At 40.9% G+C, this 137,560-nt stretch overlaps 2 protein-coding genes across 3 annotated transcripts; both read right to left on the minus strand.

Annotated features, from left to right (window-relative positions):
• Positions 1–6,156: 6,156 nt before the first annotated feature.
• tbx15 (T-box transcription factor 15) lies at positions 6,157–53,903 on the minus strand. Its single transcript, XM_061723314.1, has 8 exons — positions 53,389–53,903; positions 46,792–46,996; positions 42,026–42,127; positions 28,504–28,675; positions 18,549–18,716; positions 17,997–18,061; positions 10,825–10,922; positions 6,157–7,729 (listed from the first exon to the last, which is right to left on the minus strand). Exons 1-8 carry the CDS (start codon positions 53,573–53,575, stop codon positions 6,897–6,899), a joined length of 1,830 nt encoding a protein of 609 aa, XP_061579298.1. The 5' UTR covers positions 53,576–53,903; the 3' UTR covers positions 6,157–6,896.
• A 6,102-nt stretch (positions 53,904–60,005) lies between these two features.
• Positions 60,006–100,575, minus strand: wars2 (tryptophanyl tRNA synthetase 2, mitochondrial). Of its 2 annotated transcripts, none has more exons than XM_061724406.1 (6): positions 100,461–100,575; positions 80,856–81,116; positions 69,613–69,693; positions 67,846–67,928; positions 64,589–64,707; positions 60,006–61,184 (listed from the first exon to the last, which is right to left on the minus strand). In XM_061724406.1, exons 1-6 carry the CDS (start codon positions 100,563–100,565, stop codon positions 60,736–60,738), a joined length of 1,098 nt encoding a protein of 365 aa, XP_061580390.1. In that variant the 5' UTR covers positions 100,566–100,575; the 3' UTR covers positions 60,006–60,735. The 2 variants fall into 2 exon arrangements, with proteins under 2 accessions (XP_061580390.1, XP_061580391.1); XM_061724407.1 differs by having other exon boundaries at positions 80,856–81,113; positions 100,461–100,565.
• Between the last annotated feature and the right edge of the window lie 36,985 nt (positions 100,576–137,560).

Consider the following 137,560-nt stretch of genomic DNA (forward strand, 5'->3'; position numbering starts at 1 on the left):
CCAAATGTGTGACATCACATGCTTTGTGTGCTTTTCTGTGATCTTTAGAGAGGTTTTATGATTAAATGCATTCAATCATTATTTGATTCCAGTGTTCTCACAAAACAATGTGATATATCATACAAAACCTGTCTTGTTTCCAAAAAAAACGTTAGTATGCTGTATAAAATATCACTCCAAACAGAATTTATAAATAATTCCCATCCATCCATCCATCATGACCCAGAGCTTCCCCAGGTTTGGCAGGTTGGCTGTCACTTACATCTTATATTCAACCGATTGGACGATATCGCAGATGTTGACACTGATGATATTTATTGTTCACCGTAGTTTATATCTAAGCTCATTTTGACTTTGAAGAGGAGACCAATTGCAGACTCATCAAAATGTTTACTCGTTCTCGCAGTTTGGCGCCTCCTTTGTGGTATTTTCGTTTCACAGTCCATGTGGTGTTTTTAATAGGTGACAGGTCTGGACTGCAGGCAGAACAATTTAACACTCAAACTCTTTCACTACGTTGACACGCTGCTGTAATCAGTGGAGAATGTATTTGCCATTTTGTTTGCTGAAATAAGCAACGCTTCTCTTGAAACAAATGCCACGTGGATGACAGTTTACTGCAGAGCCGGCCAGCCAGAGATCTCCAGTATTAGCTGGATACGTTTTTTGATGATTAACTGATAATTAATGGTGTTGATGATCTGCTTTGTGACAGTTCGTTAACAGACGATTCAGTTGCACTTTAGCAACAACCTGCCTTGGCTCACCTTTTATGCTGCTTAAGCTTCTCTCTACTCCACCATGTCGGTTCTCACACTCTTAAAATCAAGCCGTCCGTGGGGGTTTCAGCATCCGGGTCACCTGGCCGGTCAGTCACACAATCCTCTGGATCTCCGAGGACCTGCTTGTGCAGCGCCGCGCAGCACCGGAGCTCTCTCATTTATGCTCTGCGGGTTGTCTTTGTTCTCAGCAGGCGTGGCACCGCGGGACGGCCCTGGACGGGTCTCTCCCCATCTGGACCTGGACTCTTTATCAGAACCACCTGCCTGAGAGAGTGGACCATATCACAAACATCTTTTATTCCCTCTAGAGGAAGAAGAATAATCAGACTGTTTTCCTGTTGGCCTGCGTGCCGTGGTTGAGGCCCCTGTTCTGTGCTGGAAGTGTGAGAATATTTGTGTGTTTTTGTTTCGCTCTTCGTTTTGTGTCAGTGTGTTTTCTGTCAAAAAAAAAGAGTGCGCGGTGTTCCTGAGTCCGTTTAAAGCTGCAGCTAGGGGTTGAAGTGAGAATCAATCGCAGCGTAAGTATTGACAAACGCTACCTTCAAAGTGATAAAATAATGTTGCAGATTTGTGAAGCCAAGACCAGAGGTGTCAAGTAACAAAGTACAAATACTTATTTTGGTTATCTATACTTCACTGAGTAATTATTTTTCAGACAACTTTTTACTTTTATTCCTTACATTTTCACGCAATTATCTTTACTTTTTACTCCTTACATTTTAAAAACAGCCTCGTTCGTTACTCTATTTCATTTCAGCCTTTAAAAAAAACTATTCAGTTAAATTGCTCCATCCGGATAGAGTGAATTTGGTTGTGGTTGTTTCAGATGTTCTTGTCCAGTTTTGTTCTTACATCCGTTCCCTCAGATTCCTGCAACTAAACTTGGATGTACATTCCAATAAAGGTTAGGATAAATGATAACATGCCTCTGAAGTTTGACTTTTTGCACCATTACAATACTTATAGGCAACTAGTCATCATATCTCCTGCTCTCTGAAACACATGTTAATGCTCAATAGTACACATATATGGTTCTTTAATATATTTGCATTATACTAAGATGCATTCATTTTTAATGGCTTTTGTCCTTAATGGCTTTTTTCCCCCTTACGTTACTTTTACTTTTATACTTTAAGTAGTTTTGAAACCAGTACTTTTATACTTTTACTTGAGTAAAAAACTTGAGTTGATACTTCAACTTCTACAGGAGTATTTTTAAACTCTAGTATCTATACTTCTACCTGAGTAATGAATGTGAATACTTTTGACACCTCTGGCCAAGACAGACTTTTCAGACTTGAGATGAAATATTTTATATACAATAAACTATATCCAGTACATGCATACATTATATGAAAAACAAGCATATAAATGCATGTGTGCATAGATCGGATTGAACTTTTTTCAGTTGTGTGGTGTGTGTAGATGGAACTTAACCAAACTTAGAAAAGTATACCTTTTCGTGCAGGTCCAGTTCAGGACATGTTTTGCTCATCACTGGCATCTAGACGCAGTTGGGACACGCTCTTTTTCTAATAATGTTGTTAAGGACAATTATAAACATGCACAGACCTCCATTGAAGTAAACAAAAGGGGCTGTGTACCGACCCAAGGGGGTGTACACACCTTAGCTACATCAATAGATCCTCTATGTTTCTATGTTTTTGTCTGTTTTTTTTTCTTTTTCTATTTGACACAGGTATTACGATTCTATCAGCCCTATAGTTTCAAGATGTTCTCAGGAAGAGTAAAGAACCCTGGTCCAAGGTGGCTGAAGGTATGTGAATGCTCTTTGCAAAAGATTTAGTGCCCCGTACGCATGTCAGGCGCACTATAACGCCTTGCAGAGTCGGGTCCACCTCTGCTGTCAGCAGTAAGTTACTGTGAAGATGAGCCAAGCCAAGAACTCTCAAGCAGAAGAGATAATTAAACACAAGAGGGCAATAGTTTACCAAGAATTTCTGACTGAAGTGTTTGATATAAACTCTGTATCAAAACCAGACTCCCAGATCTCAGAAATTAAAGCAGCATATTTGCTCTCTTTTGCATATGGTCCCCTCGTCTGGACTTGGATGCAGTAAAATTCCCCAGAGAGCAATTACTGAGTCTCTTAAAATGTCTGAAATGTGTTTAGAGGGACAGATCAATGACGGAGAGAGGGAGATTATGGGATAACGTCCAGTCAGTGTGCTATCATTCAAAATGGACTCAAAGCAGTACTTTCTGTCAGAGGACCAAGTTGAAATACCCACTGTATCTCCCTCTATCTCATTTTTACGGCAGGCCAGCCAAACTCCAACCATTAATCAGTCAGTGGAGCCATTTGCTCCTTTTGTTTCTAGTTGAAGATGCCATGATGAAAGGCAGAGAGTGGCTGTTACTCAAGTCTGGCCATCCTTTTCCACTTCAGAACCTGATGCAAATTTTATGGTATAAAAACAGACCCACCGTGCATTATGTCATACCGCCTCTCAATACATCCATGTGCACAGCTCCTCTTTACAAATGCATGCAGTTCGACGAGGCCTGAGGTAGATTTGTGGTGCGAGAAGGCGGGGGCATCAGGGTGAATCTGGATCAAGAAAGGCAGACTGTATCAGACAAATAATGTGAATAATTATTGGAAATAATGTCCAGATAGATGGAGTTGAGCCAAATTATGAAATCATGCGCTTCTCTTCCATATATCTTCCTGCTCATTATCTGAAGTCATGCTTGGAAAAACAGGTGTTTCCAATAGTGGGCCGCTGTCTCTACGGTCCCGCACCCCTTTCATTTCTGATGATGGTTCAGATATGATATTTCATGGCTGAAGCTGCACGCGTGATAGGAAGTGACTCGGGAGAGCTGTGCAGTGGACGTCCATGTAATGGATGCTGATTGGCTCCATCTGAATCCCTGGGGTTTGTGCCTGTATAATAAGAGGGGAACCACAAAGTTGGATCAAGAGTGATACTAAATGCACCATGTTTTCTCCCTCTTGGAGTTTTAAATGATTACAAAGAGATTCCTCTGTCTTTTTAAGCAGGTGCCATGTTTCTCAACATCAAGCACGATCGCAGTGCAGCTGAGCTCACTTGGCGCAAGAGCATTATTTTTCATTCTCATGACGCACGGAGCCAGGGGAGAGAAATTTGCTCTCTTTTTTTTGTGCCCTTTTCTTCCAGTTTGGTTTATGATCGATGAATTGCATCAGGGTTTGAAAGCCATGCCTGTGATGTGGTGCAGGGCAGATCTGTCTGCCTTTTATAAGCAGAACACTCTCTTGTGTGATTAATAGTTATGCCATTTGTTATTTTGTGGCCCCGAAACTGTGACTGACAAATCTACTGTGTACTTCTGTCACGCTCATGTGACTCCGTCATGTGACAGAAACGGCATCCTCTCCTCGACTGTGAAGACCTCACGTTACAGCAGGAGTTGATTACTCTTGGCTCACGGTCTTGCCAGATCATGTCAGACGCAGCAGCAGACAATCTGTTTCACTGCTCCGTTGGTTCTGTCTTTTTAAATGATGTTATTGTAGGTCACGTCTTGTCAGAGGAGCTGTTCTGTTGATTTGCAAAATACAAAAATGTCTTTGTACTGATTAAAGTTGTTTTAGGTAACGAGTGTACAAAACAGATGTGGTAAAACCTTAACTTTAAATATTTGCCTTGGAATCTAATCATGTTGCTAATTGAATCATTTTTTAAGCTGCATTTACTTATTTTACCTTGAAATGAGGTTTCATGTTAGTTTTTGCAGTGGCTCCTAATCATACAGCAGCAAAATGTCTGCTTACTTTGTGGCTCATTACAGTTGGATTTGTTATTTTAACTCCTGTCAGTGATCTTTTCAACACGTGATGATGCTCATCTGCTCTAATGTTAGTAGTTAAAATAATCTGAAATACGGGTCTGGAATCCTCGAGACCAAAACATGAAATGGCCTCGTAGCGTTAGATCCAAACCTTAAAGGCAGGGTAAGCAATTTCTGGATGGCGTCACATCTGTTGATATTTGAAAAAAGTAACACAACACGAGGAGCTTTTTTCCTTCCAGCTTGGGAATATTTCCATCCATGAACGGCCATTTCCAAACCAAAATCGGAGCTTTGCTGAGCTGTGTTTATTATGGTGTCCGTTTCTCGTTTGTGGACTCGGGGCTGTGTGTGAAGACTGTTTTTTTTTTGTTTCTTTTTTTTGTTGTTTTTTTCATGCACTGGCACTGTTATAGCTTTTGAAATTTCAGACTTTTTGTCTTTGCTTTTTGATATCTATGGACTTAAATATGAAGGTTTTCTAGTAAATAGGTCTTAAAAGAAGATCTTTACAGTTTTCAAAAACAAAATGAAGCTTATGTGAATATTTCTTTATAATGTTCATTATTTTAACTGCACTCAGAGCCTCCTCTTTATGTCTTTAAATCTGCTTATACAACATATTCCCCGTGTGAGCTTCCAGAGTAACAGTTTATGCTCTGATGCCTTTAGACAATAATGCTGACGGACCACAAGATGAATTTACTGTAGATTGTCAAACAAGGCCTATTTTGCATTTATAGTTAACATAATCCCTCTCACCAATATTGATAATGTTATGTTCTGCTTCTGTAAAAGAGAATTTACTACTGAATTCACTTACTTAATTTAAGTTTTTTCAAGCCTGATTACAGACTAATTCTTTTCTGTAACTTTGTGATCCAGGTCATTTTTTTTCTTTATTGGTGTGTTTTCCTTTTATTCATGGCAATCCAAATTCAGTTTAATTCAATACATCATGTTTTCAAAATATAATATATTTCCTAAAGTCTTTAAATGGATGTAAATCAATAACGCATAAAACCTTGATAAATGTTATTAAAGCTCAATTTCTCTTCAGTCGAGGTTCTGGGGCTGCAGTTACTAACATGGTCTTAACAATAATCATCCTGTTTTATTCTGTTGAGTTCCAAAACACTGACTTCAAATGAAAATATGCTGCAAACAACATGTACATGAAGTAAAATGTTTATTTGGCTTTTATGTGCTTGGCACCTGTATTTACAGTTTTTAAAATGCCTGAAAAAAAAGGATTTTGCAATTTTCTTTTTTCATACATTCTCAATAACAGGTTGAATGGTAATTTTGCTATATTGCTCAGCACTTAAATACACATCTGTAATACACACCACAACATACTTTAATCTCTCGTTATTGCTTATTTCTTATTTTATAACTTTTCACACAACAACTTATTTTATCATATATATATATATACACATACATATATGTATGTATATATGTGCGTATATATGTACATATGTGTGTGTATATATATAAATATATACACACATGTATTTATATATATATATATATATATATATATATATATATATATATATATATATATATATTCATATTTAAAAACATAATTCACCCAAACTAAGTTAAGCCATTCCAGTCTATCAGGAAAACAGGTGGATGAAATTGTGTGGAGTCCTGATCTCTTGTGTTCTGTACACGTTTTGCTGTTGCAAACTGTTGCTGGTGCAGTTTTTAAGGAAGTTCCTCAGTAAACCAAACCATAATAACTTGGCAGAGCAGGTACCGGCCGCAGCATCCAATAACTTCGTCTTCTGCAGGGATGCAGCGCCAACAGTCGCTCTGTGATCTTGTCCAGTTCTCCCGTTCATTCCAGTCCAGATCGCAGACAATTACAGCAAATCTTTAACAGGCTGACATTCATAAACCCAAATGGCACAAGTGCTGTGTGAAGTAAAAACCTTCTGGATCACAGTGAACAGCCTTCGGTTACAGGATGGAAGGAAGAATGAGTTGACTGAGGAGTGTATTGCTATTATTGCACCAAAACATATACCACTTCCTATCCAGAGCATGAGACTCTCACCTCTTTTATTTGCTCTGTGGATGATAAAAGAGATAAGAGAGATGACATGCTGTCCCATTGATTGTTTTTATTTCTGCAAAGAAAACTAAATAGTAGTTTGGATTTGCTGTGTAAATCTTTGTGAGTGGTGGTTTCTTGGTAATTCAGTATGTTTTATACTGGCTTAACCTCACTGCCACCTCTTACTGGCTTGTCACCTGAAAGACTTTAATAATAAGGAGCACTGCGAGGTTCCATCCCAGTTCCTACACCATGTGCATGGACATCTGAGAAGAGGAGCTATACTGACGTCCATCGCAAGAACTGCCGCCCTGCTGGCCGCCAGCGTTGTTGCTAATCATGTGCACAGTGTCCATGCTTCCGTTGGACAAATACTGGCGCTCGGCGAAGGCCCCCGCGGGAGCAGAGGAGCACAGCAACCCCCCTTGGGACTTCTCAGGACTGGCGGCCAAGCGAGGAGAGGTGGGGAAGTTGTATCCGTACAGGTTGTAAGGGTTGTGTAGAGAGAAAGCATTGTAGGAGCCCTGCTGCACGTGGTGGTGGCTTCCGCTGAACATGTGGGCGGAGGAGGCGGACGATCCCGGTGAGGAGGAGGACGGGGAGCCGGAGCTTCCTCCAGCCTGCATCATGTACTGAAGCTGAGAGGCTGGGAACGAGCCCAGTTGGCCTCCGTAGGCATCCATCTTTCCACCGGAGCCGCTGCCGCCGCCGCCGCCGCTCAGAGAGGCATGAGTGCTGCCCTGCATGCCGGCAGCGAGCAGGGAGGAAGTCCTCTGTGGCAGGAAGGATTCAGAGGGCTGACCGGAGGCCACAGCGCCCCCCGCAGCTTGGAGGCGTCCATAGGAACCGTCGGCCAAGCCACCGTACCCCTGCAGGGCCGCCATGTTGCTGCGAGCACAGGCCGGGTATTCAGATAAGCCCAGGTTGCAGAGCTGGCTCTCCCTGCAGCCCACATTGAAGGTGTTTGGAGCCAAGTGGAAGGTTGGAGGGGAGCAGGAGGGGGACAGGAGGTGAGCCGCACCAGAGGGAGAAGGGGTTCCCGTGCTGGAGGTGGTGGGAGACGTGCCCGTGCTGCCACCTGGAACATGTAAAAAAATAGCGTGTGGGTTCAAAACAGCATCATTAAAAGCGATTTTTTTTAATTCCATTCAACAGTTTTTATTTCTTTATTTACGAAAAAAAAAGACAAAAACGTGATTGAGGTCTGATCCAAGTTAAATGTGAGTTATATCAAAGATTTTATTGGTTGTAAATCTGTCAGCTCTGGGTTTAATGCTCAGAGGTGACATTTATTCATGGTTACGACAAACCCAGAGCTCAAATACATGCGGGTTGCAGAATTAAGCTCAACCAGAGGGTCTGATCCTGAGCTAATTGTACCAGAGATTAAACATGGAGACTGTGTAATAGTGAAAAAAACCTTTTCGTTATCTGTCCATCTCGGCCAGTTACCTCCACATGACACCATGTTATCAAAGAAGTGGAGCATGATTCACAGGGCAAGTGGTTTTGTTCTTGGAGAGAATCTTAAAGGTACAGTTTTTCTCCCATTGTCAATCCCGTATTGGTCAGAAATGTAAAAGGTTTCATTTTAGACATGTATTTTCCAAAATGGACCGAGTTATTATGCTTCTTGTGTCTTATCAAAAATGTTTTACAAAAACCGTTCATCACAAACTCTTCCACTGCAGTTGGACATGTGTCTCCCTTTCCTCTTTCCTTTCCCCTAAAGAACAGATGGAAGCATAGTGAAGAAATAATTGCCAGTGGGATTGTTTCCAAGTAGTCCACAAGCAGAGAGTCAGACTAATAAAGTAAGTTGCACACATACTGAGTTCACCTGTCATCAGTTAAATATATAACCCTGTTAAGCCACATTGACTTTTTCAAGCTCCTTTCTGCAGACTAACTCCAGGTTTTACTCTTTGAAAATTCATGAACTGTACTGTAAAATATATGGCTGCAATGTGCAGATAAATCCACTTGTGCCTGTGTCTGGTCAGCAGAGCCTCCCCGCACACACACTTATATATGAATATATATGTACTTTGTTCACACAACTGATATCCAAAAGTCACGTTTTTTTTTAGAGAAACAATAGCTGTGGGGTATCAATCACATACTATTCTATTAATGATACTTTGGCCCAGTTTCATCCTGCTGTTGCAGTGCAGTTTGAAACCAGGCTGAGAAGGAGGCATAACTAAATAATCCAGGGCTCGCTTGGCTGGGGTTCTGATTTTGCACCATATGCCTTTGATAATATCGTCCCAGCGCTCAGCTCTGCTCGAGAAGACTGGGGGGGGGGGGGTCACATACGGAAAAAGAGGGGAAGACAGAAAGATGGTTTGGTGATGTCATGTTTTCTTCTGGCTGGAAGGGTTCGAGGTGCTTCAGCGCCGAGGGACAGAAGTTGATTACTTGAAGGGAAAACGGTGTCCCGAGCCATAAGGGCAAAGCCGCGCGAGTACATGCAGTCGCTCCACTTTGCACAAGGTGACAAAGAGTTCATTGGCCGTGTTTAAAGACTCTTTGATTAAAAACTAATCGCTGCAGAGGAGTTTTAGGATAACAAACACGTCAGCCAGCTCAAACAAAACATGTTGCATCGCGTCATGCTGAACTGCATAGGTACAGTAAAGGTCAGCGGGGGAACCGAGCAGAAGTGTCAAGTAACAAAGTACAAATACTTTGTTTGTTACCTTACTTAAGTAGAAATTTTGGTTATCTATACTTTACTGGAGTAATTATTTTTCAGACGACTTTTTACTTTTACTCCTTACATTTTCACGCAATTATCTGTACTTTTTACTCCTTACATTTTAAAAACAGCCTCGTTCCTTTATTTCATTTCGGCCTTTAAAAAAAAACTATCCAGTTAAATTGCTCCATCCGGATAGAGTGAATTTGGTTGTGGTTGTTTCAGATGTTCTTGTCCAGTTTTGTTCTTACATCCGTTCCCTCAGATTCCTGCAACTAAACTTGGATGTACATTCCAATAAAGGTTAGGATAAATGATAACATGCCTCTGAAGTTTGACCTTTTGCACCATTACAATACTTATAGGCAACTAGTCATCATATCTCATGCTCTCTGAAACACACGTTAATGCTCAATAGTACCGTACACATATATGGTTCTTTAATATGTTTGCATTATACTAAGATGCATTCATTTTCAATGGCTTTTGTCCTTACATTACTTTTACTTTTATACTTTAAGTAGTTTTGAAACCAGTACTTTTATACTTTTACTTGAGTAAAAAACTTGAGTTGATACTTCAACTTCTACAGGAGTATTTTTAAACTCTAGTATCTATACTTCTACCTGAGTAATGAATGTGAATACTGAAGACACCTCTGGAACCGAGCTGCTCCACAGCGGCGAGGGCGTTGAGATGAGCCCAGGCTAAAGAGCTCGGTGCCGGCCCTGCTGGAGCCGAGACAAATGTGGCGCTGACCCGTGTTTTGGTACTGCCCAAAAACCCACAGTTTAATTATTTTCTTTTGCAGGGCCGAGCGTGATGTGAAAAGTTCAGCAGGCGCAGGAGGAGCTGGCAGAGAAGCCGTACAGGGATGGCCTCGAGTGCGGGGCAGGGATAGCTGATACAGTGTGAGGTGATACACGCAGGAAAAATATGCAAAGAGAGTTCATGTTTGGATGGCGATGCAAGGAGGGCGTGCTCAGTACAACTGTCCACCACGCTGCCGGTCTTAACCGTGCAGCGCCCTACAATAACCTGGAAAAATTGATTATTGTATAGTTTTAAATTAATAACCAATTAGAAATAAAAAAAAAAGCAATATATGAAGAATCTTCCAGAGTTCATTTTCATAGAGGTCAATTGAGAGCAGTTTCTTCCCGTCTGCTCCACATGTTACAAAGCAGAAAAACAACTTAAATGAAATTCTCCTGCATGACGTATTGCGTTCGTTGCCTAGTCGTAGATGATTAAATACACAATGACTGATTGTAAAACAGGTTGCTAGGTGGATTTCAGTCCTTCAGAATAAAATTGTACTCCTTTTTAGAGCTGCCAATATTCTACCATCTGGTTCTACTTCGCAGGTAAGTGATCAGACTACATTTTGCTGCAGGTTAGACATTAAAGTCGGGAGTAGACAAGACAAGACTGAGAGATCCTTTTCAGGTACACAAATGTCATTTACATACTTTGCTGTTTCTGCATGTTGGTGAAATCTTCAAATGTGAGCGTCCTCACTGGAGGTCTCCAGAAAGCATATGTCTCCATGATTGCCTCCAGGCCGGTCCTGACAGAGACGTGCAACAAGAGATATTTCAGGACACATAAAAAAAGAAAAAAATAATGAAAGAAAAAAGGGAAAATGGCTAAATAGAAAAAGAAAGGCACAGCAAAGCAATAATCCATTCTGCATGGTTGTTTTTCAACGATATGAAGACAGAAATGACTTTTGATTTTCCGAGTGGATTATGAAAAGAAAAACATGATTGATCAGGCTTGCTCTTCTCAGTTTTGTACACATTTTCTTTTTTGGCAACATGTATTGTTTATATTCTTGGATTTATTATAAATGAGACCTGCATGCCTCATTGTATTCTGAGTTAAAGTATGATTCATTCATTTTATAGACGCTGAACGTAGCTCTTCTCACAGTCGCATCGCTTTTTCACCGAGGCTGATGCAGCAGCATCATTAATGGAACTTCCTGCCCAAGGATTCCTGGCAGCGAGCCTCGTTTGAGATCTGTCATACAGCGTTGTGAGGCTCATTTCCATAATACAGCAAATGCAACGTGGTATGAAGATGGGGACGCTGGATAATTGCTCCTGGATCTGAATCCAAGATGACACAGAATCCTGCAAATCTGAACAGCTCATTGAATGGCAGGGTTTTGACCTCGGTGACGCCAATCAAAGGGAAAAGAATAGCAGATGCACGAAAAAGCCCCTGCAAGGGCTTTTGTCAACAGTGACTGCGTTTACATGCACTCAATAACCCTTTTAAAATCCGAATATTGGCAATAACCCGAATTTGCACGGCCATGTAAACACCAATAACCCCTTTGAATAACCCGAATTTGCTCATATTCCCGTTTTTAAAAACCCGAATATGAGCCCTGGGTTACTCCTTTTAAAACCCGAATATTTGGTCAAATAAACGCCTAATGGGATATCCTGATCAAACGGAACATGAATTTGTTTTCTGCACATGCTCTGTTCACAAGGAATCCTGGTCTTTTAAGTCCAGGAAGTTCTTATAAACACGGAGAAACACAAGACCAGGAGGAGACTAATCACTTCATAAATGTAATGAAGGATATGAACATTTCTGCATTTGTAGACGGTAGAAAGAACCGGGATAGCCAGATTTACAAGAAGGTGAGCGAAAAGTTGCGCGAAGCAGCATTTGTTTTGAATTTGGATCCAGGAAGAAGAAGCAGAAATTATGAGAATTGCGTCATCACATTCTCCAGGCATCGCTGGTTTGATCCAGATATCCCGAATGATTAATTACCACGTATACAGGGTTTACAGGGTATACATGCTGTTTGCTCACGCATGTAAACGGAATATTCTGAATGTTTCAGTAACCGGAATATTAGCAATAACCCAAATTTTGACTGCATGTAAACGTAGTCAGTGTTAAACTTTTAGTTTACATGTGTTTCATGTGTGAAAACCTGGGCAAAGAACTTCACCTTCAAATACAACCTACAACAAATCTAATATGTTTGTTTGCAATGCAGTATATAGCTGTACCCAATCAATCAGTGATCACAAGTAACTTATAGCAGTGGTTTCTGTAAAAGAGTCTCTTATTAGTCGTGTGATCTGACCATCAATATGGGTTTTAATCTTCAGAATTAAATAGAGGGAAAAGCAATGAATGAGTGAAAAAAAACGTATCCGAACAATCAGCTGAAGAGAGAAGCGGAATGGGACTGCGTGCGTCACTGAGAGGGAGACACAGAGATTCGTCATGAATGAGTCTGAGTGTGACTGAATATCAGACGGAGTGCAACAGCGAGGCAGGAAACTGGAGTCTGGTCGAGGGAAACTGAGGCCATTAAAAAGGAGCAGGTTTTTACTATGCACATAAATCTGAGGTGAAGTTTCATCTTGAGTCCGTACATGGTTCTCTTTCCCGCTTGATTTACTTCCCCGCATGTTGTTCAGCCTCTTCCAGGCCGTTCCGTGTTGCTTGTGTTATTGTAGGCCTGCCAACTCCCGGAGCCTGGCCGCTCATTAGCGCGCCACGCTAATCTGGCAGGCCTTCGCCGTCACTCCGCTCATTCATACGCTCACACCGTTGCAGGACAAAAGTCCGACAACTAACTCGTTCTCCAGACTGACAACAGCCCCAATACTTCCACCAGACCTCAAGCTGGGTCAAGGTTAAGATGCAAGAAAGAAAAAAAGAAAAAAGAAAACAAGTTGGTGTTAAATGTGAGAATTATAAACACGGGTTTTCCCTTTTTATTTGGACTTTCTCCAAAATGTGGAACTAGTTGGTAATAATCAAGGCAAAGAAAATGTTGTGATATTTTACTGCTATTGTCTCAAAAAATAGTCCTATAGTTTTGCGTTTCTACTGGGTGTTTATGTCACTCATATCTGCAATCAATGTGAAGAGTGCAACGATAAAAATGTCTTTTTTTCTGTTTGCAGATTCTTGTTTCCAACTATTTTGAGAGGTAGGAAGTACTTTGATTGCAAATAAAAGTAAGTTCATTCTTAAATTATTATAGATTTAGTTCGGCAAAACTGTGCTCCAGTCAAATGGACGTTGATTTTTCTTTTTTACATTGTCTTTGAAAAAAAGGAAAAGCAAGTTGAGTGTTTCAGATGTTGATAGATGGGCAGACTTGATCAGAATGACTGATCAGAATGATTGATCAGAATGACTGATCAGAATGATTGATCAGAATGACTGATCAGAACGACTGATCAGAATGATTGATCAGAATGACTGATCAGAATGACTGATCAGAATGACTTGTCAGAATGATTGATCAGAATCACGGCCTTACTTGCTGCAAACACTGCCACAGAACAACTTATAATGTGTAAGCCGTTACAGAACGAAACCTCCTCATTTATACCAAAAAGTTAAAGGTCAGAACTGCAACCCGCTCACAATATTCATGAATGATCAAAGAAAAAGAATGTGCATCAAGCATGAAATCTAGAATAAATGAGCGAGGGTCTTTAAGGTAACAAGAGCAGAGTTAAAAGTATCCTACTTCAATCAGAACAAAACAAATTCCAGAAGGGCTGCAGGGAAGGAATCCCGAGCAGTACGTGAGGATAAATTCATTTTCTCTTTTTCTCGTCTTATACAGGCAAATATCTCATTCCCTGTTATCTTTTCATCTGTGGCTTTTTCTGCAATGAAATTCTAATGCCAGTTCATAAATCAACCAGCCTATTGTTTGAAAAACAAAAAAAGATGTCTCAAATATCTGTGTTTGATTAATGTGGACCAGATGAGGGGGCTTCTTTCATGTGCAGAGGGGTCTGGTGGATCAGTGCATCCCCTCTCCTTCCCCTCTCCTCCACTATATATATGATAATTCAAAGACGGGGAGAAAATAAGAAGAATCAAGGGGAAAAAGAGACAGAAGTAAAGGAGAGGAAAACTGGCAGAAGGGAAAGACGAAAGTAATGAGGAAGCCAGACAACAGCAGCGAGACTAACGCGGTATACAACGCAAGGGTTTGCATTTACTGTGAGAATTAAAGACTCAGTATCATGATGAGATTCAACAGTCTCGAGAGGGATGAAGCGCCGCTTTTCGGGATGTTCGTACATTGTTAGTGACTGCACAGGTCATGCAACAGCTGACCGAACAAGGACACTCTAAAACAGGGGTGTCAAATGTGCGGCCCGCAGGATGCATGCAGCCCGAGAGTGGTTTTCATGCGGCCCGAGAGAAGTTTCCAACGCAAAAAACCAAAATGTTAATTTACTAAAAAGGAAGGCATAAATAATTGCCATGAATCGCAGCATATCCGATAATATATTTCTTCTACAAATCCATCGTTATTCCACAAATAGAGCATTTTCGACATTTTTTTAGTTTTCTAGAATGCATTTGCCGATTTTATTTCTTTGTAGACGGTCGTTTATTTTTATTGACTGACTACTATTATATATTTTCGCAGGAAAAATATCACTGCTAAAAAAGATAATAGAAGATATTTATTCGGAGAATTTCAGTTTTGAATACGAGGATAGTGACAAAGTAAAACAGTTAAAAGAGAAGTGCTAACTTTTCGGCACACTGGCGTAAATATCCGCGCCAATTTTTAAAAATAAATACACTTAATTGTACTGGAAAAATCTCTAAATCACAAAGAAACACTCTCGGATGTAATAAGAAAGATTTTGCAATAGTAAAAAAAAAAGAATTAGAAAAAAAAATATTTCGCACCGTTTTTGTTATTTTGAGCGTGCGGCCCGCGAGAAAAAAATTGGTCAAATCCAGCCCGCCAAGCAAAATGAGTTTGACACTCCTGCTCTAAAACCTGGGAGGCAGCATCTGCATGTATCACATCTACATCTCTTTTAATGGCCGCTGAGCGACGTCCTCTGCGTCTGCAGTTTTAACGGAAGAAGACTGAACATAACTTAACAACCTGAGTTTCCAGATGAGTCATGACTCCACGGCTTCTCTGTGCCATATGGTTCATAAGAATGTGGAAGAAGTAAAAAAGCACCACAACCCCTGATTCCAGACGGTGTTAATAACCATATTAGGGTGGACGTGGTGATTTGCAGGTCCAAAGATGTCTAGACGTCTAGGTTAAAGTTTGCTACAGGTAAACATTGTTCCACTTGGATTTTACGACCATCCTTGAGCCTGAAGCCGGTCCTAACTGTGTGTCGAAATGTTTATCTTCTCACATGACCAAATGTTTCAAATTTAGCGTTAAGCGGGATAAGGGATATACAGTACAACTTCAACAGTTTTCACAAAATGTGAAAAAAACTGACATTTTCATGTATGAAATGAAAATAAATGTTTGTGTTTTTTTAAGATAAAATAATTTACAGTTAATGTTGAAAGATGCACACTGAGCACTCCGTTTCTGACGCTTGTTGAGAGCAAGGCAGCATAAATACTGTTAAAAATAAACCTGCATTCAACCTTCTCCTCTGTTCCAGTTTTACCAATCAGAATATAAAGCTGATAATACAATTCCTACGGCGTGTGTAATTCGAGCATGACAAGTCCGATCCATCTGTTTGGTGTCATAGTGAGTCAGCAGACTCCAGCTGCAATGTATTTATTCTTTGAATTAGCCGGGTCAACACTTGCATGCACGAACCGATTTGTGTTCTGAGATAGTGTTGTAGGAGGTGAGGGAGACGGGCAGAGATGGATGGAGCTCAGGTGCCTTCCTAGTGAGCAATTTGTCGGAGCCGAAACTCTGAAGTGCTCCTCGAAATATTGTTTTTATATGGAGCAGCATATGTCTGAATGTTCTATCTTCAGAGCACTATTTCCACATTAAAGGTCAAACAGAGGGGGAATAGAAAGAATATCATACTGCAGCTGTTAGCACTAACGCCACAAAGCAAAAGACAAAAAGGTTCCGGGTTCAAGTTTCTACTTGTTCATATGAGGGTTTATTACGAGTGCTTAGTTTGTTTCTTTTTTTTCCCTCAATCCAAAAGCACGGGGGTTATATTGGAGACTCTTCAGTGATGTATATTTGTTGCGTGTCCCTGGGAGTCGGCCCCGTAAATACCCCACCTCCCCGTCAGTGTTAGATGAGACCGACTCCAGCTCCTCTCCACCCTCAGAGGATAAGAGGGTACAGCTGATCTGCCCTAAAACTAATCATGAAATACTTGAGACTTCATACAGCAAACAGCCTTCTTTCTTTTTTTAGCTTGGTAGAACTCAAAGTGGCGACCTTGTAGGTGAGGGCCAGCTGGTCTCCACACTGGACCTCTGCAAACCAGTGACATTGGACACCAGAAAGATTATAATGTATGGAAATGATGAAGGAAATGTCCTAAAAGTGTTACGAGAAGAAGACTCAGAACATATCAATGGAATAATCAGAGGTGTCAAGTAACGAAGTACGAATACTTCGTTACCTTACTTAAGTAGAAATTTTGGTTATCTATACTTCACTGGAGTAATTATTTTTCAGACAACTTTTTACTTTTACTCCTTACATTTTCACGCAATTATCTGTACTTTTTACTCCTTACATTTTAAAAACAGCCTCGTTACTCTATTTTATTTCGGCCTTTAACAAAAAACTATCCAGTTAAATTGCGCCGTCCGGATAGAGTGAATTTGGTTGTGGTTGGATGAGAAGTATAAACATAATACCATTCTGACACCCTATTGGTTTGTACGCGTCTGCTCTCTGAAACACATGTTAATGCTCAATAGTACACATATATGGTTCTTTAATATATTTGCATTATACTAAGATGCATTCATTTTCAATGGCTTTTGTCCTTAATGGCTTTTCCCCCCTTACATTACTTTTACTTTTATACTTTAAGTAGTTTTGAAACCAGTACTTTTATACTTTTACTTGAGTAAAAAACTTGAGTTGATACTTCAACTTCAACAGGAGTATTTTTAAACTCTAGTATCTATACTTCTACCTGAGTAATGAATGTGAATACTGAAGACACCTCTGGGAATAATGTGTCAAGCCAAAGTATTCCATCGAGCGAAACCTACGACGACCTGGAATCTTGAACAAAAAGGATTCAACGACCAGAAATATACAAGATTCATAGATTTAAATTAGGTTTATTCAAATTCTTTCAAATCTGTTTCTTAAGTTATTAATCATGTATTGGTATTATTAGATCTGTCTCATTCTTAATTGTTTAATTTACATTTGACTGATAAATATGCAGCGCATTAAGTTTATGAGCCTGTTTAAGGCAAATCTTTGTAATGAGCGATTGAATACACAGATGTTAAAAATCATCCTAACTAGTCCTGTGAGTAAATTATTCATTAATGAAGTTGTTAAAATGAGAAGTTAAAGCCCATCAAAGCAGATATTTTAAAACTAACCCAGAGTGTGGCTTGTTAATATCCTACCAGAGTAGGTGTAACAAGAAACAATCTGGATGTCTGGTTTTCCTAAACTGCAGACTCTTCATTATCAGCGCGTCTGGTTTCTTGCAACCTTTGCAGCTCTGCACTGCTCCCGTAGACTGTTTCTACCATTACTGAAACAAACAGGCAACACGTGTATTCTTCTAACAAGGCATGTTTCAGTACTTCACCCACAACCGGACACTTCCACTGAAGCATTTAACAATCTGCGGCTGAACGTGAACCATGACTTAGCAGATAGGCGTCTGTGAAAAGCTACCTGTTTCGGCCTGAGTCCCGGAATCCTTTGGCAAATGGGTTGCGATCGATCTTTAGTCTGGTGATCTGCAGAAGTAGAGGAAAGAGGGGCCTTTTGTTCAATAAAAAGCTTAGAATGAACTTCTCACAGGTGATTGAGTATGTTAAGATGTAAGTGTACAGGACTGTCTCACAAATTCTGGATTCATTACAAATCAACTGAAATATTGCAAGCCTTTTATTATTTTAATATTGCTGATCATGGCTTACAGCTTAAGAAAACTCAAATATCCTATCTCAAAAAATTAGAATATTCTGGGAATCTTAATCTTAAACTGTAAGCCATAATCAGCAATATTAAAATAATAAATGGCTTGCAATATTTCAGTTGATTTGTAATGAATCCAGAATGTATGACATTTTTGTTTTTTTAATTGCATTACAGAAAATAAAGAACTTTATCACAATATTCTAATTTTCTGAGACAGTCCTGTAGATGCTAAAAAAAAGCATTCATTTAAATTGAGACAACACTTGTGTATTGTTGAAATGGGAGTTTAAGAGGTGGTGTAACCTGCTGATTCTGGTAGGCAGTGACGGTGGTGAAGACGGTCTCGGGGAAGCTGAAGGTCTTCACTCCTTCCCCGGTGGGCACAGGCTTGTTTGGAGACAGCTCGCTGCTGAAGTCCTTCCTGATGATGTGGACACGAGGCTGATACTTGTGCATGGAGTGGAGGATGATCTGTACACATCACACGTGAGAGAAGGAGCCACAGTCAGTAGGCCTGTGTTAAAAAAATCGATTTCTCAATTCTAAATCGATTCTCATATTAATTCCTAAAAATTAATTAAAGTGTCTAAAGATCGATTTTTTTTTTTTTTTTGGGGGGGGGGTTTAATTTTTCTTTTATTTATTTATGTATTTTTCTTTTTCATCATTACATTACTTTTGGTTATTTTTTTGTCTATCCCCCAAAAAGGAATGTTTTGTTGGACACAAGAATAATTGGTGCCATGTTTTTGCCTTTAAATATGTTTAAAGGTATGAAAACATTAAAGTGTTAGGTTATAATTGCATAAATTGTCTATATTTCATTACTTTATATACTGTCTTGGGGTTACATTTGCAAAAAATGATAAAAACCAAATGCACAAAAATTAAAAACCAAAATAGACCGAAAATGGAACGAATAAAAACGGAATGTGGGAAAAGATGAAACTGATTTCATCCGACTCTGTTTCCTCCCTGGATCTGTTTGGTAATTCTGACCCACATGATGTTTCTGAAAGCAGTTCTATCAGCATTCTGGGAGCTGATTGGTCCTTACAGCATCATTAGCTGCCAATACTTGCTGTTTAATCTCAATATAATACTAGTAGTAATATTTTGCATAACTACAGTCATATTCATGCAACAGCTAAAAAAACAGTTTTAATAACACTAAACCAAATCAATATCGGAATCGAATCGAATCGGATCTGATCGAATCAAATCGTGATAATCGATACTGAATCTTAAGAATCGGAATCGAATCAATTCTTGATAATCGATTATGAATCTTAAGAATCGGAATTGAATCAATTCTTGACATTTGAATGGATCCCCAGCCCTAACAGTCAGTGCTCTGTGTGGCGTTGGCGGTGACCGTGTCCTGCTATGCGTATAATGGGCCGATGAAACAGTTTCAATAAGGATTAGATGTTATGGGTTCCCAAGGTAAACTTGGTTGACAGCGATCCTTGCAAGCTAAGATATATTTCACCAATGATCTGTGCCACTACCCTCACCCTTCAAAACATGAGACTTGGGACACGTTTTCTTCATATGAACATTAAGAGGAAAGTGGGATCCGTAGCGACGCTAGCTCGAGGATTATTCCACAGCAGAGCAGAGGCGTCAGACGGTGTCGGCCCCAGCCTCGCCTCAGGCTCTCGGTCTGCTCTTCATTACTCCGAGAGTGAGAAAACCTCCCCAGAGCCAAACACCCCAAACGCTAACCACATTCTGCTACAACAGAGGGGGGTCATTTCAAAACAGGGCTGGAGGGGGAAACACCTCTGAATATCAAAAACATTGCACTCTCTGATTCGGGTCTCAAATCACACACTGAGGCGAACACAGAAGTCGTGATTGCACGGCGACATGGAGACACGCAGATGCGTGCTTTAATCTGTAATTCTGAAAGAATGAGACAAATTGGTCCCATTTGGACTTTTCCATCATGTTTCTTTTCTTTCATTTTCTGCCCAGAGATGACCTGTCAATCAAATCACATGAGCAGCGTTCTTGTGTTTTTTATTTCATTTTTTTCCCCACTCAGATTCATAAATTGTACCTTCCTGGAAAGAAATGTCTGCTGGATGGATGTCTACACAATGGGAGGGAGCTTTTTTTCATTTTTACTTTTACTGTGATGAAATTTAAGTAGCTCCACAAAGGTGAAAGTTTCAAAAATAATAACGTCAAAAGTGATTTAGAAAAAAGTGATAACGTCAATGTGCACATGAAAAGATATACGATATTTTTCATTGCATAAGTTACATTATTATATTAATCATTAACGCTGTTGCAAAACAAAAAAAAAAAGAAGGAAAAGGTACCAGGTGGAAACTTTACGCCCTTTTCTTTCCTAATGGTGATAATGAAAAGTCTGGGACAGAAACAGTACAACAGCTCCTCTTTCAACCATACATTTACACATCTGTGCACAGCAGCTGGTTTAAGGGGGTGGAGTCAGCACCTCCGCTCCCCCTTCCACCTCTCACCCTCTTCTTTTCTTTTTGAAGATTTTTGTGGCACTAGTGGCCTTTCTTGGGAACGTATGTCAACATAAAACAGGGGGGGGAAGACATGCAGTAAAGAGTGACAGACCAGGACTCGAACCTGCGCTGCCTGCACGAGGACTACAACCCACTGGGCTATCCAGGGCCCCCTCTCACCCTCTTCTTGAGGGGAGGGCAGGGCGTGCTGGCTGAAACGGTGGCCCCCTGCACCGGTGAAGCCCTCTTCATTCTTCACCACCTTGCAGCTGTGCCTTCACAGTAATCCCAGTAAAGATGCAATCCTCCCTCCCCAGTGGGCTTTCACAAAGCATTACGACATTTCACAATCTGAACACGCTTCTTTTCCTCAACTTTGCTGTCCACAGTCAGCTATAAATCTGTAATACCTCTGGTGACTACTTTGTTCACTATGTGTTGAAAAAAGAGAAAACAACTGCAATAAAAAACAATGTTTCCCTGTGGCTGCTGGTGTATGAGACGCTAAAGGAGGAAGTTTCAACAAGCAGGTGATGCTGGCCGGGCTTCCACTGAAGGATGCTCCTCCAGGTCGCTAAGCACAGCTGCAGGTTTCGCTGAGAAGCTTAAGCCCCAAACTGAATGACAAAGTCTGTAAAAACAGCCGTCTTTAGCGTGTCTGTTATTTGGCTACGCACTCCCGCTGGGATACGGTCCCTTTGACGGACTGGTTTCAATGTCCGCATGGCTCTGCTACACCCTCCCTCAATGTCAATTCACACAGCACTCATTTCACCCCAGTTACACCTTCGGTATTGCACAGTCCGGCTGCGTGAATGGCAATAATGTTACAGCTTTGTTTCCCACAACAAATGCAATTGATAAAAACTAAGGCCACGTTTACACATAGCCGGGTATTTACAAAAACTGATATTTCCCCCTCTACGTTTTGAAAAATACCACCACTTACACGAACCCGCATAAATACGCTGTTAATGTGCAATGAGCAGCCAAACCTACAGGGGGCAGTGTAACGAGAAGATAAAGTCATGCTAGCCAATCAGAATCCTGGAAAAAAACATCAACAAATGACACGAGTAACTTCCAGTTACTTCCAAGACGGAACGCGAGTCTTTCGTTTGGAGTGACAGAGAAGTGGAGTTACTTTTAAGTGTGACTTTAGAATATAAAACAGGTAAAATACAAGAAAATATTGACGGTGGCCAAACAAATTGTAAACACAGGTCGCACACATGGCGCTGGTGATGTTTCTGTCTCATAATTTGACGTTCTGAAGCCTAAATGTCCGTTTCCCTCTATTTACAAGCAAACGTGAAGACAGAGTTTTTGCAAATCTCTGCTTTGGCCGGAGTTTTCAGAAATGATCGTTTTTGGTGACTTTGAGCTTCGTTTTCGTGTAAACAAATGGCCAAAACGTATGAAAACACCACCGTTTTTGCTACGTGTAGACAGGGGCTAAGAAAGAGGTGAAACTGGGTGGAATAAATGTGGGGGAGCTGGACAATCCTCCTATCTGGTCCTGTGATATCAGGGTAACCTGCAAATCTGAACAGTTGGCTTAAGGACGGACTGTGGTGGCCTTATAAAGTGTCATATTTGGTAGCCAGTTCAGACATCCAAAACCATTGCTTTCAATCACAAAACAATATTCAGAATGATATGTAATTGTTGTGATATTATGAAAATACAATACTGCCAGCATATTGTATTTTGCTTGCAACCAGACAACATGTTTGAAAAACTAATATCTTTTAAAAGTTTTTCACCAAAATGGACTTCAAAATAGATACATGAATAGAGCTGCCTTGTTGCCCCGAAGGATTTATGCTTTTAGTCCATCGTCATCCGGAAGTGATGAGTTCAGTCAGATCAAACATAAACTCAGAGAGCATTCAGGGCAAATGTCAAGATCTGGCAGATAGTCATGATCAAATTAAATCCTTTTAATAAGATGTGTTTTCAGTTTCATGGCAGGTTATAGTGTCCCTTTATTCCCCTTTGAAAAAATATTTGGCCATCCACGCCAGATACCAAAGAAATGCATATTACAGATGTCGTGTTCAGAGATTCAAACACATTAATGACCATAAAAGATCAATAATCAAAGCAATGAATTACACAGACCATGGCTGAACTCTTGCAGACCAGTGACAACTCCCACTTTAGCTCATCTCTGGGGGGGTAATGATGCCTGTGTGTGCGAGAGAGCAGGACTCCACCACTTCACACATTATTACACATTAACACAGCTGAAAAACTGAAAAACCTGCACCTCAAAGACTATTTACGCTATACTGAGGAGAAAAGAATGGGCAAATGTTTAAAGCGGAGCGTGTAAAAATATTTATTGTGGCGTTTTGAGCGATCTCACACCATAGCAATGATACATTACAATGCAATGCATCATTAACGACGGAGAACAAAAGAAAGCAACAAAAGAAAAAAAATATCCCTTGGCTTGTCGAGTCTGCTCCAGCATTTTATTAGATTTTCCCATAGACCGGCGGGAGGAACTAGACAACAGGCCAGAGTGACAGCGTGAGGCAGATCTGAAATGGTGAGACTAACGAGTCCATTCAAGCAGGAAAAGCTAAAATGCTCCGAGCTTACAGCAGGATTCCACTCCAACACGCTGTAAACATGATGCCACAACAACCTGTATGCAAAACTGAAAACGTGGTGTGTTGCTACAAAGTTATTTAGGTCATTTAATCTGGTGGATTAGTTTATTCATTCCACTCAACAACTTTTAGGTGACACAGTTGTTAGTCTGGTAGAATTAGCAGAAGAGCATTGTAATAAATCTGTAAAATTCAATTGAGAGCTTTTGTTAACCCATCTGAGTCAGAAGTCAGACAGTCAGAAGCTCTCAGAAAGTGCAACAGGTGTTGAGTAACATTCGCTCAAACAAGCATAAAACTACCAAATCAAACTTGTTATCTTGTTTGTTTTTTTTTCTCTTCTCTTTCTTCTTTACTCAAGTCTGCAAGTCCCATACACCACGCACTTTATACCTCTACTCTGCACCTTATAACTGTGACACCAGCACTTTACATTAGACACTTGCAGTTTACTTTAATCTGCTGCTACGACTATAACTTATGAATGTAAAATACTGTGAAATGTGTTATGTGGTTGGTTGTATTATTGTTGTATAGGATATATTATTGTACTATTGTATTGCATAACTGAACACTGTATTGCTCTTAACTTGCCTGTTTTTATATCCTAGCCGGGGGGACTGCCAATGGGAATTAGCCAATAGGCTACAGTTGGGTGCATCTGCCTTTATTTTTAAATGCGTAATGATGTGCACTGTCCCTCCTCATCAAATAAATAAATTGAAAAAAAATATATATATATTTTCAGCATTTCTTCTACTATTTGATGCATCCATCTTGTTTAGGAACGCCTGCTCTTTACTCGCTCCGTACAGAGGGGAGAAGGTGCATGCACATCCTCCACTGCAGACTCATGTTGCATTTTGAAAAGAAAAGAGATAAACCCCATCTGGTTCCAGTGAGGTGTCAATCAAGAACTCAAGCTGTTGGCTTCATTTTAAAACTGTTATACTGATACTCTGTTTGTTAGGTACATGCAGGCGAGTCCTGAGAGCAGACCGGCGGAGGACTGGGGGAGGACTGGTAGAGGACTGGGGAGGACTGGGGGAGGACTGGCTACGCCATCAGGGAGCTTTTTTGGTATGAACTGATGCACAAATATGTTTCCCTTTTCTTCATACGATTATAGTGTATAGTCAGATATAGGTATATTATTATTTTAATGTTTCTTTCTAACCTTTTTTAAACTTTGCCGACACAACTTCTTATAAATGACAGGTTCTAACAAACTGCACCGATTTTCTTTGCAGCATAAGCTCAGTCAGCAGTTTAAATCCCCATGTCAAACGTCAGGACACCGTAGGTGGACAAGCTCCCCGAGACATGAACAGTGTTTTCTTCCTCACAGACTCGGCTTTTGTTGTGGCGTCTGACGATTCATCACATTTACTGTATGCTGTCTGTTTCCGATGAGGCAGACATTTCACAATACCGCAACTCAGAGGGATGAGCGAGAAGTGTTTGGGGGGGCGGGGGGCGGGGGGCGTCCCACACAGGAAGCTCCCAAATTAATTTCCTTTGGCCTCGTAAGAGCCACAACAGAAAACAAAGCACTTAAGCGGAGCAGCAGGAGAGGAGGCCACCTCCCCGCTTGCGCCCACATGTTCCAACACTTGTCACCACTGAGCTGATGATCATCTGCAGAGCAGCGACGCAGCAGGGGCCCGGGGCCCGCACTAGGCCGGCTCCTGCCCCGGGCCCATCACAGCCCTGCCCCGGTCCTGCCCCGGCCCCGGTCCTGCCCCGGCTCAGCCACAGCCCTGCCCCGGTCCTGCCCCGGCCCTGGCCCTGCCACGGCTCCTACCCCGGCCCCGGTTCCTGCACCGGCCCTGTCCTGCCCTGCTGCAGTGGAAACGTCTCTGACGTCATTTATCAGCCATCACAGGTCATCTCGTTGTGTTGTCTCCTGCTGTTTCAAAGCTGGAGGAGACCAGTTCTCTCTGTTTCTCTCTTCTTTTTTTTTTGTTTTATTGTGGCTCTAGCGGGCTTTATGAGAAGGTATCTTGATAGTAAACTCAGGGTAGAGAGATGGGGAAGACATGCAGCCAAGAGACACAGGCTCAGGACACGCACCTGGACTGCCTGCTCCGTGTATGCTGTACCTGCTCAAGCAAATGAGCCATCCCACAGCCCTTCTGCTTTGCTTCAACTCATATATCGCTGTTTTGGTCCATGTTAAGTCCTGTCATTGCTTTTTATGTTTGTCTCTTTTTTTTACACTCTTCTTTTTCCAGATGCAACCCTGTGATGACCTGTTGCCCACTGACAGCTGGAATAAACTCCAACAGACTGTCACACTAAATAGGAAGAAGCAGGTATGGATGATGCACAGATGGATGGATGGATGGATGGATGGATGGATGGATGGATGGATGGATGGATGGATGGATGGATGGATGGATGGATGGATGGATGGATGGATGGATGGATGGATGGATACATGCAGACCTGTGCACCAACCACACTTCATCAGGCTTGGAACAGAAAATACTATTTGGGTTTTGGGTGTTAATTACATGCTTCAAGGTAGGAAATGAAATATGTGGTGGATTTTAAAAAAAACAACGTTGTTTGGGTGTTAAAATCTTAATATCCTGCAGGCTCCTCACAGCTGTCAGTGTGTCATGTGGTGGCAGAGACAACTGGTTCCTCTGGCAGACCAAAGCACATCTGATATGTGAATTTAGTTTCCAGAAAAGGTAAAATGGCAACAGAATACTGAGGATACTGATGAGAAATGTATTGCAACTACTGCTATGGTTAAAAATACTGGTACATGTTATTCTTAATATGTCAGCAAACACTTGCTTCGAGTATTCATATATCACCCTTTTGGCTTCTCTCTTGTCTCTGTAAACATCTGACTAAAAAAAAGAAGAAAGAAAAACTTCCACCAGCTAATACAGCATTCCCCACCATCATTTTTAGGTCATATATTGTATATTTTCTTTAAAATGAAGTGCAAGAGTCCAATCTTAGTTAATAACCTCATAGATAACAATGATACCCGTCTCCAACTCTAGAAAATAAAAGTATAAAGACCAAATAAGGGCCATACTTAGGTCTGCTGCCTTCCTGCTAATATACTTAAGAAGGGCAGTAAATCACACGATAATAGACTAACTTGTTGCAATGCAGTTTAATATTTCACATTTGAAAGCCACATTACACATTTTGAGCAGCCAAGAACCAATAAGGGACTTGCTTAAGCTCACCACCTCCGCTACAGCCGGGATGAAAGCGCGCAGTAAATTAGACGGACTGTGGTCGTGCTCAAAGCTTCGTTCAGATGTGTGGCTGCAAGGGTGAACTGCAAATCAACCTCTTAGCAAAACTGTTTTATTACTAAATCCTCTACGGTGCCAAGGAGGAAATAAATATTGTGTATTAAATCAAGTTCACTTGTTCAAGTCCCAGACTTGTAATATGTTTGGTGCACGATACATAATATTTAGTAGCAGTGGACAGCCTTCAGAAGGAAACGCTCGCGGAGAGGGGCTTTATGCGGCAGAACGGACAGAAAACTGACTCTGAAGAAGTCTCATTAGTCTGGGAGTCGTGAAAGCATGAGGTCCATCAAGATTCGTGTCAACTTTCCCCCGTGTCGAGCAAATAAATCAAACACGTTTCAGTCCAAGAACTGTCACACAGAGTGGCTGCTTTTATGGCTCAACCAACGTGGTGCAGAACAAAGCACACGCAAAACACCAAAGTATCTAAATGTGCTTTAGGGGTGTGTGTGTGTGTGTGTGTGTGTGTGTGTGTGTGTGTGTGTGTGTGTGTGTGTGTGTGTGTGTGTGTGTGTGTGTGTGTGTTTGTAGCTCTGGCCAGTACTTGATTTAAAGACATTTTTTCCTCATATTCATCGTTGGGTGAGTACATAGTGAGGACTGTTTTAACCTCCTAAGGCTTGGTGAAATTCACTTTTCTTGTTGCTCTGGGCCCCCAGTAACGAATCATACATGATGATATCGATAACATAATGTGTGACGTCCACCAGGCCTTATAGGAGGTTCATCAGTGTGCTGCTCCAAGAGCCTAAGGCCCAATCCCAATACACCCCCTACTTTTCTTCACTAGCCCTTCTTTTTTTCACTACCCCTAAAAAAGAAGGGACAGATTTTAGGGCACTTGAAATCTTCCAAGGGTCCTGTCCCAATACTCCCCCTACCCCTACTTTCAGCACCACCCCTAAAATCAGGAAGCTGAGAGCCAAAAGCTGTTTTAATTTCAGCTGTAGCGCTGTTAATATGGCACTTTATTACGTTTTAATATTTTTTCAGGCGTAAAAGTAACCGTTAAGATCCCCAACCTGGGCTCAGTTTATCCAAATAATGCCTGTTAAGAAATTTGATCCGAAAATTTCGGGATTTCTACCTGCCTGCCTGCCGGCTTCGGGAGCTGATTTATGGTTCCGCGTTAAATCGATGCAGAGCCTACGGTGTAGGGTACGGCGTAGGGTACGGCGTAGGGTACGGCGTAGGGTACGGCGTAGGGTACGGCGTACGATGCGCGTCGCTGCGTAACCTACACCATAGGCTCTGCGTTGGTGTAAGGCGGAACCATAAATCAGCCTTTATTCTGGCGAGGTTGCAAAAAACGGGCAAAAAAGTGATTATGTACATTCACTGAGTGAATATTATGAAAGTAAAATATATATTTCTCGCTAGAAATGTAATTAAAACCCATTTTTATGCAGAAACTAACTCAAAATATTGATTTTATTCACTAAAAAATAAGAAATGTCCGCCATGTTTTTTTTTTGATTCAGTCCGCAAATGACGACGAAAAGCATTCTGGGAAATTTTTCTGTCCCTAGGTCAGCTAGTCAGCATCTGAAAACCCTACAAACGTAGGGACAAATTCATAGCCACTACACTACACTACTTTTCTTCACTCCCCCTAGGTGGAAAGAGGAATTGGGACACCACTACCCTCACGGGAACGCGCAAAATGTAGGGGTAGGGATGAAAACTAGGGCTAGGGGGAATTTTGGGACAGGCCCTTAATGCAGTTTGGTTTCAAGGTTTCTACAGACATACATGTATGATATATATGACCAGCGTGTAAATGAGCATCATATGTACATGATCTAAATGAAACAGCGAGTGGGAGATGACTTGCAATGAGGAGAGGAGTTGTCCTTACATGGCCCTGGTCGTCCAGCTCGTTGTTGGTGAGCTTGAGCTTGTCGAAGCTGACCACCTGCCTCATCCAGGTGTCTCCTGAGGCCAGGGAGTCCGGGTGGATGTAGACCCGCGGGGGCACCGGGGAGTCTGCGTTCCCCGCCACCATCCACTTGGAGCTGTGATATACGTATCTGCCGGAGAAGAACGGAGAACTACCGTGAGCTACATCGGCTGCTATCATCCCGTTTCCCCTGCATTTCCTGCTGATGGTCCTCAACACTTAAGATATGAAAGATTTCTCAATCCAGAGCAACTAAAGATGTATTTTCCCACAAACAGGATAATAAATTAATTTAAACATCAAATACAAATGATTCAAATTAAATAAAAACACTTCATAAAGCTTTGGTTGATCTATCTCAGGGGTCGGCAACCCGCGGCTCTAGAGCTCTTTAGCTCCGCCCTAGTGGCTCCTTGGAGCTTTTTCAAATATGTTTGACCTTTTTTTCCTTTTTTCCTCATTTTTTTCCTTCTTTTCTCTTTTTCTTCTTTTTTTCTTTTCTTTTTTTCTTCTTTTTTCCATTTTTTCTTATTTTTCTCTTTTTTCTTCTTTTTTTCTCTTTTTTTTCTTCCCTTTTCCTTTCCTTTTTAATTTCGACATTTCAACTTTTTTCTCGACATTTCGACTTTTTTCATGAAATTTTGACTATTTCCTCGACATTTCGACATTTTTCTGGACATTTTGACTTTTTTCTCGACATTTCAACTTGTGTATAAGTAAGTGCATAATGAAAATGGCTTCAGACATATTTGTTTTTTGTGTTTTTGGTCCAATATGGCTCTTTCAACATTTTGGGTTGCCGACCCCTGATCTATCTGAGACATTAAGAGGCACTGGAGGGACATCCTCCTACCCTCCTCCTCTGACTCCATCTTCCTGTTGTGGATGTTTCTGATGAACTTGCTAATTGTGTTTTCGTCCCGGAGAAATTTGACGGAGGTCTAATAATCCCTCATTGCCTGATTGTTTTCAAAACTCACTCAAGGTTACTTTGGGGTTGATCCGGTTATTATAAAGCCCGCTCGGACTCACAAAGGCCTGAGTGCCTCTGATTTCTTTTTTTTCAGCACTCTTGAAAACAAACTCCAAACACTGAGTCACGTTGCCACAACACCAGCTGCTACGTCTCATCCGCTGTTTCTTCACTGCGCTTGAAATTTCTAACAAGAATAATAAATAAAATATTCCATATGCATTCGCACGCTCGGCTGCATAGTTTCAATTAAACATAGCCATAATATTTGATGATGTTGTGTGTGAGTTTGGGTGCCGTGGGGCACCCCACCCATCAAACAGTGGGAAGACGGAATATAAAAAAGAAAGAAATTAACTTTGACCCCCTCGCCCTATTTTTTTTTTTTTCAAAAACAAGTGACAAAACGTCAGTTAATTCTATAGTTTATATAATAACTATAAAACCAGAAAACAAAAGGGGAACAACGAAAGGAAGAAAATAAAAGCAAACAAAGCCAGAGAATCATCACGAGAGCAAAGGCGAGAGCAGCCGAGCAAAGGCCGTGGGCATGGACGCAAAAGATATAAAAGAGGAAGAAGGGAAGAGCAGAGGGACTCTGTGGATAGAGAGATTGTGAAGTGCAGCTGTTTGCTTTTAGTTCTGGCCCTGCGCTCGCTTGAAAGTGTTTTATCTGCAGCGTCTCTGCCAAAGTCATCACTCACTCCTGAAACATGGACAAAACTCTCATTTGGTCCTCTTGTTATTGCCTTTCGAAGGAGCTGCACCACCCTGTTTTACAGACACACACCCTGCCTCTCTCTGCCACAAACACACACTCTCACACGCAGACACATTAAAACACACACACACACACACACACACACACACACACACACACACACACACACACACACACACACACACACACACACACACACACACACACACACACACACACACACACACACACACACACAAGGGGGCATTTCTGCAAACTCTGCCAAACACTCAGACTCTCTGTGGCTAAATTCAACTCTGTGGGACGATGACAAACCAGACTGTGATGTTTCAGGGAATACATTAGCATATATCTCTGCTTTATTATACTATTTAGATTTGTATTTTGGTAACGACCAGAATGTTTTCAGAGAAGTCTCCTTCGTAGTAGATGATCGGCTGTAGCTGAAGGTGAAGAAAATGAACATCCTTAAATATGTAAAGGCCGTCCGCTATCAAGAAGGAAGCAGCTTCATTAGTGTGTTTGTCTGTTTGCAAACATGCAACTAGCTGCAAAAGAGTCCTCGCTGTCTTTCACGTTCATTAGTCGGTAGCTTTTATGCAAAAAAAATGTTGCACCTTTTATTTTACTTTAACATTTTTCTTCATAAAATGCTCTGGAAAGATGTTTAGAAGGATGATTACAACTTGTTTGCATTAGCAATGCCCTCAAATAACATCTCCGACATACAGAGTCATGTGCAGTACTTGCCTTTACAAAATAATCATATGTACTCCATATTTATAGACTTGAACAATAAACCAAACTATGGAAACATCAAACACTAGCTCCATCAGATCTAAAGTTAATTTAAGGAAAGTGCTGTTTTCTCAAGACTTTGTCAACTGTTCCTCAGTAAGATGTGCAATAAAGTTTTACATAATCAATATCCTCCCCTGGATTAATAACTAAGGTTTTCCCAAAAGCATTTGTTACCCAGAACAAGTTCTGGGTAGTTTACCATCATCTGCAAGTCCCGGTGTGAGACACTATGGCTTGTACGGTTCCTCAAGTTTGATCAATGTCTTCTTTTACTTTATAGAAGCAGCTGCTTATGATTAATCTCTCCTAAACAACCCGGAAATGAACAACACACACTTTCTGTGTGTGAGGAAGGAGGAACCAGCAATAAACATGCAGGAAATTAGTTTTGGTCCCTTAAACCTCATTAGAACGGCACAGTATGGTTCAGTTTAACTTTACTCGCTTTACGGTACCACGTACTTTTTACTACGCTGGTTCCCCTGTTTGCACCCCATCATTGCAGCAGAGGGCAAAAATATTAAAGATTAGAGAAAATAAAATATTTGCATGTGTCTTCTTCTTGGAGACGGCCCCCTAAACCGAAGCCTTGCCACAAGCTTTGGGTGCAAACGTGTGGAGCATCTTTGCAGAGGAGGCATGAGAGCATGAGAGCATGAGAGCATGAGAGCATGATAGGATGAGAGCAGAGGTGTCAAGTAACGAAGTACAAATACTACGTTACCTTACTTAAGTAGAAATTTTGGTTATCTATACTTCACTGGAGTAATTATTTTTCAGACGACTTTTTACTTTTACTCCTTACATTTTCACGCAATTATCTGTACTTTTTACTCCTTACATTTTAAAAACAGCCTCATTACTCTATTTCATTTCGGCCTTTAAAAAAAAACTATCCAGTTAAATTGCTCCATCCGGATAGAGTGAATTTGGTTGTGGTTGTTTCAGATGTTCTTGTCCAGTTTTGTTCTTACATCCGTTCCCTCAGATTCCTGCAACTAAACTTGGATGTACATTCCAATAAAGGTTAGGATAAATGATAACATGCCTCTGAAGTTTGAATTTTTGCACCATTACAATAATTACAATACTAGAATACTACTACTTATAGGCAACTAGTCATCATATCTCCTGCTCTCTGAAACACATGTTAATGCTCAATAGTACACATATATGCTTCTTTAATATACTTGCATTATACTAAGATACATTCATTTTCAATGGCTTTTGTCCTTACATTACTTTTACTTTTATACTTTAAGTAGTTTTGAAATCAGTACTTTTATACTTTTAATTGAGTAAAAAACTTGAGTTGATACTTTAACTTCTACAGGAGTATTTTTTAAACTCTAGTATCTATACTTCTACCTGAGTAATGAATGTGAATACTTTTGACACCTCTGCATGAGAGCATGAGAGCATGAGAGCATGAAAGCTGATGTGCGCAGCGAGCAGAGCTTCAGGTGAGATGGTTCTCATGACCATTCAAGTCAAAACTCTGAGAAGTGATTCAACCGCGATCTTTTCATGTCCCCTTTCCAATTTAACCGGAACATCAATCACAGTGGCGCTTTAAAGAAAGCACCTGGCATTATCCACCGTGGAAAACCAGAAAAGCCGGAGCACGAAAGTGCATTTGAGTCATACACTGCAGTGGAAATCCGTTTTTTAGGGCCAAAGCAAGTTGTTTGACATCATAAGAGTACATTTTGGTTATACACGGTTTGTGCATTTTCCGACAAAATGCTCCGACACACATGCAAATGCACTTAATTAATGTACCTTATAGTGCACCCACATAGCCAGCAGACAACCAAGCACTTATACAGCATGTTTTTAACCTCATCTAGATCCTACAAAGCCCTTAACAACGAGTTTTCTTCCCCCACTATGGCACTTCTGCCCCACATACGCTCTATTTACAGCAGGGCTTTGTTTCTGTGGTCACAGTCTGGTGGCCTTATCAAGGCGTAATGTGGGGTTCCACGTCTCGCCAAAGGTCGTGCTGACGCACGCGAGGAAATCCACCCACAGCGCCCACTGAACTAATGCAAGACCTGGTTTTTGGTGATAGTGTTTCGTTTTCTTTGTTAGAAAGAAAACATTTGTTTTTTGGTCTCATCATGACAAGTTTGGAGCCAAAAAGATGAAATATTAGATTTATGTGGAAAACAGAGATCCCTGTATGTGTTCGAGGCTTTTTTTTTCCCTCACAGAGTTGCACAAGGGAACGTGAATGTGAGCTCCTTGGCTGAGAAGCGTTGGGATCCTGGGTGTGCAGAGACCCAGGCGGGAGGGATGTTACCCCGATGGTTTGGGTGTTAGAAAGAACACTTACATTCCATCATGCTTTATAGTCATCTAACAACAACATGCTTCTTTCTGTATGACGCTTTTTAACGTTTTGAGCCACCTGGCATGTTGAACACAGTATTTTTCATCCCTGCATGCATTTCACCACTGCAAGAAATGAATGATCAGGATAATCCTTTATCTTCAAAAGCAATGGAAGCCCCACCGACACACTGATAAGGTGAAGCTCGGACGGTTGACAAAGACCATATAATCCACCAGAGGGATGGCAACTCGGTGATTCAACGACTAGTAGGAATGAATGCCCCCTCCCACGGTCAGTTAGAACCTGGGAAGCACTTCGGAAAGGAGATTAAATGTCTTCAAGAAGCAAAAAATAAGTCCAGTTGCCTTCAACACTACTTTTTAGGATTGAAAAATCGATACTTCAGCACGTTCATAAGACAGACCCTGTGTTTATGCAAAGCACAATAGGTTTCTAAAGCTTAAAAAAGACTTGGAGAGAGGAAAGATTGAACAAAAACAGGAAAAAGTGTTCCCAGACAGCAAAAGGCAGACATTTAAACACTCAGCTGATGACAGTCTGCTGCTTCAAACCTAGTGACCCCTTTAACGGTCATAAAAATACACAGCCATTAAATTACGGGGCATTTATCCAAGCTGAAAAATTCATTTTGACTGTTATGAAAAACCGGAATAAAAGGAGGAACGACATGCAAATAAGTATCAGTGTAATGACCTGCACATCTCCCCGAACGCAGCGCTGACCTCTGACCTGGACGCGCAGACACGTACAGCCACAAGGGTGCCAGGCCTTTCTGTAATTTCCTGTTTGGAGTGCTGTTTAGGGTTATGCTCAGCGTAGCAGGGAAAGTGTTAAGGAACGAGGAAACTTTAGCCCCAAACAGGGCTGGAAATCTGATTAGTCCCCTGCTTTCATCTTCCATAAATCTACCATCTGGCACCGGAACGATCAATAAAGACTGGACTTTATGTGACACTCTTACTGGACGGGCGGGGTGGGGGGGTGGTTGGTGTGTGTGTGTGTGTGTGTGTGTGTGTGTGTGTGTGTGTGTGTGTGTGTGTGTGTGTGTGTGTGTGTGTGTGTGTGTGGGGGCGTGGGGGGGGTTCTGCCTTCTTACAAAACACCGAACCATCCAGCTGTCAAAACTGAGCTGCAATGCTGCAGGGACATGAAACGCATCGATACGAACACACACGACAAACAAACAACGAGTAGAAAACAGCCGCTGATGACAGCGTGGGTGTGCACGTGGGTGTGCACGTGCGTGTGCGTGTGACGTGCACGTTAGAAACCCCACATTTACACACCTCAGCCAGCGGAGGCTGCAGATTGAGTCGCTGCACCGATGCAGTCAACACTGCTATTGGGTTACTGGTCGCGGCTGACGGGCGCGTGCGCGTTAGCGTGCACCGAGTTCAGAGGAGAAGACCAAAGCTCCAGGCGCGTGCACGTGTGTGCTCTCAAATATCTTCACGTAAGAGGAGATAGTGTCCTCGTCCTTGGTTTTTAGACATTCATCAGTTTCAGACTGAGATCCGGACTCATGAGTCAGTTCCAGACTCACCACAGGTAGTGTGTGTGTGTGTGTTACCTTTGAAATTTGTTTAAAATTAGTTAATATCTGAATATTCTTACATTTTCTAAAAAGAATTAAAAAAAAAAATTATATAGTAAAAAATAGTAATAAAGACCATACAGGTTGCATTTTAAAGGTGGTGTATTCCTCTCTCTAAAATAAAGATAAAGTTTGTTTATACCAGCTACCAGAGATTAGAGTTATTAGAGTTAAATTATTCAATTCAATTCAATTCAATTCAAAATACTTTATTTGTCCCCGAGGGGCAATTTAAAAGGCATAAGGAGCAGCATTAAAAGACAAAATAGAACATCAACAAGTAAAAACATACATACATACATAGGGTGTGCAGTTAAAAATATCCAAGCTACTGCCAGTAAAAGTGCTTTGTGCTTAATGTTAAAGTGCTATGTGCAAATTATATCGTGATTGTCCTCGTGGATGCAGAAGTGTTATCTCAGTATTTGTGCAGGAAGTAATGTTCTCTCTCACGTAGGAAACCGTCAGCCTGGTCAGCCTTCCTTCTTCTTCAATTCAGACAATTAGTCTGTGTGTTCTTGAGTAAACTTTCCGAAGCGCAGCACCAACAGATGCAGGAGAAACAGACCCTGGACGCTTCTGAACCGGCGTCCAGCCAGTCAGAGAAACAGAACGTGTCACACGGGCAGAACTACGCCACGCTAGTTCCTCGGTACATTCTGTACCGGTGGAGATGGTGCTGAATGTGACGGGTACCGGACCCTTTTAACAAGAGAGAATCTTCAAAAGAGTCAACGTGTATGTCTTTCCAGACCAGGAAAAGTCAGGTTACAGTTTAAACGATGTTTAATTTTCAATGTGACTGCACAGATCAATCAGGTCCTCGTAAATGGCAGCACAGATTAAACCGTTGGATAAAACGTTGGAGTGCGTTCCTTCATTTCTAATATTTCCAAAAGAGTGTGAGAGCCGTGCATGTTAACGCAGACCTTCAGTGTTCTTTGTCACACACGTAAAAGATCTGAGGAACCAGAAAAGCTGCCATGATTGGCAAAGCGAAGTGAGCGACTGTCCACATAAAAGCAGTATGATAGATGGGTATTTCACGAGCGTGGTACCAGCGAGACGCTCCTAAAGAGGGCAGGCAGCCCAAGCAAAGCAAGCCCTTTCCTATAAAGGCTGTGTTTCCACACTGCGAGCTCCCATGCACTGAGACGCAGCAGCGGCGGCTCCCAGCTCCCAGCTCGCTCTGAAAAAGCCCTGCGGTAAATTCCCCAGCAAGGAAGAAAATCCTATTTAATTTTACAAGATCTTCTGGCTTCTAAAAAATCCTCCATGATGTTTTGGTTCGCTGATGAGAGAGCAGGGAGAGGCGGCAGGGCAGAACGTCTGCGAAACGCTCGGGTGGAAAAACTTTACATTTTTAAACAATGATATGAAACGAAGGCTGCAGGAAGGTCAACTCCAATGCGCCCATCGCCGAACTCACATCAATTTAATTTATTATGTGGTTTTATGAAGGCTTTCATTTCTTCCTGATGAATCTGTTTTAGATCAATCTTTTTTCCAGAAGGAGCGGGAACTCGACCAGCAAAAATATGGAATCACCGCTCTTGGAAGATGTTCAGCTGTTCTGTTTTGTAGACGAAAAAAAAAAAATCACAAACAAAAAGCATATTTCATCCAACAGCTGAAGATCTTTTACTTAATAAAGCATACTTCCAAAAACAAAAGAAAGTTCTGTCAATGTTTTTTTTCAGTAGAGGAAAATACACAATAGTGAAATAAATAAATACTATTGTGTTGCTCCTGCCCTGACTCCTGTAACAGATTGAATTCTTTGAGGTTTCAACTTGAACAACCATTTTCATCATCAGTCAGGCTCCAGCTTTGCAGGACGGACCCCCGTCACTGCATTTCTTTGATTTACTCCACACTTTTTCAGTGGGACTGAGATCCAGACTGTTTGCAGGAAACCTCACCGAGATATCGGTCCTGAGGAAACATTTCAAAGCTTCTGCTCTACGGCAGGATGCTTGTTCATCCTGAAATGGAACGGGAGACGTGTTTACTGTAGACTTGTTTGCTACTTCTCCTGGTCGTTTATCTTAGATGCAACGTCCCTTATGACTGTGTAAATGTGCTGCTCTCCTTACGGCAGTCGTATTTACATCTTTATTTTCAGCTCCACTAACAGGAGCTCCAGGTCAAGATTTTGCTCCATGTGCAATTGTGATTCAGCCATCATTCATGACTGCTTCTCTGTAGTTCACCGCAGCCTTGTTCCTTCAGTTTTTCTATAAATTATGGATTACATTTGGCTTTTCTGTAACTCCCATTTCCCTCAGCAAATCCGTACAGATCAGTCAGAAACAATGATTCCTGTTTTGTCTCCATTTGTTTTGCATCTTGGCGTCGTTCTCCTTCTATTTTTCATTTGCATGCTGCTTTGAGTTTCCTTCCCTGATACTTTGATGTTTTCCTTGCTCCACCTGCAGCACTCCTTTTTAAACATTTTTAATTTTGTTTGTACTCGAGCCAAACTTTAGACGCAGGGGTGGGAACCAACGAGCATCTTCAGTCACCTTGGGGCTACATCCAGACCGTATTCAGATGGATCCTTTTGACGGTCTAAACAGTCAAGAACCACATTAAATATTGTTTTTTTTTTCTTCCCACCCCCCAAGGTGGATCCAGACAACGCATGGAGATGGTTTCAAAGGGGATTCCAAATAGATTTGCACAAATGCATCTCAATCTGCATGATCTGCTTGCTCAAACAGGAATTCTCCACGTTAGATCCAGTGAGATAAGCAGTTCACCACCCTCCATTGTGGTTTGCTAACATCTGTTCTTTGCATGTAGATTACCATAGCAACCATGTGGATCAGGAAGTGTCATCAGGATGTACAGATCAGATCATTTGAGATATATAATGTAAGTGGTAGACCAAAGTCTGTACAGAAATGCTCCAAACTGGGTTCGAGCTGTCAGTCTGAACATAGTCTTAGCGCTGATTTATCCTCTTGAAGGAGTTATGTAATTGCCATTATTTCAACTGGTAGCTCATTTTTTAGGCCTTGCCAAGATTTGAAAACAATCTCTCTTGACTACAATTTGTGTAACAATTTCCACTTACAGATATTTGTTTTAGAATTGCAAATTTTGAGGTAATTTCACTTTTTTTTTCCCTCTACTCTACATCTAGAAAAAATGTCATTCATCACTACTGTTCCATTAATATAGAAGAGACTCCACATTTTATACCAGCTGGATATCTGCTCTCCAGGAAGCTTTAATAACGGTGGAGGGTGACACCACAATCTGCGATAAAGAAGTTGATCTGAGTGCAAAACGTTTCAAAACCAAATCTCAAAACTTTTCAAATGCATATTGCACAATGTGTTCCTTCTAAAATAGTAGCGTCCACGTGTTTTGCAGGACATTAAACAGTCATGCACCATGAAAGAAAAATGATAAAATGACAGCTTCTTTTTAACTTTGAAGTTCAGAAATCGCTGCATGCCAAGTTAATGCATTATATTAAACAGGGATATTGCAAAACTATGTTCAAAAAAGTGTAGGGGAGTCACATGCACATGGACCTGATAAGGTAAAAAAAAAAAAATAGCTATGGTCATGTATTAATAGATACACGGTTAGGGAATAAAAAAAAAAACAACCTCACAGTTAGTCTTTGGTACTAATAAATACGTATTTATAAGCTGCTATCAAGTTGCATCAGCATTGCCAAACACAAAACTGGCAAAGTCAAACGTCATCGTTTCACAAGCGCTGAGCCTTTACTGTGACGCTACTACGTTTTGGACATGCAGACAAACAGATCTGTTACATTTTCATATTAGACCGGGCTGTAAATAAACTTTACTCATGCACAGTGCATGAAACAAAACTAATCCTCAGCAATCGCATTTTATGTCATTGAACTTTCTGCATTTAGATCCTCTCAGCGGCTGCCAAGACGGGCCATGTAGGCCTTCAAAACACAGCTGCTGCTCCTGCTCACATCCTGGGAGCTCACGAGAACGTCCCAGCCGCATCTGATAAACATCACGACTTTGCTCCTAACGCTCACAAAAAAATTTTGTTTTTTTTTTTTGTAGGATATGTGCGTTTTTAGATTGTTGTTTTTTTTTCTCTAAGTATTCATTTATTTCAAATTATATTTGAATGATTGAATTTTAATTAATAAAATGACAACGTCAGGTTTTAAGACAGCAATTAAAGTTGAATGTCACTATGAAGGTTTTACTAATGAGCAAGCTTCATGAAAAGGCAAAACACAATAACTGTTGTTTGTTTTATTTATTCTCTCCTTAGCGCTTTTAATGGTAAAATATTTAGTCACAACTTTATTTAGGAATATGTTGCGGTCATTAAGTATATTAAAGTAAAAAGTTAAGTTAAAACACTAGTAAGGCTTCATATTGTGTGTAAAGAAACATAAATAAATACTAAATGGATCTTCTTGTTTTGCATATTGTCGCTGCAGCTGTGAGGGATGGATGAACGCAGCTTGAGTTGTCAACTAGAAGAGTTTTTACAGAATTTACAGTTTTAAACTACATTACAAAGTTTTTTTTAAATCCATTAAAAATTGTTTCAGGATCTGATACATTTGGGCTTTGGTTTAAAATTGTACAAGGAGATAAAGTTTAAATTGTGTTTTCAGTGCATTTTCAAGAGTTAAGGGGTTAAAAAAAATATTTGTTTGGGTGATTTTTGTAAATTAACTAGAGATGGGATCAAATCCGATATCAGGAGTCAATATTAACACAATCATTGAACGGACATCTGAAAGATGGAAGAGTTAAAGAAAAAAGGTCAATTTAATGTGCAAACCTTTCCATTCTGACTTTTGCAACGGCCCTACATGACGAATCCTGTTCAACAATGTTGCTTTTTATTATTTAAGAGTCGGATGATGTAGATGTTTATCTTTCCTTTGAGTTTCCACACATTTCTTGTAAATATTCAACAGCAAAAAACAACATCATCAACCACCTCGCTTTGATTTGGAATCCCTGCAAATAAGCAGTCAAAAAAAGGAAATCAGTGGACCGCTAAAATGAATGTTTAAAAACAAATTGAATTACCAAATTTCAAATATCTCTTTTTTTATTTTTTTTTCATGTTTGTGAAGAAATCCTTTTCCTGGGACAATTTTGTGGAACTGATCATTTAATATTCGTGTTACTTTTGAAGTTCAGCCAAACATCAGTGCAGCATCAGGACATTCCCACACCTCAGCATCTTTCACCAGTTAAAACAATCTCTGTTTTTTTTTCTCTGTTTGTTTGTATTTTATGTACCATTGTCTAATTTCTGGCTGTCTGTCTTGGATTTCTGTGCTGACTGTGCCCCCTCCACCATAAAAAGTCACAGCTCACCTTTATTGTTTGAGTATGATAATATTGCAAAAATAAGGGGGGGAATCCCTTAAATAACACTTCATGCAGCTCAATAAAAAAGTGTGATATCAAGTTAAATTGTGTAGTTTTAAAATACACAACAGACAAGTTTTATGCAGGCATGTGAAAATACTGTTAAATTTTTTATTTAGCTTTGTTGGTATTTTAAAAGAGTTTTCATCTGTTTGAGAACAAACCAGCTTTTTAATGCTGATCATGTGGAATCTTCTTTTTCTGACTGTTAACGTGGATTTATAGCATTCAATTATTGCTCCAAATAACAGGCATAAAAATCCCATCAGTGTGGCCATCTGACCACGGCACTGAACAAACGGCCTGTTTTAGTCATGTTGGATGAAAGAAAACTGCTGAACAACTTATTGAGGAAAATATTAAACCATTCATCAAAAACTGTATAGATATATCTGACTTTTTCCAGAGTTTTGTGCTCAGAAGGACTAAAGCATTTGGAAATGTCAGCAGATCTGGACTGTATTAGCAAAAGAAGTTCTTAATGGTCAAATTTAAATGTAAATGTAGCCTTAGGGTTATTAACATCATCGCGTTATAGCCTCAATCAGCAAAAACATCTGTAGAAACATCTATAAAACCGTATAAAACCTGTTTTCAACAGTCCTTATCAGCCATAAAGCAGCTCGTAAAACTACAGTGCACATCTACAGCAGCAGGTACGCACTTTCACATTTCTTTAAGTTCTGGTGTTGTTCTTCTCCCCGTTTGCACACTCAGACATGGATGTTCAGAGTTATACTATTTTCAGCTGCCTCTGACTCTGCTGCTCTCTCTGTTGGGATGATGAATATATTTCAATCTCTTTTCTCTGGCTCCAACCAGTGACCAGCGCTGCAAGCCAGGGTTTCAGTCTTATAGCTTATCCAGAGAGATCCATCACACACGAGCCATCGTCCAACACATGAAACTCTTTTATCACTTTCACTTCGCTTCACTCATGCAAATGAGGGGAACGACTGCTTTCTCTGCGCTGGAGTCGGGCGCATGAGAAATCTGGACAAAAGCTGCAAGCAATATCTTTGTTTAATCCAAACCCTGTTACTTTTGATAAATGGTCTGTAAATGAGAGAAATCCAAGCAGGGGCGAGTGCTCGCGCTCAGGCCGGCGTCTGAAACGCGTCCAGGAAAACGCAGCTATGTGTCCAGTTTTAGCAGCGGCAGGGTGCAGGCCGCTCGCACATTTGCACACAGAGACATGTCTGTGCAAGCTGTGCATTTATCAAAGCCTTCACTGAAGGCTGATTCTGCCATTTTGAGACTGAAAGAGGGTTCTTTTTTTAACACATATGCAGCATCTCTGGATTTAGCTGTGATCAATGCACGAAGTGGTGAGAGCTTTACCCAGTCTTCAGTTCTTGCGGCTGAATTGCGTGCCATGCACTACGTTTGTCCCAGGACAATAAACTTCTCTCTGAAGCCCAAATTAAAGAAATCACATTTAATTTAACAGCTGTTAGGTTGAGAAACTCTGGGATGCATTCATCTATTTGGAGCTGGATTAACTCCTATTAAATACCCGGCTTTACACCGAGAAGAACTGTCGTCTTGGACAGCACTCACCAGCTGGCTGGCATTTCCACTCAAGCATTCAAACTCATGTGAACTCATCGGTGCGTCAGGATAGTACCTGTATCTTTTATTGTCCACAGGCACGATGTCCATGGCGATGTAATACTGCTGGTGGGGGTCCAGGCCAGCGATTTTCACTCGCATGGCAGGAAACATCCTCCTGAAGGGAGAAAAGCAACATGATGAGGTGATGCCCAGCGGAGTCCAGGCAGATTTAAAGCACGTCATGTGTGGTCTTGGTAGGAGGATTCATTGGGCCAAACGTTTTCCGTCTCACTGTAAAAAGGTTTCAACTCATTTCTAATACAAAAAGAATTGCTGACGTAGAAAATCACAATGAAAACAATCAATTCAAAGATAAAAATGGTGATATTGCTCCTAATCTCTGATATTACTGTAAGATGGTTTGAAAAAGCAGAATTTTCTCCAGCTAAGAAAAACAAACTCTACGGAGGGTAAAAATCCAATAATTGTTTTTTTTCTGCTTTTTTTTTGTTTGTTTGTTGGGGTTTTTTTTGGGAGGGGGCGAAAAAATACATTAAATTTTAAAGGAAACAACCAGCAAATAAAGATTATTATGCATTCCAAATGTAAAAATGAAAAAGAAATTGAAATGTATATGTTCTTTGTCTTTTTCAAATCTCAGTAAGCACATCTGTCGGGATGACTGCTCCTAATATTTTTCATGACGTGATACTCTGGTTATTATGACATGTTTGTGCCAGAGGGACATTTGGGTGAAGCGTTTAACAGTAAACATGTTTAAATCCCTGATTGATGACGTTCCAGCCACAGATTACACAGAAGGCTTGAAAAGCAACTTCTTTTGGCTTTTCACTCTTTTCTTCAGGGATCACGGCCTTCCACGTGTTGATTTGGCCGAGACTTTGATCGTCGGCGTGTTGCTATTGTAAGACGTATTTAGAAGGAGAAATGGGAGTTGGGACTTGCCCCCTCTCTGCTCCCTACGTCTCCTTCACCTGACACTATTTTATAGACATTCTAAGACATGAAGTTGTGCGTGGGCGAGTAAAAGTCAGAGAAAAACAAAAGGAAAAGTCAGAAACCTTCATAAAGACAGAGTTTGGACTTTCTACAGTCATAATTCCTCACTTTGTAAGTGTGTGTGTGTGTGTGTGTGTGTGTGTGTGTGTGTGTGTGTGTGTGTGTGTGTGTGTGTGTGTGTGTGTTCAGTTAAGTTACATTTTCTTAAACACTTTACATAAGTTACATAAACACAAATAAAATGTAACTTTATATTTTATACCAGTTTTAAGTGTAAAAAAACTGGATATAAATTTTTTTTCTGAGCCCTAATTTACTTGAGACGCCTCCCTGACGGGCCCCCCCACTTATCCAGGTTTGGGACCGGTGTTCTGCCATTTTTTGCTGCTTTGCCAAAAAATGCTACCTAATGGTTTTCTACCGTTGTAGAGCTACAATTTTACTGTGTTTTACTCCCTAAACCACGTACTTTTCCCCCAAGTGGTCCTTGTCTCTTGCAAGGCCGTCATTGTAAATAAGAATGTGTTATTAATGACCTGCCTGGTTAAATAAAGGTGAATAGCCTAATGAATATCAAATAAAGCGATAGAATTGTTTTTTTTTCTCTCTTTATCGTATAATTTTCACAAAGTGTAATTCAATTCATGTCATGGGTAATGTATTTTGAAAGATCAAATAATCGATATCCCATATTATCCTTTTTACATCGTGCAATAAATGATTGGCGTCGCAATCAAACTTTGAAAATCGACTGTGCGCATGTGAAGAACCACAAAGTAGCATTTTCTGGCAGGGAACATGGAATGGCAGAACACCGGCACTAAGAGAACCTGCCCCCCCTAAGTTGGGTTCAGTGGACACTTCAAGGACACTTCAAGGACACGTGTGATGGGGCTGGAAACTGATTGGAGGGCAACTTGACGACCTACAAGGACTCAAAAGGGTGAACCGATGCAATCAGTTTAATACTATTTACATTTCCACTGGAAGAACAGATATAGTTGCTCTGCAGCCGCGTCGCCACTCTGGTGTTTGAAATGAGAGCACGCACGTGTCCTGGACTTTCACTAACTGATGGGAACCTCCTGGCGCTTGTCAAACACCAAGTAAGCACATTTGGTAAATGTTTGAGGGTAATTAAAAACAAATACGCTATGAAGGATTAACAGCTGTGGAAAATGTGACAGCTGTCAGTGAGCACTTTTTGATTGGAAAAAAACCTGCTTTTGTCCATTTTCAAAGTCTGTTTAAAAAAAAAAGCTTAATCTTTAAAGCTTCAACTTCAGTACTATTTAAGAATAATAATTTTGACTTCCTAAAGATGAATTTTCAGCTTTTACAGACTGTTATTAAGATGATCTTTGATCCATTGGGTAATCAGAATATAACACAGGCCGAGCTGCAGATACAAGAACATCTTGTGATGTTGCAGTTGAAAAGTGCTTTGACAATATACTGTAACTCAACTAACAAGAACTTCAGTGTGCTGATGTATCCCCGCTCTTTAGCTAAAATGACCTCCTGACACTAAATCATTGCAGGATAATGATTGTTATCATCCAGCAACATTGTTTTATGCATAAAAAATAACAATTAAAATACAATAAAATACACCCCACAACAATTGCAATACTCTTTGTGTTAATCAGCGTCTAACTTGGTGAGGTTTCATCTGACTGGCCAAACGTGGAACTGACGTGTAGAATATCAGTGCATGCTGGTAAAATAACAGACTGCCATTTGTGGCGGGTTTTTTGTTTTGTTCTGTGTTTGTTTTCTATGATACTGACTGTGTGTGTGTGTGTGTGTGTGTGTGTGTGTGTGTGTGTGTGTGTGTGTTTGCTTCATAAAGTGTGAAATCTGCAACCTTGTATACCGAGAATATTTTTAATCAAATTGTATCACCCCTTTTTATTATTATTATTATTATTATTATTATTATTGTTATCATTATTATTATTATTATTATTGTTATCATTATTATTATTATTATTATTATTATTATTATTATTGACCTTATTTTTATTATTATTATTTTTATTAAATATCACAGTCCTTGGGAAAGAAGAAAAACTGAAATGCAATTATGATATATTTTATGTTCGAAAGTCTGGGTCGTAAACTCATGTAACCCTGAAAATGACACTAGGAAACCCAACTCTCATATGTAAGTGTACTAAAGGAAGAAAACCCGTCCTGAGGAGGTGGACTTTTCCACTCGATCCTCCGTTTTTTCACTTCAAACAGCGCGTTTTTCCCTTTTCATTTAAAGCTCGTAAATCCGGGCCTGCCTAATGAGAAAAGAGGGCTGTTTTTCTTGCTTCCTTTCTCCGCCGGATTTATGGCCTTATTATGAGCGCGCCGTGAAAAGTGCGCGCCGCGACGCTCGTGTCCGCCTCCACTCTGCATCAGCGCACCCTGATTGTTCCGCATTTATGGCCCGATTACTAATTTAAACCCAATTCATAAAAGCGGCCGAGGGTAGTCCATAACGAGCGTCTCAGGCCGAGGTCTGAGGGGTGAAGGGGAAACACGTCTGCTCGCATTCGACTTCTAAAATCCGCTTTTCAAAGTTTGGAAAGGGGCAGAAAATCAGAGTTTGAATAAAATATAGAGAGAATAATAATTCTACTCCACCGTATGTAACCTATGGTTCCCCTGTCTAATTAGTGCTGCAGATGTGTTTGCAGAAATACACCCTGGGCCTCCGCCAGCGCCAAAACAACCAAATGAATCATCAGAAGATTGCAACTCCAACACCCACGGAGGCAAACGCAGAACAGACGCCTCCTGATCTCCGCCAATCACACGTCGTAGCGGGGTGTTTGTCATGGTAACCAGCTGATTGACAGCTCCAGTGACCTTTCAGGGTGCAGGATTGTTCAACGCCACTCCGTAAACGTCGTTCTCTTCTATGCTGAACTCATTTATCAAATAGACGCTTATACAAAAATAAATGCAGTTAATACATCAGACAAACTAACATTTTGCTCCCACTAGGGGAGTTTTTACCTGCCATTGTTTATGTTATGTTTATGTAATAATTGCTCGGGGGTCATGTTCTAGGTCTCTGGAAAGCACCTCTGTTGTATTAGACACTATATAAATAAAATCGAATTGAATTGAAAAAAAATTGAATTAGAAAAGTATTCTGAACTTATTGCGCCAGATCTACATGCATGTGGAAAGTGAGAGGGGACTTTTGCCGCCTCTGAAAGAAGGCATGGATAAATATATCTGATTAATGATAGATTCAAATATGTATTTATTTATTTTCTCATTTTTGCAGCTAAAATTCACAAGGAAGCACGTTTAAACAGCAAAACCCGGCATTTTTTTTTTTTTTTTTTTTTTACATTTTCTTTCACTGTAGTCACAGGAATGTCCCCATTACACCAGTCTCGCCCTGCTTCCTGCAGTCTAGATGACCTGTATCAGGTTTTGTAGGCATTAGCCGTGAAGCGACGTGTGGGAGAAATATTGGTGAAAGTGTGCGGCTGCGCGCATGCACGGCTGCGGGGAAAGGTCCTTCCTGCAGGATCCGCAGGTCAACTTCTGTTCCAGGTCCGGGTTGCAGGAATATGTGCCCGAGAGAGCATGAAAAACCCCGAGCGGGTTAGAGAGATTAATTAGAAGCAGCTCCCGCTGCAGCCCGACATGACCCGCAGCGCCATGCAGGCCAGAGCTGCAGGAGCGGCCGCATGTGCGACGCATTAACACCCTGCAAAATAGAGCCCGGGGCTGCGTGTGCGTGCGTGGACGCGCCCGTTTCTGTAAGGAAAGCTATAGAAATGGGATAGACGTGAGTGAGGCGCTCACCTCCCCGCCTTGGTGATGATCATCTCCGTGCCGATGTCGTGGAAGCGCTTCCACAGGTCCGCGCACTGCAGCTCCACCTGGATGTCCTCCATGGAGGCCGGAGGGGCCGCGTCAGGGCCCGGGGCCAGGTCTGCAGGGGAGCCGAAGGAGCACGACGTCCTCTCAGCCAGACCCTCTCCGTCCGAGCCTGGGCTCGCCTCGGAGTCTGGAGGGAAAATGAGGAACATGATGAGAGCGCTGCGCTGAAACAGTGGAATTAATGCGCTTTCGGGGCTTTTACGCAGGAAAGTTGGCGCGCTGAGAGCGCAGCGGTTTTCCCCGCTGACTCCACACCTGCCGTTTGCAGCTTGGAGAGCAGCGGCCGAGCTTGGCCCGCTGGCTCATCTCGTCACGGGGCTCTGGGCTGATGTCAAAAGCAGAATAAATGCTGCGTAAAACCTTTGAAATGCGACGAATGAGATTATTCAATGCTAAATTGGGCTTCACGATGAAGAATCCCGGTGGGAAACGTTCGTTCGGCAAATGAAATTTCCCATCAGGGATCCTTCTGGGCCCCAGTTTAACAGAGTGGCCATTCAAAGTCATCAAAAGGGGCAATGTTAGAGTGAATAAAACCTTCCATCCTGAACCCAATCCAGACCTGCCGAAGAGGTTCCCATCTATCGACCAGGATTACCTCAGTCTCCTTTCATTTACCTCATGTATTATTGCCAAGCTGCACCCTGATAGAGCAGGCTGCAGTATGATGGGCACCAAACAAGCTTATCCCAACTAAAAACTCTGTATGACTTTTAAAATTAGGCCACTTTGCTTGTAGAATTGTAGATATATTTTCACAGTTATATTTAATCTCCCAAAACATCAATATTAGAATGTATTTTAACCATGAAGGGAAATTACACCAGATTCTAAATCCAAGCAACACTTTCTAAAGTTAATATTCACTTCCACTCCAAGAGGAATGCAAATTTCCCAACCAAGGATTTCTGAGCTTGACTCTGCAATGCTTCCTAACACATGTGTGATATTATTTAAATATCAAATGGAAACCTTTTGGGGTTAGATATCAAAACGCATCATCGCTTTTCCAGCTGGGATGTCAAATCTTTATTGCTCAACACCCAGATTTAAAAAAAAAAAAAAAAAAAAAAAGAAATCCTCGCAAGATCACCACAAATTGGCTCTCGTTTCACTTTTCTCAGAAATACTTTGCAAATGAACACCAACGCCACCAAAAACCCACCCAGGAAAATCAAAACAGATCTAATAATGTATTATTTATCGAGGGCTCTGACATGAAGAGGTTGGCTGTGCGCGCTGAGGGGGCACGGAAATACGGTTATGCAAATGCGGAGCGGCGGAGATGGAGCGCGTCCCGGCGCACGGCGGCCGAGCCAAGCTGGAACCGGGAGGAGAGGAGGGAGATGGGGATGGGAGACGAGGGGTAATGAGGGACGTAACGACTACAGGGAGAAAGGATGAGTGTTTCCACTCTCTCTCTCTCTCTCCCTCTCTCCCTCCCTCTCCCTCTCTCTCTTAGAGATATTTCCATTGTTACTGCGGCCATGAAAGCTGTCACACCTGATCAGTCTCCCTCTGACACTCAGCTGGCCCCTCACACTTTATAAACACATACTGATGGATGAAAGAAGAACACTAAATTGTCATAAATGTCATGTGAATTAAATGCACAATAAAATAATATACTTTTTTGACATATTATTCTAAGGTTCAATGAACACTTAAAATATGGAAAGCAATGTTTTGCCTATTTTTTTCTACAGTGGTGAGTAAACTCGCAGTGAAAGTATTCAGATAGCCATTACTAAATTGCAGGAATAAAATCTAGCCACTATAATTAGAGTGCTATTAGATGCATTATGCCCCGTACTATCAATTGTATTATTTTGCCTAATTTTCTTGTCATCGAGTTTGAGTTTCCTCCCTGAGGAAGACCCAACGCTTTAATAATTTCAGGCTGTAACCAAACTGCTGTGTGATAGGTTATCAAACATCCATGGGTCAGTGGCATCTAGACACAGTGAGGGCTTTCTGCTGATCAAAATTTGATTTGATCATCAAATCCACAGAAATAATATTAAATAAAATAAATAATGAAGACAATTTTGACCTGTATCTCAAAGAGATCTAAAGAGATCTAAAATAACCTAATACGGTTGAGGGTCTAATGATTACCCAAATTAATTTCCTTTTCTGACAGGATCATATACAATATAGTTGGTATCCAAACTGAAATATTTGTGGAAAATTAGCAGCAAATTCACTTTGAAAAACTACACTGGGGGTTCATAACAGCTATAGTGTTTGTTGCTGTGTGAACTAGTATTCATGGTGCGCGCATTCCAGACAAAGTGATCTGATTAAATGGACTAATTAGTAGAAGGCTATGCAGGCAGAGAAGGAACCTGTTGACTCCGCCGGCAGCCTTGTCATCAGGCTGAAGGACCTGTCGTCTGACACTCAGCAACCACGCACAAACACAAACACACAAAGAGAGAGGGCTCAAACTCAGCGCAGGTCACCAGAGACGGGAGAAGATGTATCTGCTTCAGCAACCTCTCATCTGCCGTAGCTCACTACGATAGTTCCTCTCCAGTGTCTCTCAGCATCTACTGCTATGCTTTGTTTCTTCTTTCTAAGTCAGCACTTTCATTTGAAGCCGAACAGACGCTTATTGATGAGCAGAAAAGCGCCTGCTCAGCAGAACGGGCCTGCATCTGCTGTGGTTGGCCCCACACGCACGCACCCACACACGCACCCGGGGGCCTGTATCTTGTGGTTATGGTTCCTGATCAGCTCATGCCAGCTCTCATCTAAATAACAGAGACATGTTTATATCTGCCCCCCAAAAGGCCTGTATGTTCAGCTCGGGGTTCTGCTCCAAACTAGTCTCAGTTCTGCCATGCTTACGTCATCGGAGAGAAATTGACCATTTTTCTTGAAAATAAATTAGTTGTTGGGGTTTTTTCAAAGTGTTTTTTATTTAATGTATTTTTTTAAACAAATAATTACAAAAAGCCTTCAATTTGGGAGTTAGGTAATTTTTTACATCTCTGGGGAAGGATATTTGGTATTGAAAAACATGAAATCCCACACACACATTTAGCATTGGCCTGATTAGTTGAAGGCGCAGAGGGAGTGTTTTATTCCACTGAAAACACTCCCGACACATACAACTTGTCATCTGCTGATCCACGAGTAACTTTGAGAGTCTCCATTTCTTTGATAACCTGATTATGTTTAATATTTCAAAAACAGCCAGACAACCCAGACAATGCTTTGATCTGCAGAGCTTCGATAAAAAATGAGTGAAATGATTGTGAACATTAGAGCACACCGCACTGTGCAAATGTCCGTAGCACCGTCGTTTTATAAACGTGTTAATGGCATCAGTATTTTATTTGTAGTTTCTTTGATAATATCAGAAAATAAAGTATCTAGGCTTTCTTATAGTCTAAAATAAAAATAGAGTCCCGAAAAATATCGTTAAATTCATATTGCAAACATGGAATAGGGCACTCTCCTCAAAAATAATGTTCTGGGTTTGTTTCTGAAGGAGTTTCTAATATTATCACAGTATTTTCTGTTTGTGCTTCATTAAAGAGACTGGATAATAAATACGGATGGCTGTTAAAGCTTTCATAAAGCAACTAGGGGAGCCTAGACTTTTGCACTGAACTGTGTAAACGCAAAATATCATCTGTTGTAAAGCCGGCACAGGGTACAACTTGAGTAAGAAACATGTAAATGTCGTGCAAAAATGGACAGATCGGTTATTTGATGATAATCTAAGCCATTTGGCTTCCACAAATATCCTCGTATTTTATTTAACTGTCTGAATTTTGTCTCAAAATACATTTCTGAAGTGAACGATGGCAGTTTGGCCACGAATGCATGCGTAAACAAAGCGCACTTTAGCGCTCTTTTTTAATTATTATTTATTTATTTATTTATTTCCTAATATATTTGTTCCCATTTTGCTTCTATTGATACATAAAAAAAGAATTGAAAGTAACTGCCCATAGTGAGCACCTGTCTCTCTGCTGATGGAGACTCAGGCCGGAGGCGCAGATACATCTCTGCCGGCTCAGACTGACACACTGACAGACTGGCTGTGCGAAGAATGGATGAAGTGTTCAGATTAGTGCACAAACATTGTTTGTATATCATTAAGAAAGTACAATCAGACATATTAATAACAGATGCAAAATGTGATTTACTGGTGTTGTGCGTAAAGGTCAAACCTTTGAAAATGAATTAAACTCGCCCTTAATCCTGTTTACTTGTTTTTACTGAGAAATTATAGGGATGTGCATGTCGTAGGAGTTTTGTGAGGTCTCACTTAACGACCTTTTTCTGTGCTAACTGGGCTCCTGAGCCCTTCCAGGTAGACTGTTAAAAATGCGCGCTTGCTCCAGAGCCTGTGCGCCGCTCAGCCCCGGCCTTGTATTTGAGGCTAGTAAACGTGTTATACGAGCAGCCGGCCCCCAGCCTCGTTGGGAGCAGAGTGAAAATAAAACCGGCCCGTTTAGGATTCCTAAACCACATCATTTAACCACAGAGGCCCGCTGTTCTCTGCTCTCATCGGTCAGATGCGTCAGCGCGGAGGCGCAGGGCCCCTGCAGGACACGGACGCGCCAGGGACCCGCAGGAGCCGCGATGGACTAATGAGAAGCACCGATAAAAGCTAAAAGAAGAAAAGAGGCCCCGTCTGACATGACTCAATTGTTTAATCAAGTCTGAAGGTTAATGTTCCTTAATTATTTTCATCCTCAGAAAACACAGAAACAGGCTGCTCCTAATTAACGTTTAGTTCCACCTCCCTCATTTGCATTTAAACACATTGCAGACCCTTTTGCACAACAACAACGACTTTAACAAGGGGATCCCTGACTGCGTTTTCCCTACTCTTTCTTTCCTAAAAGCCCTGAAGCACTCTACCTTTTTTAAAGTTTGATTTAACCTACCAAAATGAACTTTTACGCAGGTTCGGAGCTGAGAGCCGCTGCGTAAAGGCGCTGCGTAAAGGCGCTGCGTAGCGGCGCTGTGCCCCGGAGGTCAAACTGCAGCACTCAGCGGCTCCGGCTCGACTTGAAACCAAGTGAGCAGCGAGCAGAGGAGGGAAAACTTCACCCTCCGCTTTCCTCCTCATTTCTACACATGAGCTCCGACGTAAATATGGCGCAGAGTAGTAAATAATATTCTCCAAGGTAGAGTAAACATTCGCCGGTTAGAATGGGCTTCATAGATAAAGGTAATCCACGTCTATATTTTTCTCAAAAATATGATTCAATTTAACTGATTATATTTATTTTATTTCTACAATTAGGGCAGTTAAATATACTTAGCATGTATACCTGAATGGGAAAAATAACATGATGAATTACGTGTTTAAACTTGAAGTAAAGTCACTCGAGGCCTTGAATACGTTTTGAGCGACGCAGGAGGTTTATTTTTGTCTGGTTAATTCATGTCCAAACACTGGACTCGACAGGAATTTACCATGAAAGAGCAGGCAACAGGGATATTTAATTAATCCTGAAAATATAGATTTGCACCGTGAAAAATATTAATAATATCGATGATAATTATGATAATAATAAGAACAAGTCATGTAACAATGTGTTAAAATACAATTAAAGGTTAATATGCAATTAACTGAGAAATGAAAATTACAATAACATGTTTTAGGTGTTCGCCTAGAAACTATAAAATATAAATATAAAATCCCTGTTGCACTTTGGTTCTTAAGAATTTAAGTATAAAGTTATTTTAATAATTCGTTTTGATTGTTACTAATTTCACTGAGCTTTGGTGACGTAAATAGGTAATTTTCTTTTTTGCAAAGGCTAATACATTTCCCTCAAATTGTTTTGTCATTTTTACCTCACGTGCCATCGGAGCGGCTTCATACCTGCGGGAAATACTCGATGTTCTTCCTGGCCTCCATTAGATACTTTTATTTGGAGTTGGAAAACTAATCAGAGTAATTTGAGCAGTGGACAATATAATTGTAGTTATTTAAGGTGGATGTTTTATGCGACTAAAGTAGATTTTATGAATGTGTTTATTCGTTAGTGTACTTTGGTGCAGAAAGCGGAGGCCTCTCTCTCCGCGGGTCAGATTCATGGGACACATTTACGCTTGTAGCGCGTCTGGAGCCTCGTATGTGTCGCTGTATGTCCACCAGTCCGCCGCCAGAACCCGCGGCTCCGGCCTGGAATCCGGCTCATTTAAGAAGGGAAATGACACATTTTGCGTCATATTCCCTGAAAGTCGAAACCAAGATTCAAAACACATGCGCGCATCGCGTTTGTAAAAACTACATCTGCAAATGTAAGAATGCTTCTCCACTGAGTGGCACCAAAACAAAAACGCGTAAATCAACCAACTCCCCCAAAGCTTTAAAAGCTGACACGGCTCCAGACTCCCGGGCGGAATGTGGAGGGCTGTGCGTCCGAGTTGCGAAATGATTGGAGTGATTGGACACGGAGCCGTGTTTTTCCCCGGGAGTGTGTGTGTTGTGTGAGGGGGATCCAGACGTGTGCGCGGCGGTGTGCGTGTCTGCGCACTGACCCGGGTCCATGTCCAGGCAGTGCGCCGCGTCCTCTCCGTCCGCGGCCAGGCTCTCCATGGACAGCTCCAGCTCCTTCTCCTCCCAGCCCCGCAGCTTCCTCTTCTTGTTAGAGCCGATCAGGGCTTCCACGGAAAACGCGTGGGCTCTCGAGCTCAGAGCTGCGGCAGATCGCCTCCGCTCACTCATTTCTCTGAGATCCAACCCGAAGGGGGGGACGCGGCGAAAAACCCACTCCGTCCGTCCAAACGCAAGTCAAAGCAAAAACAATCAAAAAAAGAGAAGAAAAAAAATGAGAGAGAGGAGAAAAAAGAAAAAACCGCACACGTCAGTGTTTACAGCAAGGGCGCAAACTCGCCAAGTGTCCAAAGTAATCCCAACAGTGACTAGCAGCGTCCGGCCGTGCGTGTGAGGGCAGACTGCGCCATCCCGCCGCGGTGAGTCCTGCCTGAGTTGGATGCGGTCTGCCGCTTACGCCTCTCCGGCCCTTTTCTCCCCGTCTCTCTGTTTCTCTTTGTGTTCTTCTAACTTGTCTCTGATTGATACTCACTTCTGGGGGATTTTTTTTTCAGGCGCAGGGGGGGCGGTTCTCCCTTCCTGTCAAAGGCGCGCACCCAATGGGAAGTGAGGAGAGGGAGCTAAACAAAGTGTTTTGTCCAATGGCAGCAGTGAGGGAGAAGCGGACTCGGGAAGAGGATCCATCAGACAGACAGACAGACAGACAGACAGCAGCCTAATGAAGGGACTCCATCATGAACCCAATTGAAACCAACAGGCTGCTTAATAAGTTAGAGGTAGATATCTCTGAAAATAGACTCTCTAAAACGGACTTTTACAATAAAATGTAATTTTAGGTTCCATGCTGTATTTATTAACTTCAGCATCGCCTCCCTGCGTAAAACGCAGCCCTGCAGGCATCACCCCGGTCCTGGTGGATCATCAGGTGCAGGTTTGGGAGCCGAGGCCGCTGCGAGGCCTCCCCCTGGTCGTATTTCTGATGTTTTCTTTACTTTTACTATTCACTAGTCACGGAACAGATAAGGAGACAGAGGAGGGCCGCGGCGGGACAGGTGGGGACATCTCGGGACTGCGCGCTGGGATTAAAAAAGAAAAGAAAAAAAAGGAGCGCCCATATTTATTTATTTAATAATTTACAGCTCGACTTTTTATTATTATTATTATTATTATTATTATTATTATTATTATTATTATTATTATTATTATTATTATTATTATTATTATTATTATTATTATTATTATTATTTAGTGAGTCCAGTTGCAAATACATTTTATGCAGGGATGATTTATAAGGAGAACATTTCAACTGTGATGTAATTTACTGGATCTTAATTATTTTTTTTTTACCAAGAGTTAGTTTATCTAATTTTATCTAAACTTTCATCAGTTAATTGTCTATTATATAATAATTTAGTGAGCAGTCATTCATTGCATTTAAATGTTTTCTAAACAAATTTCTCGTCTGCAGAAACTGTGTCAAAACGAGGCTTAAGTGATATAGCCTATCCCCTGCCAATTATTCATTTGATAATTTCGATAAATTATTATTAAATTAAGACAACATGTCTAAAATGTGATTTTTCGAAATAGTACATTGCAGATCAAACCATCTGCAGCTGTGTGCCGGTACATTTCTGGAAATTAGAAAAAAAACAAACAAGGACGGTCAAAGTTAAATGAAATAACAGAAATACAACAAATAAATAAACAAATAAATAATAAAAGCAGGACAGAAATGCAGCTGTTATTTTGCAGGGAGAAAAGAGGGGAAAAGGCGCTTTAAGAATGTGCTGAGCGCTTTGCGCGTGAGTGCAGGTCTGGCCATCAGGTGCGAGGCCGAGCAGAGACTGGTCTGCTGGAGGGAGGAATAATCCTCAGAAACATCTCAGGAGGGATGAGGGAAGAGAAGGAGGGGATGGTCGTGATTGGGAAGGAAAATATCTGCGGGGAAAGGCCTACGGCTCCAACAGAGAGGGAGGATAGATAGATAGATAGATAGATAGATAGATAGATAGATAGATAGATAGATAGATAGATAGATAGATAGATAGATAGATAGATAGATAGATAGATAGATAGATAGATAGATAGATAGATAGATAGATAGATAGATAGATAGATAGATAGATAGATAGATAGATAGATATCCTGCGTACTGTGTGTGTGTGTGTGTGTGTGTGTGTGTTGGGGGGAAAGGTGGAGCTGCAGAGGAAAGTCATTAAACACCAGCAGTAAAAACTAAAAGCAACTGTTTGCTGTATGGATCCCCGAGCCCAGTCCGCATCTGATCTCTCCCAAATTGAGGCAATAAGGGAACTCCTGTCCTGGACGAATAGTTTCTGTTCAACCATCTCCGGGAGCCTTTGGTTTCTCGTGACTCGTTTTTCTTTTTACCAAACACTCCGTATTGAGTGAATAGCGTTTGTGTTTTTATAAATCTGCACAGTTGACCAGATTTTTTAAATTATTATTATTATTATTATTATTATTATTATTATTATTATTATTATTATTATTATTATTATTGTTATTATTCACTTCAATAAATAAGACATTAAATTCGAGCTCTGCAGATATTTATCTTGCCAATATTTAATAAGTATCCTACAACAAAATCATTTGACTGGTCTGGATGAAACCCGCAAAAAGCGTATCATTGAAGGTGACAGCTGCTGTTGGGTCGTTTCAGCTCTGCAGGCTGGAGGTCTGAAGGCTGCCGGCTGGATATCTGCAGGCTGCAGAGCCAGGAGGACTGCAGGCTGCAGGCTGGATCTTTGCAGGTTGGATCTCTGCAGGCTGCAGGCTGCAGAGCTGCAGGAGGACTGCAGGCTGCAGGCTGGATCTTTGCAGGCTGTGCTGGAGGCTGAAGGTCTGCAGGCGGGAGCGAAGGCCTTTAAAACGCTCCACAGACGCGTGGAGAGCAGCAGATGCTGAAGAAAATCAACACCAGTAAACCTTTCGAGATGAAGCCAAATTCACCTGCCGCTAATTCTTCACCTATGACTTTCATGGGTAGATTATAGTCGCAATGACGCACGAGATAAGGAGGCGTTATTGTTTTACGCAACATGCCAAAGAGTTTGAGAGTCGGCCGACAAAACAAACTGATGACAAAAACACACAAGTCAAAGGAGGAGGCAGTCTGGCTGATAGAGCTGAAGGAGGAGACTGGAATATTTTCCCCTTTATTTACCTTTGTTTGTTTAGTTTTTTACTGCTTTTGGGGTATATTCGTTGTAAAAGGTGCAGGTCTATGATAATGAACCATAAAGGTTTATTGTAAAGGGTCGTAAAAGCGCACGACAGGAAGACAAAGGAGGAACACGATCTTGAACAAGCCCAGATGCTGAGCTCATCCAGCTTTGAGATATTGTATATGAACCAATAACCCCAGGCGCGAAAATCTCATCTAGACCGCATCACAACCACCGAGTCGTATTTTTCGTAACAGCTAAATGAAGGCCTGGTTGAATGCATATAAAAATGTAAATTATAAAAAAGCAGAGGCGCTCTTTCTGCTCTGAAGCTAAATAACCGAGGTGATTTAAATACTCCATTCTCTTTATAAATATAGGAGAGAAACGAAATCTGTGACCATGCTTCTCCCTCCCCTCCATCCTAAATCCAGGTCTAAATGTCAGCCCTTTGATGGCGACCCTGAGCAAGGACCGGCCATCACGACCTCTGTGTTGGGATAAAAACATTCTGCTTTATCTGTAGGAAATATCTGTACATATTACAATGAAACAAAACAAAACAGAAAGGTCATAAAGCGCTTTCGTGCCGCGGTGTGGTGCGCCATGGCAGGATGGAAACGTAGCCAGTCAGGTGATTATTGTCCTACTAAAACGTAGATGTGACATAACACGCACACATATACTATTCCAGTTTTTTTTAGCTGGGTGAAGCGGGAGAAGCTTAAGAGGCTTTAGGTTTACTAGTTTCCTACCCGGCTCGCTGCGTGCGCCGTCTAACATCAACAACAGTAAAACGTCTCCATTTTACATGCATTTCTTTTCTCAGGGGACTGTTGCTGTTTTCGTGAAACACCCTCTCCTTTTAACGCGATCTATTTAAAAGGGACCTTTTTTAACGACTGTGCGACTCTAAAGTTTTTATACCTGTGCGTAAAACGGCTGAGTTGCGTCCACGCCTTTACGCGAGCGCAGCTCGCGGCCACTTCGCTCCTGTTCAGAAGAAACGCGTTATTTGTCGAAATCCCGAGATTCTGAAAGGTCGCAGTGATTTACAACCTCCTGCCCTCATATTACTATTTATATTTATACTATTTCCATCAGATGTTTATGCCAGCAGGAAAAAGGAACATGCGGGATTTAAAATAAGGATCCGTAGGTGTAGAGATGGAAAAACTAAAACGCAGTCAGTTTTATGTATGTATGTATGTGTATATATATATATATATATATATATATATATATATATATATATATATATATATATATATATATATATATTTTACATACACACACATACATATATATATTTTTTTATATACACACACACATATGTATTTTACACACACACACACACACATATATATGTATTTTACACACACACACACGTATAGCCCACATATACTCATATATATATATATATATATATATATATATATATATATATATATGTGTGTGTGTGTGTGTGTGTGTGTGTGTGTGTGTGTGTGTGTGTGTGTGTGTGTGTGTGTGTGTTCTGCAGGTCCCAGCGCACGACATCCCTGCAGAATTATTCCAAGACGAGATGTTAGAGAAGTCAGAGAGCAGAAGTCGGATGGATTGTTAGGAGGACGGGAAAATGAAGGGATGATGAATGGATGCAGGGACGAGAGGGATGGAGGGGCAGAAAAATAACCTCGAGGGGGAAAAGGAGAAAGAATCAGAGGGAAAAGAACGGCTGAGGGAAGAAGGATATACTGTAAATGGAAAAGCAGAGAGACAGGGGTGAAAGAACAAACATAAAAGAGGGAAAACATGGCACGTGTGAAAAGAGAAGGGAGAGGTGATGGATGACAAGAGACAAATTAAACATATTTATGTGGATGATTATGAGGGAGGGTAGTGAGAGAGAGCAGCTGCATCCGTCTCCTACAGAACATCTTTAAAGAGAACAAGTAAACGCCAGAGGAAGAGCCTGTTTGATTTTACATTTACACGTCATATATTCAGCGTGTGCCCGCTCATAATACACATCCAAAAAAAGTCAAACTAATTTAGAAGACTTAGATAAATAAACCCAACATATTTTTTTCAAAGGAAAATCTTAACTGTGAAACAAACAAATGACACGTGTCAGTTAAACATCCATTTCTACTTTTGAAATCAAGTGTTTACTCGCAGGAACCATCAACAGTGTGCTAATGTTGCTTCATAGGAGCAGCATTAAACACGAGGGATAGGACTGCTATTCACCTGATGACCCCTTCACTCATGTTCAGCGGTTCATGTTTGCATGATCCGTTCAGTTATTCATCTCTTGCATTCTGGTTAACCTCCAGTGGAAAACACTTTGAGATGCACTTAGATTTGGAAGTTTATCGTAAATGACGGCGAGTTAACTGATGCAGCAGTGAAAACTGACCACAGGGAGATAAAAACATTCCAAAAATGAGCACAAAATATGCAGATGGCCATCAAATATTCAGCCATGATCCGCTTTACAGAACCACTCTGGTCACTCTTGAAACTGACATTTTGAGAGAAAATGAAGAAACTACCAAAGAAACGTGAATCCAGGAATTTGTGATCCTTGAAGAGCTTTTTCATTTTAAAAAGAAGGATGAAAAAAAAACTTACAGGAAGGAAGGGTGGCAGTGTTTGACACTTTGAGAGACCATTTAGACTTGAGTGTGTCCAAACTCCATGCCAGAAGCATAAGCCCGCAGCAGATTCTTATAAAGGACAAATGTGTAATCCATTCTTCAGAAAATACCCACGGACATCTTTAGAGCAGCGATGATAGTAGAGGCTATAAACAGAAACAGCTATGCATAGTCAGCTCAATGGCTGTTCTGGAGACGCTGCAGGAGAACGGAGCATTAGAGCAAGTATTTCAATGTTGATGCGATTCCTCGACACAACATGAACGTCATGTCTTATGACCAAATATACATCAGTCGCATTTAAAACAGCTTTCAGTCCTCTTCCTGTAAACTTGCCATGTGTGGACTGATGCGTTTCTTGACCAACTATTTCTTTTCCCTCATTTTATTTTTCATTCTGGATTTAGAGTTGATCCCTTGAGTTTTATTTTTGTGTAGATTGTTAATCCAAATATGAAGTTATCTAATTTCTCTCCGTCTCCTTCAGTCTTAATCCCATATTCAGAAACATTGTTCCTCAGTATTCTGGATAAAAGTGTCTGCTAAATGACCAAACCATGATCTTTATATGCTAATGACTGACTAACGGAGTGCCTGCACACTTCTTTAAAAAAAAAAAAATACCTGCAGTCTCCTGCAGCTATATTAAAACCATACATGAGCGCGTAAATGAGAACCATACATACTTAATAAATCTGGCAAAAACAACACATGCACATCTGGGTTTATGCATACACATGGCTGCAATTATAAACATGGCCAGAGGAGAGGGTTTGTTTGTTTTTCTTATTAACCTTCACTTACTTTAGATAGGTTTAGTAGCACAAAAAAACTTAGTTAGGTGTAGGAAAATATCATGGCTTACTCTGGAAATGATCCTCGTTAGTCTACTGTTTATTAAAAATCCACAGTCTCTGGATTAACTCTGAAAAGCAGACTGTGGAAGATGTGACAGAAATCTCACTCAAAAGTCAAAATGAGTTTCAATTTCTTTCCTGATGCTGCACATGACTGTTGAACCTCAATAAAGATTTCATTTAAATAATTTCTTCGTTGTGTTTTTCAGATGTTTTTATTAGCTTGGCTGGAAAAAACATGGAGGGAAATAAAAATGATGAAATAATCTGCTATAAAGAATATCAAAAGGATGCCTTTTGTAGTATTTTGAAAGAAAACATACAACAGCATTTAGAGAAACATAAATAAACTAAGTGCATACAGGACAGAAGGCCAGCGCATCGACAGACGCAGCTTCTTCATTCATGGCAAAGGGACAAATGTAGGTGACCTGCGGTTTCAGTCTGAACCACATCACTCTGCAGCCCAGTCGCTTCCATGTTGCTTTCAACACATTTTCTTATTGAATGAGGTAAACCCCAGAATAACCTAAGAGAGAACAGTCACTGGAATAAAACTTCACATTAGCAGCAGTTAAATACGCAGCTTTAATGTCCTGCGGTATGAAAGTGACGTTATTTTCCAGCCGTGCTGCCACTCAGCAGAAGCCCACTCTGTGCCGGACCTGAGCGAGCACAGGTGCGGCCAACTCCCGGGCCTTCAGCGTCCCCTCCGCCAGCAGCCTCTCCAGGTGAGCGGGGTCCGACCTCAGCCGCTCGATCTCCTCTCTGATGGGGGTCAGCCTCTGGATCACGGCCTCGCTCACGAGTCCCTTGTAGGCGGCCGTGTCCAGCCCCCGGGCCGCCGCCACGGCCTCCTCCACGCTCACCGCCGCCACGGCGGCGTGGATCGTCACCAGGTTGGACACGCCCGGCCGCGTCTCGGGGTCAAAGGTCACCTCGGAGGTGAAGTCCGTGACGGCGCGGCGGATCTTGAGGGCGATGTCTTCGGGAGAGTCGGTGATGGTGATGGTAGCCATCTTTTGAGAGTCGGATTTGGACATTTTGGCCGAGGGGTCACGCAGGGATTTCACCTTTCTTGTAGAACCTGTGGAAGAAAAAAGATGGACGGATTTAGAAGCCCACCCAAATAATCAGGAAAGGTGTGGGTAAGAAAAAAAGCCAAGGATGAGTGGAGGAAAACGTCTCCCTTTTATAAAACTCATATGTAAGCCTGAGAAACAAAGATGTTGGTCTGGGTTCAGAAGAGAAGAAAATACAGATTAAATGATGTGTATTAGCCCACATCTGAATCTATTAATGTTTAATGTTCATTAAACATTAATTATTAATGTTCAACTCTAGTGTCTTTATTCAGAATAACCAATCAAACGGTAAATGGTAGATATGAAGTTCTGAATCAAGTCAAATAAGTACAAACCTTCCTTTCACACTGATCTCACCAAACAAAAACAAGATATTTCACCAAAAAACAACATTAATAACTGAAATCATTCAGTTCCTCTTCTTTTATTAGAAGCGTGGGGAGTACTATCAAAACTGAAAGCAATATTGTTTTAAGAAACCTCAATATATTGATAAAATATTTGTCCTTTATCTTTGATTTTGCTGACTGGACATTAATCCTTAAAACTCAGAGCATTGAGGCCGTCAATATCGGATTGAACTTTTCCAAGAAGAAGAAGAACTTTTCGTCAATAAAGTATGTCAGTTCAAAGTTCCGACCTCATTTTTATGAACAAAAAACTGTCATTTTGTGAGCTCTATGCAATAATTGCTACTTTTTGTTATAACAAATGAATGAACAAATGAAAGCAGGTAAATCCTAGTGACGCCCTGATGTCACTGCATGTGGTCCAAACCTTTAAATATGACACTTTTTAATATATATATATATATATATATATATATATATATATATATATATATATATATATATAGCTCTGCATGATTTCATATCCAGTCAGGTAAAGAGAGAGAAAACCTGGAAATAAAATAAAAATAAAAATCATACAGTCTTCTGAAAAAACAGTCTTTTTCTAGGTCTTAAAATTAGACAAAGTCACAGCCTCAGGTGAAATAAATAAATTAGGTCTTCTTCAGCATTTGCTGTGAGGCAGTTGGGCGCCTCAGATCTGACTAGAATAATTTGATAAACAGAGTTTAAAGTGAACCCAATAATTGCTAGGTGCCCAGGGGCTGTTTCTCCATAACAAGCCGTCACCATCATCATCATCATCATCATCATCATCCCTCCACGAACGTGCTTAATACAGTGGGTACAGGAGTTGTGAAGATGCACATTATGGCCAAACATCATCTGCAACTGTGACATTGTTCCAGAAGTATTGTAATTTCTTAATTTTTGCTAGTTTTGTTTTGAGAAACCAGAGGCTGCATCCCAACAAACAAAACACTTGCAAATAGGCACTTGCTCACTATTTTTCTAATTGTTTTAACATTTAACTGAAGCCCGGAGAAGCTCACATGTAGTTCCTGGTTTCTTTATAGTTTCTCTGAGTGTTGATCTGATCATCAAGAAACGGACCTTCGACTGTAAACCAAGTTGCTCTAAGGACAAATCTGAATCCAAATCTACAAAAAGCTACTGAATCATGGGATGTATGTGGTCTTTTGGACAATGCTGCTAAGCTGTTTGGTTTATTTCTTCTAACTAATGACACAACGTTATATATTATCTCTTACTATCTTAAATCGGGTCCAATGTCCTGCAATTGTATTTTTTCCTCCTCGTCTCAGATTATTTCCCCCATTCAAAAGGAAAAGAACCTGTTCCTTCAATCCATGACGACACAGATGATCAGCTGTCAGTGTAAGTGGGTACAATGACACCACCGATACTGTGCACAGATGAAGGGAGAGTGCAGTCCGTTCTGGCGGCCTGGTGTGTGCACATGTGAGAGCACCCTGGTGCGCGGCAGACGCATCGCAGTGTGAGGTGACGAGCAGACTCTGGGAGCCAGGATCTCTTTTACTTTTTCCCATTTATCATTGGCATCCTTCCGTCATCTTGCCAAGCTCCATATGAGCCATCCATATGTGTCCCGTTTATCTCTATGGAGACATCTTTATTTAAAGGGAATTAAAAGCCTTTGACTTTCAAAGGGAAAGTGGTTACTCACAGCTCTGCCGAGCGATAGAGGACAAACGGAGATGTGATCCAGCAGTCGGAGCCCAACGTAGCTGGACTGTTGGCTGATTATACGGGCGTGTGCACTCACGCACACACACACACTCACGCACACACACACACACACACGCACTTCCAAAGTCATGTTGAGGACATCCTCTCTAACCTCACATCCCTCCATTATCCCGATACAAGTGAAGGCAAATATCTCTTTAATCAAAGCTTCCTTGCACACATGACTGAGTCCATCTTGCGCTTTTATCATTGTTACAATTGAGGAGAATCAAACTGGGAGGTGGGCGGGATCAGCGAGCATGTTGGCCATGTGTGCACTAGATGAGAGGACATCTTTGAGAGCACACAGAAATCACTGAAAATAAAACATTCAAGTATTGTCATTAAATATTTATTTGTCTTTCGTTTAATTTTCATCTGTTGATTGAAAAAAAAAAGTGCAACGTGTTAACAACTACAGTACTACTAGTACAGTAGTACTACAGTAACTGTCAGACTGAGTAAGCCTTTATTTTGGTTTTTGTGAACATTATTTGGTTAATTATGAGGTTCTCCATCAGGTGAAATGTTCCTTAAATGTTTATCAATCTTGTCATCCTGTGATTGTCAGTAAGGACCCGGCAATAATCATCATTTCAAACACAAAAACACTTTCACATTCAAACATTTTACAGTCATTTGAGGAATATCTGCAGCAGGGACGGCGCAGTGTGATAACGGCTGCATAGCACATACAAGGATTTGTACTTTGGTACATGTATGTGCAGATTACATGCTGAAGGTATCTTGGTGCAAATAGAAGCCAAGCAACTCTTGCCTTTATTTTTTTCAAGCCACTTTTAGCCCATGACTTTTAGCCACTTTTAGCGGTGTGACTTTTTTTTCCTTATGTGATTTTATAGCGACAGGGCAAATTAGCCAACTGGCATACTATATATGTATATATATATATATATATATATATATATATATATATATATTTATTTTAATATATATATATATATATATATATATATATATATATATATATATATATATATATATATATATAAATAAAAAAAATCAGAACGGTTTGAGGTTTTCAAAAATCTTGTTAAAAAGGATCAAATACTGCATTTACGCAGGCATTTTTCTTCCTTCCTGTTTTAATGCAACAAAAAAAAAAATTTAAATACAGCAGTGAACTGGAGATGTAGATTTATAGGATGGATCATTTAAAACTAAGCTGATATAAATTAATGTCTTAGGTAGGAAAAGAAACCCCCGGCCTGAGAAAGGTCATGTGTTTCAGGCTCCGTGCTCGTGTCGTGGTGCATCGTTCTTACTCAGCAGCGCTCGTGGCTCCGGGAACAGATCTCCGTAGTGGTGGTTGAAGATGCGGGCCAGATCCTGAGCCAGCTCCAGGTGCTGGACCTGGTCCTCTCCGACGGGGACGTGCGTGGACCTGACGGAGACGAGCGCCGATGCGCGCCACGGCAGCACGGGAGGGGAGAGACACAGTGAGATGTGAGCACAAATTGGAGACACTCGGCGTCACAGCTGGAGGCCCCCTCAGCGTCTGCTCTGCGACTTTGTCACTCAGGAGGAAGTGAGCCATTAATTTTCCTCTTTAACAAACTCTGGACAGCTTTACTTTACGATCTCACTCAGGAAAGTTGTCGTATTTGTTGTTGTTGTATGACTCTTCAAACAGAAACAGCTGAATCAATAACTTAAAAGAGCAGCTAGGAAAAACTGGGCTTCAATAATCCGCCAACAAGTACAAAAAGCAAAAAACAATCCAGAATATAAACTCCAGATTATATATTAAAATTTTATTAGCTTCAGAAAGAGTTGCTTTGAAGTCTTTTCGATGAGCATAAAAGTACATAAAACCATATTTTCTTTAGGTCTTTGAAAGTCGGCTTTGCTTTTATTTGGAGATACGATCCGTTTGGTTTCTGCCTCCAATTCACACATTAAAGGACAGCAACACTTTAATACGTCAGAATATCCAAGATTCCTCCATCCAACAGAAATATCTCATTCTTTTGAAGACATTTGGGTCCCTGTGACAGCAGCAGCACCGTGAAACCCTGAGATAATTCTAACTATCCTCCAGCTCGCCCACCAACAGCCCACCGGGATGCATTTGTTTGTTCATCTATTTGTCAAATACGTGAACTGTCTCTTTAAGTTTTCTCCGGCGGGTTACACAGCTGGGAATATTTGCTCGTTGACGCCAAACTAACGACGTGTCGGCCATATTTCCAGCCGCTCGGGCTTCTCTCCAATGAGAATATTGCAGAAGAGTCACGATCGCAGCACGTTTGTGATTAAATCAAGTTGATGGAAACATGTTGTATGGATTTACGCATTAGTGTCCAGCAGACTTCAATATTAGTGCTATTATGTATTTCTTCATTATGTGTGTGGAGGTGACAATGATACAATGTATTGCAAAAACACCAAAAATAACGTTCAGGGTAATTTTAATAATACAGGCTTTAAAAAGCTAAATGAAGCAGGTCAGAACTGCAATCGGACACGCACAAATAAAAAAGAAATTAAATGATTACAAAACCGTTGACGTTTACAACCGATCCAGCTCTGAGTGAGCGGCACATCCGCTGCAGAAACTCCGCGAGATGAAACACAGACCACGGTTATTAGTTGTGACTTGAAATTTGAAATGAATCTGCTTGTGAGCACAGGCTGGTCCCACATGTTTGTGCATCCCAACAATAAAGAAGCCCGCTAACCCGCTTCCAGCGAGGATGCTCCCACCTTCATCTGCAGTAAACAAGACGCTCAACACTATGACCTCAAATCACCGCCGCAGCAGGATGGAAGGACGGAGTGGTGGAGGACGCTCACAGAGGGATCGGATTTGAAAATGTTAAAATAAAAACATCTAAATCATGATAACTATTTCTGTTAAGAGGCTGAACATTCAGAGTTTGTAAAACAAGTTGTTTTGCAATTATTTTTTTTTAGATTAAGTACAGGGACCAACTGCAATCTGCTCTTGACAAGCTCTCCTCTAAAGGAGACTACCTAGAAAATCAGTCTTGTAGACTCCCTACAACTTTCAAAGATTACTTCCAGACTAACTCTCAAGTTCATGATTATAATACTAGACAATCTGACTTTAATGGAGAACTGACTAAGAGTGGTACGGCTGAAGGGAGGATGAATATTGTCAGAGGTTCTTTATTATGGAACTCACACATAACTATTGCTAACTCCTCATCTTCTCTCTGCCATTTCAAACGTAGATTGAGGGCCAGCCTCTTAAATAAACCCTTTTCACACGATCTCTAAGATGTAGCTTTGTGCGCATGCTCGGGAGTATGCGTATGCGCACGCACCCACACACGCACATTGCAATCATTTATTTGTAAATTTGATGGTGTATTTGTATGTATTTAGCTATTTATTTACTTTTCTTTTTTTCCTCTCTCTTCATGTGCTGCTTTTGTAAAGTTTGATTACCTTGTTTACTTATTATTTGTATTTATCTCTGGTGAGAATCCTTCATAAGCCCACCTTGGGTTTCTTTTTTCTCACCTGCACTGCACTAATTATTGTATTATCACTATTTTTTTGTATTCTTTTTAATATGTGCACATAAAAAAACTAAAAACTAAACTAAGGGACAAAATGATGTCCTCACAAACTAAATATCTACCATCAACTGAATGATCAGTGGAAATGTGTCGTCTTCAAACAGATCTAAACGTCTGTTATTGGATCTGTTCCAGCAGCATCATCTTCTTTCCAAATGCAGATTTGTGATTCACTACTGGAAATATATTTCACCTAAACATCTACCGTCCACGGCTGTCTCTCTCTATCCCACAGAGACGTGGATTTCTTCTGTTTTCCTCTGTTTTCTTCTGTTTTCTTAGTTGATGATGTTTGTTGTTTTGGATGTAAATCCCTCTTCCATCACGAGGTTCAGTCACAAACATTAATCTCCCTTCTGCCCATTTGTTTTTAATTTTCTTTTGCTCTTTTGCTCTTTTTCTCTTGACGAAATGCTGTTTTGAGTATTCTTCTGTAACATTTGAACCTCTTCCTTGATCTACGTCTGTGTTTCCATTTTATAGCCGCTATTTTATTTGTGCCGTCTCAAAATTTAAGATACAGCTGAAGGAGCTTTGTAACCATTTGTTTGGAGGGACGGCTCCCTAGTTTAAACCCTGCTTCCCCTCAGTTAACCAGGTCTTTAAGGTTTGTAGGGACACTGTTTTAACGGAAAACTTATTTGCATATTTAGATTTGTCTGGGTTTTATTCTCTTTTTTTAGAAGTTATAATTAATGCTATTCCATTATTTTCCCTCCACTTGATTTGCAGAAACCAGCTCCCCCTAATTATACAACTAATGTTTAACAAAGTTTGGGTGTTCTGCTGTTAATCAAGTCAAAATCTAAATAGTTTCATTCATAATGGTTATTTTCTTTTTTCTACAAAATATAAAACAACATAATGAACTTCGTCCAATAGTGACTCCATATTTGTTTTGCAGGAGGTTTTAGGAAACAGCATTTTAACTGCCTGGAACATAAGCATTAAACACACGTGAAGGTAAATCTCACTTGTAAAGGAGAATATCGGCAGCCTGAAGGACGGGATACGTGTAGAGGCCGACGCTGCCTTCGCTCTTCTGCTTGCTCTTCATCTGAAGGAAAAGATGAGACGCGAGAAGAAAAATGAGGGGGGGGAGGAAAAGAAGAAAGAACAAAAATAAAAGCAGGGAAAAAGAAGGCGGCGATTACTTCTTTTTTTCCCCTCTCTCGCTTACTAACAGCCATTTTCACTTTTACAAGCCATCGACTCTCAGATAAACAGGTCACGGCTGAGTTCAGGTGATGTTTTTCCACCATGTTTGAGATGAACTCATCTGTCGGATAAACAACGGTGTCTTCTCCGGAGCAGCAGGGCAGCGCCGGCTCCCCTGCTCCCTCTCCAGATGTTCGACAACCGTGCAAGCCCTGGGAAATGACTGTAATTACACCACTCCGACACTCAACTAAGCGGTAAAACAGACAATAGGGATGATGGGAAATGATGGAAAGAATGGATTATTTTAATTTGAGGCTGTAAAGCTAAAGTCAGAGACGTGGCAATAATTAAATCAGCATGAATGTGGACTTGTTAAAAAGCTACGAGGAAATCCCCCTTTGAACCAACAGAACCCCAATAACACGCACAGATGTGTCATCCCCGACATAGGAAACTACCTTCGGACTGCAGTGGGTTTTAGTGGGAGGTGCACGCACGCACCGTTGAACCCTTGAACTCAACTCCATTTAATTACATAAGCAATGATGTAATTAGACAGCCCAGTTTATGACGGGGGGCAGAAAAAGAAAACAAAGTGACCACATCGAGTTCACAGCTTCCAAGTTGGGCTCAGCCTCCTTTTACTATGCTCGATTTAAAACAGTATTTGCATTTTCGGAATCTATAAAATCTAAAAACAAAAACGTTTTCTATCCATGTGTCTTCCAAACGCGGGGGCGTGATTTAAACCGTCTGACGGCGGTGAACTTTGAACTTCTACCTCCACTGTGGAGCTTTAGTCTCACCGCCATTGTTTTTGTCGTAACATCTGATTACAAATTAGCAAAAATGTATTTGATTAACCAGTAACTGAAATAAGGAAATCTATTTATACTAAATATTTAGTTTTTAAGTTATATTATTATTTTATTTGTGCGTAATATTTTTAGTTATTTTAGTTGTAACACTTTCCTAAATTCTTTATAGAAATGTCTTATTTTAAAGGTTACGGCTGACCCCTCCTCCCCTGCTGGGCCGGTTGTGAGTGTTTCTTCTGTCCGGAGCTGCTCGTTTCATGGTCTGCACGTGTTCTACAAAAGCCATTTTAAAGCTCATGAGTTTTTATGTCCCAGTTAATTAAAAGTTCAGTAAAACAAAGCCGTTCTGCTTTTGTGCTGAATCCTGTGGGGGCGGGGCTTACACGTTCACATTCAAACACTCCTGTTCTGACGAAGACTGAAGTTACACCAAACTACGCCCTGGTCCTCAGTTGTTCCTGCAGATGTTTCTGCAGATGTTTCACTCCCATCAACATCGGCCAGCAGAGACATGAACTCAAACTCATCTCCGCCCACAAGATTCAACTAGTAAAACTCTAAAACAGGTATTTGAGGTTTGGTTTGATCGTATAATAATGAGAACCAATATGCCACCTCACTTGGACATTAAGATAAAGAAAGAATTGAAATTATTAAATTAATGTGAATGATATAAATGAACAGCAAAACAGAAATGACCACAGAAATGGTTTGACCCTGATCGTGTGTGTGTGTGTGCGTGCGAGACCCTGGGATCCCCACCTTCCACTGCGGGAGGTGTCTCAGGCGGGGCATGCTGGTGAGGCAGCCGAGGATCCAGGACAGCTCTACGTGCTCCGGCACCTGCAGGGTGGAACCATATGTAAATATAATTATACACTTATTAAAAAAACACATTTGTGCAGGACAAAGTCAGCGTAACTCATAACTCTTCCACTTAAACTGTACTTTTAGTCACCGTCAGCACACTGGCCTAAATTTAATTACACACTGAAACTTAACCGCCATTTCTTACTTAATGTTATAACATTTACAACACTGATGTAAACCAGTTGCCTCATCAGTCATTTAAAAGTGGAAGAACAGACACTAATGTGAGGAGTGGTTGTTGTAGTTTCTAATTTGCTATGGCTTTCTTTTTTTCTCAGGAATATAAATATCTGCAGATCTACACATAAACGTTGCGTGTATATTTTAATTGATTCAGTCCAGTGATTAAAGAGTGTTTTTATCCTCACGAAGAGACACGGGACACAGGGAGAAAAGCAGATACCCAGTCATCTGTTAAATTCCATTCAAAATACTTTATTAATCCCCGAAGGGAAATGAGCTAAATGAACAGATAAATAAATGAAGAGTCTGCTGGTTGACAGCTGAGGTGAAGGAAGGTGAGGAGGAGAAGGAGGAGAAGGCAACTCCTCAGTGCCTCCTAGTGGAGGGGAAGAGCACTGCGAGCCAACACTTGTCGGACTACACCTCTGCTCCTCACAGACAGGTGCACCGTCACACCTGTGTTGCCTTTTCTATAGTTCTTTTGATTAAAAAACCTCCACAAAAAATAGATTATTAAAAAAAACCTCTTTAATTTGTAAATTAGTTGTCATTATAACTTGTTGTTTTCCTTAAACTGCTGCAACTCAAAAGCTGAAAACATATAAATATTTATTTGTTACACTTAAAGAAATAAGTCTGGAGATAAACTAATTAAACATACCTGAGATTAGATCTTTAAAAATGGTTCAGTTCTACAGATTAATCTTTCAAAGGGCAACTTTTATTTATTGTGTGGGACTTTCATTTTGTAATTCCACTTTTGTTCATTTACTGAGACTTAGATTGTACACATTTCTGGAGTGTTTTCTCGATTTTTTTTACGCAGCTTATTTAATTTTTAATCTCTAATATTCAAATGAAAGTGTGTGTTTAGATGACTGAAAGATGCAGCGCTGCTCACCAGGGTTGGTGCTATTACTTACAGTATTACTGTTATGGGCTAAAGATGGCAGTCTAGTTAGCTGTGGTCACATCAGGGATTAATACTTCGGGTAACGGCAGCAAAAGGTTTGTGCTAAATCAATACTCTTAGAACAACTATTCTGTGTATTCTTTTCTTCATATTTTAAGTGAATATAAGTCATTGCCCTTTAAAAACCCCAAAAATAATTGAAGTGTGACTTCACTTTCTAACAAGTTTGTGAATTTGTCCCGCAAGCTCCAGTTAAAGTCCTTTTAGTTTTCTTCTGCAGCGTAACAGAGAGAAATATGTAGTTTTCACACATAAACTAATAAGTGAACAAGCCCGTCGCAGACTAAAGAGGAGGTGAACTAATGGTGTGCGTCGCTGCTGCATCTGGCAATAGTAAATTAACTGCAACATGGCATATCCGCTTTAATGGAAGCTTTCCTTAACGTGAAAAAAGGTTTGTGTATCTAGGAGACCGTGTGCAGGGGATGCAGGAAAATTCCTTCTGTTTCAACAAATTAAAGTTTATGGTCGCTGAATATATTGCTGTCGTTTCTGCCTCCTGTTGCTTGAAAAGCATTCTGGGAAGGCTGACGTCACCACCTGACTTCAGGGACATAAAGCAGAATTTCAGACCGGCGTGCAGGGGGCCGCTATTCATTACCAGCTGCAGACAGAGCAGGGATGGGACAGATGTTGATGACACAAGCTCAGAAAGGGCTGCGGATGATTTGAGGTGCAATAAAACTGACATACGAAAAGCGTGATAGGAATAAGCTATCTCTTCGTGTTAAGATGGCTTGACGCACCGCAGCAACAGAGATAGTTGGTCACCGTAACCGTGGCAACGGGCTATTAAGAAAGGACTTTTGGAAATACTGTAGCCGACAGTTGTTTCTGCATAGTTAACCCACTTTTCATCAGAAATGACGTTCAAAAACGAGCAGATCCACAAATCCTTCGACTTCAGCTGCACACAAGCTCCGTTCATTTTTTCAATGAAGTTGAGTATTTTCTTTGGGCAGCCGTTGTATTTTTACATGTGGAGCAGGCGTGCTCAACACACACGGGCCGCCGCGCTGCCAAGGTATGTGGCATGAAGCTAAACGGGAATAAAAATAGGATTGTGTGTGTGTGTGTGTGTGTGTGTGTGTGTGTGTGTGTGTGTGTGTGTGTGTGTGTGTGTGTGTGTGTGTGTGTGTGTGTGTGTGTGTGTGCATCGGGGGGACTCTCTCACACACACACACACACACACACACCAACTTCCAAACTTGTGAGTAATTAAAGAAAACACACATCCTGTGTCGGGGGAGAAGGGAACAGCTGTTCTGATTTCTCTCTCCATCCTCGCCGTGGATTTGTAGCTGAAAAGTCTAGGCTGCGCCGATACGCTGCAAATGTGAGGACTGTCGTTATCCTTCTCAGCTCCTTTATGTGGCCGGAGCAGGACTTAATGGTGGTTTATGGCAGTTTGTGTTTTTACCGTCTCTATGAATTTGCAGAGCAAACTGTGGAGATAAGAATCAGAGCCAATCAAATAAACATTTTCGCAGCGTGTCAGCAGGTAAACACGAGAGTCGACAGCAGTAAAATAAACCGCTTTCTCCTCCGCAAACACGCAAAGAGAGAAGAAATTGTCGACCAAAAGATACATGGATGAATAAATAGACACTGATGACTTTCACATCTGATAACCACAGTAAATGTGTGGAGGGCTGTGCAGACATGAGCATGAATGAAACAAGTGTGCACAAATTTTAGCACTTTTAATACATGATCGCATATTAAGAATATATATATATCTATTTCCTTTTACTTTCCAAATGAGCTTACATTTATAAACTCGATCAACGCATTTAAGGAACATAATGAAGTGAGTAAAACTTCCTACTGGAAAACAATGGATAAAAGCTCTTATGCTGACCTTTCATAAGAACATATATTATAAAGTACGTAGGTGGTATTGGATAATAAATTAAATCCCTAAATTAAACTGGTGTGATTTCTACCCATTATCCCATAATATGATATAAAATGCTTAATAAGATCAAACTGGTGCTATTTGTGCAAAAACAAAACATTTCAGATATAATATTTCACCATTTAACCTCCTGGTGGAATTTCTTTTCCTGTTACTTTGGGATCCTGTTAAGAAATTAAATATTTTGGACTTCCGGTGTAGCGACTAATGGACTAGGACGTTTTTTTTGAGCTCCTGCAACAACCTTTAAAAATATCTATTTTTGGTACAGCTTTTTCATCTTCCTTCGGTTTATTTTTCCCGACCTTCATTATTCTACTTTGGCCCCGTATTTTTGCCGACCAAAATGCCTCCAAAACTCAAACCATCCGCACCACCCCCGCGGCCCTCTCCGCACGCAGCATCCCCGCCTCGTGGTGACCCCCCGTCCAGCCTGGCCGAGGCCGCCGGGGCCGCTCCTTCACACGACTTTAAGGCCGAGCTGCTCGCATCACTCCGCGTTGAGATGGCGGCTGTTTTTAAATCGGAGCTTCAGGCTGCTTTAACTGAAAACCTGTCGAGCATCAAGACTGAGCTGCAAGCGGTGAAGTCGGAATTATCAAAAAGCATTACAAACATCCAGTCTGATGTGCGCGCTCTGAAGAACACCGTGGTTGAAATGGAAACATCTCTTTCATCCTGCACCGATGACATCACAACCTTACAGGCTAAAGTGGAGCATCTGTCAGCTGAACTGATGAGGCTGGATGGTAAATGCGAGGATCTGGAGGCGAGATCCCGGCGCAATAACATACGGATCGTGGGAATTCCTGAAGATTTTTCCACCTCTTCTGCTGTTACGGATATTCCCTCTCTGCTCAAGGAGGCTTTCAGCCTGGAGAAGGAGCCTCTCCTGGACCGGGCGCACCGCACCCTCCAGCCGAAGCCGAAGCCCGGAGAGCGCCCTCGTCCCATCATCGCCCGTCTGCACTATCATACAGACTGTGTGGATATATTGCGCCGAGCCAGGGCTCAGCAACGGATTACGTGTGGAGAGTTGACTTTCTCTGTCTTTCCCGACCACACCCAGAAGACGGCCCGTGCCCGAGCCGCCTTTAATGACGTCCGCCGCCGGCTCCGCGAGATCCCGGGGATCCGATACGGTCTGCTGTACCCCGCCCGCCTCCGCATCACCCACAACGGCGCAGAAAGGGAGTTCAGGTCGGCAGAGGAGGCCAGCGCTTTCATCACGTCGCTCAAAGTCTAGTTGAACTTTTTTCAGTTCATCAGTGTCGGTTTTTTTTTTTTTTTTCTCTCCCATATATACACGGTATGTGGTTTTCAGTTTAACTTGGTCGTGATTGGTTGTACCTCTCTGTTAATGTTGCTGGGCTTGCAGGAGCTCAACACGAAGCTTGTTAGTTATTATCTTGTTAGTTATGCTTAAAGCCGTAAGTGTTCTTTTCAGAGATCTGACTCCTTCTGGAGTTTGCACTGGGTTCTCCATCGTTTGGGGATGGGGTCGTTGTAAGTGCAATTGGGGGGTGGGGGGTGGGGGGTTCAGTAGGTTAAGTTTGTTGTTGTTTTCAATTTTCCCCCTTTTTTTTATTTATTTTTTTTTTTTTTTTTTTTTTTCTCCCCCTTTTTTTTTTTTTTTTTTTTTTTTTTTTCTTCTTCTTTCCTCTTTCTTTCTTTCTTTCTTTCTTTCCTCCCTCCATCCCTTTCTTTCCTTTCCTTCCTTGGGGATCCGCATTCGGTACATCTCTATCTTTAGGAATTTAACATATGGCCACTAATACTGGTACTTCTGTGAGGTTGTTGAGCTGGAATATTAAAGGCATGGGGAGTCCAATTAAGAGATCGAGAATATTTGCTCACCTGAGACGTCTTAAAGCTGACTTAGTGTTCCTTCAGGAAACCCACATGCGCACCAAAGACCAGGTCAGACTTAAATGTCCCTGGGTTTCTGAGGTGTTTCACTCTGATTTCAACTCTAAGGCCAGGGGGGTTGCTATATTAATTGGTAAGTCAATGCAGTTTTCAGCATCTAAGGTGATTTCAGACAAAAACGGCAGATACTTAATTGTGGCGGGTACGCTATTTCATATTCCCATATTATTAGTTAATATATATGCCCCCAATTTTGACAACCCACACTTTATGAATAAGCTTTTTGAATGTCTCCCCTCATTGAACGACAGTCTTCTTATAATTGGCGGGGATATGAACTGCGTAATTGACCCCAAACTAGACCGCTCCAGCCCACGAAATCTGACTCCTTCTTCAATGTCGAGGTCTCTTTCAGATTTTGTGTCCAAGAACGGTTGCACCGATCCTTGGAGATTTTATAACCCTTGTACCAAAAAATATTCCTTCTTTTCTCAGATGCATCAATCTTTCTCTCGGATTGATTATTATTTTATTGATGCTAAACTAATTCCCAAAGTACTGTCTGTTGATTATCATCCTATTGTGATCTCCGACCACGCTCCTCTTTCTTTGGATATTCAGTTCTCTTCACAGCCACGCTACTCAACATCTTGGAGGTTCAATACATTACTTCTCTCAGATGATAAGTTCACCAATTTTATTACAACTAAAATTGATGATTACATCTCTATAAATCAAAATGATATGGAACCAATTTCATCTTCACTGCTGTGGGAATCATTAAAAGCATATTTGCGGGGACAAATTATCTCCTTCTCTGCTCACTTGAATAAGTCCCGGAAAGCCAAATTACAAGAACTCTCTATTAAGATCACAAAATTGGACCAACAACTTGCTACTTGCCCCTCTCCCAGTTTTCTTAAGCAACGTGTCGATTTACAGACTGAATTTGATCTCCTTACCACTAATGACGCAGAGCGACTTCTCTTACGATCACGCTCCGTATATTATGAACATGGAGACAAGGCAAGTCGGCTCATGGCTCATCAGCTACGTCGCCAGGCAGCCTCACGTATGATCCTTCAGATAAAAGATTCATCAGGCTCATTGCATCAGGATCCCACCGCCATTAATTCTGTCTTTCACTCATTTTATTCCTCTTTATATACGTCTGAATCTCCATCTGGCTCCACTGAATTGAATTCATTCTTAGATAGCCTCAACTTTCCTGTTATAGGCTCCGATGCTGCTAAAAATCTTGACTCGCCATTAACGGTAGAAGAAATTAATCTCGCTGTGAGAAGTATGCAAAATAACAAAGCTCCTGGCCCTGATGGATTTCCAGTGGAATTTTTTAAGAAATTTCAGGATAAATTGTCCCCTTTATTGCATGCTGTTTATAAGGAATCACTGGAACATGGCACTCTCCCTCCCACTTTAAGGCAAGCCTCCATAAGTCTCCTCTTAAAAAAAGATAAGGATCCAACTCTCTGCGGCTCATACAGACCTCTTTCGTTAATAAATGTAGATGCTAAGATCCTTGCTAAAGCCTTGGCTTATCGCTTGGAGAACATTGTGCCAACTATTGTCTCAAATGAACAGACAGGATTTGTTAAGGGGCGACAGTTATTCTTTAATGTGCGGACACTTTTAAATATTATTCACTCTAAAACTATCACCACAACACCTGAAGTCGTAATCTCAGTCGATGCTGAAAAGGCATTTGATAGGATTGAATGGGACTATTTATTTACTGTACTGAAGAAGTTTGGGCTGGGGAATGGGTTCATTTCTTTGATTCGTCTCCTTTACACGTCTCCACAAGCAAGCGTTTCCACTAATGGCATTCAGTCCAATTTTTTTACTCTAGCCCGTGGCACCAGACAGGGGTGTCCCCTCTCTCCCCTATTATTCGCACTAGCTATAGAGCCCCTGTCAATCTTTCTGAGGTCCTCCCCCACTTTTACTGGGATCTCCCGATTGGGAACAGAATATAAGCTGTCACTTTACGCTGATGACTTACTGTTATATGTCTCGGATCCTGTCCTCTCCATTCCTTCAATTTTATCTGCTTTCCAGAGATTCGGGTCTTTCTCAGGCTATAAAGTGAACGTATCTAAAAGTGAATGCTATCCCATTAATGACTCAGCAACACAGCTCGTACAGTCAGATATCCCTTTTAAGATTAGTCCTTCCGGCTTTAGGTATCTTGGGATCAACGTAACCAGAACGTTAAGCTCTCTTTTTTCTGCTAATCTCTCACCTTTAATGTCTACAATTAAATCTGACCTCCATAGATGGAAAAGCTTACCTCTTTCATTAATTGGAAGAATTAACGCAGTTAAAATGAATATTTTGCCCAAATTTCTATTTCTGTTCCATTGTCTTCCACTTTTCTTACCAAAACACTTTTTTAAAATAATTGATCAAACTATTTCTGACTTCTTATGGTGTGGGAAGGCTCCTAGAATCCGCAAATCCACACTTCAGAGATGTAAATTCAATGGCGGACTGGCACTTCCCAATTTCCAACTGTATTATTGGGCAGCACATATTCAAAAAATTTCATTTTGGTTCAAATCGGTGAATATGCCATGGTGTAAATTGGAGGCACAGTCATGCATTTCATCCTCTTTACCTGCTCTACTTACCTCATCTATTCCATCCAACCTCTCTGTCTTTACAAATAATCAAGTGGTTCACTCCACACTTAAAATTTGGTATCAATTTAGGAAACACTTCAAATTTAAGTCAGCATCTACTTTAGCTCCATTACTGAACAATCATTTATTTCGACCTCCGCTTACAGATTCAACCTTTCTCATATGGCATAATAAGGGCCTGAAAAGTTTTGGAGATCTTTACAAGGATGGTATCTTTCGCAGCTTTGCAGATCTCTCAGGTGAATTTAATCTCCCGCCTTCTCATCTCTTTCGATACTTTCAGATTAGACACTGCGCTAAAGCTTTGTTTCCAGTTTTTCCATCCTCTCCGCCGACTCTACAGTGGGAGGTGCTTTTAAACCATGATCCACTTCAAAAATCACTGATCTCTAAGGTTTACGATGACCTTCTGTCTTACGATCTCTCTCCAGTTATTAAAGTTAGGGCTGCCTGGGAAGATGAACTGGATCTAAATTTGGAGGATGACTGGTGGGACGCTGCTCTTAAAAAAATTTACACAAGTTCATCCTGCGCTCGTCTTACACTTATACAGTTTAAAGTACTGTTTAGAGTCCACTTTTCTAAAGCTCGACTCTCACAGATCTATCCCAGTGTCACTGACGAATGCGACAAATGTCATGCCTCGTCCTGCAATTTAACCCATATGTTTTACTCTTGCCCACTACTTTCTCGCTTTTGGTCGAATTATTTTGACACCATGTCAAAAATACTCTCGGTGAATATAAAAGTCTCCCCCCATGTTGCCATATTCGGGCTCCCAGAGGACCATGGCCGGTTTACTTCAAACCAAAAAGACATTTTGGCTTTTACTTCCTTACTGGCAAGACGCCACCTTCTTCTCCACTGGAAGTCGACTAAGGCTCCTTCTAGTACCCAGTGGCTCAACGACACCATGTTTTTTCTGAAGCTGGAAAAGATTAAATATTCACTGAAGGGTAGTTGCAACAAATTTTATAATAAGTGGCTTCCCTTTCTTACATTCTTCCACTCTCTCCAGTCCCTGCCTCCTGATTGACGGATCCCCCCCCCTCCCTCTCTTCTCTCATTCCTTTCTTTCTTCCTCCTTTTTATTTATCTTTTTACTTTTCTTTTGTTTTTGGGTTTGTTTTTTTTTTTTTTTTTCTTTTTTTTTGTTTTTTTTTTTCCCCTTTTTATTCATCTATTTTTTTAATTCATACTGTTTAGCTTAAATACTTAAATATTACTTGTATATAAGAATATAATAATTTTCGTGTATTTGTCATTGTTTTGTGTGGATTTTTTGTTCTGTTCTTAATTCCAAAAAAAAAAAAAAAAAAAAGGAGGTAGACTGTATATCTTTTTTTTGTTTATTCCTGTTCAACTGTGCCTTACCCCCTAATAAAAATATCAAAACAGAAAGAAATTAAATATTTTGACGGACAACAAAACGTGTAATATCCACATACATCTACGCCAGGTCTTTGGAGCTTAAAAACAAATGTTTCAGCGGCGGCCTCATTAGAATCACGTGTCCTCCAGCTCCATCTTCCACTCCAAAATTAACCTGATGCTTTGTGTTAGAATATATCTGCTCATTTTTGCAATTTTACCCAAAAAAACTTAGAAAAGCAAAACAACATTCAGTTTTCAGTGCATTAAGAAACCCTGGCTTAAGAAGTTGATGTAAGTTTGGGCTTTTAGGGTGTTTAAAGCAGAAGCGTTCCGGGGAGACGGGACTCTTAAGATATCCATGAAGGACGAAAGCAACACATGTCATGCAGTCGACTGATTCTAAGGTCTGGAACAACAAGACTTTCCTGCTCTGGTGGCATTTGGTAGTTTGTTTCACCAACTTGGCATAAAAAGCAATAACTGTTGTCAGACTGTTAAATGGATGGCACTGCCAGGCAAAGGTCATTATACTATATTAGTACGAGACACTAATTATTTATTATACTATACTTACTATGTTTATAGTGCATTTATTCAGTTTACAGTACACTTGTTCAGAATCAGTTTCTTTTTTTACTGTCTTTTTTTTATTTTTCATACTTATAATTTATCTATTGTTTATTTAGTCTGAGTTCATGTTGTCCGACTTTGAGCTACTGTACCACCCGTATTTCCCCTCTGGGAATCAATAAAGGACTAACCTATCTTGTCTTATCTTATTTTAGGAGGATTGTGCTCATTGTTTTTACAAACTGACACATTCTCTAGAGGTCTTGCTGAAATTCAGTGTCATGCTTTGATTAATATACAACATAGATACAGTATAACAGCTCCCTCTTCAGCCTCGCATGTGTTGTACTCTTGCAAAACCGCCATGTTGGCAGCTCTAGTAAAGGTCCTTAATGACATTCACTCCAATACTGTAAGTGGCAACATTTCAGTCTTGGTCTTACTGGATCTCAGTCCTGCATTTGACACGGTCCACCATCTTGATAGGCAGGTTAAAGAACTGGGTGGGCCTTTCTGGCACAGCACTTACCTGGTTGGAGTCCTATCTAAAAGACTGGGATTATCTTGTGTCCGTAGGTAACGACAAATCGGAGCTAACAAAAATAACATGTGGAGTTCCCCAAGGTTCAATACTGGGGGCTCTGTTGTTTAACGTCTATGCCTGTGTATCTATTCATCAAATGTGTCAATCAAATTAAAGAATAGATTTAGAATAGAGAAGACCAGAATAGAATAGAGAAGACCAGAATAGAATAGAGAAGACCAGAATAGAATAGAATAGAAAAACCAACCCAGAAATGGGACTGGTTCTGGACTCTGACCTGAATTTTAACAGCCACATTAAGACATTAAGACAGTAGTGAAGCCTGTTATCACCTAATGAGTCCTCACTAAGACCAGCAGACCCGAGTCCTCTAATTCAGATTTCAGATTTTCTGAAGACAATAGAGTTGGTCAGTGAAAATGCAGAAAAAAAATTGTATTTATATAATAAAAGTTTACAATCAAAATGCAACGTAAGTATTTTTCTGAAAAATGTGTGTTTCTCAATCAAGCACTATGTCGTTTGTAATTTCATTGCATTCACATTCAGACAAAAAAATATTCTATTTCCCTTTGTGGATCAATAAAATGGTTTCGAATTAAGAAATCTCATAATCTACATCCATATTTATGGTGGATTTCAGCAACAACCTTACATTTTATAGTATCTGTACTGTAATAAGAAAAATATTAAGTAGAAAAGTTAAAACAGTCTACTGCTTAGATTAACTTATGAGTTGAACGTTTTGCTCTCTTGAAGATATTTGAGGAAAACACAAAATCGTGCAGTTTTTAATTTTTTCTTTTATTTCATTAATTATTCATCACTGGACTATCTGATGAACTGATTAAGAAAATATTAAATGCATTTACCTATTTAAAAAAACAACATTGGTTAGTATCTTGATGTTGAAACAGCAACATAAAGAACAGGATTCATGAGTTTATTTGCTGCTTTAAGCTGAACCGGCCAAGAAAATGGGAATTCCAACCTTCTCTGATACTCGTACGCAGCCGTCCATCAATCTGTCCTCCAACTCACCTGGGACTGCTGGAAGAGGACGGCCTTCTCCGGGTCAATCCCACAGGCCAGCAGGCTGGCTGCCATGTCCCTGATGTGGCTCCGGAGCAGAGCCGGGTCCTGGGGCTGGGTGATGGAGTGCAGGTCCACGATGCTGTACAGCACCGACGGGTACTGGTCCTGCAGGGACACCCAGTTCTCCAGAGCACCCAAGTAGTTGCCCAAGTGAGGAACTCCAGTTGGCTGGATCCCTGAAAACACACGACTACTTCCTGGAGGCTTCTGGACAAAAAGAGAGAAAATGTTGAAACTAGTATTAATCAGACCATAACATTTAATGTTCTGCATGATTATTAACTAGGCCTGTGTTGAAAAAATCGATTTCCCAATTCTAAATCGATTCTCATATTAATTCCTAAAAATCGATTCATATGTCTAAAGATCGATTTTTTTTTTAATTTTTTGTTTTTTTTTAATTTTTTTTAAATTTTATTTATTTATGTTTTTTTTTTTCATCATTACATTACAACTTTTGGTTATTTTTTTGTTTATCCCCAAAAAAGGAATGTTTTGTTGGACACGAGAATAACTTGTGCCATGTTTTTGCCTTTAAATATGTTTAAAGGTATGAAAACATTAAAGTGTTCAGTTATAATTGCATAAATTGTCTATATTTCATTACTTTATATACTGTCTTGGGGTTACATTTGAAAAAAAATGCTAAAAACCAAATGCTCAAAAATTAAAAACCAAAATAGACCGAAAATGGAACAAATTAAAACGGAATGTGGGAAAAAATAAAACCGATTTCATACGACTCTGTTTCCTCCCTGGATCTGTTTGGTAATTCTGACCCACATGATGTTTCTGAAAGCAGTTCTATCAGCATTCTGGGAGCTGATTGGTCCTTACAGCACCATTAGCTGCAATACTTGCTGTTTAATCTCAATATAATACTAGTAGTAATATTTTGCATAACTACAGTCATAATTCATGCAACAGCTCAAAAAACTGTTTTAATAACACTAACCCAAATCAATATCGGAATCGGATCGGATCGAATCAAATCTTGATAATCGATTCTGAATCTTAAGAATCGGAATCGAATCTCTACATTTGAATCGATCCCCACCCCTATTATTAACAAATGAAATATATATGTAAACATGCATTAAACAAAATTTGAGATGAATTGTCTGATTCACTTGAATAATCTTGAAAACACTTTGGAAAAAAGTTGTTGAAAACTCTCTTTATGCAAGTTTGCATTGATAGGTTGTTAACAGCCATTTTTAAAACTTCCCTCCACAAATCCCGTGGGATCTTTGTGTTATCGCCTCAGATCTGACTGACGATCATGTGCTCCCCAGCTGCACTTTTGAAGGTTATCCTACCTACTCATTAAGACCTGAAGGTTTCAGCGGATATCCTTTTGGGTCGCTGCTGAGAAATCAGTTATCTTGACAGCTTGCTGAGCAACATCACTTTTAATCTGGCTGAGGGACCGGCTCAGCTCAGCGTCTGAGATCAGATAACCGCTGCTCTCTGACCAGCGAGGCCCTGGCCCTCTTCATCTCTCAGCCCCGAGGGACGAAGTCCAAACTGCTCTGAGGCCGGTTCGCTCCACACGGCCTCCGCACACCGGCCTTGGGGAGCAGCTCTCTGCCCAGCAGGAGAGAGGCAGGAAGGAACTGGGTGCTTATGTCATTACCGACGGGGTAATTGCACTGGAGTGCCATTGATGCCGAGAGCCTCTTAAGAGGTGTCAGGATTGATTTGGGTGTGGACGGGCCCCCGACCCTGGCTCATGTGTGTTCTCACCTCGAGCTGACACGCCTAACCCTTGTTCCCCCTCTGCTTTGTGCCCCAGGGGAGGCTATTAGCCATGCAGACATGGTAATGGTGTCATTTGAACCAATTGAGTGTCAAATAAGAGTCAATGCTGCAGCTAACTAACCGCTAAGCAATCATGGGCCATCGTGCATTACGCTATCAGCCAGGACGCCTCCGTTTTACTTTTAGTCAGGCGGAAGTGTCTTTAAACATATCCTTCTATAGCTGCTGGAAAAGAAAACAGTTTAGACAAGAAGTAAATCAACTCCTTTGTGATGACAGAGGAGACAGCAAATGTTGTAGAGCAATTAAGGGTTGTAATACTGCACTCCAGGGCCAAAAGTAATAAAATGTTATTGTCTTGCATACTTTTGGGCTGTATTAATGCTGCGTAAGTTAATTCAGTTACTTTTGACATACTTGTAGCGGGTTTGACCTTTCATCCTGGAGCTTTTATTTATACAATGATTTTTCTCACGATAAACAATATTTTTGAATTAAAAAAAGTTTGTTTTAAAGTATATAATTGTTCTCTGTGGGCTTGACAACACTTGTGATGTGTTTTGGTTCATGCTAAACTTCGATAAGGGATCATTCTCGGGCTGAACAAATTTGGGATAAAATATCTGTGATATTGCCGACATGCTTTATCTTGTAACTTCACTTTAAATTGTGATATAATGTTTGAAAGTCAAGCTTTAGTTCATTATTGACTGCATAATACATATATTAAATTTTGTATACAAAATAAACATTTATAACCTCGGTCAAAAAACCAGCGATCATCTTTGCCTGCATCCGCAGAAACCAGACCAGATGTAGCCCGTCCCATTTGGACAACTGCACATGGCTCACAGTACTACATCACACATCGACGATGACAAAACTAGCTCACAGAGCTCCACCTGACATCGCGACAGGGGCAACTAAGATGCTTAAGACAGAAAAAAAATCTGAATAACGGAGAAAGAGCAAAAACAAAAGTACCGGTAAATCACAGCTTTGTAAAAGTCGCTTAACCTCCACTGCCTATGTGGGAGGGGGGACCCATAAATGTCCTTTGCTTCTATAAAAATAAAAAGTTCACGATACATCTTCATGTAGATTCAGGCATGGCTGCTTTGGGATTATAGTAAGAGCACCCTTTTCCACAGTACTCAGCCTAATATATGGCCAAGAAGGCCAAAGATATATGTGAAGCCTCAAAGCCGAAGTCTCAAATCCAATAGTTGATTTTAACTATGTTTAGATAAAACTTTCATAGGTCACAAGACGTATTTAAACTACTTCACCATTTCCATGTCCATATATAAGCAGCCACCAATTATAAAACAAAAAAAAATGTACCTGTACTTCTATCAAACTGGAAAATACAGACCAGATGAAGACCAGTCAAAAGGTGTCACAGCAATCTGTTAACTGAGACACTCAAATTCACCAAAGGAAGCCTGCTGGTGATGCTGGAAAGAAAGTATTGTAAAGTGTGTGATGAGAGCCGTGATCGGAGAGTCTGAACAGAGTGGTCGAACTGTGACGGACTGGCCGTTTTACAGGAATGAGGCCGTCAACCATCCCAGAGTTGTGGCTGAAACAAAGATGCTTTTTCATAAATAAAAAGGTACTCAATCCTCAGCTCACAAGAACTTTAAGATCAACTCCAATGAAGTGCTCAATTTCCTTCACAGATTAATACATAAACATCTGCCTCCTTTGGTCATCTGCTTTTTCTCCAAAGGACGTCTTGGCATGACACGTAGCAGACACAACACAGGTCGTTCCCTCCTCCCGTTGTACAGATATACAGTGTGGTCCCACCGCACCATCACAAAGGTGACGAAAGCCTTCTTTATCCATGTCTCACATATGCTAAACGCATTATGCACCATATGCGTGTGACATTAACGCCAACAGCTAGCAGGTTACATACACTAAAAGGCCATGTTTTCACACTCGCAGTACCTTTCCGGGAATACGTGTTCCTTCGTCAGTGTGTGTGGTAATACCCACTGGGAAAGAGGTCATGTGCAAACACAGACGTATGTCCGCACACATCGTGGTCCTTGCCTACATCAACATTGGAGATTTTCTGAAGGTATCTGTTCATAAGCGTTTGACGGCGCACACAGGGAGGATCAGCAGCGGAGGAAAGAAAACGATCAGACGGCGGATCAAAAACAGCAATATGACCGGATCTTTTGCTCCAGCTACATTAGTGAAATCAAACACAACAGTAAAGCTGGAGTCGATTCACTTCAATGAATGAAAGACTAAAAAGAAATAAATTGCCCAATTGCCCACAAAGCTACAGGATGCCAGGGAATTATTTTTCTCTTCTCTACAAAGAAATTTTCCCCTTAAAGCAGAATGCGAAACAATGATAAATACTGGGACCAGATGCAGAAAAGTGCAAACACAGGGAGGCTTCAGTCTTTATATCTTTGCATAAAGTTTTTTTTGACCAGATTTTATTCATTTTGTAAGTGTTCCATTCTTTTCCCTAAATTTCCTTTGGGATCAATGAAGTATCTATCTATATTCTTTTGAACACTTAGAAAATAGCTGACGGATCGTAGATAATGTGGACATTATGGCTAGAAGAGTAAATGTGTTGAGATAAAAAAATAAAAACATGCAAGAAACATTTCACCATTACGCTTGCTTGTTTTTCCACTTAGTGATAAATTAAATCTCATCTTTCTCTCTTGATCTCAGGCACTGTGTGAGTAACATGTCCAGTAATAGTGTTAAAAACACACCTGAGATCCACAATCTCATTAAAGGCTCTCTCACATTGGCCGCTGTTGTTAATAATATTGGTTTTGGTTGCACTTGAGCTTTTCCAAACATTTCTCACATCTATTTTCAGGATCAAATCGGGGTTTCATGGCCCTCAAGTGATCCCCTGATTTCTCTTCTGACAAGGATCTGAGGGGAGGCCACGACAGTGGTAGAGACAATCTAAACATGCAGTCAACCATCCGCCTGGGTTGTGCGGCTGCTCGCCGTGCCGAGGTCCGTCAGACGGCCCTGGTCTGAGCATGTGCAGCTCATGGACGGGCCGTAGGGAGGCCCGTGTCTCACACACGGGTCTCTGTATTCCTGCTATGTCCTGGCCACTCCAGGCATCCCATTAACACCAGCATTATGCTGAAACACACGTGGACACACCTCGCCGCATTCCTGTGTATCTTTTCTTCATCTCCGTCTCTTCTACTCACTTTGGGGCCTGTTAAAGCGGACGACCAACAGAGCCGCACTTCAGAGAGGCAACAAAAAGGAAATGGGGCTTACTGTATTACGCCTGTCTGTCCCTGGAGGTATCTATGGGTTTACCCAGCGTTGGAAAACGCCACAGCTTGAAACAAAGTGCATACGACCAGAACGAAAACATTCATATATAAATGCTTGTAAATACTGGGTATAAAATTAGAAACAGTAGATGAAGCACAAAAACGAATAAGGATAAACGTGAAGGAGGCAATGCTTTAAAAACAGGAATAAAAGTGTGACTGCATTCCAGTTAGGAGTCTGGATTTTTTTTCTACTTTTTTTCCACCGAGTGAGTGTGTTAGTGGGGCAGTAGGAGGGAGGGGAGGGGGGGGCCCAGAAGGAGCGTTTGATTAAATCTGCGGTTGACGTGTGGGACAGGTGAGATTGATGAGGTTCCTCTGAGCTTCACACTGTGCGGAGAGCAGGGGTACGGGAACAGAACGCTGCAGTGTGGCGGACGAGGCTCAGGGCCCGCTCGCGCCGTGGGGTCCCTGGGCTGATTAATGGGACTGGAGGCCCTTCAAAAACAGCACTCCCCGCAGGCAGGGCCCGACGGTACTCCAAAAATAACCTGGCAGCGAGGCAGCCTCGGCCTGCAGCCCTAACAGGCTGCAGCTTCTGAAGGAAGCACACTTCAGTAGAGCATGAGGGAGATAACCAAAGACGGCCGACTCCTACTTACTGCAGGAAACCGTTATCTGGACCATTGGAAACTAAACGTTTATTGACTCAAAGCTTGTGGGAAGGGGCTCATACCAACAGTTAATAGTGCATCAGTTCTTGTATCATGTCACCTGTTGATGTCATTACAAAAAAAAAAACCTTCATGAAAAGCGATAACAGCCTGATCTATAGGCTAGTTCTGCAAATGTCACAAACTTCTTATCTATGATGGATTAACAGTTAAAAACTAAAACTTCTAAGTAAGAAAGTGGAAGCGTACAGATCTACACAACTCGATCTGCGATTGTGTGCTATAATCAAAGGCTCGAAAACAACTCCTAAAGGACATTGTAAGAATGTTTTCTCAGCTGCCAGTTCCAAGTCAAAAATGAGATTTAATTAGATTTTTTACTGTGAGTTCGCAAAAATCCATATCAAGACTCAGACAACAAAAGCTCTTAAAATGAGCATTAGGACTGAACATTGGGGGACTGTGCCCCATTGGCTTTACGTGATGCAATCCTGGGAACACATTGGGAGTAAATGATCCATGAGTTTGCTGGCTTATATATCACAATGCACCATGAAAGGTTTTATACTTATTAGAGGACCTTTTTTTTAGTGAGACCAAGATTTTCACATTTTAACTACCGGTACTTCCTTGCTTCTTAAGTATTTATGGACTATCTAATCTTTAGTGTGATCAGTAGCCAATTTCTTTCAATTCTCTTGGCCAAATCTTGAGCTTGAACACACTTGGGAGGTCTGTCTTGGTTAATCAAGAGCCCACGTGCACGGCTTTCATGCAAAAATGGTACTAATATAGCTTTGCTGCAAACTGGGAGGTTACATTATTGTATTTTGTTTGAATTTTAGACATCATCCTACTTTTGGACAGCATACAGTGGAACCTCATAACAGTAAGTCACCTCTTTTTAGGTCAAAATAATAGAGCTAAGACAAGTAACAGCTGCTTAACATGAACGCTATGGTGCAGCTGTTGTTTGAAAACTGTGAAAACTGTTTTCATAGAGGAGGAACAATACATTCCCTTACATTATGAGACACCAAATTTGCTAAATATGCTATACTGGTATAGAGAAACTCAACATCACCTGCAGTAGCAGGGTAAGTCAGTATCTTCATAATCTTGCTTGGAGAATAGTGCAACTTTTCTCATACCTTCCTTTTTTTTTTTTAAATAAATGAATAGTACGGCTTATTGTGTTCAACCTCCGAAGTCTGAAAGCAAGCACATCTATTTGTTGCCAATAATAACCTCACATAGCACTTTATTTCCCCTTTAATCCTGCACTTTAAGTAGCTTAAGTGTTGATATTCGAAGTTCGTTAAAAATGCAACTGGACACAGACAACAGTGTTTCCACCCTTTGCACAGCTACATTTTGGGGTTCATCCCACTCTGCAAAATAAACAGATCAACTTCCATGTGGAAAATTGAAATTACTCTTCATTTTCAGGTTTTCATATCTTGGTATTTGGAGGTGTTGATTTTCATCATCTTGAGAAGAGCCCTTAGCATAGCTGAAGAGAGGCAGCCCCAAAGCATGATGTCTCCCCGCCGTTCCCCACAGGCCAGACTCCCGTCAAACACGGGGGATGGGAGTCTCACGCGGGACTGATGAGAACCTGCCGGGAATTCCTGTAGCTCCTTTAGTGTTTCTGTTGGCCTCTCGTTAGCATCCCTGATAAGTGTTTTTTCCTCCATCATTTCATCAACTTTGGAGTTCTGTCTCGGCCTTTGCAGTGTGTCTGTGGTGCCAGAGTTTCTTCACTAAGTGATGGTAGTTTTGTCACCGATCCATGGTACAGTCAGCACCTTGAATATTCCTTATATCCCTCTCCTGACTGGTACCTTTCAACAATTACTGTAGCTCTCACAGTTTCTTCAGTAACTCTTTGTGGCCCGTGGCTCTCTGGGGGATTGCAACCTCAAACATTCAAGCAAATACTACAGCAACAGCTACATTTTAATTGATTATATCAGAATCACTTTAATTGGTGGCAGCTGTATGTTATTTCCCTACAGGCCTCATTTTAAATGTGACTGGTTCCCTCCTGAGACAGAGCCCCTATTATGAAAGGGTGTGCAGACGTATGCAGTAATAGTGTTGTATGTTCTTTTTACTTAAAATCCCCAATTATTAAATATTTATTTTTTTCCTCTGGATTTTTGTTTTTTTGGAAGATGTGTATACTTTTTATATCAACTGTATAATTAGTGCTATAATTTGGGCTTTTATTCTAAAATATCAATGTTCAAAATAAACAAGTAGACAATAAGAAATATGATCTTTTCTGCTTTTATTTTCATGCAAAACAGTTTTCATAGGTGACTTCATGTTTTAAAAATCCCAAAAGGGTCAATAATTTGTTCCCGATTAAATGAATTTGCTTGAATTGATCCCCTCCTTGAACCGCCACCTTACTGTGGTGGAGGGGTTTGTGTGCCCGAGTGATCCTAGGAGCTATGTTGTCGGGGGCACTTTCGCCCCTGGTAGGGACTCCCATGGCAAACAGGTCCTGGGTGACGGGCCAGACTAAGAGCGGTTCCAAAGCTTGTCATGGTGAAGAAAGATCAAAGGACCGTTACGTCGCCCGGATCGGCGTCACCGGGGCCCCGCCCTGGAGCCAGGCCTGGGGTCGGGGCTCGTAGGCGAGCGCCTGGTGGCCGGGTCTTTGCCCGTGGGACCCGGCCGGGCTCAGCCCGAAACGGCGACGCGGGTCCGCCTTCCAGTAGGCCCACCACCCGCAGGAAGGACCATGGCAGGCCGGTGCATTGTGGGCTGGGTAGCAGTCGTGGCGGGGTGCCTCGACGACCCAATCCCTGGACATCAACCCTCACAGTGGGGACATGGAATGTCACCTCGCTGGGGGGGAAGGAGCCGGAGCTTGTGCGTGAGGTTGAGAGATACCGGCTAGAGATAGTCGGGCTCACCTCCACACATAGCTTGGGCTCTGGAACCCAGCTCCTTGAAGGGGGCTGGACCCTCCACTACTCTGGAGTTGCCCAGGGTGAGAGGCGGCGGGCTGGTGTGGGCTTGGTTATAGCCCCCCAGCTCAGCCGCCATGTGTTGGAGTTCACCCCGGTGAACGAGAGGGTCGCTTCCCTGCGCCTTCGGGTCGGGGATAGGTCTCTCACTGTTGTTTGTGCCTACGGGCCGAACAGCAGTGGGGAGTACCCGGCCTTCTTGGAGTCTCTGGGAGGAGTACTTGATAGTGCTCCAACTGGGGACTCCATTGTTCTACTGGGGGACTTCAACGCTCACGTGGGCAATGACAGTGATACCTGGAGAGGCGTGATTGGGAGGAACGGCCTCCCCGATCTGAACCCGAGTGGTGTTTTGTTGTTGGACTTCTGTGCGAGTCACAGTTTGTCCATCACGAACACCATGTTCAGGCATAAGGGTGTCCATCAGTGCACGTGGCACCAGGACACCCTAGGCCGGAGGTCAATGATCGACTTTGTTGTCGTTTCATCTGACCTTCGGCCGCATGTCTTGGACACTCGGGTGAAGAGAGGGGCTGAGCTGTCAACTGATCACCACCTGGTGGTGAGTTGGATGCGCTGGCGGAGGAGGAGGTTGGACAGACCGGGCAGACCCAAGCGGATTGTGAGGGTCTGTTGGGAACGTCTGGCTGAGCCCTCTGTCAGGGACATCTTCAACTCCCACCTCCGGGAGAGCTTCTCTCGGATCCCGGGGGAGGCGGGGGACATCGAGTCCGAGTGGACCATGTTCTCTGCCTCCATTGTCAACGCTGCGGCTCGAAGCTGCGGACGCAAGGTCTCCGGTGCCTGTCGTGGCGGCAATCCTAGAACCCGGTGGTGGACACCGGAAGTACAGGATGCCGTCAGACTGAAGAAGGAGTCCTACCGGGCTATGTTGGCCGGTGGGACTCCTGACGCAGTAGATAGGTACCGGCAGGCCAAGCGGGCCGCGGCTTGGGCAGTCTTGGAGGCAAAAACTCGGGTCTGGGAGGAGTTCGGGGAGGCCATGGAGGAGGACTTTCGGTCGGCCTCGAGGAAATTCTGGAGGACCGTTCGGCGCCTCAGAAGGGGGAAGCAGTACTCTGCCGGCACCATTTATGGTGCTGGTGGGGAGCTGTTGACCTCGACTGGGGACATTGTCGGACGGTGGAAGGAATACTTTGAGGATCTCCTTAACCCGACTGACATGCCTTCCACTGAGGAAGCAGAGGTTTGGGGCTCGGAGGCGTGCTCATCCATCACCCAAGCCGAGGTCACCGAGGTGGTTCGTAAGCTCCTCGGTGGCCGGGCACCGGGGGTGGATGAGATTCGCCCTGAGTACCTCAAGTCTCTGGATGTCGTAGGGCTGTCTTGGCTGACACGCCTCTGCGACATTGCATGGAGGAAGGGGACAGTACCGCTGGGGTGGCAAACCGGGGTGGTGGTCCCTCTGTTTAAAAAGGGGGACCGGAGAGTGTGTTCCAACTACAGGGGGATCACACTTCTCAGCCTCCCGGGGAAAGTCTACGCCAGGGTACTGGAGAGGAGATTACGGCCGATAGTCGAACCTCGGATTCAGGAGGAACAATGCGGTTTTCGTCCCGGTCGTGGAACACTGGACCAGCTCTATACCCTCCGCAGGGTGCTCGAGGGTTCATGGGAATTTGCCCAACCAGTCTACATGTGTTTTGTGGATCTGGAGAAGGCATTTGACCGTGTCCCTCGTGCCATTCTGTGGGGGGTGCTGAGTGAGTATGGAGTCCGGGGCCCTCTACTAAGGGCTGTCCGGTCTCTGTATGATCGAAGCAGGAGTCTGGTTCGCATTGCCGGCAGTAAGTCAGACTTGTTCCCGGTGCATGTTGGACTCCGGCAGGGCTGCCCTTTGTCACCGGTCCTGTTCATAATCTTTATGGACAGGATTTCTAGGCGCAGCCAGGGGCCGGAGGGGATCCGGTTTGGGAACCTCAGGATTTCATCTCTGCTTTTTGCAGATGATGTTGTCCTGTTGGCTTCATCAGACCGGGACCTCCAGCATGTGCTGGGGCGGTTTGCGGCCGAGTGCGACGCGGCAGGGATGAGAATCAGCACCTCCAAGACCGAGGCCATGGTTCTCGACCGGAAAAGGGTGGCATGCCTTCTCCGGGTGGGTGGAGAAGTCCTGCCTCAGGTGGAGGAGTTTAAGTATCTCGGGATCTTGTTCACGAGTGAGGGAACAATGGAGCGTGAGATTGACAGGCGGATCGGTGCAGCGTCCGCAGTAATGCGGTCGATGTACTGGACCGTCGTGGTGAAGAGGGAGCTGAGTCGAAAGGCGAAGCTCTCGATTTACCGGTCAATCTACGCCCCTACCCTCACCTATGGTCATGAACTTTGGGTAGTGACCGAAAGGACAAGATCGCGGATACAAGCGGCCGAGATGAGTTTCCTCCGCAGGGTGGCTGGACGCTCCCTTAGAGATAGGGTGAGGAGTTCGGTCACCCGGGAGGAGCTCGGAGTCGAGCCGCTACTCCTCCACATTGAGAGGAGTCAGCTGAGGTGGCTTGGGCATCTGTACCGGATGCCTCCTGGACGCCTCCCTAGGGAGGTGTTCCAGGCATGTCCCACCGGGAGGAGACCCCGGGGAAGACCCAGGACACGCTGGAGAGACTATGTCTCTCGGCTGGCCTGGGAACGCCTCGGACTCCCCCCGGAAGAGCTGGAGGAGGTGTCTGGGGTGAGGGAAGTCTGGGCATCCCTGCTGAGGCTGCTGCCCCCGCGACCCGGTAACGGAAAAGCGGGAGAAGATGAGTGAGTGAGTGAGTGCTTGAATTGATCTGCTAGAATACGACCTATGCTGGTGATTGGGAACAGCCAAATTTGATCAGTCATTTCTGACCAGGTGATCGGCAAACACCTATAAACAAACTGAACTGGCTGAATGTTACAACCCCAATCGTACAGAGTTTACTGGACTATTAGGTGTGAAAATAAGAGTTTAAAAATAAAGTCAGCAGCATCTGCTATCTTTCGCTGTCTGGTAATGTTGCTATATGTAGGGAGCTGACTGCAAATCCCTGAAAGAAAACTGAAATCAGTCAGACATTAAAAAAGTTAAATAAAAATGAAGAAAATCAGAATCAACCGAGAAAATTGCAATCTGTGCATCTCTTCCTAATACACAAATATCACAAATAATACTGCTATTTCAAAAAAAAAAAAAAGATTCGCAATTGATTTTCAATTCAACTAAATTTTTTAGTTCTCACAGAAAAGGAATAATAGAATCCAAATCAATCTCACTGACCAAGACCTGCTACATGTCCAAATAAGGTACTAGTGTTTATCTGGAAAAACCAATACTAGTTTAATTTATCAGTAACTTCTAAACTTGTATAAACACATTATGGGTCTGTTTCTAATAGTTTCATTAAACCATTTCCTTCTCTTCAAGTGTTGAAAAAGGACACGTTTAAATTTTATTTCACTAGCAGGAAACAAATGACTGACAGGAGGGCTAATAATACGTGAACATACACATAAAAGTCACGACGCAGCAAAAAAATAACCGGCACACACATCGTAAATTTATCAATATATAATTACGGTAACACTCAGGGAAAAGCTGCACCACCAGCATCTCTGAAGAGTGCAGTCATTTCCTCCTGCACGGGCAGCGTCTGTTGACTTGAGCGCAGCTCAAAGGCACAGTATCAGATACTTGGTATGTTTTAATTAAAAATGTCAGATGCTCAGGAAAAAGCTCTGGATCAGGCACATAACTAAAACAGGAGAAGACTCCCAAGGCACCGCTGTGGCTGCATTTCTACAGACTGGTTCTGTAATTCAACTTAGCGAGATGAATTTTCAAAATAGGAATAAGTTGACATATGGGACTGTTTTAAGAAATGGGTTAATGTGCAGAGCATCTGAGTGAGGGCTCTGGCAGCAGAATGATTACGACAGACCAAATTACACAAAGGGGACTGCTGTGAATTAGCAGGCTGTTCTGACAGTTGAAAATAAATAGGGCAGTTAATGAACATCCTCAAAGGGGAAGCCATGTTTCCTCGCTCTCGCCGGCCTCTCCCATGTGGCACAGGAGCAGCTCTAATGGTTTTAGCTGACACCCGAGTAAGTGAGTTTGGAGTTGAGGAAAACAGAAAGTCAAATTAGAAGTCACTTCCTCTTGTGTGCAGGCTGGAGCTGACATGACTGATATAAGCCAATAAGTGGACCACAGGCAGGCGACGGCCGAGCAGGGAGTCGCGTTTACAGCTGATGTGCGGCTGAAGGTCAGATGAGGCCTGTTGTGAGAATTAATAAATCTCTCCAACAAAACAAATTCATCACTCCAGTTTTTTTTTTTTTTGTGTAGAGAGCATTGAGAAGAGTGAGCAATTAACAAAATAGTAAAAAAAAAATTAAAACTCTCTTTTTTGTTATGGTCCAAATCACATGTTTGTGTTTCTCCCTTCATTTTGAGTCTTTTCATACAGAAAAATTCAAGCATACCTGAATTTGTCCCCTCAGACCATGAGAGAACATTGTTACCACCTATCAAGGTCGCGTCTTCCACAGATACAAAGATTATTAAAAAGGAAGAAGCGTTGTGGACTACGGCTTTGAACTGCTTGTTCCCTGACATGCTCAGCCTACACAGACCAGTCATTACCCTGGTGACTCTACATTTCTGGTTCTTAATCACTCTCACTGAGAGAAATTTAAAATGAAGCATCACTTCAGCTGGAGAGGAACATTTTGATGACAGGACTTGCTGAGGGAGCACAGCAAAACAGGACAGAAGGATGGGTGCATCAATCATACAAAACTTTGATATGCCCATCACATAAAGATATTTAATATAATCTTTGAATCATACGATTTTAGGCTTTTGTTCCTGTTTTGATTCAGAATGATTTCTCTCTTTTCCAGAATTGACCATATGACTCAGATCAGACTATCTCTTCTCAGGTGGTCTTGTCAGGCTGTCTGGGTCCACATCTGCGTGAACTTGCTATGGTCGTAGGGGTGCAACGATTAGTCAACATGAGTGAAATAACAGATTGAGTTCCTCCAAGTGGGATCTTTGGAATAAATATGTTATATGAAACTGTGTTCATGTTACAAACCCCCAACAAGGTTTTAACAATCAAAGTGGGCTGTTCATTTGCTACTGTGATGCACTACAGGAAGTTCGAGGGTAGTGTGGCTTACACGTAGCTTCGTAAAGAAGACAATGAAAAAGAAGACAAAAAAGAATGAGACGATGCAGAAGAAGAGCATTTGTGGGAAAGAATGACTGATCAACTAATCAACAGCATTACAATTACATTACAGTACAAAACCAATAACATTAACTACTACTTTCACAAAAGTCCATTTGAAACGCAATTTTCAACACAAAACAGACCTGCATCTCAGCTCAGCAGCAGACGAGGCTTCCATTAACTCATTTTTGAATTGAACTGAATACATATCCCTGTAAACAGCTATCACATATCCATCCACGCTTACTGGACTGTCCTCCTGCACAAGTAGACCTTTACAGTTTTAATAAATACCATCTTTGACTGCATACAAACCAGTATATTGATAGCGAATAGCAGTTCAGAACCACTGCATGCAGATACAGCACCATTCTTGTGACGTCACCTCCGATTAAAACAACTATGGCGGGCCGCTCAGTGGCACAGTGGGTTAAGCAAGCGGCTCATATACTGACGCTACAGTCCTCATGCTGGTTCAAATCCCGGCCTGCTCACCTTTGCTGCATGTCATCCCCACTAACTTGAATAAAGGGCCACTAAAGCCGAAAAAAACAACCAAAACAGCTATGGCTGCATGCTGTTGCCTATAGGTCACAAAAAGAGAGTACTTATATGCATTTATTTCAGTGTTTCGCTTCCACTTTAAGCCTTTGTTGTCAACTATACTGTTATTTCTATTTTTTTCTTTTCTATTGGGGGGGGGGGGGGGGGCGATCTCAGTAGAATTCCCATAATCCACTGGAACTTGATAGGCATTACCAGTTTCCAGTCCACATATCAATACCAACACTCCACCAATAATCCAATAATCGACACGCCTCTCTAGCCTAAAGTCACAAATGAAGACAAAACAGATACAGCATCAAACGGTGAAATAATTAAGAATCAGAAATGACAAACCGATGACAATGATAGTATCTGGGCTCTAACACATTATACACAAGTGTCAACAACTAGAAAGTACTCAAAGAATGACTCTCACGTTATTTCCAACCTAATTCCCATTGAGCTCATGACTGAGAGATGTTCTTCATTTGAGTTGATGATCTTTCTTTGGCCAATGATTTAGCTCCAGATGTTTATCAAAGAAGAAAAGAATTTTAAAGAGTGGATTCTTTTTCAACCTAGCAGCACAAATGATGTCATAAAATCACCACGGTTTCATCGCCACAGCGGCATCTAAGATTAGAATCACCATATATTTAATATGTAAAAAAACTGACATAGTCCAAATGTGTCCTTCAGTTCCTGACTTGTGTTGCTAAGTGACAACCAGAAAAAGCACATCTGGACCAACTGAACCTTTGCATTTAATCATCTTTCTCCTTTTTCCTCTCAAGCGTTGTGTTTTTGTTTTTGAATCACACCGGTATTTGCCATTACAACCGAATAATAACGTTAGCGTCACATGAAACATTTAAAAGCAAGCATCAGTTGAAAAATATTGAAAAAAATGAAAGTGTCTGACAGATTTCACACTTTGCGTTTGTCGGTCTGTTGGTTTTCCGAACACTTTTAATCCAAAACCTCTAAAAGAGCATGTTGTTGACGCGTGTCACACCTCTGGGCACTGTGAGCCTGCAGATGTTTGCACATAACCATCAACATTTGGGGAAAATGAAAATAAATAAATGAAAAGTAACACCTCATTTCTGATGTTATTGCAGGTAACGAAGTACCGCTGCAATGCATTTCAGGTGTCCAGCCTGCAGCCCTCTCGTCACGCACCTCTCCGGCATCACAAAGACTTCATGCAACAAAGTACAAACAAGAGAGCACTGAACTTTCCTGCTGTATTACAGCCTATGCATCAACCTGCAGCAGTGTTTTGGTCAGATGGAGGTTTTAAACTGCACTACAATGCAAGAACAGCCTGATATTTGGCTTCCCCTGATAACACTGAAACACATTAATTATAACTATGTGCCAAGGACCTCACACCCAGTTCACAGCAATGGCAGAAAAACCCGGAGCTCACTTGTAAAAAACTTTCTTGAATCCACCACAAGAACGCTGCTGATGACTATGAAAGTGAAACGCACCAAGAAAACACCAAACAAAGAAAAACAAAAGATTTAATCACAATAAAAGGCTTCAACGGACAGAATTTAACGATGAATGTGATGTGTATAATGTTTAATTCCTGTGAGATTTATTTCTATATTCAGCAATGCTCATCTTTCCTTTCTCTGCTTTGTCACTTTATGATTTCCTCCATTTCAGTACTCATATTCCCGGGCTTGTGCTGGATGTTTCCTTTCATCTCTACTCGCCTCATTTCCTCTGAGCAACTGACACCACTAAGGTGACTTTTACTGGGCAAGTTTAAGTCTGTGAAAGCAATTTATGCTCTCAAACTGAAAACATCCAACATTCATATTCAAACTTAATATTATTACTTCCTGTGACAATTGCACTATTATTCCCTACATGTGAATAATTTAAAAAGGGAAAAAGAGGGCCAGATGCAGACTAGAAATATCACTGTGCCATTGCATATTTTCAGAAGAAAGGATGCATTTTGAAAAGCTGCGCAGAAGCAACTTTAATTGACTTAATTCTTGCATTCAGCTGCTGTTGTGCTGCTTAGTTTTTGTTACAACTAGACTTTAATTCATGTTCATGTATTACATGTCAAATAGCAAACTTACCAGTTGGCTTTAAAACAGGAGTTAAAGCCAGGTGTATTATTTGCTTTACTTTAAAAAAGGTAGGCAGATATTTTACTCCCTAAAAACCCATCTGCCCCAGTATCTGCTGGGCTCTACTTTTGATTAGATCTGTCAAGCTGCTGGTTTGTGATGGGCCTGGGCGAAAACCTTTATGTTAATGACCTTCACTGCGATGATTGATGTCAATTTTCCCAAGTCGGTTAATTTGGTGTTTGGATTTAAAAAGTGTGTGTGTGTGTAATCACATGACTCCACCCATCCAGTCTGAACAAGAAGGAAAACCCAAGAAAATGGCTGATGGTTCAAACGAAGAGGCAGCTGACATAACCGCAGACCAAATAACAGGGCTCTAAAGTTCATGCATTGAGCGTGAGACTCACGCATTTCAACAAGTTCACACACTCTCACGCCACACATGGCATTTTTCATGCTGAGAAATTAACCTCACTGCACAGTAACTCCAACAGCCCATCTTACAAATGAGTCTACGGTAGACTACGCTGCTGCTCTGAGGCTTCAGCTCTGAGCAGCTGTCTGGAGTCACCGACCTATCAGCCAATAAGGCATTATATTCCGTGATAGATCAAATAATTAGAAAATAGATTTTTTTTGTTGCCGGGAAAGGTCGGACCTTCCTGGGCCTTTTTGCACTGGTTACATGGCTAAGCACGGTGCGAGAAAAAAACAACCACCTTACTTTGGGCTTGAGGCTCACGCGGAGCTAAAATCCTGTGCAGTTCCTCCACTGGCCGCTAGAGGCCGGTTCAGCAAAACCCTTTTGGTCTCGGTCGTTTCATTTCACACCCATGAAAACTCAAGGGAGGTAGATTGGTGGAGGTTGGTGGGATGGGGGTTGTGAGTCTAGTGGCCACAGAGGTGGGCTGGGGTCTGGAGGACCCAGATTCAAGGCAACCGAGATGAACCACCTTGGGCCCCTGAGCAAGGCCCTTAACTGGAACTCCCTCCCCAAACACATCCGTGACTGTACAGACCTCCCAGCATTCAAATCCCATCTCAAAACTCAGCTTTACAGAACAGCTTTTAATGTGTGATTAATGTCCTGTGTCATGTTGTGTCATCATGTACTGTCCTGTGTCATGTAATTGTCCTATGTGTATTGCTTTTATGATTTTGACTAATGTAAAGCGTCTTTGAGTGCCTTGAAAAGCGCTATACAAATCAAATGTATTATTATTATTAACAATAATAATAATAATAATAATAATAATAATATTAACCCTAATTGATCCATTGTGTATGTGTCTCAGATGTAAGCCGCTTTGAATAAAAGTGTCTGCTAAATTACAGTAGTAGTAAATTAGTTTTGTACCAGGCTGGAAGAACTTATGTTAAACATTACTGTAAATGCATTTTTAATATGATTGACAGCTGCCTCAGCCAATGTCATGGTACATCGCTTAGTGAAGCAACTTCCCATTTGTATTAACCTGGGTTTGGGCATCAACTTCTTCTGCTATTTAGCTGCGCCTATGAAGAAAAATGGGCTTCAAAACTGCTCTTTAGAAGCCAATGGGTCATGTGACCTAATGCCTCGTCCATTGTTTTATACAGTCAGGGAAAAATAAAAAAAATATAATCTGGCTTGGAGAGGGCTCTCTGTGAATTAAGATCGTTTCTCTCATCAGGTCCCACTAGGGCTGGGCGATATGGACCAAAAGTCATATCTCGATATTTTCTAGCTGAATGGCGATACTCGATATATATCGATATTTTTTCTGTGCCATAATTGGGGTTTCCCCCAAAGCATTATAGCATAGCATCTCTGTTAGCTTCATTTTCTTCTGAGGCAAACCCTTAAAAAAAACAGTCAGTTTTAATACAATGCCTTGTGCCAAATGTCACACAGGTACCTTTATTAACAGAGGTCTGCACAATATCAAAATGTATAAAACAAATGAAATAAAAATAAACTTCCTGCATATATAGAATAAAAATGCTTCTTGAATAAAATAAAACAAATATCCCTTTCCTGCATAACAATTAAATTAAAATACACTGTGCAATTAATACAATGTAGACAGTAACAGGCAGACTTTTACACTGAGGTTGACAGTTGTGCAAATAACAAAACATTTGTGCAAATCTCAAATAAAACATGTAAACAGATATTGCATCTTTTTGAGCAAATCTCAAATAATTACAACAAGTCGACTACTGTACATTTTACAGATTTTGTGCCAGGAAAACTAACCTGTCAACACCGTCAGGTTTCAGCACACAAAGGTACTTTTTTGCCAGCGCGAGGGGTCAGCGTTGATCTACAGTCAATTTGTCACAAAATAAGCTATATCGATATAAACAATATTGTCTCGTACCATATCGCGTTTGAAAATATATCGATATATATTAAAATCTCGATATATGGCCCAGCCCTGGGTCCCACCAGGCTGGTGTCTCAGAAGTCTGGAGACTAAGTGAAAACCTCCATCACCTGGTGTAGGAGCAGCAGGGATGCTGGAGGAGGCGTGTGGCTACTGGGATGATGCTGCCTCGGTGGGAGGAACAACACGCATGTGCATTTCATTTATATTGTTCTTATTCTATTTATATGTAGTATAAACCAGGCTTGAGAGAGAGTATACCATTAGGTTGTGGTAAAGTGAGTCTCCTTGCTCATGTGGTTTGTTTGGTGAGTTTCACATGCTCCTTCATCAGTGGAAAGAGGCTCAAACTCGTAGTTCTAACGACTAAACAACCAGGTGAGCTCTCCAAGGTTACACACACACACACACACACACACACACACACACACACACACACACACACACACACACACACACACACACACACACACACACACACACACACACACACACACACACACACACACACACACACTCTGACAGCAGCACTCACCTTTAACTCTTAGAGAACTCACATGAAGACATACTAAGTCATTACTAAAGACGTGCTGCTTTTGCGGCGCCACGTACCTTATTTTCCGGACACACTTCTGTGCAGAGGAACCTTTCAGGAGAGTTAAAAGTCTGAATGAATCTAAATAAACGCTTTACATTAGTCCGCACGGGAAACGCCATGTTGGATGTGACGTCATACTACGGTGGCTGCCGAAGGACAAAAGAGTCAGCGGCATTTCAGCTGCGACAAAAGACAGCCTGGGAGAGGTTTGGAGAAACGTGGAGCCAATTCTTATCAGTAATAATAATAATAACAACAATAACAACAACAACAATATTATTATTATTATTATTATTATTATTATTAATATTATTATTAATATTATTATTATTATTATTATTATTATTATTATTATTATTATTATTATTATTATTACATATTATTAATAATATTATTAATATCATTATCATTATAGGACCCAAACAAAACAAAAACAGTGCTACATTGATGTAGAAACCTATTCTATTTGTAGTCGCCGAAAGTACATCTACACACCCTTAAATAAAAGTAGCCAAAAGTACAACAGACATTCATATGTTGAAAAAAATATTAATGTAGATGTGTTAATCAAAATAATTTAGTTTGAGTATTAAAGCTAACATTTATTATAAATAGTTATTGTTGCACAATCGCAACTATAATAATACTATATTGTACTATAATTAACCACATAAATGACACATTAAAACTCGTGAATAGTAAAATGTAAAATACCAGGATTTTCTGGCTCTGTTTTCTATAGAACTTCAATTTCTATTCATCTTCTCAGGGAAATAAAATGTTATTTTCTCAAATGATCAACAAATTGTTTGTTTTGTGAGGATTTGTAAACAGACACATGCTTGTCTTGATAGATATTTATAATGTCAATTAATTTACTCTGTAATCTCTGTAATCGTCATTCATGTATTTATTGAATTGGAACTGAATTGGAATCCATGAGTTTATTGTGAGTGCACTCAGCTCCTGCCACCAGACATAGTATTGTGTCTGACATTTCTAGGCTCTGGTGTCCGACGCAGCTGCAAGGATTTGTTATGAGAACCTGAGAATGTGTCTAAGGCCTTTTTATCTGCTCTATCAAAGTTATTGTACTATTGATTCTTGATGTCATTCCTTCATCAGCCTCCTGAGATGTACACTCACCGGCCACTTAATCAGGTACACCTGTCCAACTGCTCGTTAACACACATTTCTAACCAGCCAATCACACGGCAGCAACTCAGTGCATTCAGGCATGTAGACATCAAGAAGACCTGCTGCAGTTCAAACCAACTTCACAACGGGGAGGAAAGGTGATTTAAGTGGCATGGTTGTTGGTGCCAGACGGGCTGGTCTGAGTATTTCAGAAACTGCTGATCTACTGGGATTTTCACCCACAACCATCTCTAGGGTTTAGAGAATAGTCAAAAAAAGAGAAAGTATCCAGTAAGCAGTTCTGTGGGTGCAAATGCCTTGTTGGTGCCAGAGGTCAGAGGAGAATAACCAGACTGGTTCGAGCTGATAGAAAGGCAACAGGAGCTCAAATAACCACTCGTTACAACCGAGGTGTGCAGAAGAGCATCTCTGAACACAACACGTGGAACCTTGAGGTGGACGGACTACAGCAACAGAAGATCACACCGGGTCACTCCTGTCAGCGAAGAACAGGAAACTGAGGCTACAATTCACACAGAATCACCAAAACTGGACAACAGAATATTGGAAAAACGTTCCCTGGTCTGATGAATCTCCATTTCTGCTGCGACATTCGGTTGGTCGGGTCAGAATCTGGCGTCAACAACATGAAAGCTTGGATCCATCCTGCCTTGTATCAACGGTTCAGGCTGGTGGTGGGAGTGTCATGGTGGGGGGGATATTTTCCTGGCACACTTTGGGCCCACTAGTACCAACTGAGCATCATCTCAACACCACAGCCTACCTGAGTGTTGTTACTGACCATGTCCATCCCTTAATGACCTCTGTGGACCATCTTCTGATGCTACTTCCAGCAGGATAACATGTCATAAAGAATCATCTCAGACTGGTTTCTTGAACATGATGACTTCACTACTCAAACGGCCTCCAGTCTCCAGATCTCAGTCCAACAGAAAACCTTTGGGATGTGGTGGAACAGGAGATTCCCATCATGGATGTGCAGCCAATAAATCTGCAGCAACTGCCTGATGCTTCATGTCAACATGGACCAAACTCTCTGACGGATGTTTCCAGAACCTTGTTGAATCTATGTCACGAAAGATTAAGACAGTTCTGAAGGCAAAAGGGGTCCAACCCGGTACTAGCAGTACTAACTAGTGGCCACTGAACGTGTGTTTGACCCTGTGCATGCAATGGTTATTAAGTTTACTGTTTAGTAGTTACCTAGTCTATTTCTTGGGTGTGATTATTTCAGTCTTACATTATACTTACATAAAAAATATATTCAGAGGTTTTTTTAGATATTTTTTTTCTACAAGTGTACATAACAGTTATCAGGAGTTTAATAATCATAATTCTACTAATCCCACTCCACCTCTGTAAACTGCCGAGTTTTGTCATTTATGACAAAAGTACAATATCTCTGGAGAGGAGTAGAAGTGCAACTAAAAAAAAAAAACACAAAAGCACTGGAGTTGTTGGTATTTTTAATGTTCTTTGTTAACCGTGGTATAAAAGTTAAACTAGCATTTCTTTGGTTTATTTTTGCATTGTTTGCTTCTAGAAAAATATGTGTTGTATTTAACTGTATCTCTTGCTGTCTAAACCTTCACTAATACGTGCAGGAGAACGCAGCCTGTGAATCACTTTCATCCAGCCCATTTTATCCTCTGGAGGCTCCACCTGGCTGAGTGGGAGTGCAGCACACACAAGCCTCTGTGCACTCTGCTAAAGTTATTTTCTCATGTGGTCCGATAAGAATATTATATATGTGTTATTAATGCAATGTTCGTGCAAACAAGACCACAGTCTTTTGAGGTTTTGATAAGTCACCTCTGTATAGCTTCATGCTGTTTCTTTTATCTCTTTAACACAAATTCCAGGAGTATTTCTTTCAAAACGTTCTTTTTCCATCATCTGTTTTCATTCCGCTCTTGATTCTTGTTTGCCAGTGGCCGTTTTACTTCCTGAGGCAACTTTTTATCACCAAGTGTTTGTTTTATAGTGAGGACAAGCAGGTAAGAGTTCTTTATATGATATTTTTTTTTGTCATTAAATTCTTTCCTTTGGGTTAAATTTCCTTCCACATTCCTCTTTAATGAAGAAAGAGAATATGTTCATTGTAATAAAGTAATAATAGGCATACCAGTTCCTTTGGATAAATCGGCTATAATATTTATGTTTATCTGGAAAACAGATGACTTAATAAAATTGTGTCTTTGGAGACAAAATTTTAAAGAGAGTCTTTGACCTGGAGCATTTATGCAATGAGTCGGGATTTTAAAATGAGATTAAAGTTGAATTATTTTTATGTTGATTATCTTCTGAGGAACTTGAGTGTTGACCCGTCACAGCGTGAGCACGACGCAGAACGTCGTGTATTTTGGCTGAACTGTGCACCAGCTGCCTGCACTGCTCTGTAGGCACGTCTCCATGCTGTGCAGCCTATAGAAGATGAAGATATGCAACTGCACACATTCTCACCACAACATTTACAGTAGGCTATAGAAATGTGTCCGACATGTGCGGTTTCCTCGATGTCTGAGATCTACATGTTAATTGAGTGGTGTTGTGTCTGGCTGCTCCCTCAACAACCAAACTTTCCCAAGGAGCAGCTGCAGAATTCCTTTATTCTATACCTTCCCTCATTACAAAGTGGCGATATACACGCTACAAGTGATTATACTCCACACTGGGTAAGGTTACAATATGTTTGCAGGGCACACCGGCTGCTCACAGTGCCCTCATGTTTTTCAAACATCTGCTCCTGATATTTTCATCCCCTCCACCTCTTGCATCTGGTTGCATTTGCAGAACAAAATACTGACTATCATTCCATATTCATCATTATTTCCTGAGGCGATGGGCCTGAGCTCTTTGGTGAGTCACATTTAGAGACTTCGGCTGATATCCTCTCTCAAGCCTGGTTGATGGGAGAACTGGTTTTGGTGTTGCATAGTGGGACTGGTGGGAGATGGGTGTGCTGGTGTGTGTATATGTGTGTGCACGTATGTCTGAGTGCGGCGGGAACCTTCAACTCCTGTTTCCTGGCCACCCAGTAAAGGTCGGTTCTCCTGTGTTTCATCTTCCTTCTACCTTTTTTTTTAAGAATAGTTCAGTTCATCTGCATTCTGTCTCATTAATAATTTATGTGAGTAACTGGATTGGTGGCATTGATTGGCCTGGTACTGACCAACAGATCCTAAAGAGATCAATAATAACTAAATATAATGTTCTTCACATCCTGGTGGTCTAAACTTGGCTTTTTTAACAAACTCCAGGGTTTGATGGTTCTTTCGTGTCTATGTTAGCCATTGTTAAGTTCTCTTGGTTCAGTTAGGTTTAGACTTAGCCTACTCGTTTACTTAAAAGAAGTTTCAGCTCACTTAGTTTGTGATTAATCTTCATTTCTATTACTTTTTTGCACATTGATTGTATGTTGTATTTCTGTATGTTTTATTCTGCAAAGCACTTTGGCCCACTTGGCCAAAGAGATGGCTGTAAAGGGTTATATAAATAAAGTGCATTTACATTTACATTGCACAGTTTTCCCTCTCGTCCTTGTTCCACACCAGGTTCCAGTTACTGAGTATCATCATGATTATCAGACATTTTCAGTTAATAAATGTTAAAAAAAATGGATCCAATATCGCCATAAAATAGCAAAACTGGCCAGTCATTTCTCTAACTTCATTCTTTCTGAGCTGTGATCGATTTTACACTAACTGGCTGCATCATATTTTGTCTGCTTTACACTGTTTTGTGGTGTAGTGTTTTTTTTATTTCCCTATATTAACATGTTCAAAACTGTCCATCACTCAGTTTGTAGCGGAGAAGAAGAAACAGAAACTCAGCGGTCCGATCTCCAGAGAGGAACAAGAGGAACAAGAGGCTGTTCAAGTGATGAGTGAAGACTTTCTGCTCTCATCACAAATCTTTTCCACTTTTCACCGTGGGGACGATTCATCTTTTATCATCATTAGACACTCTGCACCTCTTCCTGCTGCTGCTCCGCCACTTCAACCTCAACTCTTAAATCCTCCTCTCATATCTTCTTTTCTCTCACACTTGTCACCTTTCTCTTTCTCCTCTTTTTCCTCTTATACTCTTCAGTAAACACCTTTTGGATTTTTTTTTTTTTGTTTTCCCTCTGACTCTTGCTCTTTTCTCAATCTCATAGTTTTTCCTTTATCGTCCAGCATCCATCTAGAAGGTTGAAGTCTTTTTATTAGGATATTACAGAATAAGCACAACACACACACACACACACACACACACACACACACACACACACACACACACACTCGGTAGCAGCCATCCTGAGCTGAGGAGAGATGTTGGTAAGAAAGTCTGGCTGGTGACGACCGACGCTCCACCTGTCATAATACAACTAGGCAATGCATGATGGTAGTCCTGGGGGGCGGGGGAGAGGGGGCTGCTGATTGAGGTGTGCGTGTGTGTATTTGTGGGAGTATTTTCTGGAGTCGGGATCCTGACATTGAAAGACAGGGTCTCCCCTCTGACATTTCAGGCGTTCAGAGTCCGCGGGACGTCCACCACCCAAGTGGATGGATGGAAGGATGGATGGAAAGACAACCAGATGAATGACAGACTCTGACAAGCAGCAGAGGTGAACAGATGGAGGAGAATACGGATTAGCAGAAGAAAAAGAACACATTTCTGAAACATGAGACAATCAGTCACATAATGAGTGAAACCCCTGAGCATTAAACTTGGCTGATGGAAGTATAAAAATAGAAAAATATATGACAATAGTCATCATGTAAGACACCGTGAAACGTAAAGAATGTGTCAGTGAGTGAAATTGGGCGCTGACCGCACACAGCCTGCAGCGTCGCTCCCCACAGGCCTCCTCACTGCTCTCAGAAGGGAAGCCTCAGCAAGCATAATAAACATCCAGCAAAAAGTATTTTGTGTAAACCATTGTTTGCCTCCCAAAGGAGGATCTGGATTTCATTAGAAATATGTGCAACTGTGCATGTGTGAAAGACTGTGCACGTTTGACAGCTTTTTAACGATGCACTGACAATAAAGGAATCCTTTCTTTTCTGCTCAATGTCAGCATTTGCAAGATTTTCGTGATTTTCCTAGGGTGAGTAAATCAAATGTTGGACAACCATGTAACTGATGCAAATACATCCAAATGTACATGTATTTGCACCGTGGTCACCTGAGAACGCATTAGCATAATCCCATCGAAAGTATCTGGACAGTTTCTAATTTTCAAACTCACGCATGCAGTTAGAAATCACTCACATATGGAGCAACTGCTGCAGGGGTTATTACGTGTAAATGAGGGCGCTTGACTTGGTACACCCCTGTGAGTCCGCTTGGAACAGGTTAGTCAAAAGCAACTGCAGCAAAGGCAGACTAACAGATTTCAGGGATCCTCAACAGATCATCAGAAAATGATAACTTGTGAAAGAAAACAATAGTCATAGAGAAAGACCAGCAACATGGGACCACGTGACTGTGAGGAAAAACAGGTCGGAGAAATCACTTGTGTTTAGTTTAAGTTTAAAGATCAACATAAATAACCAAATATATCTTAATTCAGAAAGCAATTCCAATCGAAATTGAGTCTTTCCTAGTATCTTCATAATATTTGTTTATTTAGCCTTTTTTCTGCAGAAAATAAGATTTAAAGAAGCAGTTCTGCGCAGAGGGATTCTTTTGATAATTCTGGGACTTTGTTATGCAGGACATTAATGATAAATGACCAGCTAAAAATCAGAGACCATCGAAAAATCAAAAAAGAAGACCTTGAATGCAGATTAGTTGAAGAGGAGGGGTCAAAAATGTGGAGCATCAGAAAAATCAAGAGCAAAAAGGAAGATGTTTTATTCAATTCTTTCTTTCCCCTCAAACAACCCCGAAAGGGGGATGGATGAGGTTGTGGGTCTGATAGGAGCCAGGAGGAGTATCATGTTTGTCAAGATGAAGCCACAGGAGCATGTCTGTGTGGATTTTACAGGTGGACATGTGACCGTGAAAACCCACATCTGCACCTCAGATTGAACTGTTGGATGCAAGTTTCCATGCGATGCTGGATTTGATGTGATTGTTACAGCGGTTTCTAGGTAACAAACACTCCACTGTACGGATGCCGAACGCTGGAGATCCACCATCTACAGTCTAGTTTCTCACCTATGAAATTTACATTGTAACAATATTATTTTTCTATTTAGGGATTAATAAAGTGTTATTCAATGTTACCCAACAAGTTGCAAAGGTAGAGTGAAACCACAGAAACCATTCATGTGCTCTCGAATGAGAGAACTTGGATTAATTTGTCAAAAGAGCATGCATGGGAAGAAACTGGCTTTGAGAGAATTGTATTTTCAGGCTCGTCTGACCTGATGCCAGAAAGTGTGTGGGTGGAATAGCAGGAGAAGCACTCCAGCTAAAATACCCTGCGGGTTCAGGACTGCATCAAGGAAAGAACATCAGAAATCTGGGGCTGTTTTTCCAGCGGGGAAGGTGAACTTGCATGTACCTAGCAGGATAATGAATGATCTTTGCATGAAATCAACTGTGAAAATTATTCAAGCGTTAGAAGTGGACCTCTCAGCAGGATCATGATGTATCAGCAAACCGCTGTATGAATATTTAGCCCAGGAGAAAAGCTGGGCGTTTGAAGATTCTCTCTCAGAGCCCCGACCTCGATCCCGCAGAGCACCTCTAAGAACTGGAAGCTTCACTGGCTGAAACATGGAGGAAACTTTCACCACAACTATTGCAGAAGCTTGCTGATGATATTCACAGATATTGTAAAACTGAAGGATATATAATCAATTCAGGCCTTTCCTTTTGTTGAAAACGTTTTGCACAGGACATTTCAGGAATAACAGTGCAGTGATGTGAGCGTGAAAGATAATGTTTTATCATGCATAAATGATGACGATCCACATAGATTACTTGCTGCAAAGAGCTGAAAATACCCAGTCAGTCGTCGGTGCAAGGCTGTCCTAAAATATTACAACTCTCTACCAGACTTCCCCTGCAGGGTGGGTGTGCAGTCACAGTGTTAGCCTACATGGGGCGATAGCAGTTCTCTATAGTGGCTGTGCATGTGTGTGGGCTTTTGTCTATAGGGCAGGGGTGGGGGCACAAACAAAATATTAACAAAATATGATAGTGGCGTAACACTGGCGTACAGTACCTGTTCCCTTGCTAGTCCGTGTTTTGTACAGTCTTGGTTTGCTCTGCTGTGGATTAAATATCCTGTTTGGAGGACTTTTTAATAATAAAAGGCATTGCTCATACTCTTGCCTCCTGATCTCCTGCATATTTAGTCCTGATTACCAGGGATAGACTGCAGCATAATCCCTAACTCAGTGGTGCCCAACCTTTGTTCCTTGTTCCCCCCTACTTGTGTCTAAGATCAGCCGGGCCCCCCCACCCGTACGTACTAGCACCAAAATAGTCTTTAATTGAAAAAATGAACATTAATTACGTTTTTTGATACATTTCTCTTTGGTTTACTCCGTATACATATGACTTTGTTTTTCTCCAATCTCACCAATGTATAAAATACGCACAAAAGGACATAAAAGGACATAAAAATATTTCTGAAAAATGTCTCTGTTAATATGAGACCAACATTTTTAACATTTTTCATTTAACAACCTGTCGGAGTGGATTAAATGTTGAGTAATGATATAATAATAAGGAATTAAATAATTTCCTGTGTTTGTCACCAGTGTATAAAAAACACAAAACATATTCAAAACATTCATAAATTATTCCCAACAATGTCTTATGAATGACTCATTCGCAAATATAATTTTTACAACTGCATCATTTCAAAGCAGACAAAGTTCCGCGCCCCCCCAGAGATCTCTGGCGCCCCCCCAGGTTGGGAGACAGTGCCCTAACTCTCAATAGGATTGAAAATTTAAAAAAAATATATATAATAATTGAATCTGTTACTATAAACCCAGTTTGGTTCAAAGCTTTGTTTGTTTGAGATCTCTCTAATTTGAAAGCAAAAATAGTCAATTTATCATACAAATCTAAAAGCAAACAACCGCTGTGAATAAACATGGGAAAGATTAGCAGAGGCAACTCACACAGGTTATAGGTTATAGAGCTGTTCTGCGTCATCAGTAGGTGTTAATGATGCTCATTAGACTGTCACTATGTGTTGCATTCAGAAAGGGAACTGTCAAGGTACATTTCCAGCTGATCAAAACTAAATCAAATGAGATCACAGATACATTGATGACGACAATGACAGACTCATCACGGAGGAGTTGAGGAGGCCTAACCCTTCTGATCTCTTGTGATCATGTGTTTCACCCCGTCTGCCCCCTCACTCCTGACCTGTCAACACTACAACAGCCAACGAGACAAGCTGCTGAAACAGACTGCTCCCTCTGGGACCCCCAAACTCCCACTGCACACACACACACACACACACACACACACACACACACACACACACACACACACACACACACACACACACACACACACACACACACACACACACACACACACACACACACACACACTGAGTCCACATGCTTGCACATCTGCAGAGGTTTTCCTCCTGCACATTCAGCATTCATGAGCTGAAAGAGATTGATGTCTCCCTCGTCATCGGGACAGACCCATCCCAGTGACTGAAAGAAAAAAACAGGACCACAGAAAACATATGAGGATAATCATAGTGTCTCATATAGTTTCTAAATAGGTATCTGTGATCTATTTTTTTAGATAAATTTACAATATTTGTGTCTTCCTTTGATGTCTCATTTCATTTGCAGTGAGAACTTAATGTTTCTGTGTGGACTCATCTAGGTTTGACAATTTTTTTTATTTGCAATTGTTTAATATAAATAAAAGAGATTAGCTATTTCACCCAGACACTGACTGATTGAGTGAACTTCTTAACTTTTTGGTAAAATATTTATTCGCAATATTTGCATGTGCACCATGTGGTTTCTAATTGATGGTAATTACTAGGAATCAGAGGAAGGATAAGAGAAGGATGAGATAAAATAAGGATATGAATTGAAATCATCTCACCCTTGACATGTCAGATGTGATGAAAGCAGAAAGACGGCTGTGAAGCAACTGGAGAGTTTAGGTTCTTAAACTGTGAGAGATGCTCACAGAATGTAGTTTGTGATTATGTAAGATTAACAATTAAATATGTAAAGTCCTTAACCTGATAAGCATGAAGGGAACAGCAGCATCCGCCTGGTGCAGAATACAAATCATCGTTGTCTAACCCAGTTCATTGATTATCCAAAAAACAAATATACACCGTTGATAGATTTGAAATGCAATTTCACAGGTAGAAAAAAAATAATTGAACTGTATTTTGTCACAGTTGTGCAATCTTTCGTGAAACTGTGTTCCTTTAATTCAGTCAGAGAAGTCACTAAAAACACATGTGAAACATGTTCCCATTAAATACATTACATCCACAGACAATGTGTTTAGCCTTTGAATGTATGATTACTGGAATACAGATTAAGGCTCAAATAACATCTTTCATCACTCTGGCAATTTATTCATTTCAGAGACTTTCACCACTTATTGTAAATAATCCATAAAGGATACAGTTGTTTTACTGAAACCTCTGATACTGAAACCTGAAAATAGCTGATCTGGTTCCTTGTATTGAAATGTCATAGGCTACATTGCTCTTCTTGGAGCCAAAAAGAAGGTGATGAACTCATACACTACCACATTGAATATAATATCTTACATGATCGTTGTTCCAGATTACAGCCACACTGATGGAGTTCAGTATCAATCGTATTCACAAAGTCACAGAGAGTAAACAGAACAAAATCAGTAAGAAAGTGTCATTTAGAGCTGGATAGTCAAAGCATGAGACAGTAACCCTTTGTTCAGAAAAGGACTCAACTCACGCCACCTTAACTTTTTACTGGATCATAATAATGTTGTTTAACCCGACACAAACATGTAAGGCAGGAAAACATAATCACAAACTGCTTATGGACATTTTCAGTGTACTGTAAACACATAAATGGTTTGCATGAAGATATAAATTAGATGACTTCAGAAAAAACATACACATTTATCCTAGGGCTGTCAAATTGCGATTAATTAATTACAGGCATATTTAGGGTGTTAATTTTTTTACTCGCTTAATCTATTTTTTAATCTCTAATTTGACTTTTTCTGAAATCTGTGTTTGTGAGGTGGTCAGTCTCAGTCCCACCTTGAAGAGGACATTGATTGGCTGTCCCTGTGTGTGGGCGTGGTCAGCTACGCTGGTAGACTCCCGTTGTAGCTGGACAGGTGGGGGGGAGTAGAGAAGAGAGGTGAGATTGGAGGAGCAGGTGAAGGTTGTCGGTCCAGTGAATGGGGAACTTACATTTTTAAAACGCCCAGACGGCAGCTTTAATAAAGGTAGAGTGATATGTCTTTGTGGAAATGACTTTACTCACCACCGAAGCAGCTCAAGTTTAGCAACATAAACGCAAACTAGACTCGAGGAGAGCACTGCGCATGCGCACGTCTGCGACCGAGAGGCTGGCGGATGTTGTTGCCAAGTGGATGTAAATGTGTAGGACTGCATCTGTTCAGGTCTGTTAAAAAAATAAATAAATGACTTATAAAGCCACTTTTTTGTTGTTATATATCAATCTTTTGATCTGCCACAATAATGTAATGAATTTAAAGGAAAACACCTCAAGTTGAGGGCTTTTCTCAGCAATTTTTAGGTGCGATTAAAAAAAGAGATTATTCCATCCATTATCTATATCCACTTTATCCTTTGCAGGGTCACGGGGGGTCTACTGGAGCCTATCCCAGCTAATTACAGGTGAGAGGCAGGGCCACATATACATACAAACAACCAGACACACTCACACTCACGGGCAATTTAGAATCACCAATTAACCTATTATGCATGTTTTTGGACTGTGGGAGGAAGCCGGAGTACCCGGAGAAAACCCACGCAAGCACAGGGAAAACATGCAAACTCCACACAGAAAGACCCTGCTGGGCCTGGGAGTCGAACCGGGAACCTTCTTGCTGTGAGGCAACAGTGCTAACCACTAAGCCACCGTGCTGCCCAAAAACTACAAAAAGAGATTAATTAGATGAAATAATTACAGAGCTTAATTAATTATTGGAAAAAATGTATAATCACTCGAAGGCACTAATTTAACCAAAACTAGTGTGGTTGAGGTTTAACTACATCCACAGGACATACTTGTGTAATTAATAGGTGATTTCATATTTGCTGACCTCCATTCACTGATTGAGCCCGGAGCACCGCTGAGGAGGCCTTCCCCACACTTTGAAAACCTCTGACTTCCTTTGCTCAGAACCACTGAGAGTTTCAGGAGTTTCCAGGAGTCTAACTGAGCTGAGGTCAGAGGAAACTGTCTGACGAGGGCTGAAGAGCAGGGGCGAGTCCATATTCTGCATGTGTGTGTGTGTTGGCATACATGCCTCGCTCATGTGTGCTTATCAGCCCTTTCCAAAATAACACCGGGATCCCATGATGAGTGGGTGCATTTAATCGGAGCCAGATACTACAATCCATCAGAGGCAGAGGTTGGTCAGAAAATGACTGACATGGGGAGACTGAGACTTTCTGCTGATTCCAGTGCAGGGGAGAGCCACTCATTAGTCAGGCTGACAGCATCCATTTATTCCCTGTGAAGTAAAAATATAATGGTGGTTTCTTTGGATTCAGACTCCCTCTCTCTGCCCTTTCTTCCCAAACAGCCCACCAAAGAAAGTCAAAAACACACAGACAAGCTCAATTTGTAAGACCTTGTTTTCATTGTAGTGCAATTCCCTGAGACTGCACTGATCCCAGCGTCCTCAGATGTCAGGAGTCGATTTGGTCATCTTTTCCTTGTTTCATTGGCATGAGGGAAAACTAATGTGTGTGTGTGTGTGTGTGTGTGTGTGTGTGTGTGTGTGTGTGTGTGTGTGTGTGTGTGTGTGTGTGTGTGTGTGTGTGTGTGTGTGTGTGTGTGTGTGTGTGTGTGTGTGTGTGTGTGTGTGTGTGTGTTTGCAGGGATATCCACTCCATCCAGATGTGCAAAGAAAGAAAAAAGTAAATGAATTAGCAATCAGTTTCTCTCCTGGCATTCATTAAACCCTGAAATACTCAGCCCAACTGTCAGCATGGGAGTTGGTTTTTTTTAATGATCATAATCCCTTCAAGACCCCATTAAATGCCTTTTCTGACCTAAATGGATCAAAATTATCTTAAATGATTCAAAAACAAATCTTGCCATAATATGTTGATCTTTGTTATTAAAGCAGCTGACAATGAAATGTGTTTCAACGTGTTTTTCAAGGATGGCTAATGAAGGTCAAGGAAGATAAACTGAGAATTGATGGAGTCACAGTAAATACAGAGAAAAAAGCCTTTGCAATCTAGAAAAACATATTTTGTTTTATTTCTTAATCGCTGTGTGGGTCAAACAAATTTTATTCATTATACTTCATCAGAATAAATAGATTGCAACAAATTATAATATGAAGCCTTTGAAATAGTCCACATGCATACTGTTACCTTTCAAATCTGATGCACATTAATAGTTTCAAAACATACAAACATTAATATTTGATCTGTGAGTTTTTTATTTTTATTTTCATTTCTTTCTTTAACTCAGTCAGAATAACATTGTGTGTGTTGCACTGTTGCACCTGTGTCTCAGAAAAACAGTTTGTGTCTAAGGCCGCCCCCGAATGGATTTTTCCACTCCTCAAATCTACAGTTGTGCTGTTTAGCAAATAGTGGAGAACACAAACTTACTTAAGGCTTCATTTTCATGGAAACTACTCTCTAAAACACAGCTACTGTACAGTGACCTGCATGCTTTCTAACAAACTTCACAACCAGAGTCACCAGGAGAAGCTGATGCACTTGCAAAGAGTTCAGTCCTGGATACCAGCGATCTCACTGAGTGGAGACCAAGAACTGCATCCCTGCTTATCAGGGAAAGCTAACTGGCTTTCATTATGAAATACTGACACCTATTTGTCCAAAAAGCTACTACATTTTCACAGGGAAAACAAATGAATAAATACAGAGTAAATAGAGGATTTGAAAATCTCTAAATCTACCACTTGTAAGCTGAGGTGAAGTGAAGCATGCTGATGTGGAGTAATACGAAAGACACCCCCTTTCACTTGTAAGTTATTCACATCTGGCCAAGACTGTAAATGTTTGCTAAACGGTGGCATGTGCAGGCCAAACTACTCAAACTACTGTAAGAAACAATATCCACAAGTGGAAAAGAGTCCAGTCCCAGGTCTGCACCGATCAGAGAAATTGTGAGCAGCTACAAGACCAACTCTGAAGGCCACTTTCAGCATTAATTGTTAATGAAAAAGTTCATTACAGTACAATTAAAAAAAAAACTGCACAAGTGTGAGTTGTTCAGAAAGGTTCCCAGGACGAAGGCTTTTTTATATTTTATTCTATGAATAATATTTGAGCAAAACGCTGGTGTAACATCTTAGTCGTCCAGGCCGTGGTCATCCTCAAAGGCTTGTGTAGTAAACCCCACCTAACTGCGGTCCGTCTCCAGCAGGACTACATGCAACAGCTAGAGCAAGGTTTGTTTATTTAGTTTTAAAGTAAAAATCAGGGGCCAGATTCATCAATATGTTCTTAAGAACGATCTTAAGAAATGTCTTAAGATCTTAAATTAAGAAGTTCATAAGAAAGTTCTTAAGTGAAATTCCTCAATATTTTCTTAAGAACCGTCTTAAGAACTGTCATTTCTACGAATTTCTTATTTTTCTTACTTAAGAACTTCTTAAAATCTGTCATTGCATTGCACGGGCCAACAAACAACATTTATAGGTAGTTTGCGTCTTAACCGTCAGTCACTCACTAAACATGGAGAAGGAGAAAAAGAGATGCAGGAACTTTTCAAGGTTATGGTGGATGAGATTAATGTGCAAAAAAAATACTATTGGGGAAAATTAATAATAATTAACTACCACGCTAACTAACATGCTAACAAACAGTTAACAGGCTCTTTGTGTAATTAATTACAAAGTATACCCTCAAACTATGACCTACTAGTCTAAACTTGTCTAAAATGTGTTGAAAAAGTTTATATTAGAGTCTTACCTTTTCACAGAAGAAATTGTAAGACAGGTCAAGGTTGTCTTAAAGTTAAGAAAAAAGTCTGGAACAAATTTGAGAACTTTTATTTCAAGAATACCATTTATTCTTAAGTTTTTTCTTAAGAAGAAATTTAAGAAGAAAGTTGAAAAAATACTTCGAACTTTTTGGGAGAATATGACTTCTTCTCTTTTTTCTGCTTAAGACTGAACTTGAGAAAAAAATGACACTTAAGAAGATTTTTTTTCTTAAGAATGTTTTGTGAATCCAGCCCCAGTATTGTCGTTGCCACAGCAACCCTGGTGTCTGGCGTCCCCCTTGTCCGAGCATCTACTGCATACATAGAAAGACAGCCGATGGGACAATTGGACGCAGCTGGTCCAGGGTCTTCTGGCTCTGTTCCCTGAACCCCTGCCTCACCTCTCTCCATTCACAGCTGAGCAGAAACCACATCCCTCCACCACAGCTTCAACCAGGCCAGTCGGACTTCCTTCTCTCTCGAAGACATTTCACCGTCCATCCAGTCAGTTTGAACTGACTTCTTGGTGGAAGGTGACCAATCTCCAAGAAAGAACAGTTCATTTGTCCTGTTGCATCCGAACAACCAAAAGCCTTCTGGAGCCATGGCCTTTAGACAATCGAAACCAAACTGCAGGTGTTGGACCACCAAGCACAGAGCCACATTTGGGGAAAGACAAACGCAACATATCAGCTATCAAGCCCACGCTGGCAGTGGTAGAGTGGGGAGGATTTGGACTTGTTTTGCATCTGACTGCATGGGCACCTTAAAATCACTGAGTCAACCTCACCTCGCCAGAGTATTCTGACTTAAATGTGAGGCCATGTGTCTGACAGCTGAAGTTTCTCTGAAACTAGATCAATGTTTATCCAATTTCCTCCACATAAAAAAGAACTTGGCTGGTGTTGGGTGTGTGAAATATAATTTAAAAAACAGACAAGAAGGGAGTCCTAGAAAATTAAATGAGACGATGTAAGCTTGTTTTTTAAACTTTCAAGCATGTCAAAAAGAATTGATGAAGAGGACGCTGTAAATGATTAAACAAAAATGGTTCAAATCCAAAGCCTCAATATAAAAAGGCTTTGTATCTGACTCAAACAACAGTGGCTTACACGTGCATGGCTCCCTCTCCATCAGATACGTGCTCAGAGTAATGGAACCCTAAATCAATAAATGATTTAATCTTTAAAGAACATGAACACAAGCCAAAGAAAATCCTCATCTGCAAAAGAGGGTGTGTGTATGTGTGTGTGTGTGAGTGTGTGTAAACATTACACGCTCAACCTTGAACTTGATGATTGAGTGATCGTAAGTACACTGAATTAAATGTTATGCCTGACTATCAGCATCCTGTGTGTGTGTGTGTGTGTGTGTGTGTGTGTGTGTGTGTGTGTGTGTGTGTGTGTGTGTGTGTGTGTGTGTGTGTGTGTGTGTAAAAGTCTGCTTTTTCAGCAGCCATTAAAACAGCCACAACATTATAACACCTAATTCACTCTCATTTAAAAGCAGGAACGTGTGAAACAGGGGTCAGTGGTATTTGCTCCACACACAGATGTGGAACACTCCATGTGCTGTTACAGAAATGTGCTTCACAAGGACAAATCTGAGAAAAATGACATCTGGCTAATTTTCATAACTGGCTTTTGTAAGGGATATTTTATATTTAGAGGTTCCGATCTGGTCTATGAAATCAATTACAGACATCTTATGTTTAAAATAAACAACACATATGATAATGTTAAAGTCCAAAGGATTTCCACCAGATCAAAACAATCAATATAATGTGTTCTGCCTCCCTTTGGGAAAAAGCCACGAGGTTGTCTAGAAAGCATGGACATTGCGGTCAGGGACGACCTCAACGGTTGTTCTTCTTACATGCAATACTACTGTTGACCACTAGGGGCTCCAGAATTCTGGTTACAGTTAGGGGCGAATATACTTGCTGTTTTCCTTCTGGCTTGCCATAAACTGCAACCTTGCTCACCCGAGGTGAGCGCGTCATACTGGAGAGAACCGGTTGGGGGCAGTAGACTGAGCAAGGTGATCAAATATTTAGTGGTAGCGGTAGAAATAGCGGTAGTAGCAGCAGCAGTAACAGATTATACCAACGAACACCGAACAAGTAAACAACATGACAACATTGGATGAAGAGGAGATTATAACACTGCTTTGGTTGCGATCTCAGCAAAGGGAAGTAGATGGTATGTTAGACCGTTGAACCAAAGCCGTTGAGAGACTGGAGAGTTTGCCACCCTTGTCTTGCCAATGCGGGCAATCGATGATGAGAAACACTGGGAATATTTCCGTATGTCATCAGCTTTGTTTGACGGTGTGTGATCAGCTGGTGCTCTGACTGGAATCAGCGCCAGCGGGAACTGCAGGTTGCGTACGCGTTCAGTGTTTTTTGGAGAACGTTCATGTCGACATGTGAAACGATTGCACGATACGGGTGTCGGCCATGATGCGCTCACATTCTGAACAGCAAGTATATTCGCCCCTACAGTACTTCTTATTCAACCTAAAAGGAAAATACATATTATTTACAGTCACAGTTCAGTTTTCCCTCTGAAGCGCTGATAGTCTCATTCAAGGATGGACATTTCTGGCTTTGTTAAAAATAAACATAAATCAATAAATTATGGTTTAAAAATAGCAATAAATTTTTTCGTTTTTGGAGGTGACATTTACCATATATACCGTATATTTAATTAGTTAGAGGTTATTTAAAATCACAGGACTAACGATATAGCGTGTGCACAAAAACCTTGTTGTGAACCAGGATGGATGTTATATCCATACTGGTTCACAACAACCTCTATACTGATCTACACAACAGGGATTGTGATGCAGTCAACTTAGACATCTCACTTCTTGTAGGCTCGTACTCTAAAGTGGACCAAAGCTGTAACAGGCTCCCCTGAACAGAGCTTAAAGGACAACGGTACAATATTAGCTTTTGAAAATCCTGAAGTGTGCAGACGTAGTGCTGATCTGAACGTTTCAGCTCAGTTGCCAGCGGAAAGTGTGGCCAGTTTACACTTCCAGAAACCAATGTTACCTGAGTAACGCTGTTACTCACTCATGTATGAGCACTTAATATGTGCATGAGGGCTCTCAAGCAGAGAAGTATTATATATGTGCTTACTCGACACAGAGAGGTCTTTGTGAAACACCAGGGAGTTTTGAAAGTGGAATTTCATGCCAAACTATAGTCTTTTCCTAATCAAATCAAATATTTTTCATTTGTTGACTAAACCGTACACTTAATAGGTGAGTAAATACATAAAGTGAGCAACGAGAAAGTTCTGTGTCCAAATCTCTGCCATTAGGCACTTGGATGAGAAACGTCTGTGCAGGACGTATTTGAATTTCATTGACGGCAGCTCAAGGGTCGTTACAAAACCTGCTAAATAGTACGACCGTATTAGATCCACCAACTTTCACTTCATGAAGAGACAACCATGTGGTAAAGATACATTTGACATCATGTATATAGTATTATTAACTATGTTAGGACTCTAAATCAGTGTCGAGGAAATGTAACTTGCTGAAAGATACAAAGAAACAATATGTAGATGTAGCGGAAGGGTTCAGCATCAACAGGAAAACAATTACTGTAACTAGTATTTACGTATTAAAACACAGAAATTAGGTTAAGAGAATACCAGAGTTTTAAATCAGGAGTCCGTGCAGTTGGTGTCAACATGGCTGTTACCAGAATGAACTAATGATTAATAGTCACGTTAATATTTTCCAACCAAGAAGGAAAAAAAGAACTCCCTCATAACAAGTTGCAAAAACTACCAGAAATTGCAATGAAGCTGCAAACTATTTTCTGTTCAGCCTCAAACTATCTTCTTTTGCCTGTTGGCGCATGTGAGGAAAAGACAGGCACAGAGACAAAACGTGCACGTGTGTGTGTGTTTTAATGCGTATATCTGTAATATGGAAGTCCTCCCACGTTGATAGATGTGTATTATATGTTCCTGGCCATCATCACAACTGTCAGCACGTCCTGGTCTGACATGTTGACAGCTGTGATGAGCATGAGCATGTGTGACGGAGGAGGATAGCTCCACGAGCAGCTGGAGCCCCGGCAGAACCCTCTCCTTTTCATCGACGTGAAGCCCGACCGCCCACAAGCTCTCTGCGAAAAACAGAAGCAACTCAGCAAATGAGTGTGGACCTGTCTGCTGGGGTGTGTTTGTGTTCATCTAATGAGGGGGGATGCGTGTGAGAGTGTGCGTCTGGCTGTGCGTCTACTGGAGGCCGATATGTCATGTGGTACTTCTGAGGGTTCGGAGAAATTCCTGTGGGATGACAGAGAAATTCATGTTAAACTCGGCTCGGGGAAACCAAATCTGAGCATTTCTGTAACGGCCACAGAGTCACGATGATGTGTGAAAATGTGCTTGGTATAATTCAGGAAATAAGCAACAAATGTGTAATCAGACATGAGCCAGTGCTCATTAATTCCGTCAGGTGACCACATGTAGAAATATATTCATAACCAGTACACTCTGACAAGCTGCACAATAAACTGTGGCAGAGACTAAGGTTTAAAGTACTGAGGCTGTATGGTGTTAGTGACGAGATCATAAAGATTTTCTACAAAGCTATTCTGGAAAGCATCTTTAGATATGGAGTCCCTGGCTCGTTCGGGGATGAAAATAACTGTCAGGAAACAGTGTGAGCGCCTGGAGAACCAGGCAGCAATGACTCATACTCCCAAAAATCCCTCCAGACTCAACTCATCCTCTGTTATGTGAGTATGAACATCTCCAACAGGGAAGACTTTGAATGATCAAGTAGAATAAACCATACAAAACTATCATCTCTGTTCCAGCTTTCATTAATTTGTTGAACGACCACAAGCATGCATGCATTATATAGAGCGATGTGCAATTAGCAGCGGTTGTTTTGTTCTTCATCGTATCTTTGTTCTGTCTGTGGGATGAGATTATCGTTATGTGCTGTTTTTTTATGCTGATTTTTTTTTTATCATTGATGTACTCTTGATTTTGTGAAGCAACTGAGTGCTGTGAGGTACAATAAAGATTCATATTACTCTTGACAGTATGAAGACAGATCAGTAATCTAAATATGGTTGGATTTATTCTCTGCATTTGGCCTCATATTTGGCATTTTATGCCATCAAAAAACTTTAATGGAGTTGCAAGATTTTGTTCCTTTAATGTGTTGCAATTCCTCAAAAACCGTTCGGATTAATCAGAGCAATTTCATGCTTTGCTTATATTTAAAGTTTTGGGTGATGAAATGCTGTGTACAACCAAACAAACTATGATGGCATCACTCAGATCATATTGAGCCCCACCATCCTCCAAATATCTTCTAAAAGCTGTTTTAGTCCTTATTAACGCTCCTTCATCAGTATCCGTGCACTGGAAAACTATAAGTACTTTATAAGTAAAGCATAAATCTCAAAAACTGAGGAGGAAGATTTATACACCCTGTAAACAATCCTTTTGAGAACATGATCTCTGGTAGATTTTGTACGACGTGCATGTGTGAGCCAATGATCAAGGGACCACATGTCCTCCTTGTGTGTGGCTGTTTGTACATTTCCTGCAGGTCTGTGTACCTGTTGAAATAATATCCTAATCTTTAATTAAAAGCACTTGTTTTGAATTAAAGAGAAATAGTTTCCAGCAGGTTGTAATATCCAACCTTCAACCTTTTTTTCTTTAATGCCTCTGTGTACTCAGAGTTTATACAACTATTTAACAGAGTTAACTGAAATGACTAAATATGGACAGAAAACACACAATATTATTAGAACATAAATCATACTTTATTATTTGCAGGATAAAATAAGCCTATTTTAATGGTTTAATGTTTTTTTTTCTTATTTATTGACATCCTTGCCATATTTTCCAGTTTTTTAATAACAAATAGAAACAAGCAGGCCGAAACATTTTGGGAGTGATGTGACAGCGGGAACTGTGAAGCGAATCAAAACTATAAAAATGATGGAGTCAGTTTTCAGTAATTGTACCAACATCTGTTATTACTATGGAACAGTATGTTTCTTTTACTGGCCACAGTATCATCTGTGTCCTTATCAAATTACTGGCTTACTGGGCTGCAGAAAGAAACAGAAAGGTGTGCAAAAGTTTTCAGAAAAGCCTAATTGTTTTTCAAAGACATAAAAACATGAAATTAATTTCGCTCCCAACATTTAGACATATCCTTCATGGTCCCATCTGGAAACAGCATGTGAAGACATGAAAACACCCGGGTAATGATTCACTGTGATGAAAAGAAACACCAGTGCTTCCCAGAAGACATATTTATGAGCAGATAAATGATTAAGAAGAGATGGGGTGACACCAAGGAGCTCATCATCTGTAATATGTTGTATCTTTCAGGAGCGACTACCGCTCATTTGTCCTTTCTTATCTCTTACATTGTATTCCAATTGCAGTCAGACCTGAACTAGGTGTTCAAGAGAGTATCATAATCTGTTTTCTCATCCATTAAACTGCAAATGGTTGCAAAGTGACATTGGCTGCTTAAAGAGATACAGAGAAACACAAGTTACTTTTTTAAATAATTTCAGAAGCCCAATGATCAGAGAATTAAGTTGAACACAGCATCTACATTTCTAAATGGGCAATCAACATTTTAAGGTATGAAAGATACTGTAGTTTCTCTGTGAGCATCTCCTCCAGAGTAGAGGCTGACTCAGCCTCATGACATGTGGACTGCTTAGAAACACCAATATGTGCATATTTGTTGTGTCAGCATAGATCTTTCATTGGAGTCTTCATGGGCAAGGACAGACCATTTTAAGTGTTAATTTGGTTAATTTAATTTTAGATTTGAGCAGGTTTGTCAGATTTATAATATCTGTTTTTATGAACCTTTCCATGCAGTGGTTTTTAGTTTGCCGCTTCATTCTGTTCAGGATCAGTGGGGTTTCCAGCATATTTCAGCGATCACCAGGCAGCAGGCAGATTACACAGTACACTCTGGAAAGGTTGACAGTCCATTACATTATTGCATACATTACTGAAATATGTTATGGAAACACAAAAGGATGCACCTTTAAATTTCCTCTTTCCTCTTTTTCCTCTTTCTAAAATTTCTTCCAAATACAGGACCAAAAATTGATTCAAAAATGAATTTTCTGAATTGTCAAACCCGTCTTCATTAAGACTGTAATCTGGCATATATATATATATATATATATATATATATATATATATATATACACAGTATATATATATATATATATATATATATATATATATATATATATATATATATATATATACAGTGGGGAGAACAAGTATTTGATACACTGCCGATTTTGCAGGTTTTCCCACTTGAAAAGCATGTAGAAGTCTGTAATTTTTATCATAGGTACTCTTCAACTGTGAGTGATGGAATCTAAAAAAAAAATCCAGAAAATCACATTGTATGATTTTTAAGTAATTAATTTGCATTTTATTGCATGACATAAGTATTTGATCACCTGTCAACCAGTAAGACTTCTGGCTCTCACAGACCTGTTAGTTCTTCTTTAAGAAGCCCTCCTATATATATATATATATATACAGTGGGGAGAACAAGTATTTATATATATATATATATATATATATATATATATATATATATATATATATATATATATATATATAATAATAAGGTTCCTCTGCTGACTTTCTTTAGCCTCAACATTCCTCTGCCAGGTTCAGCAACAACAGAGTCGCACCCTCAACTATCCAACCTCAGACTTACTGTCCCTAACCTGCGGTCTCCTCCCCATTCACATGAACCATGAGTGTATTTCCACTTTCTTCCTTTTCTTCTGCAGCTCACATGTTAAAACAGCTCACTGTCACATCATATATTCACTAAAATCATGCACGAGTCTGTCATTAAAGACAATGATTTATTCCTGCTGGGGAGCAACGGCATAAGTAATGTTCAGTAAGTGCTCATAGTTTCATTTTAATTAAGTTTTTCTGAGGGGAAAAGTGGACCGCCACTTCTCTGCAATATTTTATGAGCTTTTATTGCCACAAAGACAAGAAGATGAGGAGTGAGAGACATGTGACAGCAAAAATGGAGCCAGCCATCGAACACACACAGTCGGAGTGGATTTTTCCAGGTGTGAGTCAGGGGAGCGATGCATGAACGGTCAAGTCGGGACTGACAGGCTGAGCAAGCAGTTTAACGCTGGCTCATGAGTGTGCTTTTTGTCAAAGCTCAACCGCTGATGCACATTTGCTCAAGCATTTCTGCTGTAAATCTTTCAATAGCAAATATGATAAGTATGCTCTAATACCAGAGGAGTCTATGTGAAAGCTAGATAGAAAAAGAATTATAGTTAAATTTTGCTCTATTGACTTTATTATATCTGCACATGATTTTGTGGTAAATTGCAGAGCAGCAGAAGCAAACATTTTGAGTTTTGTGTGTGCGCATGTGTTGACTTGCTGCTGGATCCCGGTGCACACGCTGCATAACATCTATATTTTTCCCTTTTATGAGCTGAAAATATTGTTTTCTTAAGACTGAGCAGCAATCAAATTAAAATCTAATCATGCTTTATCCCCTTCCTTCCCATCAGCCTCCAACGTTGTTTATTTACAGGTTCATGACGCTGGTTGATCGAGTCAATACTTAACCGTGCTGCACAGGTTAAAACAAAAATGAAAGAAAGAAAGAAAATGTAAAAAAAATACCTTGATCTTAAAACATATCCAATGATAACAATGATACACAACAAACAAGAGCATTAAAGAAAAAGATCAAATGAAGTGTATGTAAAATAAAAGTGAAGGTCTTATGCTCACACTGGAGCAAAATCCAGAGAGAAGAGATTTTTAACAAAGACTTAAACTGTTCAGTTGTCTGGAAAGTCCTTAAAAGAAGGATGAGCAAAAAAAAGCCTCGTCATCTGTTATTCATGACATTTCTAGATCTATGGACAGCTAAGGGCACCTGGTTGGTATGATCTCAGTCCTCTATCTGAGAGTCAAACTGTAAAATCTTGGACCTGTAAGGTGGTGCCGGGCCATTGAGACTCCTAACATAATAAAAGCTTTAACTGGATCCTCAACTGGACTGAAAGCGAGTGAAGGGATGCCAGTGCTGGTGTAATGTGCTCTAACCACTTCTTTACTGTCTGTTTGTGAATGATGGCGCAGCAATTAATCAGTTGCAATAATCTTTTGGAGAAGGATTAGCCTTCACCTTGTGCAAGATGCCTAACTGCAAAAGGCTGCTGCTAATAATTGAGCTAATCTGTTTATCAGATGTAGAGTAATAAAGGGGTTTATGATTTATCCAGCTCCAACTGGATAAATCATATTCATTTAGGGCTATCAAATATCTCAGATGTTTGTTTTTTCCAACAATGCCTTGATTGATTTTAACATGTTGCATTTACAAAAGTCATTCCCGCTCTCTTGGCTTCATATGTATACGTCTTTAGATTCGGCAAAATTACCTCGTGCATAAATGCACATTTAAAAGACAACAACAAACAAACAAAAAAACAACAAAAAAAAACAAGAGACACCTCTCAACAAAACAACACACAATATTTATGGTTGATTATTTTGAAGTACTTAAATTTTGCATTGAATTTCAGATTAAATGGCTTTGAGATTGCAGAGAGCCACATTAATGATTTTCCCCAGATTCATCCATCAGCTGATCCAAATTAGACCTTTTTAAAAAGTAAATGACAGGCCCCAAAACATCGTCAAATAATGACCGTTTGCCCTTGATCATGTACTGTACGTAATTTTTTTCAAGTGGCACAGTGGGAGAAAGTTCTGAGATACATTTTCCTGTACTCGGTATCTCAGATGTTTTACTTCAGCCAAAAGAAAACCAGTTTTAGCTTCTGGTTGCACATCAGACTTTAAGGTATGTCTGTCCTAAATGCTCGGTTTGAACAGAGATCCTCACTTCTCCCTCCGATCTAATCATGAATCCAGACACCCGATTTAGTTTCTGAGTTTTGATCGAAAACGTAGCTAATTAAGAGCAGCTGTTCTACATTCGCTGGACAGCCACATGTGCAACTCCCAAGGTGTTGTTAGGACTAACCAACTACTACAGCAACGTGTAAGGCCGACTGCAAACGTTCCAAAAATCACCCTGGAGAGTTTGCTTTCCCTGGGAACTAAAAACAAGGTCCTTATGCAGAGGCTGGAGAAATCTAAATCAGAGGATATATTTCCATTTACTTACTTTCCATTTTTATATTAACTCTGTAAACTTTCACTTTCTGTCACTGCCTAATTAGTATTAACCAAATCTACTTGATTATGCTTCTGAAATGATCATGGTTTGAATTCATACGCATTGCTTTATACCAATTAAAAACCAGTAATGGCTTTTCTCTTCTTTGATTTGGTATTTTGAGTCCTGCCAAAAAACCCCGGTAAGCAAAGATGTTGGAGTCATGCCGGCTGGACCACCTGGAAGGTAGAATCGCTATTTTACTTGCATTTTCTCTACACCAAATCGAGCTGGAAAATTGTGTCTCTTCAACTTATGCATGTTTCACCCTGTTCACCTGTCTATTCGCTTTCCATCTGCTGCTTGTAGGGAAGCAGTCCCGATTTTATGAGGTTCATCTCAAAACAGATTGAGTGAATATTTTATTACCATCAATAAAAATATATAATCCCCTGTTGGATACTTTGTTCATAATCCAATATTCAGTGTTTGGCCTCACGACCCAAACATCTACCAAAGGTCTGGAGTTGAATGGGTGCAATAAAATTGACAATCACTTACTATAATACTTTAAAAACAGAAAAAAAACCTGAAAAAAACAACAACTGAGCACTAAAAAAGTACTTATGGAGATCAGTTTCCAAAAGCATCGTTGATGTAACCTCCACAATCCCATGTCGAATCAAACCGTGCATGATCATGGCTGGTGTCAATGTGCACTCCCTGCAAATATGGATAGGCTACTGCACAGCTGGAAACTAACAAATACACATTTCCGAGGAGAAATTGATCATAATAACCTCCAACCTCTGCTTTTTACTTCTCCTCTCCTCCATCTGTCTATGTCCTTCATGTTGCCATCAGCCGTTACAGTTTGGCATCACACACACACACACACACACAGGTGTGAAACACAGTCAGAAAGCCAACACTAAAGAAGAAGAGGGCTGAAATTTGAATATATATATATATATATATATATATATATATATATATATATATATATATATATATATACATACATATATATATATATATATAACTAAACCATATATATAGCTAAACCCATAAACGATTAACCAAAAGGGCTCAATGTCTGGTTTGGATAATTCCCAGGAGGTGAAGCCAGAGATAGCTGAAAGCATTATAGCAATAATTACTTCTGGCTAACAACAATAACCTATATTTCCTATATATGTCCTTTAACCTCTCAGACTTAAAGTGAAAATCTTCCAGCTCTGCATATCAGTCTGTGTCTATGACATGTCTCCACTGGTTGGCAGTATGTCCCTGATCTCCTGAAATAAACCCTTGTGAATAGTGCCGGCTGTCAGAGCAGATGTTAACTCTCCAAATGATGTGTTCTGCCAGCACTGCAGCGGAGAATTTCTAGTGAATGTTCTCATCCCCCCAGATGCTCATGTTTGAGCAGAAGATGTGGCGAGAAACAAATAAAAGGTCACGAAAGAGGCTAACTATCTATAACTGCACGACCCGAGCTGTGGGTTAATGAAACCCAAAGATTTTTACCACAGTTCACGGGTGAATGAAGGGGAACGAGCTCTCCTAATGGAAATGATGCAGGCTGATCAGTGCATGATGCACTCCCGAGCTTGAAGATGAAATATCATCAGGAACTCCGTCTGGGGGGAGGTGGGGTGTGTGAGGTTGGTCCTCTCAAGGCATGTTCGATTGACACCACATCTGCGCATCAGAAATGTACTCGTCCACAAAAGAGTGCAATCGCTGGATTTGGGTTCTGTGCTAATCAAGGCCCGGGAGCGCCGAGAAAAAAATGGATTAGGGTCACTGAAACAACGATTTTGAAATAGAGCAGGGTTTCTGTAGGAACCGGCACGCAGCATGTAAATAATGTGATCTATTGGTGCCATCTGGAACAGATTGGGCCAAGGGTGCCTCATTTTCTGCCCCTTCTCCTTGCTAAATGTGAAGGGATCCATTACTGTGTTTATTTGTGCAGCTAAATCTCAGTTGGCGAATAGGATTATGCAGTGGGGGATTGAGATTGGATCCTACACAAACAGTCCTATTAAAGCTGGATTTCTGATATATCCTGAACAATAATGGATTTACAAGGCAGGCTTTTTTTTTCCTCTTTTCTCCCCTCTCTTCCTTCTCACAGCCTCTTCATTTTCCAGAAATTGAAACCAGACCTGCAGCGAGCTATACAGCTCCTCTACTCATATTTGGGAAGAACAAGAGAAGAAGCGGGTTAGGTAAGTTTGTTACAGTTTTGGATCACTGGGCCGAGAGTGGTACAAAAGAAAGAGGGAGCTTGTCCTCCTTACTGCTTTGTAATTCTCCCACATCCTAAATGTAAGAACAGAGGGACAAAGGATGACGGGGCATGTGCCTTAACAAGAGTAGAAAGCTGGTGGCACCATACAGTTTTTTTTCAAATCAAAAAACGAATGCATTATTCCATAAAAGAACACAAATGCTGCAGCCTTGGAGTGACTCGCTCACTGGCTGACGGGAATTTCACCACCAGCTTAGTTACATTTACACAGAAATCTAGAGTCAAAGCTTTTATCCTTCAGTTGAAATGTGGCAGTTTTCTTTCATTACCCTGCAAAAGAATGAATACGGCCAAAATGTTTTGAAGTCTTCCTGCATGTATTTTAAAAATATTTTGAATTTGTTTATTCATTCATTTATACCACTGTAGTTGATTTAAATTAAATAAATACATTTAAAAAAAGCCCAGTTTGAATCAGTCCCTGAGCAGTTGTGGATCTGCTGGTCCCAAAACCATCCCTGCAGGACGGAGGTCCGGCGTCTGACCTGGACACGACATGAAACTTCTCTTTCTTCTGCTGGACATTCTGTACAGAAGTGTGCTCGAGCTGGTTTCTTGCTTCAGGTCACAGTCTGCACATAGCAGAGGTCTCTGCCCTGATATCCATGATCAGAGGTGTCAAAAGTATTCACATTCATTACTCAGGTAGAAGTATAGATACTAGAGTTTAAAAATACTCCTGTAGAAGTTGAAGTATCAACTCAAGTTTTTTTACTCAAGTAAAATGATAAAAGTACCGGTTTCAAAACTACTTAAAGTATAAAAGTAAAAGTAATTTAAGGGGGAAAAAAGCCATTAAGGACAAAAGCCATTGAAAATGAATGTATCTTAGTATAATGCAAATATATTAAAGAACCATATATGTGTACTATTGAGCATTAAAATGTGTTTCAGAGAGCAGACGCGTACAAACCAATAGGGTGTTGGAATGGTATTATGTTTATACTTCTCATCCAACCACAACCAAATTCACTCTATCCGGATGGAGCAATTTAACTGGATAGGTTTTTTAAAGGACGAAATGAAATAGAGTAACAAGGCTGTTTTTAAAATGTAAGGAGTAAAAAGTACAGATAATTGCGTGAAAATGTAAGAAGTAAAAATAAAAAGTGGTCTGAAAAATAATTACTCCAGTGAAGTATAGATAACTACAATTTCTACTTAAGTAAGGTAAGGATGTATTTGTACTTTGTTACTTGACACCTCTGTCCATGATCATAGAAGTCACCTGTAGCAAAACACACCAATGTCAACCCGGATCCTCGCCTATCCTCCCGAGCAGGGAGTACACCGTTCTGATGGAGCACGTAAGCACCACTGTTGAACTACAAATCTTTAACTTTGGCGCATTTGTTCATGAGACTTAATTTCCACTTGAGTCTATTTTTCTTGTTTTAGAGGTGTGAGAGTGGTTTTATTTCCAGACGCCAGTTGATGCATGTGTCTCTAAGTCGAGCTGTCAGGTGCGGAGCAACTAACCCGTGGCTGCACGCACACACATGGAGAAGCTTATTTTGTGCAGAGGAAGTTAACCTGGGCCCCCAGCCGGGGAGCAGGTCAGAGTGCGCCCACTGAAGGGATGTTGAGATAGCAACTTATGAATTGTACCTGCTGATACTTGATTTTTTTTTTTTTTTTTTTTTGGCACACGCTTTGTAAGTATGTCTGTCTTGTCTTCAAAGTATAATTGTTCTTCTTGTTTCTTTGGAGCGTTCCTCCTAATTCTTTGAAATAACTTCTTTACAGGCAGCATTTTACTCCTCATTTCAGCGTTATTTTAAGAACTGCTGCTTTATTACTTGATAGTATTTCATGTAAATGGTTACTGTTCTTTCTGAATAAAAGAAAAACAAACACAAAAACTGTGCTGTAAAGCTTTGACATTTTCTGGCATAAAAGTTGTTTTGGATGGTTCTCAACAGAAAACTACAGCCTTTGTTATTCAATTAAGATTTAATAACCTCTTTCTGTCATTTAATGCCACTGTTATACTGTATATAATAATTATTTTATCATACACACAGACCGAAAAAAAAATAAATAAATATGAAAATGCACGTATAAGGAACAAGAAAAACAAATATATATATTTCTGCTTTTATTTTTAATTATGTCAGTTTTTGTCCTCCATAGATTAATCCCTCCATCCAAGATACTACACTCCATTTCCTTTAACTACAAGATGTGCCCACATCAGATCTGTGATATTTGGCTTTTTAAGTAAATGTACAATGTTAGTGTGTAAAAAAAAGTTACTGAAACGCAGTTGCTGGAATGCAATTTATTGGAACCTGAATGGAAAATTTGAGCATCAACTGGCTCAGATTCTCCATTCAGGTGTCAATAAATTACACTGGGAGAAGTGATTACAATAAAAAAAAAGTATTTTTTTAAATGCAACAGTGAAACCTTAAATTGAAAACATAAGTTCAATCCAGATTTTTTTAATTTATAAAAATGAATGGAAAATATTACAGTGATAAGAGTAAATGATCACGGTAACTCAGATAATTGTGATTAGGCAATTAATAAAATTAAACGCTTTTGAGAACTGAAATTATTTCTCCATTTCTTTCATTTGTTCATTGTAATTATTCAACTTTCCAGCGAGACCCAAACCTCTTTAAATGCTCTAATTCAATGGAAATGTATGGCCTCATTTCCAGCAGGACTCAAGTCATGTCAGGATAGCGTCCAAATTCCAGTCACATAACTCCCAAATCTGTCTCTTCCTGTCTCTTTCAAGAGCACGAGGGAAAGAGGACTCGGAAGACAGGAGGTGGGGGGTTTGTAAAGATACTAAGATAAGGGACACAAAGGGCTAAAAGATGAGAGGAGCATGATGAATGGTGAAAAAGCCCACTCTTGAATTTGGCTTCCACCGCTGAGCCGAGAGGAAGTGGACTGCCATGTCTCCTTTCCCCCACAACTCCTCACCTCGGCAGCAGCCGACCGCCCGGAGCTGGGCTTCGTCCCCTCGGAGCTCCCTCCGAGTGCGAGGTGCCAACTCCAATCTACCCGCTGCAGCGTGGCTATCCTTCCTTAGCCGTGTAAATGAGCTGGAGTTGACCCTCCCACCTGTTCTGCATTATACGCCGACTTGTTAATTTGATACCCCGCAGAGATAATTGATGTCAAAAGACGGTTACTCTTAGTATGTCCCATGGATGTTTGGACCCTATCAGTAATTTTTCTGCTGAACTAAAACATTGTTAGACTCTTTTATTCATAACTATTGTAATTGTAAAAAAAATGAGCATACAGTATTATTTATACAGTCCACATGTGCAGGTGGAGATGTTTTGCAGGTAAGGTGAGAAATACGCAATAGTATCCACTACACAGACCTTGACTACCTGGAAACTACAGTGAAAAATGATTTAGTTATAACCTAACTCGGTGCACTGGGTGATGCTAATGAAATTACATGTTATATTGGGTTAATAACATTTGATGATCATTTCATTTAGAAAAAAATGCATTACTCAGACTCTAACCCTATGCATTAGCGAACAACTCCCTGCACATTTATAAATTAGGGGAAGGATCATCTTGCATTTTTACAGCTGTTTGACTCCATAAATGACTATAACTCCTGCCTCCTATCTTGCACTCTTGGGGTGAGAGATCATGTTTAGGTGACACAAGGGGGGGTGATTTATTGAGTATATAAATAAATAAATGATGATGATTTTTTTTAGGAGTAGTTTGCTGCACATGTCATTCAGCAGATTGTTGCCCAGGTTCATTTCTTGATAATTCTTGATTATCAGTTTGTATTATGTCTTTAATTATGACAAAACTAGATTTAAAAACTAAAGTGGACATGTTGAATAATTGTTTTTAATCTGTCAAGAGAGTAATAAACGCCCTTCAGAAGAGATACTATCTGAGCTTGTTGAGAAGGGACTTCATGATGTCCACTGGACTGGACACATTTTAAAAATGAAAAAAAAAAAAAAAAGAAAAAAAAAAGAAGGTAACCTTGGATGTTCCCAGAGGAAAAAATAACTGCATCTGAAGAATGTTGAAATGTTCTTCTCTAATAATTCATACATGATGGGTATAATCTCCACTAGATTAGCTGAAATGATTTGTCTGCTGCAAACACACAGTCAAGCCTGCATGCACTCACTCATATCAGTCAGTGCTTATCTAACTTGGTGTTTTAAATTCACAGTATTAAGGCATTGTTTCAAATTATACCTTGCTACAAATCAACATTTACACAATCCATGTCTCCTATCGCTCTCTTACTCATACCCAACCTAATACATCTTTGACACATGTGGAGCAGACTTGGGAGGCAGATTGATGCTCCACATGTGTCGGAGCAGCCTCGCTCCCATCCTGCTGCGCACATGTATGGACGCTTGTGTGTCTGCCCTGCTCATATTTTGGGTGAGTTAGAAACAGATAATCAGAGAAGCGGGAGCTGTATTTCGGAACAACAAAAGAAGTCAAGATGTGTGATTTTCTTTGGCCGCGCTGCTGCATCTGACACTTTTGTGAGATTTTCAATAAAAACCTTCAACTGAGGTGTAAGAGGGAATAAAAATCAAAAGAGAAAACGTGGGGTAATATCTGAGGTGTTACTCATAAAGTCTTTATATGACCATCAGTCTATCTAGATTATATACATTTGAAATACCGCTGGGACAGTTGACCAAAAGGTGTAATGGTTTTACACACATATTTTATAATGATTGCCAATGCCATCAGTATGAGCAAATAAACGCCAGCCCTCAACGTAGACGAAACAGGAAGAGGCCTCTATTGGCCACCTCCAAAACATGAGTTCACTTTCATGAAATAATGTTAATTTCATTGTAATGAATTAAGCATTTGCCATAGAGACAATAATCCTAGAATGGTGCAGTTTGTATTTTATTATAATCATTATTATTATTTTAGATAAATTAAATCTGTTATTTCTGCAGTGGCATATACTATTATCCACATATTTCACAGAAAACGCCCAGTTATATGATGCTGGAAGTCATCAGTAGCAGCAAGTCAAGTTAGTAGTTTGTGAGCCCGTGGGCAACCTTCTCTATCCAACTTCCTGGCACATGGTGCAGTCTGAAGGTTAACACTATTTTCTATATACTCAAGGACATTTCTGGAGTGGAAAAATGGTAGTTGAATTTTTACACATCTGCCTGAGCTTTCTAAGATTCCATACATCCGTTAACTTCAGCTTATCAAAGATAGGGTGGCAGTGAGGCCCAGACATCCCTCTCCCCAGGCCTCTCCGTTAGCTCCTCCGGGGGGATACATCAGCCTTCCCAGGCCAAGAGAAGGTTGAGAGATATATCACCTCTCCAGCAGCTCCTGGGTCTTGGCCAGGACTTCTTCCCTGTTGGACACGCCCAGAACACCTCCCTAGGGAGGCGTCCAGGAGGCATCCTCACCAGATGCCCGGACCACCTCAACTTGCCCCTGTCGATGTGGAGTCCCAACTTAACGACTGAACTTCTCTCTTATCTCTGAGGGAGAGTTACGCCACCCAACAGAGGGAACTGATTTCACTCAATAAAATGCTATGTCCATAAAGCATATGTGAGCTGGTTTAGTGTTTCCTTACCTGGACAGAACCCGTAGTGTTCCTCCTGAATCCAAGGTTTGACAATCAAATGGACTCTCATCTCCAAAATCCCTACATACAGATTGAATTAGAATATTGTGATAAAGTTCTTTATTTTCTGTAATGAATTTAAAAAAACAAAAATGTCATACATTCTGGATTCATTACAAATCAACTGAAATATTGCAAGCCTTTTATTATTTTAATATTGCTGATTATGGCTTACAGTTTAAAATTAAGATTCCCAGAATATTCAAATTTTTCGAGATAGGATATTTGAGTTTTCTTAAGCTGTAAGCCATGATCAGCAATATTAAAATAATAAAAGGCTTGCAATATTTCAGTTGATTTGTAATGAATCCAGAATGTATGACATTTTTGCATTACAGAAAATAAAGGACTTTATCACAATATTCTAATTTTCTGAGACAGTCCTACCTTACAATGGTAGGCTGAGGAGTGTGATATCCCTGTTGAAACAGTTCCTCCAGTCCTCTTTAAAAAAAAAAAAAGTGAATCACCAACTTCTGAGATTACTAAAAGAGCTCTGTAAAGTTTCTGATATGATAAACTTACACTGACTTGCATATGACTACACGGATATGTGGAATCGAGGTACACAAGCCTGTGTATTATCAAAATTTACGTTTGAAGGCATCAAAATAAGGTGTTGTATTCATATATATGACATGATATATGATATATGATACATGATATATGATATATGATATACGTCATTGTACTCAGGACACTTTCATGTTCAGGCTACAAAGAGGATGTGTACCAGCCCAACCTCAAAAGTGTCCTTAGCGATCGGTTGTGAATCCATCGTGCAATGTGTTCGGGGCTTGTATTAGCACTGGCCACTCATGATTGGCTTTTTAACGCAAGATCTGAAATGGGTTGCTCAAATGAGCTGAGCCAATTCTTTTCAGTTCTTTTCCTACAATGAAAAAAAAACAAAAAAAATCTCCTCAGGTTTAATACCACTTAGTTAAATACTAAATCTGCTGGCTGCTGCTCATTACATCACAAGCCTACTATTGTATACATTAATCATTCTAATGACCAGGAGGTCACTTTAACTTTCAAACATTTCCTCTTTGTGGGGCACTACCGCAGCTTGGTGATAATTTTTTTCTCCATGCTAGAGTAACAAGATGTGAAACTTGTATGATGGCTACATCTGGAGTTAAAACAGCATGAAAGCACCAGGACTTCCCCTTGAAGCCTCAAAGCCAGAACGAGGAGGAACCCTGCAGAGTCTGTGCTGTGGTTCAGAAAACAACTGGCACCCAGGCAGGATCCAACCTTTGTCTGGCTTCTATTGTGGCTCACATCTGTGAGGTGGATTACAACAATAACAACAATAACAGTAACACATGGGTTGAATCCATATGAAAGCTCTTACTCAAGTTTAAAACTCAGTCCAAAGGAATGTGACAGTAATGTGAAAAACAGGTATCAGAGATGACAGAAAATTGATAAATACAGTATATTTGTGGCATTGTGTTTTTCCTGAACTGTCATAAAACAAAAAGTGCTTTCTGAATAAGCGTCCGTTATCCATCTACTGAATGTCTAACAAGTGGACAAAGTCCCAAGCGTCCAGTTCAAGTTTTACTAGGAAGTTCTATGGCATCAGATCTTTTTCTCTCTTCCCACATGCACAGATGTATTTCAGAGGTTCCCCACTTTGTTTGTGGGAAATAAAAAGAGATGAAAAAGGGAAAAGGCAGGAGGTTGAGGACATGAGTACAAGTCTTCTTGGACGACACTCAAGAAATGCTCTATCAAACTCGGTTTCCTTCCGGCTATAAATACTGGCTTAATGAATAATACCCCACCCCCACCACACTTCAGGCTTCAAATCAAATTCAAAATGTGCACAACACATGAGAGGACAGCGTCACTTGTAGAAAACCTCAATGTTGACTATGTATCATACAAGTGCAGTTATTGACCGCTGTATGTTAACAGCAGATTGCCCTCGTAGTGAAAAGATATGTCCATTAAAAGTAACACTTTAAGTCCACCTTAAATGTGCTTTAACAAGTAGTAAAATGAATGTAGAGCTAACAGTCAGTATGTTTACATGCACAGTTAAGCTCACTTTTAGATTATTTGCATTGTTGAACTGTGGCACCAATATGAGTACGCGTGCAGGGAATTATGGTCTTGTGGGTCTGTTTATATGGTACATCCTCTGGGCTTTCTAGTCGTTACAAATGAGATGCACACAAGTTCTTTCACTTCTTTGAGGTCAAAGCCTGGGACGGTAACTGTAGATCACAGCACAAAGACCAATTTATATCCAAATGAACATAATGCAAGGCAAAGCAAGTTTAGTTGTATAGCACTTTTCAGAAACAAGGCAAATCAAGGTGCTTTACATCATGTACATTACATGGGGAAAACATGAAAAGCAAAGAGGGAAAGAAGAAGAAAATACATTTGAGTTACAGTGCAATAGCATAATAAAGAAACGCTAGACTTACAGTACTACACTGTAGCTCTAGTTACTGTCAAGGTGTGGTAGAGTAGGACCCAGATGCAGGAGACAAAGGTGGCAAAAGTTCCAACAAACGTGGTTTATTAATTACAAAAAAAACGCTGCTGAGCAGGATAGCAAAGAGACAAGAGCCTAAACTTGACAGACACCAAGAAAACATAACATGACACATAGTGGAGAGAACAGTACGGATCAGCAGGGAAGCAAGGGAAAGACAAGACAAGATATACACAGAGGGTTCGACAAGACACAGGTGCATATGATCAGGGCAGATGGGAACAAGGGAAGTCAAGAAAAAACATAAATACAAAAACCATGACAAAACCCAAATCCATGATGTTACAGTGTAGTACTAAACTCAGAATGGTTTATTAATAATAATAATAATAATGACTTGGATTTTATATAGCGCCCTTCTAGGCACCCAGAGCGCTTTACAGAGATCATTATTCATTCATACACATCCTCACTGGTGGTGGTAGCTACATTTGTAGCCACAGCTGCCCTGGGGCAGACTGACAGAAGCGTGGCTGCCATATCGCGCCAAACGGCCCCTCCGACCACCAACATTCATACACATTCAAACACATTCACACGGGGCAAGGTGGGTAAGGTGTCTTGCCCAAGGACACTACGATAGCAAACTGGGACAGAGCGGGATTCGAACCGTTGACCTTCCGATCATTGGACGACCCGCTCTACCACCTGCGCAACTGCCGCCCCGGTTTAAATGAATCAGTCAAAGGCAGCTGCGAACAAATACGTTTGTAACCTTGATTTACAGGAACTGAGGGTTTCAGCTTCCTGCAGGTTTCTGGAAGTTTGTTCCAGATCTGTGGAGCTTAGAAGCTGAATGCTGCTTCTCCATGTCTGGTTCTGATTCTGGGGACAGAGCAAACCTGAAGGAGGAGGACAGTAAGCAGAGGACTTGCTCTGTGCCTCCATTGCTTCGGCGGCCACTCAAAGTCGTTGGTGCCTGTAGTGGCAGGGATCCCTGAGCCCAGTCGTGGATACCCTGGGTTAAACAGTACGTCAAGCTGAGGAAGGAGATTAAAGTTTGGTTTACTTGTGGGACTCTGAGAGCAGGTGGCAGGAACCAGTGGGGCAAGCAGGCTGTGACCTTAGTGGCTGCTGAGGTAAAAACATAGGTATGGGAGGAGTTCGATGAGGCCATGGAAAGTGGTACAGTTATGCAGGGGTGCTGG

Source organism: Cololabis saira, chromosome 6 (genome assembly GCF_033807715.1).
Source record: "Cololabis saira isolate AMF1-May2022 chromosome 6, fColSai1.1, whole genome shotgun sequence".
Lineage (NCBI taxonomy): Eukaryota > Metazoa > Chordata > Actinopteri > Beloniformes > Belonidae > Cololabis > Cololabis saira.

Bases quoted from the DNA above. Each gene is read 5' to 3' on its own strand.
- wars2 (XM_061724406.1), bottom strand. From the start codon at position 100,565: ATGGCGTTTCCCGTGCGGACTAATGTAAAGCGTTTATTTAGATTCATT. The intron at 81,117-100,460 runs GTACGTGGCGCC...CTTTTTGTCCAG, and splicing joins AAGTGTGTCCGGAAAATAAG to AAGCCTCCAGGAAGTAGTCG. The intron at 67,929-69,612 runs GTGGGGATCCCA...CTTTTCCTTCAG, and splicing joins GACACCTCCCGCAGTGGAAG to ATGAAGAGCAAGCAGAAGAG.
- tbx15 (XM_061723314.1), bottom strand. From the start codon at position 53,575: ATGAGTGAGCGGAGGCGATCTGCCGCAGCTCTGAGCTCGAGAGCCCAC. The intron at 42,128-46,791 runs GTGAGCGCCTCA...TTCTCCCTTCAG, and splicing joins ATCATCACCAAGGCGGGGAG to GAGGATGTTTCCTGCCATGC. The intron at 10,923-17,996 runs GTAGCTTTTCAC...CGTCTCTGTCAG, and splicing joins CGGGACTCAGGCCGAAACAG to GACCGGCCTGGAGGCAATCA.